The following is a 144,179-nucleotide window of genomic DNA, read 5'->3' as shown; positions in this document are numbered from 1 at the left end:
TTATCCTCTATCCAAAGGATAGGGGATAAGATGTCTAGGGGTGGAGTACCCCTTTAAGTCCCCCCCTTCAACACTCCTGTTCCTTCTCCACAATTCCACTTTTTTGCACCCCCTACCCCCCCCCTCAGTCCCCTTTACACTCCTCTGCCCCCTCCGACCACCGCTCCTCTGGTCCGGGGCCATGATCTACTGCAATGGCCTAGGGGCCATAGCAGTAGGTCCCGGGACCGGAGGAGCGGTGGTCGGAGCACTGAAGATGATGTGTAGATAACTTACCATGCGTGCATCCTCGTGGCTCCGCTCCTATGGGGCGCACGCACGGGACGACAGTGATGTCCCTGCGTGCGCTACCTCCCTGCGTTTTTAAAGTTATTGCGGGGCCACAGAAAGGTAACCGGGACATCCTTGTGTCCCGAAAAGATCTTTCAGGACACAGGGATGTCCTGCTGAATGTGGGGAGGGGGGGGGAGGGGGAATTACAGTATTTATCTGTGTATAGCACACACTGGCATATAACACGTACCCTCATTTTCACAGGAAAATTTGAGGGGGAAAAAATAAATGTAAAATAAATGACCATAGCTCTGAACTATAAGCCTCATCATCCCCCCAACTTTGATTCCCCTTGATCCTCAGTTTGCCCCCCTCCTTCCTCCCACTTTTATCAGCCTCTGTGCCATAAATAACCCCCCCCGTCTCCTTTCCCATGTTTTCCCCTGCTCATCAGTCTCCCCCCTCCTGCTCATCATCCCCCCTGCTCATCATTCTCCGCCTGCTCATCATTCTCCCCCCCTGCCCATCATTACCCCCCTGCTCATCATTACCCCCCCCTGCTCATCATTACCCTCCCTGCTCATCATTACCCCCCCCCGCTCATCATTACCCCCCCCCCCCGCTCATCATTACCCCCCCTGCTCATCATTACCCCCCTGCTCATTATTACCCCCTCTGCTCATCATTACCCCCCTGCTCATCATTACCCCCCTGCTCATCATTACCCCCCCCTGCTCATCATTACCCCCCCTGCTCATCATTCTCCCCCCTGCTCCCCCCTGCTCATCATTCTGCCCCCCTGCTCCCCCCTGCTCATCATTCTCCCCCCCCTGCTCATCATTCCCCCCCCCCCCAGACACCAGAGGGCTTCAAATTTCAGCAGCAATTTTCAAATTTTTCACAAAATTTTCAAACTCACTAAAGGGGTGCAGTGAGTATTTACACCCCACTGGCATTTGACAGATCTTTGGAACAATGGGCTGAGCAAATGAAAAATTAAATTTTTTATTTTCACGGACCACTGTTCCAAAAATCTGTCAGACACCTGTGGGGTGTAAATGCTCACTGTACCCCTTATTACATTACGTGAGGGGTGTAGTTTCCAAAATGGGGTCACATGGTGGGGGGTCCATTGTTCTGGCACTATGGGGGCATTGTAAACACACGTGGCCTTTAATTCCGGACACATTTTCTCTTCAAAATCCCAATGGCGCTCCCTCTCTTCTGAGCATTGTAGTTCGCCCGCCGAGCACTTTACATCCACATATGGGGTATTTTCTTACTCAGAAGAAATGGGGCTACAAATTTTAGGGGACTTTTTTCCTATTTTCCCTTGTGAAAATGAAAAATTTAGGGTAACACCAGCATTTTAGTGAAAAAAATATTTTTTTCATTTTCCCATCCAACTTTAATGAAAATTTGTCAAACACCTGTGGGGTGTTAAGGCTGTGTTAAGGATGTAGTTTCCAAAATGGGGTCACATGTCGGTATTTATTTATTTGCGTTTATGTCAGAACCGCTGTAAAATTAGCCACCCCTGTGCAAATCACCAATTTAGGCTTCAAATGTACATGGCTCTCTCACTCCTGAGCCTTGTTATGCGCCCGCAGATCATTTTGCGCCCACATCTGGGGTATTTCCGTACTCATGAGAAATTGTGTTACAAATTTTGGGGGGTCTTTTTTTCCTTTTATCTCTTGTGAAAATAAAAAGTAAGTTATGCAACAGCTGGAGGGATCGCAACTACAACTCCCAGCATGCTGGGATTTGCAGTTTTGCAACATCTGGAGAGCTACAGTATAGAAACCACTGCAAACTGTGGCCCTCCAGATGCTGCAAAACTACAAATCCCAGCATGCCCAGACAGTTGTGTGGGCATGCTAGGAGTTGTAGTTTTGCAAGATCTGGAGGGCTATAGTTCAGAGACTACCATCTAGTGGTCTCAAACTGTAGCCCTCCAGCTGTTGCAAAACTACAACTCCCAGCATGCCCAAACAGCGGTCTGAGCATGCTGGGAGTTGTAGTTTTGCAACATCTGGAGTGCTACAGTATAGAGACCACTATTGCTAGGCAACTTATCAGCTTCCGTCGGATCCAGGGAGCCTGCTGCACGACATCGCCACCCGCCGATCTCCAAAGCCGATCGCCGCCCGCAGCCTCCGCAGATCGGTAAGTGGACTCAGGGGCCGCTCCCCGTCGTTTCCCCATTCTGCCCCGCCTATTGTGGGTGGGCAGGACGGGGAAAACCAAAGTTAACCCCCCCGCCCCCGATCTGCTATTGGTGGTCGCATCTAGACCACCAATAGCAGGGATAGGAGGGGTGGCACCCCTGCCACCTCACTCCTATCTCTTCAGGGGGATTGTGGGTGTCTTAGACACCCACGATCCCCCTTATATTCCGGGTCCTCGGGTCACCATAGACCCGTAATGACCCGGAATCGCGCAAATCGCAAGTGAGAATTCACTTGCGATTTGCGCCGATCGCCGACATAGGGGGGTCTGATGACCCCCCTGGGCATTTGCGCGGGGTGACTGCTGATCGATATCAGCAGTCACCCCGGTCTGGTCCCCGCCCGGCGCGCGGCGGGGACCGAAATTCCCACGGACGTATGAGTACGTGCCTGGTCCTTAGACCCAGGGTGCAGGGACGTACTGATACGTTCCTGGTCCTTAAGAGGTTAAAGACAATGACACACTGCTGCACTGGAATTTCACAGTGTAATTTTGTAGTGTGAATGGGCCCTAACTATGAAGCCCTTTTTGAGTCATATGTTTTGGCTAGTACTTTATTTTGGGCTGTAATTCCTATTGATCTGTGAATGGCCAAGATATATCCCCAAATAAAGACGATTTTCTTTTTAGTTATAGCTTTTGGTAATGTTAGGGGGCAGCGGTGCTAGATGCTTCAGCTGTATGGGGCTCCAAAATTTGCATCCCCTTACACTATCACCATAGTAATTCAAAACAACAGTTTCTCTGTAACTGATGGTGTTTTTGGAACAAAAGATTGAAGAAAGTGATTTTATGACTTTTAGAAGCATCAATAAATAAATCTGAACAGCCAACCTTCAGCGCAACCTCCTTATGTCTAAATCCAACTTAAAGAAGGCCTGAAGCCAGCCCCCAAAAATTGAGATTTTACTATAATAATATAGCTTAGAGTGTCCTGATCCCACACTTTTTTCTAAAGCCTTAGCATTCCTATGATATGTGGTTCTATTGTTTGTCTGACAATGCAGGGAATAGTAAGATAAGCATGAACTTAAAGGGGTACCCATCTGGAGTCTTCTTCAATGGCAGACCTTGCGTTCCCCTCTGTTCCATTTGAGAATACCCCACAAATGTTTACTAGGGTTTAGGTCTGGAAAAAATGCTTGGCCAGTCCCCTCATGTTCTTTAGCAAGGCAGTGGTTGTCTTCGAGGTGTGTTGGGGTTGTTATGTGGGAATACTGCCTAGAAGTATGAGGGGGTCATACTCTGCTTTAGTTTGTCACAGTACATGTTGGCATTTAGGATTCCCTCAATGAATTGTAGCTTTCCAGTACCAGCAGCACTCACGAGGGCCCAAACCATGATACTCCCACCACAATGTTTGACTGTAGTCAAGACACACATGTCTTTGTATTTTTCACCTGGTCGTACCCACACACACACACACTGGAAACCATCCATTAGAACACAGAAAATACTTCCAGTAATTCATGTCCTTAGTTTGCTTGTCTTCAGCAAACTGTTTGTGGGCTTTCTTGTGCTTCATCTTCAGAAGAGGCTTCCTTCTGGAACAAAAAAACATGCAGACCAATTTGATGCAAAGTGCGGCGTATGGTCTGAGCACTGACAGGCAGACCCCTCACCCCTTCAACTTCTGCAGCAATGCTGGCAGCATTCATTTCTCTATTTCCCAAAGACAACCTCTGGGTATGATGCTGGGCACATGCACTTAACTTCTTTGGTTGACCATGGACAGGGCCAGATTGAGGCGGCCTGGAAGACGGAGCACTTCATTATGATGGCCTGATGAGACTTGTTGCGGGTCTGTCAAGTAAGGAACAGACTGAGACCAAAAATAGGCCTGGGCATATTAGACTATGTTGCCTTTTTTTTTTTGGTGGGTGTCACAGGAGTCATACCCCCGTTAAAATAAAATGGGTTGCATGGTCTAAAATCACTTCAGTTCAAGTCCCTCTCTTTCCAGCTGTTGCAAAGCTACAACACCCATTATGTCTGGAGAGCTTCCGGCATTATAGGAGTTGTAGTTTTGTAACAGCTAGAGCCTCAAATTGGGGTACAGTTTCATCCATTATTACTGCAAAACTTAGAAGTGAGGAGAGGTCTAATGAGACAGTCAGGAGAATACACAAACATAAAATCACTCACAGGAGATGTCTTCTCTGTTGTCTTTCCTTTTCTTTTCTTCTTCATCTGGTCCAGACGCCATGTCTTCTTCCAGCTCCATCTTCCTCTGTAAAGTTCGACGCCTGGACATCATTGGTTCCTCACTCCGCCAGCCGATCCTCATCCTCTGTATAAAGACAACAATCATTATAACCCTACAAGAGACTGTGCTTCCTAAATGTAATACTGCCAAACCCTGTGTACCCTGTATATTATACTGCCAAACATCATGCCCTCTAAAAAATATTACTACCACACACTGTGTCTTCCGTAGTGTGCACAGAGCAGCAGCATCCCATTGAAAACAAGCAAAATTCTGCTGGTGGAAGTTTGCAGTGTGGACAAGCCCTAATTCCCCCAGACCCCTCTGCCCCCCCAGACCCCTAAGTCGTCCTCCAGAGTCCTGCTCCCAGAGACCCTAAGGCTAGGTTTCCCCCTTTTTTTTACCTGCAAAACACACAAAAAACTGCTACTGCTTTTTGCTGTGTTATGGTAATTCTTTGGCATTTTTTTCTTATGCTTTTGCCTTCTCTGGAAACTTAACCTTAGTCCTCCCCTGGTCCTTAAGTCCCCCCCTTCAACACTCCTGGTCCTTCTCCACTATTACACATTTCTGCACTCCATACCCCCCCCCCCCCCTCCTAGTCCCCTTCACACTCCTCTGCCCCCTTTACCAAAGCCACACTTACCTTACCTCAACCCTCACCCCCCAAACAACCTCACTTCAGCCCCCCATGCCCTCCTGGTCCTTCTCCACTACCCTTTTCTTCACCAACCCCACCCCCAGTTCCCCCACATTAGGTTGGCAGTATAGTTACCACACATTAGGTTTTAGTTCCTCCACATTAGGTGCAGTATAGTTCCCCCCACATTAGGTTGACAGTATAGCTCCCCCACATTAGGTTGGCAGTATGGTTCCCCACATTAGGTTGTAGTTCCCCACATTAGGTGTAGTATAAGTCCCCGCATATTAGGTTGGCAGTACAGTTCCCCCCACATTAGGTTGGCAGTACAATTCCCCCACATTAGGTTGGCAGTACAGTTCCCCCACATTAAGTGTACAGTACAGTTCCCCCAATTAGGTGTGCAGTACAGTTTCCCCACATTAGGTGTGCAGTACAGTTCCCCCACATTAGGTGTGCAGTACAGTTTCCCCACATTAGGTGTGCAGTACAGTTCCCCCACATTAGGTGCCGTACAGTTCCCCCACATGAGGTGCAGTACAAGTCCCCCCACATTAGGTTGGCAGTACAGTTCCCCCACATTAGGTTGGCAGTACAGTTCCCCCACATTAGATCGGCAGTACAGTTCCCCCACATTAAGTGTACAGTACAGTTCCCCCAATTAGGTGTGCAGTACAGTTCCCCCACATTAGGTGTGCAGTACAGTTCCCCCACATTAGATGATGTACAGTTCCCCCACATTAGGTGAAGTACAGATCCCCCACATTAGGTGCAGTACAGTTCCCCCACATTCGGTCGGCAGTACAGTTCCCCCACATTAGGTCGACAGTACAGTTCCCCCACATTAGGTCGGCAGTACAGTTCCCCTACATTACGTGTGCAGTACAGTTCCCCCACATTAGGTGTGCAGTACAGTTCCCCCACATTAGGTGCAGTACAGGTTTCCCCACATTAGGTGCAGTACAGTTCCCTCCCCCCCATTAGGTGCAGTACAGTTTCCCCCACATTAGGTGCAGTACAGTTCCCCCACATTAGGTCGGCAGTACAGTTCCCCCACATTAGGTCGGCAGTACAGTTCCACCACATTAGGTCAGCAGTACAGTTCCCACACATTAGGTCGGCAGTACAGTTCCCCCACATTAAGTTTGCAGTACAGTTCCCCACATTAGGTGTGCAGTACAGTTCCCCCACATTCGGTGCAGTACAGTTCCCCCACATTAGTTGCAGTACAGGTTTCCCCACATTAGGTGCAGTACAGTTTCCCCCATTAGGTGCAGTACAGTTTCCTCCACATTAGGTGCCATACAGTTCCCCCACATTAGGTGCAGTACAGTTCTCCCAAATTAGGTGCAGAACAGTTCCCCCACATTAGGTGCAGTACAGTTCCCCCATATTAGGTGCAGTACAGTTCCCCCACATTAGGTGCAGTATAGTTCCCCCACATTAGGTGCAGTACAGTTTCCCCACATTAAGTGCAGTACAGTTTCCCCACATTAAGTGCAGTACAGTTCCCCCACAGACATACAGCCTTCAGCCATATACAGTGAATGGCTGGAGGCTGTATGTTTGTGTACTGCCGCACTTCAGTGTTCCGACCACCGCTCCTCTGGAGGAGCGGTTGTTGGAACACTGAAGATGACGTTCAACTTAACATGCGCACGTCCTCCTCACTGCTCTTCTTTTATGGGCGCACACACGGGACGTCAGTGACGTCCCTGTGTGCGCTATCTCCCTGCGACCCCTGTGTTTTTAAAGTTATAGCGGGGCCACAGAGAGGTAACAGGGACACAGGGATATCCCGAATGTGATGGGGGCCCCCTGCGGTCACGGAGTCTGGAGCAGGCGCTCCAGGAGGGGTAATGATGATCCAGCCCTGACCATGGAGAGGCCTTTTCTGAGTGGAACCTCTCCCATGAAACGGCTGTATGGTCTTGCTGAAGCTCAGTTTCAGGGTCTTGGCTATCTTCTCATAGCCTAGGCCATCTTTTTGTAGAGCAACAATTTTTTTTTTCAGATTCTCAGGGAGCTCTATGCCATGCAGTGCCATGTCGAACTTCCAGTGACCAGTATTAGAGAGTGAGAGAGCGATAAGACCACATTTAAAACTCCTGCTCCCCATTCACACCTAAGACCTTGTAACACTAACAATCACGTGATACTGGGGAGGGAAATTGGCTGATTGGTCCCAATTTCTGCATTTCCACTTAGGGGTGTACTCACTTTTGTTGCCAAGATTTAGACATTAATGGTTGTGTGTTGAGGCTATTTTGAAGGGACAGCAAAATTAAACACTGTTATACAGGCTGTGCACTCACTGCCTTACATTGTCACATGACAAGATAAAATAAAATTGTGAGGGGGGAACTCACTTATGTAATATAAAAAAAATATATATATATATATATATATATATATATATATATATATATATTCTTATTATTAATTATAATGGTGTGGCTTTCTACCCAGGTTCCTATAATGTTAATGAATGGCTTAATTTGGTAGGAAAAGTGAGATATGAGTTCTTAGATGCTAAATGTTGGAAAAGAAGTGAAGTGAAATGGAGGGTATACTTCCTTATATGAGGTAATATATTTATCTCATAATAATCACTCATACTTATTAAAGATAGCTAGATAGACACATTCCCTATGTGGTGGAGATGCCATTAAAATACCCCCCCCCCCCCCCTTTGAAAATATTGCTTCAGATGATCATGGCCCAGCTGCAGAGTGGCAGTGACCGGAGGGCATGCCATGGCTGCAAGAAAAGAGAAGTCCAAGGACATGCAGCACATGGACTATGTATGCAGTGGTCAGATCATTATATTTTTCATTCAATTTAAGAGTAAGTTTGTTTTTTTTGCTGGGTGAGTTTTGGTTTTCATTAGCACCCTTTTGAGGTACAGTTTAGATTGTTGGCTGACTTTTAGTACATATTTTGGGGGAAGAAGGAATTGGGAAAAGAAAATAAAACCAAGCTTTTTTAAAATATATTTTTGTTCTATTGGTTATTGATTGGTAATTAATTGGTAATTGATTGGGATAATTTTACTTCTAGTGTAGGTATAGTTTTTATAGTTTACCATTTTTACTAAATCATTTATAGACTGGAGGAAACTTGATTTGGCCTGAGACTTCATTACAACTGTATGCCATGCTGCTGTATTGTTGGTCAGCAGTGCTATATACTTCATACCAAAAATAGACTGGAAAGGCATCAGAGGGTATCCAGGAGAACCTTTCCCAAAACCTTCAATTACACAATATCTTAAATAAAGCCTACCTAAGGTCTAAAATATAGACCTACCTAAGGTCTAAAATATAATTGTCATCATAGGATCCATATTATGGTGCAACACTTGGATCTATCAGTTCTACGTTTATCTATGTTTAGTTTAATGTAAGTGTACAGTAGTCTGGCGCTCAGATAAAATCAAAGGTTATATTTTAGTTCCAGCATAGTTAAAAATCCATTAGGAGCTAGAGATAAAAGACAGGAGCTTATATGTTTTAAACAATTACAGCATTCTTTAGCATTATAAATGATTCACTAAACCCACCAACACCTGTGTAAATAGGCACTGTCATTTGATCAAACTCTGCATTAATCAATAGTACAAGTTAATATAAGAAACATATTTTATTAAACAAAAATGCTTTTTTTTTACTCCGCTTATGAAACTGTTCCCAACAAACCCACCGGCGCCCACAAATCCCTTTTCTGCTGCTAAAATCTTCCACTCTGAAAATCAGCTCAGCTTTGTTTCTGCAAGACAAGCAATACAAGTCTATGGAGGATGAAGAAGTGCTGCAGAGAGGCAGCTTTGTAAGGCTGGGTTCACACTACGGTTTGTATTTACGGTTCCCGTATACGGCTGGGAGAAGGGGGTGGGGCTTAATCGCAGTGCCCGCACTCAGCCGTATTCGGTAACTGTATTTAATGCATGTCTATGAGCCGACCGGAGTGAACCGCAGCCTCCGGTCGGCTGCGTTTTCGGCCGTGTGCGGTTTCGCGACCGCAGGCAAAAACTTTGTCGACCGCGTTTTTGCCTACGGTCGGGAAACCGCATATGGCCGAAACGCAGCCGACCAGAGACTGCTGTTCACTCCGGTCGGCTCATAGACATGCATTAAATACGGTTCCCGATTAAGCAGCGCCCCCCCTCCTCCCAGCCATATACGGGAACCGTAAATACAAACCGTAGTGTGAACCCAGCCTAAGTAAGGTATTTTACCCCAAGACTTTATAAACAGTTTAGACTGGTCACGCTGTGGATGCTGCTGTGTAGGTTGTGTATAGAGACATAGAGGAACATTAAATGCAAGGTAAAATACAGTAGGATAAGGTAAACTTCCCAGTATATGTCTAATCCAGGAAGAAGTGAAGTTCCGCCTAAACTCTTTTGCTTTTTCATCTGGAGACCCATATGAGGGTTTATTTTTTGTGTGACCAATTGTACTTTGTAATGATCATTTTTATTTTACCACATTTTACCATTTTACCAAATGTACGACGAAAAGAAAAATTATTATTTGTGGGGAGAAATTGAAAAGAGATCCCAATTTCTGCAACTTTGGAGGGGGGGGGTTGCTTTGTAATTGATGGTAAAATGACATGTTCTCTTTATTCTGTAGGTCCATGCAATACAAATACACAATTTTTTTATTTTATTTTTTTACAATCTTTACATGCAATCATTAGATAGCATTCACTGCTCAATTATATGCTATTGCATAGCATTGAACTGTGAGAGTGGCCCTCCATTGATACAGACTGGCTCTTCCAGGCTGCATCACTGCAGGGTCGATCTTGCAGGAAGAGGCAGATAAGGGGACCCTTCACTGCCATTTTACTTCATTGGACCCCTGTGATCACGTTGAGGGGTCCAATGAGCTGCAATAAGCTAGCCAACATCTTTCACTTTAGATGCCCTGCACAACATTGATCACAGCGTTTAACTAGTTAATGACGTCCACGGTGGGTCATTAACAGTGAGTTCCTGTTAGTAGCCATCCCTAACCTTGCTGCTCCTGTGCTCATTTCATAGTCACTTAACACTCCAGGGCAGTGGTTCTCAACCTTTTTTGCCTGAGAATCCCTTGACAGCCCATTCCCAAAAAATTGTGCCCCCATATTAGAGACATTTGGTAATGATGATAGTATAATTCATATGCTTTACTTTCCTCTAGAACAGACCCCCTGTTCTTCTTCCTATCTCCCCAGTCCCCGGATTTACAGGAATGTCTTCTCTAACCGGAGTTGTTTTCTTTTCTTCACTATTTGGCCTAGACCGCCATTAAGATTTCTCCCATACAAGACTTCTCCACAGAACCAGCCAAACAAACATTTTAGGCTCCTTTCTTCAGTACAATAGCCACCTATTTACAAACTCCCCAGTGTTTATAGTCACACACAGTAATAGTACCCACTTTGTGTCCCCATAAAGTTGTTAGGCCCCCTCTGTGCTCCCAAATATAGATGTAGGCCCCCAAACTGCCCCCACATATAGTTGTAGGCCACCATACTGACCCGCTTTGGTGCTCCTCTGGTCTGGGGACCTATTGCTATGGCTCATAGCAGTAGGTCCCTGGTCTGCAGGGGCAGTGGAGCAACAAAGCTGATGGTAGTTACTGCCCACAGCAGCCCAGTGCCTGCGCTTCCCCTTTGCTGTCCTCCTGCTTCACTCCTCGGTGCAGTGATATCAGCCTACCATTTCTTTCAAAGTGGTCCAGACCAGTAACCAGTTGCTGTGGCTGCCATTACTGATCTTTTTTTCAAGTCCCCCCTTGAGAACTGCAAAGTACCCCTGGGGGTACATGTACAACAGGTTGAGAACCACTGCTCCAGGGTGTACATTTACACCCTGATGCATTAAGTCCCAGGCGGCAAGGGACATTGATGCCTTTGTCTTCACCGTCTAGGGTTTAGACAAATCACCAGGTCCAGATGGCATTCACCCCTGCATTCTAAAGAAGTTTAGTAATGACATACCCTTATTACTCCTTATATAAGGACTCTATAGTGACAGGGTCTGTTCCCCAGGACTGACACATAGAAAATGTGGTGCCAATATTCAAAAAGGGGCCAAAAAGTTACCCCAGGAATTGTAGGCCTGTTAGTTTAACCTCCATTTTATGTTAATAGTTTGAAGTTTTTCTAAGACATATTGAAGAACCTCAATAAAATAAATATATGACTCAACATCAGCATGGGTTTATGAGGGAGAGGTCCAGTCAAACTAACCTGATTTTTATGAGGAGGTTAGTTCAAGACTGGACTGGTGAGAATTGCTGGATGTCTTACATCTTGATTTTTCCAAAGCATTTGATAGTGTGCCATATAAAAGATTGGTACATAAAATAAGAATGCTTGGCTGAGGTAAAATGTGTGTAAGTGGGCAAGTAACTTGGTAAGTTCTACACCAGCAGAGACAGGCGTTCTTTACTGTAAGAGCAATGAGATTGTGGAACTCTCTGCCAGAGGAATTGGTCATTGTAAATTCAATAAGAGAGTTCCAAATGGGCTTGGATGCATTTCTAGAGAGTTATAATATTACAAATTGTTACGCTGAGCGCTCCGGGCCCCCTGCTGGCCTCGGAGCGCTCACAGCATGTGTCCCCAGGCCGCGCCCCTGAGTCTCGGCGTGTGAGTCCCCACTCTCTAGGGCGCGCGTGCACCGGGACTCTTAGATTTAAATGGCCAGTGCACCAGTGATTGGTGCCTGGCCCAAAGTGGTTATTAAGGGTTAAGGTTTGTGAGAGGCAGTGCTGTTTGGACTTAATTAGGCCTGCACCTGTGCACTGCCTATAAGTACCTTCCCCTCCCACAGCCTCCTGCCGGATCTTTTGTTGCCTTTTGTGCCATTGTGAAAGCGTTCCTGTGTATTCCTTGCCTGTTGCCGACCCGTTACTACCGACTACCGCCTGTGAACCATTGCTGCCTGCCCTGACCATTTGCTCCGTCTGACTTTGCCTTTGCCTGATCCTCTTGTACCTTGCCTTATCTCAGCAGCCAGAGAGGTTGAGTCGCTACTGGGTGGAACGACCTGGGGGTTACCTGCTGCAGCAAGTCCATCCCGCTTTGAGGCGGGCTCTGGTGAAAACCAGTAATCCCTTAGATTCCATTCCCCTGGTATGGCCCACATCATCACCTCTCTGGCACAGCGGATTCACCACCAGCCTCCGCTACCATCTACCAGCCCGGATCCTGACAGTAAGATCCAGCCGAGCGTCGCTGACCTTTTTGTTATGGTGGCCCAGCAGTTGCAGCAAATTGCACAGCAGGGACAACAAATGAATCAGTTGTCCGCCATGTTGCAGCAACTACTGTCTGCCCAGCAACAGCCATCACCTCCGCCTGCACCTGCTTCACCACCACAGCCAGAAGCCGTCTCCACTTCCAGAATCCGCTTGTCCTTGCCAGACAAGTATGGCGGTGATCCGAAGCAGTGCCACAGGTTCTTGTCGCAGTGCTCACTTCATCTGGAGTTATTGGCCGACCAGTTCCCGTCCGAGCGTGCCAAGGTGGCCTTCATACTCTGTCTGCTTACTGGGAAGGCCCTGGCCTGGGCTACACCTTAGTGGGACCACTTTGATCCAGCCACTACCTCCGTCCAGAATTTCTGTCAAGAGTTCCGGAGTGTATTCGAGGAACCTGCCCGGGTTACCTCTGCAGAGACAGCTTTGCTGAGTCTGACCCAAGGAGGCTCTACCGTGGGTGAATACGCCGTCCAATTCCGTACCCTCGCCTCAGAGTTGAATTGGAATAATGATGCTCTCTGTGCCACTTTCAAGAAAGGCCTAAGCAGTGAGATTAAAGACATCCTAGCTGCACGTGAGATACCATCTACCCTTAGTGACCTTATATTACTCGCCACTAGGATTGACAAGCGTTTCTCTGAGAGACAAGAGAAACTTCTGCAAGAAAAGGAGAGAGCTCATCCAAGACGCTATCCTCGTCTGGCTCCGGTTCTTCTGCGTCCACCGAAACCCTTCTCTGGGCCTCCCGCCGTGGAAGCCATGCAAGTGGACCGGTCTCGCCTGACCTCTCATGAACGGAGTAATCGCAGAAACGAGAATTTGTGTCTGTCCTGTGCCTTCCTCAGAGACTGTCCTCTCCGTCCTCCACGTTCGGGAAACGCCCGCACCTAGTAAACGTGGGAGAGGCGTTGCTAGGTGTGCATTCTTCCTCTCCACGTCTTACGCTATCAGTGCAGCTTTCCGTGCCTGCCAAGTCTACCTTCACTGCCACAGCCTTCTTGGACTCTGGATCTGCCGGCAATTTCATCCATGCCTCCTTGATTGACAAGTACCAAATTCCCGTGGTTCGTCTACCCAAGGCTTTCTTCCTTTTCACAGTCAATGGAGAGAGACTCACTACTACAGTGCAGTACCGCACTTCACCACTTCAGATGGACATTGGCATCCTGCATACTGAAAAGTTGGAGTTCTATGTTCTTCCTTTTTGCTCCTCTGAACTCCTCCTGGGTCTGCCTTGGCTTCAGCGCCATTGTCCAGTCCTCGATTGGTCCTCCGGAGAGATCCAGAGTTGGGGTCCCTCCTGCTTCAGCCGCTGTCTCAAGACCGTTCCTGGCAAGCAAAATCCTGTTGCTTCTCCTCCCCCTGGTCTGCCTGAGGCTTATCACAGCTTCGCTGATGTCTTCTGCAAGAAGCAAGCCGAGGTTCTTCCGCCTCACAGACCCTATGATTGTTCCATTGACTTAATGCCAGGGACTACTCCTCCACGGGGTAGAATCTACCCACTCTCTCCACCTGAGACTCTCGCCATGTTTGAATACATCCGTGAGAACCTACAAACAGGTTTCATAAGGAAGTATTCCTCTCCCGCTGGAGCCGGGTTCTTCTTTGTCACCAAAAAGGACGGCTCCCTTCGTCCTTGCATTGACTACAGAGGACTTAACAAGATCACGGTCAAGAACCGTTACCCTCTTCCCCTGATCTCTGAGCTCTTTGACCGTCTACGTGGGGCCAGAATCTTTACCAAGTTGGATCTTCGTGGAGCTTACAACTTGATCCGTATTAGAGAGGGAGAAGAGTGGAAGACCGCCTTCAACACCCGAGATGGACATTTTGAATACCTGGTGATGCCCTTCGGTCTCTGTAATGCTCCTGCCATGTTCCAGGAATTTGTCAATGATATCTTCAGGGACCTACTCTACACCTGCGTGGTGGTTTACCTCAATGACATCCTCATCTTCTCTTCCAACCTTGACCAATGTCCGTCAAGTCCTTTCCCGCCTCAGGAGGAACCTCCTCTACGCTAAGATCGAGAAGTGCCTATTTGAGCGGACCAGTCTGCCTTTCCTGGGGTACATCATTTCGCCCAAGGCTTACAGATGGACCCGGCCAAACTCTCCGCGGTTCTGAACTGGCCGCGCCCCCTCTGGGCTACGTGCCATGCAAAGGTTCTTGGGTTTTACCAATTATTATAGGCAATTCATCCCACATTTCTCCACACTGGTGTCTCCCATTGTAGCCTTGACTAAGAAAGGGGTTAATCCCAAGTCGTGGCCACCTCAGGCAGAAGAAGCCTTCCAGTACTTGAAAGCCGCCTTTGCCTCCCCCCCAATTCTCACCAGACCTGACCCTTCTAAACCATTCTCCTTGGAGGTGGATGCCTCCTCTGTGGGAGCTGGAGCTGTGCTCACTCAGAAGACGACCAGAGGCAAGACAGTAACTTGCGGCTTCTTCTCCAAGACTTTCTCTCCATCCAAAAGGAACTATTCGATCGGAGACAGAGTTGTTGGCCATAAAATTGGCACTTGAAGAATGGAGGCATCTTCTAGAGGGCTCCATCCATCCTGTGTGAATCTTCACGGATCACAAGAATCTTGCTTTTCTCCAGTCTGCACAAAGGCTTAATCCACGCCAAGCCCACTGGTCCCTGTTTATTGCACGTTTTAACTTTGTGATCCACTTCCGCCCTGCTAGCAAGAACATCAGGGCTGATGCCCTCTCCCACTCTTCTGATGTTGTGGGTAACGAGACTACTCTCCAGCATATCATTCCGCCGGGGCGTATGCTTGCCGTTGCTCCGATGGATCTTCGCTCACTTCCTCCTGGCAAAACTTATGTGCCTCCTCGCTTTCGCCTTCAAGTCCTCAAGTGGGGTCACGCTTCCTTGTTTGCAGGTCACCCAGGGGTCCAGAAGACACTCCAGCTTGTTTCCCAAAGATATTGGTGGCCCTCGATGGAGAGGGATGTCTCGGACTGCGTCCAAGCTTGTACTGTCTGCGCTCGGGACAAGTCGCCTCGTCAGAAGCCAGCTGGGTTGCTCCTACCTCTTCCTGTCTCTGAGACTCCATGGTCTCACATAGCCATGGATTTTGTGACCGACCTTCCTCTTTCCCGTGGTATGACGGTCATTTGGGTCATAGTAGACCGATTCTCCAAAATGGCACACTTTGTACTCCTGCCTGGACTACCATCCACACCAGTGTTGGCAAAACAATTTTTCTTACACATTTTTCGCCTCCACAGCCTTCCCAAGCATATTGTTTTAGACCGTGGGGTGCAGTTTGTCTCTAAATTCTGGAGAGCTCTATGTGGACAGCTCAAGGTGAAGCTGGATTTCACATCCTCTCATTTTACCCCAATCCAACAGCTAAGTGGAACGTGTGAATCAAATCCTGGGGGATTATCTTCGCCATTTTGTATCCTCGCGCCACGATGACTGGGCTGATCTGCTTCCTTTGGCAGAGTTCTCCTAAAATTACAGAAATTCTTCTGTCTCGAACAAGTCTCCATTTTTCGTGGTTTACGGTCACCATCCTCTTCCACCTCTGCCGTTGTCTTCCACTTCTCCTGTTCCAGCAGTTGATGAGCTTGTCCGGGACTTCTCTTCTATTTGGTGGGGGACTTGCAGCGCTCTACTTAAAGCATCTGCCCGCATGAAGTCCTAAGCGGACAAAAGTTCCTCTGGTGTTTTCCCCTGGTGACAAGGTGTGGCTCTCGGCCAAGTACATCCGATTTAGGGTCCCAAGTTACAAGCTGGGTCCTCGCTACTTGGGACCCTACAAGATTAAGAAGAGGATTAACTCAGTGGCTTATCAGCACCATCTCCCCTCCACTCTCAGAAATCCCAACTCATTTCATGTCTCTCTCCTCAAACCTGCTGTCTTTAACTGGTTCTCCCCCAAGGTCACCACTCCTAGCCCCGTGGCCGGAACTTCTTACATCTTTACGGTCAAAGAAATCTTGGCATCTAAGTTTATCCGGGGGAGAAGATTTTTCTTGATCGACTGGGAAGGCTGCGGTCCTGAGGAGAGGTCTTGGGAGCCGGAGGAGAACATCCTGGACCGCAGCCTCATCATCAAGTTCTTGGGTACCAAAAAGAGGGGGAGACCAAAGGGGGGGGTACTGTTACGCTGAGCGCTCCGGGCCCCCTGCTGGCCTCTGAGCGCTCACAGCATGTGTCCCCAGGCAGCGCCCCTGAGTCTCGGCGTGTGCGTCCCCGCTCTCTATGGTGTGCGTGCGCCAGGACTCTTAGATTTAAAGGGCCAATGCACCAGTGATTGGTGCCTGGCCCAAAGTGGTTATTAAGGGTTAAGGTTTGTAAGAGGCAGTGCTGCTTGGACTTAATTAGGCCTGCACCTGTGCACTGCCTATAAGTACCTTCCCCTCCCACAGCCTCCTGCCGGATCTTTGTTGCCTTTTGTGCCATTGTGAAAGCGTTCCTGTGTATACCTTGCCTGTTGCCGACCCGTTGCTACCGACTACCGCCTGTGAACCGTTGCTCCGTCTGACTTTGCCTTTGCCTGATCCTCTTGTACCTTGCCTTATCTCAGCAGCCAGAGAGGTTGAGTCGCTACTGGGTGGAACGACCTGGGGGTTACCTGCCGCAGCAAGTCCATCCCGCTTTGCAGTGGGCTCTGGTGAAAACCAGTAATCCCTTAGATTCCTTTCCCCTGGTACTGCCCACGTCATCACCTCTCTGGCACAGCGGATCCACCACCAGCCTCCGCTACCAGCTACCAGCCCGGATCCTGACACAAATGATGGATAATAGATTTATAGGGAGAGAAAATTGATCCAGGGGTTAATACTGATTGCATATTTGGAGTCAGGAAGGAATTTTTCCCCCTCGTATAGGACAATTGGCATTAGCCTCATATGGGTTTTCCGCCTTTCTCTGGATCAACACAGTAGGGACACAGTAGGGTTATAGGTTGAACTTTTTTTTTAGCCTTATGAACTAAGCATCTATAAATGCAGGCTCCCCTGTGTTTAGTGTATGGAAGATGCCATACCCATTAGTTATCACCCCCTAGTTCTGGGAGCCTGCAGGGCAGAAATCTGTTAAAAATACCATATACAAGTTGTATAATGGCCAGAAATAATGTGGCTTCTCATGTACACACAGAGGGCAGCTTTTCCTGAAAAATACAGAAGAGTTACAGCCCCTAAAGTGATTCTAAGGGCAAGTGTTGCTAAAGAATAAGAGTTTATGTTGCAATAAATAAGATGACATTTATTCATAACTGCTTAATGATACCTCTGCCACAGAAGCCTTGTGGATGAGAGGTAAGCTAAAATCCATAAAAAATAGATAATAGTGAAAATACAGATAAAATATGTGACTAAAATGCTTAATTATCATTTATAAATCTGTACCAGTAAATAATCAGTTCCTGTAAAGACCTGTTAATCTCTTTCAAGATAGTAATTATAATATAATATTGTGATTCCTGTGAATATATATATGTATGCAAAGTAAGTTTCTCATCACACCCCCATATAAGGTAGCGTGCCCTCTGATCAGCGCTGGCTCTGGTTACAAAGTCTCAGAAGCTAATTGGGATTAATGCCAAGTCAGAGATTTCCCCAGAAGGGAAGAGAACCCATCTGCAGAGGCCCCCACGATCAGACATCTTATTCCCTACCGTTTGGATAGGGGATAAGATGGTAGGGGCGGAGTATGCCTTTAAGCTTCTCTGTATTTGCAGCGACCACTTCTGCAACAATTACTCTCTCAGTAAAGTAATATTTCCTGATATTGCACAGCAAAAACAAAATAAATCAAAATTGTAGCCAGCATCTAAACCCAATACACGGATGCACGCTGCTGTGGCAAGTACAAAACATGTTAAAAAAGAAAATGGCAGCAGCACACTTGGTCAACAAAATGGAGGCTCTTAGCGCACTAATAAGTTCCTGATATTACTTTTAAACCTTTACCCCTCTAATTTAAAACTATGTCCTCTTGTGGTAGTTTTTCTTCTTTTAAATATGCCCTCCTCCACCGAGAAAGAGCGCATGCGCTCGAAACGCGTCTGTTGTATTGGCTGATTTTATCCGAGTGCTGTGTTTCTGAATAAAGCTGCAGAGAATAGTGCTGGATCTCCTGCTTCTTTGTTCTACTGTCGGGTGTTGGCTGGACACCGGTCCGTGCACATCGGAGCTGGACCAGTGTTTGTGGACTTTGCTCTCCTCCTTTACCTTGATTCCCTTTATGTATTTAACCTGTTCAGGACGTAGGGCGTATGCATATGCCCTGCATCCCGAGTCCTTAAGGACATAGGGCGTATGGATACGCCCGTGGGAATTCCGGTCCCCGCCGCTAGCCGGTTGGGGACCGGACCAGGATGCCTGCTGAGCGATCTTTACTGCTGCCCTTCTAAAGCGATCTTTACTGCTGCCCTTCTAGTGGTTGCCAAACTGCAACTCCCAGCATGCCCAGACAATTTTCATGACATTTTTGTAAATTGCTGCTATACTTTGAAGTCCTCTAATTTTTTCAAAAAGTACAAATGTGTCCATTTTATGATGCCAACATAAAGTAGACATATTGTATATTTGAATCAATATAAAATTTATTTGGAATATCCATTTTCCTTGCAAGCAGAGAGCTTCAAAGTTCTGAACCCCTTAACGACGAAGGACGTAAATGTACGTCCTGGTGATGCGGTACTTAACGCACCAGGACGTACAATCCCGCGGATGTCCGCCATTAACCCCTCAGAAGCCGTGATCAATACAGATCACGGCATCTGCAGCATAGCGGTCACTTAATTGGATGATCGGATCGCCCGCAGTGCTGCCGCGGCGATCCGATCATCCAGCACAGCAGCCGGAGGTCCCCTCACCTGGCTCCGCTGCCTTCTGGGAGTCTTCTGCTCTGATCTGCCTTCCCGCAGACCAGAGCAGAAGATGACAGATAACCCTCATCAGTGCTTTGTCCTATACATAGCACTGAACAGGATTAGCAATCGAATGATTGCTATAAATAGTCCCCTATGGGGACTATTAAAGTGTAAAAATAAAAGTAAAAAAATAAAGTTAAAAAAATGTGAAAACCCCCTCCCCAATAAAAACGTAAATTGTCCAATTTTCCCTATTTCACCCCCAAAAAGTGTTAAAAATATTTTAAATATCTGAACTGTTAAAATAAAATGTTAATGATACCGTACGGTGAACAGCGTGAACGTTAAAAAAAAAAAAAGTCCAAAATAGCTGCTTTTTTATAACATTTTATTCCCAAAAAAATTAATAAAAAATGTATTAAAAGTTTTATATAAGCAAATATGGTATCAATAAAAAGTACAGATCACAGCGCAAAAAATGAGCCCTCATACTGCCGCTTATATGGAAAAATTTAAAAGTTATAGGTCTTCAAAATAGGGGGATGTTAAACGTACTAATTTGGTTAAAAAGTTTCTGATTTTTTTTAAGCGCAACAGTAATAGAAAAGTATGTTATCATAGCTATCATTTTAATCATATTGACCCAAAGAAAAAAGAACACGTCACTTTTACCGTAAATTGTACGGCGTGAAAACGAAACCTTCCAAAATTAGCAAAATTGCGGTTTTCATTTTAATTTCCCCACACAAATAGTATTTTTTTGGTTGCGCCATACATTTTATGGTAAAGTGAGTGATGGCATTTCAACGTACAACTGGTCGTGCAAAAAACATCCACTAGTCTGTGGATGAAAATATAAAAGAGTTATGATTTTTTGAAGGCGAGGAGGAAAAAATGAAAACGTAAAAATAAAAATTTTCTGCATCCTTAAGGCCCAAATGGGCTGCGACCTTAAGGGGTTAAGGTGAAAATGAGCTGCGTCCTTAAGGGGTTAAAAGTTTATATCATATCCCCTCTGTCTCTTCTTTCTTCCAAGCTATACATGTTCAGGTCCTTTAATCTTTCCTGGTAAGGTTTATCATGCAATCCATGTACTAATTTAGTGGCTCTGAATTCTCTGTAGAGTTTCTATATCCTTCTGGAGATACAGTTTCCAGTACTGCGCACAATACTCCAATTGAGGTCTCACCAGTGTTTTGTACAGCGGCATGAGCACTTCTCTCTTTCTACTGCTTATACCTCTCCCTATACATCCAAGCATTCTGCTAGCGTTTCATGCTGCTCTATTACATTGTCTTCCTACCTGTAAATCTTCTGAAATAATTACTCCTGAGGTCAGGACTGTGTCAAATATTCTATATTCTGCCCGAGGGTTTTTACACCCCCAGGTGCATTATCTTGCACTTAACCACATTAAATTTCAGTTGCCAGAGTTCTGACCATTCTTCTAGTTTGCCTAAATCCTTTTCCATTTGGTGTATCCCTCCAGGAACATCAACCCTGTTACATATCTTTGTGTCATCAGCAAAAAGACATAACTTACCATCGAGACCTTCTGTAATATCACTAATGAAGATAGAATTAAATAGTGATATAGAATAGTATGTCCTGCACACATTAGTATATGGCTGCCTCTTGTAAGGCAAATTCCTGCAAAGAAATATCATTCCTGTTGAAAGGAAGTAGGTGCTTTAGCACCAATTACCCCTTCGGTGGTCTTGCTTTCCTGGTTGTAGTGTTATGCCTGTCGCTTGGCTTTAGTGACACTCGTAGCAGAGTGTTGCCCAGTCTTCCTACCCTCACCTTGTCGAAGAGGAAAAGTAACATTGACACTCTAGTCTTCATATCCCGACCTCATATGCCATCCTCATATCCCAAAAAAGGGTTATGGTTAATTTAACTCTATTATATTTTTAGTTGACATATTAAATGTACCAATTTTTATTGAATTATCTCCAGCTATTTGGAAGAGATGCTGGAACATACATATACTGTATACACACACACAAGTAGGTAGAGTTTGATATATTTCATAAAGTAAAGAAATATCAGGGTAGGGGTAGCCTCTCTTAGCCCAATAGCAGGGCCCACTCTGTGCGACTTTTCACTAAAAGTCACACATGATAAATTCATGACCACTGCTGAAAAACAACTTGATTTTGACATACCTACACAATCATGAGAAAATTGTTGCAAAAAAAGTAACACAAATTTATAAAAAAAAAGATAGTATATATACAAACACAATACAATACAATAATACATTTCCCCTATAGTCTCAACTATATTTTGTTTAATTGTTTTATTCTCTGTAAATGCATGACATGCCGCAGCCCAGTGCCCAAACAGTGCCCACATACTTTCTAGCACAGTGGAATATATAGTGTCTAGTCCCTGATTATTTGGATTCTCTGCATAGTCCAGTTTATACTGCCAAACCCACGGAGATCTGAAAGTACATAGCATCTATCAATATACATGTACAGTCATTGCCATGGTCATGTGCAATCCCTTGTCTAAAAAAAATGCAATGACACTTATGTATTTTCATATATTGTATATAACAAATTGTGTTTTGAATAAAGATTATCGCAAGTGGAGCTTACAACCGAAAGTCCATGTCTGTTTTGTAAAGTGAGAATGCAGGAAGTCATCTGTTAAAATGAAGTAATAACAGGCAGAGTATAAAAGGCCAGACTGCTGTCAGATCTGGATGGAAAGTCTCTTTTCTGTCTGTTGTTTTAGTTCCTTTGAAAAGCCAAATCAACTCGTCCGACCCAATTTATCATGAAAACAAAGCTGACATTAATTGGGCTGTGTTATTACAAGAGCAGGTCAGATGTGCTCCACTCTAATAGACTTTACAGATTCTTAGTTTTATAGATATTCCGAGAGGGCTCTAGTGCATTAGAGAAAGTTGAGGTCAACCCCAGAGTCACCCTGAAGAAATAAAAGGAAAAGGATTTATATCACTTGTGCAGAGAATATGGTAGGGAAACAGGAGCCTTGGGCTTTGATTGTGCCAATAGAATCACAAATTGCAATGCAACAGCTAAAGTGCCAAAGGGCTCTTACCATACACTTCAGAATAATATCCATTCACACTTTATTGCTATAGTACAGGTACACGATCATCCATAACATTAAAACCACCTGCCAAGACAGCTCTCATCGTCTAGGCATCGACTCAGCAAGACCTTTGCAGGTGACCTGTAGTATATGGAACGAAGATGTTAATGGCAGATCATTTAAGCAATGAAAGTTGTGAGATTGAGAGAAGCGGAATTTGGAGGCAAAGTTACACCTCAAACTCCTTTTCAAGTTCCTAACATGGACTCTGTCAGCTGTATTTTCTGCTAAGAGTTGCAGACACCATTGGATAGCTGTTAGGGTAATAAAAAAAAGCTATACCTTTCCCAGAGCTAATGGTAATCGCCAGACTATGCTGTAGGCTGCAGTTTTCCTGCTGACCTGCCACTGCCCCTGTGTGGTGCGGACAAAACTCAATCCTATCAGAGGATAACATTGTTAAAGGTGCCGAGCTACCTGTGGAGGGTAAGCTAACCCTTGCCCCTTGCAGATGCTTGTGCTGGGAAATGTGAGGTGGGAGAGGAGGCATACCAGGCTGTGGTACTTGGGCATCTCAGCTCCACCTCCCTGACACTTGTTTAAGAAATAAAAAGGTGATTTTGTAACTTTTACAACCAACACAAACTCCAGGAAAGATACAGTTTGCTTTTATAGCCTAACAGCTTTAAGCAGCAAATACAGTTGACAGATTCCCATTTTTTGTTCCTGGACAAGTATTTGTAGTGTGGCAGGGAACATTCTTTTCAATATATTTATTAATGGCCCTGTAGAGGGATTACAGAGTAGAATTTCAATATCTGCAGATGACGCAAAACTGGGTAAGGTGATCACCACAGAGGAGGATAGGACCTGGGAAAGCTGGAGGCATGGCAAATTAAGTTTAATGTGGATAAATGTAATGTTTTGCACTTGGGCCATAAAAAATTAAAGTACAATTATGTGTATAAAGCATCAGGTTAAACTTCTACAGTAAAGGACAAGGGGGTACTGATGGACAGTAAGACAGTAAGCTGACTAGTGCCAGGCAGTGGCTGCCAAGGCTAATAAAGTCATGGAATGTATTAAGAGATGCATAGCTTGTGTGCATCACAGCCACTTATCCCCAGTTTCATTGTTGCCCCATTGGGGAAGTGCCTGTATAAACACCCCAATATTCTGTAACCTGCTCACATTGCCCATTAAGGGTACGTTCACACTGCGGAACCTCCGCTTGCAGAATTCCGTGAGCGGAGATTCCATCTGGCAGCCACCGCCAAAAATACTACCAATGAACATGTTCATTCTCTGTGCGGAACAATTTCAGTGGCGGAAATTCCTCAGTGTGAACGGGTCTCGCAGAAGATCAATTCACCCTGATGGTAATGTTCACTGCACGGAATTCCACTCAAGGAATTCCGCGGGAATTCTACAGTGTGAACATACCCTTCTAGATGAATAGAGGTTCATAACAAGAACAGTTTTGCCTCTGTATAAATCACTTGTCAGACCACATATGAATCATTGGGGATATTTATCAAAGCTGTCTAAGTACCGCATCAATATAGACCAAACTACAGAGTGTTTGGCTGGTCTATTGTGCGCCTAATTTATCAAAATGCGCACGGCTCTTGATAAATTCTGTGCACAGACTTCGTGATCTATGCTTTAGACTGTATTTAAACCTGCTCCAACAAGGTCTGACATTTCGGCGTACTTTCAGCCGATGCGACTTGTCGCTGAAAAGTCGCTTTTGATAAATTTAGCACCAATGCATTTTCCAATGCATTTCCGTCTAAAATAGACTGAACTGAAGCCGGTGTAAAAGCCTCAGTTGTGTCTGCAGATTAGACCCTAAAACAAATTGGATGCAAACGACTACTAACAGTTCCAAACGGACCCCATTCACTTGCATGGGGTCCGTCGGTGATTTGGTAATTTTACAGGAATTTAGCAGAGAAAAAAATAGTGCTCCGTTAAACTCCGGTCCTTCTGGCTGGATTGCCGACAAAACTCCAAATATCGGAGTTCAATGGCAATGTGTACAAGGTCTGAACCAAATAGTTATTAGCACTACCCAAAATTAAGATGAGGTATATATTTAAACATTAGGTAACAGAAGAAAACAAAATTAAAAAGGATAATTTTCAATGTAGTTACTGCATGAAAAAAACACAGTACAACTGCAATGCAACTTGATCCTGTGGTTCAACCCTTGCATAACTGCTATGTTTAATATTCTTAGAACATACTTTGATCAAGTTGGGAACACCCATCCATCACAATTTGTTTTACCTATTATAGCTATCAATAAAGCATAGGTCATCAGATATTCAGGGTGCCCACACCCGACACCCCCCTTAATCAGCTGACCGGCAAAGCTGTGGCACTGGGGGGAAAAAACAATGTATGTGATCCATAGGCGTGCGCAGCCTATTGCATTAGGGTGTGCACCCTAAAGCACAAACTCACGCTGCGCGCGTGCATATATATATATGTATATATATATATATATATATATATATACGCACACAGTTAGTATAGTTCCCCCACATTAGGTGCAGTATAGTTCCCCCACATTAGGTGCAGTATAAGTCCCGCCACATTAGGTGCAGTATAGTTCCCCCACATTAGGTGCAGTATAGTTCCCCCACATTAGGTGCAGTACAGTCCCCCCCACATTAGGTGCAGTACAGTTCCCGCACATTAGGTGCAGTATAAGTCCCACAACATTAGGTTGGCAGTATAAGTCCCCGCACATTAGGTTGGCAGTGCAGTTCCCCCACATTAGGTTTGCAATACAGTTCCCCCACATTAGGTTGGCAGTACAGTTCCCCCACATTAGGTGCAGTTCAGTTCCCCCACATTAGGTGCCACCTAATGTGGGGGAACTGTACTGCACCTAATGTGGGGGAACTGTACTGCACCCCCACATTAGGTGCAGTATAGTTCCCCCACATTAGGTTGGCAGTATAGTTCCCCACATTAGGTTGGCAGTATAGTTCCCCACATTAGGTGCAGTATAGTTCCCCCACATTAGGTGCAGTATAAGTCCCCGCACATTAGGTTGGCAGTACAGTTCCCCCACATTAGGTGCAGTACAGTTCCCCCACATTAGGTGCAGTACAGTTCCCCCACATTAGGTGCAGTACAGTTCCCCCACATTAGGTGCAGTACAGTTCCCCCACATTAGGTGCAGTACAGTTCCCCCACATTAGGTGCAGTACAGTTCCCCCACATTAGGCTGGCAGTATAGTTCCCCCACATTAGGTGCAGTATAGTTCCCCCACATTAGGTGCAGTATAGTTCCCTACATTAGGTGCAGTATAGTTCCCCCACATTAGGTGCAGTATAGTTCCCCCACATTAGGTGCAGTATAGTTCCCCCACATTAGGTGCAGTATAGTTCCCCCACATTAGGTGGAGTATAGTTCCCCCACATTAGGTGGAGTATAGTTCCCCCACATTAGGTGCAGTATAGTTCCCCACATTAGGTGCAGTATAGTTCCCCACATTAGGTGCAGTATAGTTCCCCCACATTAGGTTGGCAGTATACTTCCCCACATTAGGTGCAGTATAGTTCCCCACATTAGGTGCAGTATAGTTCCCCCACATTAGGTTGGCAGTATAGTTCCCCACATTAGGTGCAGTATAGTTCTCCCACATTAGGTGCAGTATGTTCCCCCACATTAGGTGCGGTAGAATTCGCCACATTAGGTGCAGTACAGTTCCCTACAAAAGCAAAATAGACATGGAGGCCACCAGCATCTGGGGGTGCTACCTTCCTACTGGCAGGAAGAGGGGGTTAATTTGAGGGTACTACCTTCTTACTGGGGGGGTTAATCTGGGGGTACTACCATCCTACTGGGGGGAGGGGGTTAATCTGGGGGTACTACCTGCCTACTCGGGGCCCCAGATTAACCCCCTCCCCCCTGTAGGAATGCAGTACCCCCCAGATTAACCCTATCCCCCCACCCTGTTAGAAGGTAGTACCCCCCTGATGACCCCCTCTCCCCCCCCAGTAGGATGGTAGTACCCCCCAGTTTAAGCCCCTCTCCCCCCCCCCTGTAGGAATGCAGTACCCCCCAGATTAACCCTATCCCCCCACCCTGTTAGAAGGTAGTACCTCCTGATGACCCCCTCCCCCCCAGTAGGATGGTAGTACCCCCCAGTTTAACCCCCTCTCCCCCCTGAAGGAATGCAGTACCCCCCAGATTAACCCTATCCCCCCCACCCTGTTAGAAGGTAGTACCCCCCTGATGACCCCCTTCCCCCCCCAGTAGGATGGTAGTACCCCCCAGTTTAACCCCCTCTCCCCCCCTGTAGGAATGCAGTACCCCCCAGACCCAGTAGGCAGGTTGAAATAACATTCACTCACTCAGCGCGGTAAGCCTGCGAACCGCGTACCGTCACGCTCTGGGGCCGGCGTCCTTGAATACAGTGTGACGTCCTGATGGTCATGTGATGGCAGTAACGCGCCGTCACATGACCGGACCAACTGAAGGTGAGCCAGAGCGGAGCGGGGCGGGGCACAAACAGGAGTAGGAGGCAGCGCTGTGGGGTGCGCCTGACGGACAGGCGCACCGCACAGCAGGGGAGCGGGGGTCTGGGCTGGTGAAGGACGGTCGGGCACAGATGGGGGGTGCTGCGGAGCGTCTTGGTGTCACCCGGTGCGGGCCGCACACGGGTCGCAACGCCACTGGATTAGGGTGTGTCTGGGCACACCCGGCACACCCCGTGCGCACGCCTATGATGTGATCCAGAAGCCTCGACTCCTGAACTCTGTAAATTGTTTCTAGTGGTGCCAGAGAAGTTGCCATAAAAGTTAATGGGAGGTGCTCTGCAGTACAGAGTGTATGTACAGAGCTACGACTTCCAGTGGTTCCTGTATATTGTTTATTTCGGATGCCGTGGCTCTGCTTTTCAGCTGATTGGTGGTGATGCCGGATGTAGGCACCCTGCAAATCAACTATTGATGACCCATGCTCTCAGCTGTAAGTTCACTGATTCACCCTAGACAGCCCCCACCTAGGGTCAGAAAGGGGCGGCACGTGCAGGTGTGGATTATAAAGAGGGCAGTCTTGTGAGCTACAGTCCCCATTATAATCCACTTTGGCGCTCAATCGATAATGGGGTATCCAGGACACTTGCCCTGGATCCCCAGGTGAGTATGTGCTTACAGTTAAAAGTTGTAATTGTAAACAGCTGGCAGCATCAGACCTGTGGCCTACACAGAGCAAATTATGACCTCTGCCCGGACGCAATACAGCCACCAGTGACGTCACTTATTAGTGCCCAAACTGTGGAAGAGGACGTGGCTGGGCTGTACTGCATGAGAGATCACTGTGTATCATTGTTTTTTTTCATCTAGCACATATTACGGACTGCATACCTACTGGGGGAAGAGGATTTTATTCTTGTATGGTGGAATAATTTGGTAAATTTGACAACTATGTATATTACATATGTATGTGTTTTTTTTTTTTAGATGAACCCAATTCTTTTTTAGTTGGCCCCATTTCTTTCTCTTTTGGTAAGAAACTGTGCAGAACTCCTCCCCCCAGAAAGAACTGCATTGCCAGTAAATAAAAAGGATGTGGAGAGGCTCACCAGTTATTCTCTGGCTTTGAAACAGTGTTCACAGTGTGTTACACTGCACACTCTGATCTTTTACATTGATCAATGGTTTCTCATAGGAAACCATTAATTAATGATTCTGCTGCTTGACTGCTCATGCCTGGATCTCAGGCACTGAGCAGTCATTCGGCGATCGGACACCAGGAGGCAAGGTAAGGGACCCTCCTACTGTGTCACAGCTGTTCGGGATGCCGCGATTTCGGCGCAGACATCCCGAACAGCCTCCTTAGCTAACCGTAAATTATTTACTTTCCGGTTAGCTGAGGTGGCTGTTTGGGATGTCTGCGGCGCTATTAACCCTGTCCGCGCTCTATTAACCCTTTAGACACATCGTTCAAAGTTGAACGGCGCGTCTAAAAGGTTAATAGCGCGCGGCACCGCGATCAGTGTGCACTATTAGCCACGGCCGGGCCCGACGTGCTATGACGCGGGGCCACGCCATGGCCCTGCGTTATAGAATGGGAGCGGACTCAAGGCATACAGGTACGCCCTTGGTCCTTAACGGGTTAAAAATGCTCCAGAAAAGGTCTCTACAGTTCCCTATAGAACTTTAAAGTGTACCTGTAATTTGCAAAAAGTTTTTATATAGTGTCGATAATAACATTATATGTATATCTGTAATATACATTGGTTAAAAAAATGTGTATATTTTTATATGAAATGTGTATATTTTGAGGTGACAAAATCCCTGCAGCTGTGTCTCTATGCAGAAACAAAATACAGGAAAAGTGGTCCGACAAGCAGGGCTCTGTGCACTGAGGCTCTGTGACATGCCCACACAGAAAGCTGATTGACAAAACAGAAGCCTGCACAGAGCCCTGTTTGTCTTGCCCACACTTCCTGTATTTTGTCTCCTTATTGAGAGACACAGGCAAGAGCCGTAGGGACAGCATTTTTTCATCCAAAAATATACACATTCTTAATCAATGTACATTACAAATATTACATTTAATGGCATTAGCTACATTATATAAAAAATTTCTGCAAACGACAGGTAGACTTTAACAATTTTATAGATGGAGGGCTGACTTTTGAATTTCTTCTGCACTAAAGAAAACTGATGCAAATAATCCATGCTTCGTCTTGTAATAGTGATGCATCCATGTCTTGGTGACAAATCTTTCCAAAATACTTGGATCTTCTTCATACCGTCACAAGAACTGGGTCACAACCACCACACACTGGTTGATACCAAATCAGTAACTGTTTGAGAACTCCCTCTGCCCGAAGAAATCTAAAAAGAAAGAGACAAGCACTCCATAGTGTAAAACCCACCAGGGAAATGGTTGGGCGGATAAGGTCAAATGCTGCTTACCACAGGTGGTTGTGTAGCCTCATACACAACAATGAAATGAGCGTATCAGGGTATAATATGGTCCTCTCTGCAGCCTACCTGTTAGAGAATAATAGAGAAAACAATACAGACTTCAGAGTGGATGGCAGGATCCACATGGTGCTGAAAGGACCAACTTTGGCATAGACGGTGAAAAAGGTTTACTGGTAAGAATGCAGTGAAACGCATTGCATTCTTACCCATAAACCTTTTTATGCCAAAGTTGGTCCTTTCAGCACAGTGTAAATCCTGCATCCACTCTTAAGTCCATATTGTTTGCTCTGCCCCAAGAAGACTCAGTAGGGTATATTGGTCTTCACATTTGCAATGAAGCACTGTGGGTGGTCAAACCCTATTGAACAGGCAATGCACATAATACACTAGCTTTTGCTACAGTTACTCAAGATGTAAAAAAAAGCCTTTTTGTTTTTGATTTTCCCTCAATATGTATACCAATATGGTTACTTGTTTTACAGCCGCATAAATAAGTCATATGTCACTTATTTATGCGGCTGTAGAAATGTTTGTGCAATAACAACCACTTTCCCAAAGTCTTAAATAGAGCACATTAATGTAAAAAACATAAAAAAAAAAAAACACTGTGTAAACATAGCCTAAACTACAGCTTTGAAGACAAGTCCTGGCTATGAATATGAATAGTGCTAATCAGTCGGCTATAGGACCATGCGGACATTGCCACTCCTATAGAGAGCAATGTATTCTGCCAAAAGGATGAGTAGAATTATTCTTTCAGCAGTAGAATTTCAGAGGCAGATGTTCCGCTGCTGAAATTCCGTAGTCTGCACTGTGCATCAGAATCCCATTAACAATGGGATTCTGCTGCACCAGAATTTTATAAGCTTAAGCGGAATTACACTTTGAAATACCATACTGTGAACCTAACCTAAAACCAACACATATTGTCACACGTTTATACTATGATATGGACACAGCATAGTGATAACATATCATAGATATCCATTAGCTATAGTAGGGGCTTAGTGGCTAATGCATAAGACACATGAAGAACTCTTCAGTTTTGTCAGGCATATGGATCATACATTTCTCTAATTATGCCTTTATTTTATTAAGCTTCATCCCTTTACCCCTGGATATCGCAAAACAGTAAACACAGATCTGTGAATGCTATACGTTTCCCCCCATAATGATGTAACAAAAAATTGGAAATAAAAGGTGAAGTTAAGGGGCAGGAGCTTCATTTAATAGCTGCAAGGGAAATGGTGCCTCTATTTTCATTTTAAAGGCTCACCAGTTATTCTCTGGCTTTGAAACAGTGTCTCACCTGGCACTGACAATATTGGCATCTCTCATAGATGGTAGTGTTGGAATGCCGGAGAAGGCAGCAGATGGACAGCAGAGCTATCACAGTGCTGTTACCATACACGTTATCTTCAGGTGCCCTCTGAAAATACCTTTAAACAGGTAATGAGAACACAAATGGGAATGAATGGAGCCATTTGCTAGTAGTAATCACATACAAGTTATGCACTATCACCTTTTTAATGAACTGGACACGGAGACAGACAATAAATGGCATCTTCATTCACAATAAAAAAATCCTCTGTACTGTACATTAAAATAAATGTGGTTTTACAAACAAACTAGATTTACAGGATTCTGAAAACTTTTTGAAAAAATTAACCAGGAGACCTCTATATTAAAAAATTTTGAATATCATATATTTAGCGCTCTTAGACACACATGAATGCACCACATTGGATTTGCTCCCTCTATTGCATTTCATAAGGCATATGCAGTGGTCGAGCAAGGCTTCTAGAGTAGAATACCTTTGTAATATAGTATGAGTTAAAACCGGTCACTTTTTTCACCGGTTGCAGCATGGTCTCATAGCAGGAGCATGACTAGGTTCCTAAAACATCTCGGGCACTGGTCCTCTGTGTTGCACTTGCAGCCTTATGGCCATGTTTATATAGCGGAAATTTGGAACAGAATCCGTTTGAACCATTCAGCTCGGAAATTCTGTTGCTGCAGAGTCCCATTGTTTTCAATGTAATTCTACTGCACAATGCACATGGTGAAACATCTGCAGCGGAAATCCTAATTCTTGCCTCCTCAGAAAAAATCTATTCTGTCTGCATATTTCTACCTGAAAGTGGGTACAATTTTATCTAAAGGGGGCTACTATTACTACCTAAAGGGGCCTACTATTAATTCCTAAAGGGGCTATTACTACCTTAAGTGGGGCTGCTGCTACTATATTCAGGGGACTACTGTACTGGCTGCTATTACCAACAGGGGCAGCTATCTATAGGGGGGAATATACCTACAGGTGGCACCTACCTACCTACCCTGGGCACCTGCGTAATGGGTCCTTTTTATGTACTGGAGCAACCTAAGTACTTAGAGTGCTATAGGTGCAGGAAAAATGGGGAGTCTAAAATGTTTGTCTTGCAGGTTGTCTGGAGACGAGTTGTGGCTGGAAGATTAGTCTTGATGGTCTGCGACTGATGGAGAAAAAAAAAAAGGAAAGGGAATGACTCCAATCAGAGTAGTCGTCACCGGCGAGTCACCTAATATACAGTATGTAATCACTTAAATGGTCTGCAGAGCCTGTGTAGAACTTATTCTCTCACCATATGTTCACTGTATGGGGAGAAAATCTACTTCTTGTATACTGGTATTATTGTTAATATTGGTCAGTAACAGTATGATGGTAATGTGATTGCCTGGGGGTGTAGGGTATGGGGAGTGTAGCTGTGCAGCAATTAAAGGGTGCTTGTTAACCCTTGCTATTCATGATGCCAGGGTGAGGGTTCCTCAATAACGCTTTCCTACCGCCACCCTTCCCAAGAGCGATAGGGAGGTAGATAAGAAGAATAGATTGTCCTCAACCGGAGAGTTTCTGAAACAGCATTAACTTTTACTGAAGGTTTTCTGCAAGCTTCAATAATACAACAGTCTCTGAGCATAACAACAGCTTTCCTTGGAGATTGACAAAGGTTGGGACTTTAGCATTAAGAGCCTTTTAGTACTATGTGTTGCTCCACTGGATTTAGGGGTTAGTTGCGGTCCAGTAGTCACGCTAGAATTAGCGGGGATTTAGATTTGAACTCACGGTTTTGGTTCCGCTGAGGCCGGAGGTTTTGAGGCCTAGCGTGTTTTTGAAAGTTGTGTAGCACCATCCTGTTAGTCCGGCATCCACGAGAGCAGCAACCCAAGAGAGCGATAATTGGACACAGCTCCCTTATATGGGCAGGGGCTGGAGTAACGCTAATTGGTCCATACTGATGTCAATCACCATTACAGAGATTTGTGGGTAACACGTGACCCAATGGACCTCCTAAGGTCCTACAACATACCATAGAGGTTACTAGCATGGTCACATGACCGAAGGTCCTGCGACGCTGAACAAGGTAAGTACTATACACTACTATAGGATATATATATATGATTATTACATATATATTAACATTAGAGATAGACTTTAGGAGAGGCGACTAGGGGCTGTCCCACCTGAGGAACCCTACCTGAAAGTAGTTACTTTGACTTTGGGGACCTCTACACTAGGTACGGTATGCAATGCGGTACCGGGAGACCACAGTAATATGTATGGTGATAATATTCCTCCTCCATGTAAACTGGTATTATTGGTGTCAATAAACAGGATTTGGTCAGTAACAGTATGATGGTAATATGTACGGTGATATTATTTCTCCTCCTTATGTACTGGTATCATTGGTAATATTGGCCTCAGTATATGTGTGTGTCTATTAATTAATTTTCCCCGTTATGTACCCTATTATACCAAACTAGGATTGACAGTTGCCACCCCTCCTGTGGCTCCGCCTTCACATAGTCCCACCCATTACAGGAATGTGCTGCTTAGTCAAAAATGCTCGGCCTATTTTCAGTCCCATTCCGGCCCTGTGTGATTTTATGCCACACACAAATCCACCATAAAGTCGGCACATTGTAGATGCAGATTTGAATGCATATTTGCTTAACAGTTGTAAATTTCACTTGCAATGAAAGACAACAGAAAATGTGCATCAAACTCTGCATGTACTGTATTATAGACTTTCGTCTGTGACACATGTGAATCTATACCAGGGATACTCAACTGGCGGACTGCGGTTCAGATTGGGACCGCCTGCCGGTCTCCCCTCATTAATTTGTATAGGTGTCTTTAAAGGGGTATTCCAGAATTTTTTTTCATTTGACTATGCTACAGGGGCTGTTAAGTTATTGTAGTTCATAATATAGTGTATGTACGGTTTTCTCACAATTCTTCTGTGATTTTCACCCTATTATTTATTTTTAACAGCATACAAAATTACTGTTGTCTCAGATTTTTCCCAAGGTTGCAATGTGGCCGAGACCTGACTCACTAGTCAGCTGATGATAGGGAGCCTGTCTGCTTCAATGGGTGGAGCGATCGCTTGGTGGGAGAGAGATCAATCTGCAACTAATGCAACAGCACCCTGATTGAAAACCACAGGTCCTTTGAATGGATGCAGCTCATTTATGTTTCAATGGGCGGGGTGGCTGATGTGTGGGTGGGAGGAAAATGGAATTATGGGATTTGTAGGCAAAAAAGAAAAGTCAAACAGGAAATACCAGTTCACAAAGTGCTAGCCACAGTGTTATGGTAATCTCACAACATACCCATTTAGCCCCAAGGCAAGCGCAGATCCTTCCTAAGCATGTCCATTACTGTCTGGCAGATACGTACTAAAATCACCTTATAGTGGATAAAAATGAATAGCCGCGGCCTGGAGCAAGGGAACGTTACTGCCCAGCCACCCGTGGCATCCTTCATTGCTTTATGGTACAATTAGTCAGTACATGGCACAGTGTTTGTTAAAATTATATTTGGGGTCATAGTGTGTGGCAGTAATATACCAGGGACATAGCATGTGGCAGTAATATACCAGGGACATAGATTGTTACACAAAATGAGAAGGATTGGGCTGGGGTAGAATGTGTGTAAGTGGGTAAGTAACTGGCTCAGTGATAGGAAACAGAGGGTGGTTATTAATGGTGCCTATTCTGATTGGGTGACTGTTACTAGTGGGGTACCACAGGGGTCAGTCTGGGGTACTATTCTATTTAATATATTCATTAATGACCTTGTAGAGGGGTTGAATAGTAAAGTAGCAATCTTTGCAGATGATACTAATCTCTGTAAAGCGGTAAACACCATAGAGGACAGTGCACTGTTACAAATGGCCCTGGATAGGTTGGAGGTTTGGGCTGGGAAGTGGCAGATGAGGTTCATCACTGCTAAATGTAAGGTTATGTACATGGGGAGGAAAAATCCGGGCTGGGATTATGTATTAAATGGGAGAACACTTGGGAAGACTGACATGGAAAAGGACTTAGGGGTCTTAGTTAACTTAAATTTAGCTGTAGTGACCAGTGTCGGGCAGCTGCTGTGGAGGCAAATAAAATCATGGGGTGCATCAATAGGGGCATAGATGCCCACGACAAGGAAATAATTCTACCACTGTACAAATCACTAGTCAGACCACACATGGAATACTGTATATACAGTACTGGGCACCAGTGTACAAGAAAGATATAGTGGAGCTGGAGAGGGTTCAAAAGCAGGCAACCAGGGTAATACGGGGAATGGGAGGACTGCAGTACCCAGAAAGATTATCAGAATCAGGGATATTTAGATTAGAAAAAGGAAGGCTTAGGGGCGACCTAATAACTATGTATAAAAATATCAGGGGACCGTACAGAGATTACTCTCCCATGAGCTATTTATACCCAGGATTGTATCTATAACAAGGGGGCATCCTCTACGTCTTGAGGAAAGAAGGTTTCTACACCAGCACAGACGGGGGTTCTTTACTGTAAGAGCAGTGAGACTATGGAACTCTTTGTAAAAGAGTTCAAAAGGGGTCTGGATGCATTTTTGGAGAATAATAACATTGCTGGTTATGTATACTAGATTTATAGGGACAGAACGTTTATCCAGGGATTTATTCTGATTGCCATATTTGGAGTCAGGAAGGAATTTTTACCTCTAGTTTTACCTCTAGTATTGCCTTCCTCTGGATCAACTCAACTCATTAGGGATAGGGATATAGGTTGAACTTGATGGACTCTGGTCTTTTTCCAACCTTATGAACTATGTTACATAGCATTTGGCAGTACTATACCAGGGGCATACCAAGTGGCAGAAATATACCAGGGGCACAGAGTGTGGCAGTAATATACCTGGAGCACAGCGTGTGGCTGTAATATATTAGGGGCATAGCATGTGGCAGCACTATATCAGGGGCATAGCGCGTGGCAGTAATATACCAGGGGCACAACATGCGGCTGTAATATATTCAGGGGGACAGCATGCGGCAGTGATATATTGAGGGCCACAGCGTGAGGCAGTAATATACTCAGGGGCACAGCATGTGGCAGTAATACATTCAGGGGCATAGCGTGTGGCAGTATTATATTAAGTGGCACAGCGTGTGGCAATAATATATTCAGGGGCACAGCGTGCAGCAGTAATATATTCAGGAACATAGTGTGTGGCAGTAATATATTCAGGGGTATAATATGTGGCAGTATTATATTCAGGGGGGACAGTGTGTGGCAGAAATATATACAGGGGCATAGGGTGTGGCAGTAATATCTTCAGGGGCTTATCGTGTGGCAGTAATATAGCAGGGGCATAGCATGCTTCAAAAGTTTATTCAGGGGTATAGTATGTGGCAGTATTATATTAAGGGGGTACAGTGTGTGGCAGTACTATATTCAGCAGTGAAACGCGTTGCATTGTTTTAGATTAAATTGTATACCTTACATGTGGTCGTTCCAGCCAGCGCCCATTAGAAGTCTCCCATTTTCCTGTTTCTATTCAGCAGGAGGGCCCTGGACGGTACCTTTATCCTCACTAACTCAATCCATTGGTGTGTGTGTTCACACAACTACCTGTAGTAAGCACAATTTCCTCTTACCGGGATTATCCGCTGGTGTTTCTTCACTATGGAACGCCTCTGTGTGTTTTACTTTAAGATTTTTAGACATCATGACATAACAGTAAGCTGCAGTGGTGTGAACGAGTTAAATATACCCCAGCTCCATCTGCCACAAGCACATTGAGCCGACTTTACTCGGCTGCACGGATGTAGTTAGATGTGAATCACCTGCAGAGAGTGCCCAGGTGCTCAGATCATAATTTGCAGCTGCTCTTATATTTGGAACCTACCTGGACTTGGCGATGCGAGTAACATCTCTGGACCAGGATGAATTTTGGTCTGATGTCAGCGCAGCAGATGTGAGCTGGACATGGGGTCTGGCTTGGAGACACTGCAAGGTTAACATGAGCAAATGAGTGCTGAGAGTGGCGGAGCAGGCCAGGAATACAGATAATCAGAGATGGGTGTTGTTAATGAGCTTCTAGACACATTCCCTTTCCCTAATTGTCTCTTTTATAATATCTTCCTCTAATGAAATATCATGTCTTTCAGAATGTAGGTCAATGAAGGACAATGTGGGTTCAAATAAGTGGGAATGGTTAGGAGCTGATATTTCTTTAGGACACTGCTAAAAGAAATAGAGTTCTCTGTGAAACTGAAAAAAAAAAAGATGGGACCTAAGTGTAATATAAAACATTTTTTACATAGATAATTGTGCATTTTATACATTACTCAAAGCTGCCAAACTGATTCCCTTCCACAGCATAATGACCTACCCTTTCTCCATTTCCCTTTAATTTCCAACTGGCAACAACCTGGATTAGATTTGTTAACCAAAATAATAAAATATCTATAATAGTATATTATTAACTTAGTTTGGGTGTTTGCTGTTGGAAATTAGTAAGAAAAAGTATTGACATGCAGTGGAAGAGAGGTTAGTTTTCTACACTAGTAGTGGCTAGAATTCATAGGGCTCAAGTCAGCTACAATTATTTGAGCAGCACCCAGAGGATGCATGGTATTGTCATAAGAAATATGGTACACAAAGAACCCACAAGGTGAAGTTGCACAGCAGAGAAACACAATCACGTTTCTCTCCAAAAAATAAATGACACATTGTTAATACACAATTAGTAGGCACCCCCAGTCACATTGATGCTCTGTATACTCAACTACCTTTGCTCCTCGTTTTTTTAAACTTAAAAAAACTGGTCTCTTTCCCTGTTAAGCCATGTTCTAACAGCAATTCTGTACAATTTCCATTCCACAAAGGTTGCTGAACGGAATTGCAGAACACAGAATTCAGAATTCCGCCAAAATTCAGCTGCAGTTCCCGTGGAATTCTGTGTTTTTTAAAACACATTATTCTGCCAAAATTTAATCCCCATTGAATTCAATGGGATTCCACCTGCAATTCCAAAAATTTTAAGACAGGTCCTTAACAGGGCCGGCCCTTCCATGGGACAATTGGTCTTAGGCGTCACTTTTTTTTTTATTGGGCCACCTAGGTCCATGGTCGTGCCAGCCCTGCCGCTGCTTATTGTCCTAAAGCGGCCGCGGCGCCGATGCAGCCTGAACTGCTTAATAGCGCAGCAGCCACTTTTAGACAGTGAGCCTGCCTGTCAGCCGGCCCGGGTCAGTGACGTCACTCGTCAGGCTGCCGCCGGAGAGAAGAAGCGCTGTGCAGGCCAGGTGAGTATGTCTGTGTGTGTCTCTGTGTGTCAGGGGGATGGGGGCTCCTGTGCTCCAGTCAGCCATGGTACAGAACCAAACAGTGTATGCAATCTGAACATTGCATGTAATAGTCCCCTGTTGTGTAAAAAATAAAAAAGGGAAAAAAAAGATAAATGTGATTTAACCCATTCCCTAATAAAAGTTTGAATCACCCCCCTTTTCCCATATAAAAAAAATGTTAACAAAAATAAACATGATATGGCCGCGTGCGTAAATGTCTATACTATAAAAATATAACATTACTTAAACCGCACAGTCAGTGGCTTATAAGTTAAAAAAAATACCAAATTCCAAAATTGCTTATTTTTTATATATGCATATAAAGTGATCAAAAAGTCCCATCACAACAAAAATGGTAATGATAAAAACTACAGATCATGGTGCAAAAAAAATTAGCCCTCAAACATCCCTGTAAATAGAAATTAAAAAAGTTTTAGGGGTCATAATAGGACAAATTTTAAATGTACTAATTTTCGCACAAAAACTTATTTTTTTTATAAGTAGTAAAACAAAATCAAACCTATATAATAAGTTGGATATTATTTTAATTGTATGAATCTACAGAATAAATAAAAGGTGTCATTTTAAATTAAAAAAAGTTCACTGCGTAGAAACGTAAGGCCACAAAATAACAAAATTATCTTTTTTTATTTTGGCCCACAAATATGTATATATTTTTTTGTTTCGCCGTAGATTTTGTGGTAAAATGATTGATGTCATTACAAAGTAAAGTGGGTGGCACAAAAAATAAAGCCCTTATACAGTTCTGTAGGTGGAAAATTTAAAGAGTTATATTATTATTTTAGAAGGTGAGGAGGAAAAACGAAAGGGCTTAAATTTTGCAGAATGCGAAATTTCGTCTGTGTGAGTACGACAGTAGAATCCCATTGAAGTAAATGGGCAGTACATATTCTAGGGGATAACATGTCTAGGGGCGGAGTACCCCCGTGATCTTGGCTGCAGCACCCCAGACATCTAATACGGAGTGAACTGCAACATGAGGTGGAAAAACTATGACCTAACTCTGGAATCATGTTCAAAAGTATACAACTAAAGGGTTACATCTTCAACCAATCCAACCCCACTAAGGTACATCAAATGAGAAGACACAATACGCCATCTCATTAAAGTGCACAATGTTTGAAATTGTTATCAATATAAAACATTGTTATGACAATCTCTAGGTGAAGAACTAGGCACAATACTAGGAAGAAAGTAAGACTATAGGTCAACTCAAAAGGAAATAAACAGTAGTGGAAAGGAAAACCAAGGGATAAAATATCCAACATGCTCTATACTAGACTAGGTGTAATGAATATCAGACGGAGGTAGCACATATTCTATTGAAGCCATCTGCAGCATAGGGCGATGTCTGGCTTACGGCTGATGATTTTTTGACTGGTCCAAATTACATGATCAGCTGATGATCTAGTGTTTGCTTGTTCATCAGCCGGTCACATATTACATAAGGCAATACACTTGTTTAGCCAATAATCACCCCGTGTAATAGGGCTCTTAGTTTACAATGTCTAAGAATTTGAAAATTAAGTACATTTGGGCCAATGCGTTTAAAAATCCGCACTTTAGAATTTCGCTGAAGATCAAGTGGTTCTGCAGCTAAATTTGCAACACTGTGGATTTATTGCAGACTTTGTCAACAGCTTTTCTGAAACAAATGTTGACAAAATTAGGCTATGAAATTAAGGCCCCATGGATTGTTTGCAGATTTTTTTTTTATGTGTCGCATCCAATATGCTTCTACTGTAATGCTGCAGATACCTTTACTGTGATGGAATGAGTCGGCATTTTTAAGAGGCATTACATTTATATGCTTCCTTTACAAGCAGCCACAAGACCTGCCTGAACAAGCCAAGCATTTATATGCACATACCTCGGTTTAGACAGCATGGAAGAAAAGTGAGAAAACTTTACTAAACTAAACTAAGTTTTAAAAAAATATATACATATTCCAATGCAGAAAATTGAAATTAAAAGAAGTGTTATAATGTATGAGAAATCTTAGTCTTGTGTGTGACCCACATGCATCAAAATGTATAGATATAGACAAGAAATTGTGGTAGATTATTTCTCCTATGGTCCTTGAGAAATAGTCTACACAAATCTCTTTTTTATGTCCCAATGTGGGTGTAAATTTGTGAAGCATCTAAAACTCATACATGAAGAGGCGTAAACTGCCCAGAATCCATCTGATTCATTCTCCTTTTTCTTCTTCTTTGCCAATAATATTTGTGTTCCATTCACTCATCATATATAATGTTATTGGAGTCTCTGTTTTAAAATGATTTAATTGCTTTTCCTAAAACATCAGTCTTCTTGCTGTGCTGCATATTTCTTTCTAGATTTTGTAAAACATTGATTTAACAAAGAAAATATTTTGTATGTAATTAACTTCCTAAGGCCATACACAAAGTTTCACGGTTTTAACCACAACCTTGAGCCCCTTTGAACTGTATGGGCACCTTCAGGATGTTCATACAATATTATAGTGGATTATTTGAGTGTCACTTTTAGTTGTAAACATAATCCACTATGCCAGAGGCAGCTTTATGCATTTAATCCCTTTGAGATGCACGAGCATAGGATGAAGTCACACATCAGTGACTGTAAAGAAATTGATGTATGTGTTTTTTTTTTGTTTGTTTCTGGGGTGTCCGCTGACGTGTACCCCCGATCCACTGTCTTTCTGGGACGTGCAGCACACACGACTCCGCCTGCTCACTGCAGACTAAGATCTGGGATTTCTGCATCTGCTCCTACCTTCCAGCAGAGGTTGAACTGGGCCAGTTTCTCTGAAGATCCATGCACGCCCACGATCCAGCCTTCCTCCAATCACACACCTGCTCCTGTCCTAAGGAGCCACCAGACTTCCTGCCTTTGCCTGATCTTCTTGTGTATATTCCTTGAGCTAAGGCACCTGCTACCTGACCTGCTGTATCCTGTTTATTGACCTCGGCCTTGTTATGCCGAGCGCTCCGGGTCCCTGCTCCTCCCCGGAGCGCTCGCGGCGTTCTCCTCTCTGCAGCGCCCCGGTCAGACCCGCTGACCGGGAGCGCTGCACTGACATTCGCGATGGGGATGCGATTCGCATAGCAGGACGCGCCCGCTCGCGAATCGCATCCCAAGCCACTTACCCGTCCCGGTCCCTGGCTGTCATGTTCTGGCGCGTTCTAATCAGACTAATTAGCTTCCACCTGCTCCCTGTGTATATTACCTCACTTCCCCTGCACTTCCTTGCCGGATCTTGTTGCCTTGTGCCAGAGAAAGCGTTTAGTGTTGTCCAAAGCCTGTGTTCTAGATCTCCTGCTATCCTTATTGACTACGAACCTTGCCGCCTGCCCCGACCTTCTGCTACGTCTGACCTTGCCTCTGTCTAGTCCTTCTGTCCCACGCCTTCTCAGCAGTCAGCGAGGTTGAGACGTTGCCGGTGGATACGACCTGGTTGCTACCGCCGCAGCAAGACCATCCAGCTTTGCGGCGGGCTCTGGTGAATACCAGTAGCAACCCTAGAACCGGTCCACCGACACGGTCCACGCCAATCCCTCACTGACACAGTGGATCCACATCCAGCTAGCCGAATCATAACAGTAGATCCGGCCATGGATCCCGCTGAGGTGGTCGCCCACGGTGGTCGCCCAGCAATCGCAGCAAATTGCCCAACAAGGACAGCAGCTGTCGCAGTTGACCGCCATGTTACAGCAACTTCTGCCACTGCTACAGCAGCAACCATCTCCTCCGCCAGCGAGTGGCCGCTCCTAGCCTCCGCTTGTCCCTGCCGGACAAATTTGATGGGGACTCTAGACTCTGCCGTGGCTTCCTGTCTCAATGTTCCCTACATATGGAGATGTTGTCGGTCCAATTTCCCACAGAACGGTCTAAGGTGGCGTTCGTAGTGAGTCTTCTGTCTGGAAAGGCTTTGTCTTGGGCCACACCGCTCTGGGACCGCAATGATCCTGCCACAGCCACAGTCCAGTCCTTCTTCGCTGAAGTCCGTAGTGTCTTCGAGGAACCAGCCCAAGCTTCTTCTGCCGAGACTGCCCTGCTGAACCTGGTCCAGGGTAATTCTTCAGTAGGCGAGTACGCCATCCAATTTCGTACTCTCGCCTCCGAATTATCTTGGAATAACGAGGCCCTCTGCGCGACCTTTAAAAAAGGCCTATCCAGTAACATCAAGGATGTGCTGGCCGCACGAGAGATTCCTGGCAACCTGCAAGAACTTATCCATTTGGCCACCCGCATTGACATGCGTTTTTCTGAGAGACACCAGGAGCTCCGCCAGGAAAAAGACCTTGATCTCTGGGCACCTCTCTCACAGTATCCTTTGCAATCTACCCCTGTGCCTCCCGCCGAGGAGGCTATGCAAGTGGATCGGTCTCGCCTGACCCATGAAGAGAGGACTCGCCGCAGAGATAAAAATCTATGTCTGTACTGCGCTAGTACCGAACATTTTTTGGTGGATTGCCCTATTCGTCCTCCACGTCTGGGAAACGCACGCACGCACCCTGTTCAAATGAATGGGAGTGGCGTCCCTTGGTGTGAATTCTGCTTCTCCACGTCTCACTGTACCCGTCCGGATTTCTCCTTCTGCCAACTCCTCCTTCTCAGCCGTGGCCTTCTTGGACTCTGGTTCTTCTGGAAATTTTATTCTGGCCTCTTTGGTGAATAGGTTCTGCATCCCGGTGACCCGTCTCGTCAAGCCGCTCTACATTTCTTCGGTCAATGGAGTGAAGTTGGACTGCACTGTGCGTTACCGCACAGAGCCCTTGCTTATGAGCATTGGATTGCATCACGAGAAAATAGAATTTTTCGTCCTGCCCAACTGCACCTCTGAAGTCCTCCTCGGTCTTCCATGGCTCAAGCATCATTCTCCCACCCTTGACTGGACCACCGGGGAGATCATGAATTGGGGTCCTGCTTGCCGCAAGAAATGCCTCACGTCTGCTTCCAGTCCCGTCTGTCGGGCCCCAGTGTCTCCTCCTGTGCCTGGTCTCCCCAAAGCCTATCAGGACTGTGCCGTGCCTCCTCATAGCCCCTGTCCTGGTGACACTCTGCCCCGTGACATGCTTCACCCTCTGCCCCCCCTCCCCATTTCCATTCCTTCTGAACTACCTGCCGCTGATGTAGCTACCAAGGACTTTTTGTTTTGGAAGGAAACTCAAGAGGTGCCCCCTATGTTCTCCTTTCATTTGAAGGGACAAGGAGACAAAAAGAGGGGGAGACCCAAGGGGGGGGTACTGTTACGCCGAGCGCTCCGGGTCCCTGCTCCTCCCCGGAGCGCGCGCGGCATTCTCCTCTCTGCAGCGCCCCGGTCAGACCCGCTGACCGGGAGTGCTGCACTGACATTCGCGATGGGGATGCGATTCGCATAGCGGGACGCGCCCGCTCGCGAATCGCATCCCAAGCCACTTACCCGTCCCGGTCCCCGGCTGTCATGTTCTGGCGCGCGCGGCTCCGCTCTCTAGGGCGCGCGCGCGCCAGCTCTCTAAGATTTAAAGGGCCAGTGCACCAGTGATTGGTGCCTGGCCCAATCAGTCTAATTAGCTTCCACCTGCTCCCTGTGTATTTTACCTCACTTCCCCTGCACTTCCTTGCCGGATCTTGTTGCCTTGTGCCTAGAGAAAGCGTTTAGTGTTGTCCAAAGCCTGTGTTCCAGATCTCCTGCTATCCTCATTGACTACGAACCTTGCCGCCTGCCCCGACCTTCTGCTACGTCTGACCTTGCCTCTGTCTAGTCCTTCTGTCCCACGCCTTCTCAGCAGTCAGCGAGGTTGAGCCGTTGCCGGTGGATATGACCTGGTTGCTACCGCCGCAGCAAGACCATCCCGCTTTGCGGCGGGCTCTGGTGAATACCAGTAGCAACCCTAGAACCGGTCCACCGACACGGTTCACACCAATCCCTCGCTGACACAGTGGATCCACATCCAGCTAGCCGAATCATAACAGGCCTGTTCTTGACCTAAGACTCTGTTACTTCCTCTGTTCCTGTTTTGCCCCTGGTGCTCACCAGTGCCATCTGGTGTCTGCCAGCTCCTTCTGCGGTGATCTCTACTTCCAAGATCCTGAGTAGCTAAAGCCAGGTGTCACAACCGAGGCCGTTCCACCATCAAGATCTGGCAAAAAAGAACTCGATAAGTGACACAGAGAGTTCACAACCTGTGGAGCATTATAGTAAGATCAGGCCATGGACCCCGCTGGCAAGCCCCAGTCTGCACTGCAAGGACTATATGAGCAGCTGCAACATCAAAGTGATCGCCAAGAGCAACTGCTCCAGTTTACGAACACAATCTCTACCCATATGGATGCTCTGCATAAATCAGTTCCAGCTGCACCAGAAGTCCCTGCAACTCTTGTGGTTCCCGTAGCAACATGTTCTCAACATGGCGGATCCAGCGTTCAGTTACCATTGCCTCCTCACTACAACGGAGATCCAAAGTCCTGTTGTGGATTTCTGAACCAGTGCATGATCTATTTCGAACTGCAGAGTGACAAGTTCCGGTCTGAACGAGCAAAGGTAGCATTCATTGTCTCGCTACTGGGAAAATCCAATATGGGAGCGTAGCGGTCCAGAAACTACAAGCCTACAGACTTTCCTGTCTATTTTCCGCACTGTGTCTGAAGAACCAGGCCGTGCCTCATCTGCTGGCTCCATGACCGTGGGATGGTATGCAATCCAGTTCCGCACCTTGGCTGTTGAGTTGTCTTGGAATGATGAGGCCCAGCAAGCTGTCTTCTGGGAGGGTCTCAGTGACCGCATTAAGAACGAGCTCACTGTAAGGGACCTTCCTGTCTCTCTGGACTCCCTAGTCACTCTGGCTATTCACATTAATGTGCGTTTCCAGGAGCAGTTTTCTCAAGCCGTCAGAGCGAAGAGAATTCCAAGACTTGCTCCAGTTTTTCAGAAGCCTGTTCAGACTGTTCCTGCGATACCTCCTGAAAAGACAATGCAAGTGGAATGTCTAAAGCTTACAGATTTGGAGCGTCAAAGATGTCGAGCAGAAAACCTATGTCTGTACTGTGGCGGAAAAGGTCACATAGTCCGTACCTGTTCACAGAAGGTTCATTGGGAGAAGTGACCCTAGGCGAAAATGACAATTCTCCCAAACTTCTGGTTCCGGTGGTCCTGTCCTTTGGCAAGTCCAGTGTTCCTGTATCTGCCTTCCTGGATTCCGGCACTGCCGGGAATTTCGTTATTTAAGCTGTAGTGTCTCTGTACCAGATACCTACCACTTGCCTGGCGAAGCCCGTAATTGCCACTATTGTAAATGGACTGCCTCTGCCTAAACCTATACAGTATGTGTCTACTCCAATCAAGTTGCAAGTGGGGACATCAATGCCATACTACCTGCCTGTCTGAGGTTCGCCCAGCATCTCCTCTTCTGGTGCCCACAAGTCTGTATGTCTTTCCCCCGCAATATGCGGCGTATGTAGATGTATTCCGCAAGAAAAAAACCTGAGACTCTGCCACCTCATCAACCTTATGATTGCCTGATTGACTTACTCCCTGGGACTTCTCCCCCATGAGGAAGAGTTTATCCACTGTCTTTACCAGAGACTCAGTCTATGTCTGAATATGTTAAAGAAAACCTTGAGAGGGGGTTTACCCAATGTCCACATCTCCAGTGGGAGCCGGCTTCTTCTTCTTCGTGGCAAAGAAAGATGGCTCTCTGTGACCATGCATAGGCTATCATGGACTACTGTAAATAAGATTATTGTAAAGAACAAGTATCCTCTACCACTAATCTCTGAACTTTTCGACCACATTCGTGGAGCCTGGATCTTTACCAAGGTCCAGGAATGTGTGAATGATATCTTCAAAGATCTGATGTATTCCTGCGTAGTAGTGTATGACACTCTAATCTATTTCCCTAACTTGTCCACTCACAGAAAACTGGTGTGTTAAGTTCTACAGAGATTGAGGGAGAATAGACTGTATGCTAAATTCAGAAATGTATCTTCGAACAGTCTTGTTTGCCCTTCCTGGGATACATCATCTCTGACTCCGGTTTGCAGATGGATCCAGACAAAGTTTCTGCTGTCCTGAATTGGCCTTGTCCTCAGGGTTTCCATGCAATCCAAAGATTCCTCGGTTTCCCCAACTTCTACAGGCAGTTTACCCCCAACTTCTCTTCTCTCACCGCTCCTATTTCCGCCCTGACTAAAAAGGGAGTGGATGCTAAAAAGTGGACCTCTGAGGTGGAATCTGCCTTCTTGCAACTGTTTTGCTGCTTCACCAGTTCTTCATCATCCTGACACTTCCAAACAATTCTTCCTTGAAGTGGACGCTTCTTCTGTTGGTGCTGGAGCAATTCTGTTGCAGAAAAATTCACTTGTGATTCTTTTTTCTTCCACAGAGAGTAACTACACTATTGGCGATAGAGAGCTGTTAGCTGTCAAGATGGCCTTAGAAGAATGGCAATATCTTCTGGAAGGGGCATTGTATCCAGTGATAATCTATACCCACCACATTTATCTTTCTTATTTACAGTCTGCAGCATCTGAATCCTCTACAGTCCCGGCGGGCACTCTTCTTTGCCAGATTTAACTTCCTTCTGCATTTTAAGCCTGTGACAAGAATGTGAAGGTGGATGCCCTTTACAATTCTTTTGATTCCACAGACCAGTGTGAGGAAATTCAACACATTGTGGATCCTGTACAGTTGGTGTTGTTGTCTCCTATCCGAGTAAAAGACATTCCTCCTGCAAAAATCTTTGTCCCATCAGCCAAGAGAAAGAAGATTCTGTCTTGGGGACATTCTTCCAAGTATGCTGGTCATCCTGGGGAGCGTAAGACTCTTGACCTGGTGAGTCGTCTGGTTGCCCACTCTCCCTAAAGATGTTCATGAGTTTGTTGGTGCCTGTTCCTCCTGTGCCCACAACAAGGCTCCCAGAATCAAACCAGCTGGTCTACTTCAGCCTCTGCCCATTGCTGAAGTTCCTTGGCAGCACATTGCTATGGACTTTATTATTGATCTTCCGCTCTCTGCTGTCTGTTCTACTATCTGGGTGGTGGTCGACGAATTTTCTAAAATGGCACATTTCATCCCACTTCCTGGACTACCGCCTAGCTCATCTATTTGTGGAGCACATATTCCATTTGCATAGCCTACCCTTGCATATTGTCTCTGACCGTGGAGTACAATTCCCCTCCCATTTCTGGCGTGTTCTCTGTGGACTACTGGAAGTCAAACTGGATTTCTCTTCTGCAGAGCATCCACAGACCAATGGGAAAGTGGAATGTGTGAATCAGATCCTGTACCATTATCTGCGAAACTACGTCTCTGCACAGAATGATGACTGGATTCGTCTTCTGCCTTAGGCAGAATTCTCCTATAACATCCATACTGAAGAATCTACGGGGTCTTCTCTTTTCTCCATTGTATACTGCCTTCATCCTTGTGCTCCTTTGCCATTGTCTGCAAGTTCTGTGGTTCCTGCTGCCAATTCCTCTTACAGAGACTTCATCAACATCTGGAACCAAACCAAAGATGCCATCTCTCGGGCAGTGTCCCGTATGAAAAAGAATGTTGACACAAGGCGAAGAAGTCCTCAGTTCTCTTCGGGTGACAAAGTTTGGCTTTCCTCTCGGAAAATCCGAATGAAGATACCTTGCTATAAATTTGCTCCTCGGTTCTTGGGTCGGTGTGAAGTTTTGGAGCGAATAAATCCTGTTTCCTACAAGCTCCGTTTACCTCCTTCTCATACCAAACTCCTTTCATGTTTCTCTGCTGAAGCGTTTGATCCTGAACTCCTACTCCAAGTCTTTTTCCTCTATTTCTGTACCTGCAGGCGAAGAGTCTGAATTTGAAATCAAAGACACCTTCGATTCCAAGACTGTTGTGGGAGGAGATTTATTTCTTGTAGACTGGAAGAACTATGGTCCTGAAGAGTGTTCTTAGGAACCTGAGGAAAATATTAATGCCCCAAGTCTTCTTAGGCCCCTTTCACACTATAAAGTTGTTCTGTTAAAACATCCGTTATAAACATCCGTTAGAAAAGCCTTAAAAATGGATGTTAAACGTCCGTTCCAAAATCCCATTCAAGTCTATGGGATTTTTTGATTATCCATTATGACGCGTTATAGCCCGTCATGAATAACAGACGTTATTTGTGACAGAAGAAAAAACAGCACATGCACTCATTTTTCTTCCGTCACAAGAAATGGATAAATTAACAGCCATTATTTTTAACTTTGAAGTCTATGGCAAACGGATGAGCCTTTATGTCATCCGTTTGCACCTGGTTTATAATATCCGTTATTACTTCTGAGCATGCTCAGAATAGGTGACATGAGCAGACTCCTGCAGTGCTGAGGGACTACTACTACTCCCATCATGGAACAGACTTGTTTCCATGATAGGAGTAGTAATTCCCCGGCTGCGGGAGTCTGCCGGTGGCTGGGGAGGCTACATTAGTGTTTGCACTACTACCCCCATCATGGAACAGACAATTAGGTACCGAGATGAGATCCTCAGACCCCTTGTGAGACCATATGCTGGTGCGGTTGGCCCTGGGTTCCTCCTAATGTAAGACAATGCTAAACCTCATGTGGCTGGAGTGTGTCAGCAGTTCCTGCAAGAGGAAGGCATTAATGCTATGGACTGGCCCGCCCGTTCTCCAGACCTGAATCCAATTGAGCACACCTGGGACATCATGTCTCACTCCATCCACCTACGCCACATTGCACCACAGACTGTCCAGGAGTTGGCAGATGCTTTAGTCCAGGTCTGGGAGGACATCCCTCAGGAGACCATCTGCCACCTCATCAGGAGCATGCCCAGTTGTTGTAGGGAGGTCATACGGGCACGTGGAGGCCACACACACTACTGAGCCTCATTTTGACTTAAGGACATTACATCAAATTTGGATCAGCCTGTAGTGTGGTTTTCCACTTAGATTTTGAGTGTGACTCCATATCCAGACCACCATTGGTTGATAAATTTGATTTCCATTGATCATTTTTGTGTGATTTTGTTGTCAGCACATTCAACTATGTAAAGACGAAAGTATTTTATACGATTAGTTCATTCATTCAGATCTAGGATGTGTTATCTTTATGTTCCCTTTTTGAGCAGTGTACTCCCCTAATCCATGTTCCCACAAGTAGGTTTCTCCCTTTCATCTTGCTTGCAGTGTGTGAACCGAGGGGACTGGATCTCCAGGCAGGTGCAATGACTTCACACAGGGGTGGACTGACAACACTAGGCGCCCCCGGACCAAAAAAAGGCAAGGGCCCCAGCTAGGCTCTGTAGCTCATCAATCTTCTGCCATGAACCTATTCCACCCAAATCCCACACTCAATTAAAAAAAATGTATATATGTAAGAATTGCGGAGGTACAAGGAGTGCATTCCCACATGGGTAAGACTGATGTCCTTATTTTACATGGCAATAAAATGTGGTGATACTTATTTAGTGAACCACAAGGTGTAGATAGTGGGCCCATTCTAGGGGAACCCTATGTTATGAGGTTCAGGAGATAGCGAGACTTTATTAGCACCTTTTTTGAGGCACAAGCACTTTCTATTCCACTGGCCATATATATGATTGCATACAATTACTGCACTAGTTACCCCCCCATGTTTTTGGGTACCTTTGCCTTTTTAACAATTATATGTCATTTATGTATTGATCTTCATCATTAATAAAATGTTGTTACATTTGGTAATCTGAGTCTAGTATAGTGTTCTTTCTCAGTGTATTATATGTAATAACTAGAGGATTACAATATTATGGCAGGATGAAGGATAAGCTGGTAGCTATGAGACACTGTTATCCTATGAGACCTTTGTGTCTACATATATGTAAGAAACACTTTAACGCAGGTAAATTTCCGGTTAATACTTAACGGCGTCCTGCAGCGATCGCCGGTATAGGAGGTCCTCCGGACCTCCTCCGGCACACTGCTGCGATGTCTGCTGAATGCAATCAGCAGTCATCCGGCTCCGATCCCCGCCCGGCGAACGGCGGGGAACGGAATCGCAGCACATCGCTAATCTGAATTGATCAGCGATGTGCTGCGATCGTGGACATGGGGGGCCATGATGACCCCCCTGGGCGATATGTCGAGATGCCTGCTGAACAATTTCAGCAGGCATCTGGCTCCGGTCCCCAACCGGCTAGCGGTGGGGACCGTATTTCCCGTATTAAGGACTCAGGATGCAGGGTGTATCCATTCGCCCTGTGTCCTGAAGAGGTTAAATCAGGTTTTTAACGCTTTTTTTTTTTGTAAAGCTGTACTGAGCATGGCCAGTACAAAAAACGGATGTTAAAAAAAACTGACAATAACTGATGAAAACGGATGTTTTTTTTTTTTTGAACATCCGGTTCCCATAGACTTCAATGTTAATTTGTTACGTCTGGTTTTTCACCATTTTTTTGCCGGACCAAAAATTAGTGCATGCACCGTCTTTTGTGCCGGCAAAAATAACTGACATTAATAAAAACGGACATGCCTGATGCAAAAGGATGTTCAAAAAATCCCATTGACATCAATGGGAATTTTTGCTGGCCGTTTTTAGGACTTTTTGCCGGGAGTAATAACAGAGGTTTTTTTATAGGTTGATACCTGTAGTGTGAAAGAGGCCTAAAAAGATAACAGACTGGACGCTGCCTGCAAACTTTACATACACCAACACAGGAAGAGGCACATTCCCCTCTGCTCCGCTCCTCTGTCTGTATGAAGTGACACACTGGGAATGACCTCTATTCTCCCAGGCAGCCTATGCGCTACTCTTAAAGAGCTGCAGTGTTTGCCTGGATGAATTAATGAATTACATGGCAATCGGATATGTGCAGCAGCGGTGCCCTGTAGCAGTGATTGTTTCTGACAGTGACAGCATGTGAGTGTGACTGATCGACTGACTGTATGTAGTCCGTCAGTCAGTCAGTCAGTCAGTCAGTGAGTAGTGGCGGACCCCCAGCGGTCAGTGAGTTACAGTCACTGACTGACAAGCAAAAAAAAAAAAAGGTTCAGGGCCGGCTGGGTCCCCCTGAAGCTCCAGGCCCCTTACAGGATTATGGGTTGTACCCCCCTGATAGCAGCCCTGTCTGCAGGGGACATCTCTGTTCCCAGCAGCGTCTGGTCTTTCCAGCCCTACGCCAAATTTTTAAAGACCCTGGCCCGGCTGGTGAAGTTTCGATACCGGCAGCAATGGCCTGACCTGTCAGCCGGACCTGCTGCGACCTCTATAGCTACCCCACTGTATGAGGGGATACTGCTCTGTGTATAATTTTTTTTTTTTTTTTTTGTAACATTATGGTTATATGTAGTCATGGTGTGCTAGAATTAAAATCTATTAATTTATTTTAAGCCCCTTATTTATTTATTTATTTATTTATTTATTTACCATAAGGTAAGTTTGGTATGTACCTGGCAGCAGGGCCAGTCTTGGGGGGGGGGGGCAACCTGGGCAGGCTCCCCATGTCCAAAAGGGCCCCTGAACTCTAGAGGAACATTACTGAATTTTGCCATGATTTGCAAATTGCGTCAGACTACAGTAATGTGAGAGGGGCCCTGTGGGAGCCCGGGCTTCAGAGAGCCCACTGTATGGTAAAGGAACTTTCTAATGATGTCATCGCAGGTCCTTTACCATACAGTGTACAAAGAGGAGGAGGTAATAGGGAAAAGCATGGGGGGGGGGGGGGGGCTGTGAGGAAGGTGTGGAGACCAGTAAATGTGATGAGGGGCATATAAACTGTATATAGTATAGTAAAGTTAGCAATATCTGGGGGTATAGGTAGCACTATATGGTGAGCATAGGATTCAGTGTATAATTGGAGAAGGGTGCCATAGGGATCAATATATATGTCATTGGGGGTCACAGACAGGGCTGCCATCAGACATTTTGGGGCCCCTCACACAGCTCAAGGCCTGGGCCCCCGTGGCCGTCTCCTGGGCATGCATGTTATCTTCCCCATCATGTATGAAAAAAATGTTTTAAACACAGGACAAGAAAAACAAGATCCCGTGAGTTCAATGAGTAAGGAAGGAAAAAGGAAATATCACCATACATATTACCATTACTGACCTAATTCTGTATACTACAGAGCTTAAAGGGGTTTTCCGGTGCTTACACATCTTTTCCCCTATCCAAAGGATAGGAGATAAGATGCCTGATCATGGGAGTCCCGCCGCTGGGGACCCCCGTGATCTTGCACGCGGCACCCCGTTTGTAATCTTTCCCCGTATTTGCTCCGGGACTGATTACAGGCGACCGCCGGGACGGCGGCATGTGACGTCACGCCTCCGTCCCTCAATGCAAGACTACAGGAGGGGGCGTGATAGCTGACAAGCCCCCTCCCGTAGGCTTGCATTGAGGGGCGGAGCGTGATGTCACACGCCGCCGGCCTTGCGGTTGTCGGTAATCAGACCCGGAGCGAACATGCTCCGGGGACTGATTACAAATGGGGTGCCACGTGCAAGATCACGGGGGTCCCCAGCGGCGGGACTCCCGCGATCACGCATCTTATCCCCTATCTTTTGGATAGGGGAAAAGATGTGTAAGCACCGGAGAACCCCTTTAAGGGGTTACTTTGCTACTTTACTTCTTATCCCCTATACACAAGATAGATCGTTTATGATTGCAAGGGGTCCAACCACAGAACCCCTCACGATTTCCTGCATGTCACTCTCCTAGCGCATTCATCTCTATGGAAGAGCCAGAGATAACCCCACTTCATGTGCAAAGGGAGCCAGGGCACTGTGCCAGGTCCCCTCGGGATCAGACACTAATCCCCTATCCTGTGGATAGGGGATAAGGAGTAAAGTAGCAGAGCACTCCTTTAACAGATTTGTGTTGAATCTAGGATCTAGTTTTTGAGAGGTGGTTGTTAAAACATGTTTTTACACTATTTTCCCAGTTATATTTTGCACAGGGACCTGGGTAACTAGTCCTGAGACCCACCCCAAGGAATAGTTCCCAGGTAGCGGCAGCATTAATACATTATGATTACTCTGAAACACCAGGGTGACCTGAGTGTAATTCATATTGTCCCCCAATTAAAAGACAATAAACAGTAGTAACAGCAGGTCTTCCCTATCCAGACACCCCCCCCCCCCACACACACACACACAGCAGGACTCTCAGCCCCCCTGCCCTCCTTCTCTCCACATAACAGCCCTCCCCCTATCCAGTCCCCCCCCCCCCCCACACACACACACACATAGCAGGACTCTGAGCTCCCTGCCCCCCTTCTCTCCACATAACAGCCCCCCCCTATCCAGACCCCACCTCATACATAGCAGGACTCTCAGCCCTCCCTTCTCTCCACATAAGAGGCCCCCCTATCCAGACCCCACCTCAAACATAGCAGGACTCTCAGCCCTCCCTTCTCTCCACATAAGAGGCCCACCCTATTCAGACCCCTTCTCACACATAGCAGGACTCTCAGCCCTCCCTTCTCTCCACATAAGAGGCCCCCCCTATCCAGACCCCTTCTCACACATAGAAGGACTCTTAGCCTCCCTCGCACAGTAATATGATCAGGTTCGCCTCTTAGGCTGGGTTCACACTACGTTTTGTACTTACGGTTCCCGTATACGGCTGGGAGGAGGGGGCGGGGCTTAATCGCGGCGCCCGCATTGAGCAGTATAAGGGAACCGAATTTAATGCATGTCTATGAGCCAACCGGAGTGAACCGCAGCCTCCGCTCGACTGCGTTTTTCGGCTGTATGCGGTTTCTCGACCGTAGGCAAAAACGAGGTCGACCACTATTTTTGCCTGTGGTCGGGAAACCGCATACGGCCGAAAATGCAGCCGACCGGAGGCTGCGGTTCACTCTGGTCGGCTCATAGACATGCATTGAATACGGTTCCCCTTTACGGCTGAGTGTGGGCGCCGCGATTAAGCCCCGCCCCCCTCCTCCCAGCCGTGTACAGGAACCGTAAGTACAAAACTTAGTGTGAACCTAGCCTTACCCAGTCTAGCAGATCTTCCCCTGAGCAGCTCCTCTTCTTGTGTGCCATCTGCAGGAGGAGCCAGAACCAGTGAAGAGGAGGCAGACAGTAGAGGCAGCAGTGAGCTCCTGTCTGTACAGTATGTAGTAGACTCTGTAGCCTCAGGACCTCCGCTCACTGTAGCTCCCTGTCAGCCGCAGGACCTGTGTGTGCAGCTGTAGCTGAGGTGCGCAGGTCCTGAGTTCTGACAGGCTGACACAGTGGCTGATCTGTATGTGTCCTCCAGCAACTGCAGGGGGGTGCAGCCGGGCCGGGCACCCTTGGGAGCTCGGGCCCCTTACTGGGGTACTGGCTGTACCCCCCTGATGGCAGCCCTGGTCACAGAGAGCAGTATATATGTGATAGGAGGTCATGTAGAGCAATATGTGATAGGAGGTCATTGGGAGCAGTATATATAATAGGGAGTTATAGGGAGCAGTATATATGTGATAGGGGGTCATAGAGAGCAGTGTATATGTGATTGGGGGTTATAGGGAGCAATATATGTGATAGGAGGTCATAGGGAGCAGTATATATGTGAAAGGGGGTCATAGGGAGCACTATATATGTGGTGTCCCGGTACAGGACCTGTTCCTGTCCCTTGTCTAAGGTCCCCGCAGCTAGAGTCCCTCCATGTCCATAGGGCTCTCCTGTAGGGCTTACCCCTAGTCGTCTTAAGTAAAGTGTGTACATATTCATTTAATGTATATGAAATATATGTATAGGATCTTAGTGGTCACGTGATACACAGTTGTAATGTATAAAATGCTTAAGGACCTTTGGAGGTCATGTGATGTACTCAGTTCACTGGGTCGGGACTTACAGGTTTGCCAACCAATGAGCTTTTGTCCAGCCCTCTCAATATATAAGGGGCTACAGCCACTAAATTCTCTCTCTTAGTTCTGGATTATCAAGCAAGCACAACATCTCAGCATCAGCATCAATTCAAGCTAGGCCTGACGCCTAACATCCAGCAGCCACAAAATGTGAGTTACCAAAGCTCAAACTACTGAATCCTGTGTGATTACTATTAACTCAAATATTCTAAAATAGCACAGTGGCTAGCATCAAAAGCTCATTGCTTCCAAGTTTCAGCAAACCGGTGAGGAACCTGTGTCCTGGTTCATTCTTGAAAAGACTTATGTTCAATACCGTTGCATAAAATCTGCGAGTAAAGTTTCTTCAGTTTACTTCATAAAATCTGCTGTGGACATTCCGTTTATTCTCCCTACCGTTTATGGAACAGTTTGCGGTAGATCATTAACCCTAAGGAAACCTCACCCTGGCACCACGACATTCAAGGGTTAATACTACCAGACCCTACAATATTACCACAACACCCTAGACACCATAACTCTCCCAGCACCACATATATGTGAAATACGGGGTCATACAGAACAGTATATGTGAGATAGGGGGTCATAGGGAGCAATATATATGTGATAGGAGGTCATAGGGAGCAGTATATGTGATAGGAGGTCATAGGGAGCAGTATATAAGTGATAGGAGGTCATAGGGAGCAGTATATATGTGAGTGGGTCATAGGGAGCAGTATATCTGTGATAGGGGGTCATAGGGAGTAGTATGTATGTGATAGAAGGTCATAGGGAGCAGTATATATGTGATAGGGGGTCATAGGGAGCAGTATATATGTGATAGGGGGTCATAGAGAGCAGTATATGTGATAGGAGGTCATAGGGAGCAGTATATATGTGATAGGAGGTCATAAGGAGCAGTATATATGTGAGTGGGTCATAGAGAGCAGTATATATGTGATAGAAGGTCATAGGGAGCAGTATATATGTGATATGGGGTCATAGGGAGCAGTATATATGTGATATGGGGTCATAAGGAGCAGTATATATATGATAGGGGGTTATAGGGAGCAGTATATAGGATAGGAGGTCATAGGGAGCAGTATATATGTGATAGGAGGTCATAGGGAGCAGTATATATGTGATAGGGGGTCATAAGGAGCATTATATATGTGATAGGAGGTCATAGGGAGCAGTATATGTGATAGGAGGACATAGGGAGCAGTATATATGTGATAGGGGTCATAAGGAGCAGTATATATGTGAGTGGGTCATAGGTAGCAGTATATATGTGATAGGGGGTCATACAGAACAGTATATGTGAGATAGGAGGTCACCCTGGCACCACGACATTCAAGGGTTAATACTACCAGACCCTACAATATTACCACAACACCCTAGACACCATAACTCTCCCAGCACCACATATATGTGAAATACGGGGTCATACAGAACAGTATATGTGAGATAGGGGGTCATAGGGAGCAATATATATGTGATAGGAGGTCATAGGGAGCAGTATATGTGATAGGAGGTCATAGGGAGCAGTATATAAGTGATAGGAGGTCATAGGGAGCAGTATATATGTGAGTGGGTCATAGGGAGCAGTATATCTGTGATAGGGGGTCATAGGGAGTAGTATGTATGTGATAGAAGGTCATAGGGAGCAGTATATATGTGATAGGGGGTCATAGGGAGCAGTATATATGTGATAGGGGGACATAGAGAGCAGTATATGTGATAGGAGGTCATAGGGAGCAGTATATATGTGATAGGAGGTCATAAGGAGCAGTATATAAGTGAGTGGGTCATAGAGAGCAGTATATATGTGATAGAAGGTCATAGGGAGCAGTATATATGTGATATGGGGTCATAGGGAGCAGTATATATGTGATATGGGGTCATAAGGAGCAGTATATATATGATAGGGGGTTATAGGGAGCAGTATATAGGATAGGAGGTCATAGGGAGCAGTATATATGTGATAGGAGGTCATAGGGAGCAGTATATATGTGATAGGGGGTCATAAGGAGCATTATATATGTGATAGGAGGTCATAGGGAGCAGTATATGTGATAGGAGGACATAGGGAGCAGTATATATGTGATAGGGGTCATAAGGAGCAGTATATATGTGAGTGGGTCATAGGTAGCAGTATATATGTGATAGGGGGTCATACAGAACAGTATATGTGAGATAGGAGGTCATAGGGAGCAGTATATATGTGATAGAAGGTCATAGGGAGCAGTATATATGTGATAGTGGATCATAGGGAGCAGTATATATGTGATAGTAGGTCATAGGGAGCAGTATATATGTGATAGGAGGTCATAAGGAGCAGTTTTTATGTGAGTGGGTCATAGGGAGTAGTATATATTTGATAGCGGGTCATACAGAAGAGTATATGTGAGATAGGTCATAGGGAGCAATATATATGTGATAGGGGGTCATACAGAACAGTATATGTGAGATAGCGGGTCATAGGGAGCAGTATATATGTGATGGGGTCATAGGGAGCAGTATATATGTGATAGGAGGTCATAGGGAGCAGTATATATGTAAAATACGGGGTCATACAGAACAGTCAGTATATATGAGATAGGGGTCATACAGAGTAGTATATGTGAGATAGGGGTCATATAGAGCAGTATATGTTAGATATGGGGTCATACAGAACAGTATATGTGAGATCGGGGTCATACAGAGCAGTATATGTGAGATATGGGGTCATACAAAAGTATATATGAGAGAGGGCCATGGGGAGCAATGTGTGGAGGGGGAAGGGTCTTTTGGTCCAGTCTGGGGTCTGTACACCAAAGGTCATCACCAATACACAGAATATCTGATCAGTGAGACCTGACCCCTGGGACCACCACCGATCATGAGAAGAGAGGTCCCTTGTTCCCCAAATGAATGGAGCAGCAGCACATGATCACCTGCAGCTCCATTTGTTTTCTAAGGGACTTATAAACATTGCTCATGCAATGAATGGAGTGACATGGGATCACGTGCTGTTGCTCCAATCACCCAGGGGTTCCAGTGGTCGAATCCTACCGACTAGATTTTTACACTGTCCCCTAGGTAAGCTGTAGACATGGTAAGGGGGCAGCAGCAAGCACAGTATTGACGAAGCAGGATGGCAGTGTAAAGGAAGGGGGTTGTGTTACTATAGAGTTTTGGGTAGACTGCAGAAGGGGTCACAGATGTCTTGGTCTTCAGTCATCAGGAGACATCATAATGTTTGCCTGGGCTGGATGGAAAAGAGAACATATACAATCAGAGAAGATGCCCCCTGTAGTCACTGGATTTAATAGTCGTGTATGCTGTGACTGCTTCTGATCAGGTGAGAGCTGCTCTAACATGGCCAGTGTTTTAGGGTCTGATTTATTTTAATGGTTAAATGTCGCATAAAAATAAGTCAATAAGGATCAGCACAGCCTACGAGCTGATCACTGGTATACTGCGGCCTACGAGCTGATCACTGGTATACTGCAGCCTACGAGCTGATCACTGGTATACTGCGGCCTACGAGCTGATCACTGGCATACTGCGGCCTACGAGCTGATCACTGGCATACTGCGGCCTACGAGCTGATCACTGGCATACTGCGGCCTACGAGCTGATCACTGGCATACTGCGGCCTACGAGCTGATCACTGGCATACTGCGGCCTACGAGCTGATCACTGGCATACTGCGGCCTACGAGCTGATCACTGGAATACTGTGGCCTACGAGCTGATCACTGGCTGTCAGGCCCAAGGCCTGATTATTAAAATCCTATATGTGTATTATAAATTATATCTGTGTATAAACTAAGACATGGGTGAGGGGTCATTCAGACTGTGTTTTGTGTATTGCATTTTATTGGGGTCTGGCTGTTTGTTTGTATCTCCTTTGAAGTCATGCACTCTGGTCTCATCATATAATCAAAGAGATAAGGGGTCAGGAAGAGAGAAGACCCCCTGGTGGGATCAGAGGGGAGGGGGGAATGGAGTCTCCCTCCCAGGAGGGCAGATATGATATTTAAACAATGCTAGACTAAAAGTTGGGGGTTGAAGGCCGTGCAACAAGCTGACAAGACCATCCTAAGAACAGCTGGAACTCTCTCATGGACTGATACCATCATGCTGTAAGAACTTCATCTTTTGTTTTCTGAACTTGTCTTGCAAAACTCTTTTATATATTTTTATACCTGTATGTCCTTTGTTCCTGTATTTTTATATATTTAGCACTGTGATACCTTTTTTCAGATTAAATGTTTAATTAATCAGCTCTGGTCTTTGATCTCTAAATATATGAGCTCACCTTTTTGAAGGAAGCTCTGGTAAAACACGTTTATCTAAGGGTTAATTTGGTGACTTGCTGGGACTAGTAGTGGATACCCAGAGGTCTGGCGGCTTTAACCCTTGCACCATCACACTCTCTTTAGCGTCTTAGCTGGACCGATAGGGTGTGATCGTGACAACTGTTGGCAGCGTCGGGATATATTTAGAGATTTTTAGTGCTTGCTGGATTTTACCTGTAAGGAAATCTTAGCACTAAAAAAGAAATTGCATACATATTCTTGTGTGTAAATTCTAAAGACAGAGCTCAGTGCAGGTTTAAAAGACATACAAAAAGAGTGCAAGACAGTTCTGTCCTCCCCATCTCCTGTTTTACCTCCTCTGTCTCATCTCGGAAATATGGAGGCATTTTGCAAGCAGTCCAAGCATGCACTGGAGCTGCCAAGAAAAGGACATCCCTACTGTAGGAAAGAACAAGGAACAACTTATTGCTGATCTTGTGGAGTATGATGCCCGTGCAGAAGAGCTGAGTGACATGAGGCAAAGTCCTACAGGTGGAACTGCCATCCAAGGACTGATATCTCCTGGGGAATACAACATTACTCCCCATCAGGACAGTACTCCACATGAGGCCTTGGACTCTTATATGCGGACTACCTTACAACACCTTGGGAATGTGGATGCCAATATGAAACTCCAACTGCTTCTCCAGTACCAAACTGCTGAGAGAGAGGCACGAGCCGCAGAGAGAGAGGCCCAGGCACGAGCCGCAGAAAGAGAGGCCCAGCGAAGGCATGAACTGGAGGTTCTGAGGCTGAGAGGGGATGCTTCATCTGCACGGAGTGATGTGCAGGATCAAGGAGACCACAAACCCCGCTTGGAACATTTCCCCATGTTGGAGAAAGATGGTGATCTAGATCTGTTCCTGAGGGGATTTGAAAAGGTTTGCCGGCAGTTCCATCTACCTAAGGAACAGTGGGGACGATATCTAACCCCACGGCTGCGAGGGAAAGCTCTGGATGTGTTTGCTTCGCTTCCCTCTGAGAGTGACCAGGACTATGAGGCAATAAAATCTGCCCTGCTAAAAAGTTTTTATCTGACTGCAGAGACTTATCGGAAAAAGTTTCGGACTTTGCAACAAAGTGCCACAGAAAGCTGCACTCAACATGCAGGTCAGCTAAGGACTGCATTCAGGCTATGGACTGGGGGCCTACAAGTCACTACCTATGAGGCCCTGGAGGACTTGATGGTCCTTGATCAGTTTCTCCAAACACGGAGCTTTGAAGCCAGAGAGTGGATTTTGGACCGCAAGCCCAAGACAGCCATGGAAGCAGCAGAACTAGGAGATGACTTTGCCAACAACCGGGCGCCATCAGCAAAGCGTGGATCTGCACAAGCTGGAGCAAGTACCTGGAGGGGAGCCACACAACCACAAAGCACCACCAGGTCAGCCGGGAAATTCTTGCCATCATTCCCAAAAGCAACAGGAGCCACATTGGGTCAGGGGGACAACCGCCGATGTTACAGATGCAACAATATTGGGCACCTGAGTGCCACTTGCCCCAACAAAAATAATTCTCCACCAGTAGCTGGAGGACACACAGCCATTCTTCTGGTGTCTGGAGCGGTGGAGAAAAGAGGGGATAACCTACAGAGTGTAACTGACGGTGACCGGGTGACAGTGGGGTTACGAGATTCTGGAGCCTCATTTACCTTGGTGCGGCCTGAAGTGGTGGATACAGAGGACATCATCCCTGGGAGAACCATGGCTTTAAAAGGAATTGGAGGTGTGCGGCCTGCTGTGCCCATGGCCTGTGTGTACCTGGATTGGGGTACAGGCCAAGGTTTGAGGGAGGTGGGGGTCTCTGAGGACATCCCTGTTAATGTTCTGCTGGGGAATGATTTAGGTCGGATGCTCTGTCATTTTGCTCCAGAGGACACTACCTGCACCCCGGAAGGGCTAGGAGAGAGCCCTGTTCATTCTGAGGTACTGTGCAAGACTTTGGGAGACACTGCAAAATGTGGTAACTGGGAGGGGGTGCAGGGGATTGATAATTGTTTACCTGTGACTGAACCAGTAATGTTTTCCAAAAGTGGAATGGGGTGTATTGTAAAATGTGGTGACAATGCATTGCCAATGCCAAAACCTAGTGGAGATGGGCTAGGGGGAGGGGTTGGTGTGCCCCTGGTGACATGTAAGGATGAGGGACCAGCAGTGAGTGATATATCCCAATCCTGTGAGCCTAAGGAGGAGGAGGGAAGGAGTGATAGCCCTGTGTATGATGCCTGTATTGTTATGTCTGGAACTGAGGGGGAGGAAGGTAAACCCCAGGGAGGCATACCAATGGTGGCAGTGGTAACGTGTCAGCAGCATGCCAGGGCTGCAGCTTTAACAGGAAGGGAGGATGGTGATGCAAGGGGCAAGCTGTGTGACTTGCAAGCCCCAGCAGAGGAAGGTGGAGATGCTAGTTCACCTGGGGGAAATGTGCTCCCTGATACCACGAGATGGGGGGAGGGAAATGAGCATTTCCTTGAAGCTCTGCGCAGTCACCCTTCCCTTGAAGGGCTGAGACAATGTGCTGAACATACAGGTGTTGACACAGATGGGCATCGGGTATATTGGGAAAAACAATATCTCGTACTGGGAGTCCCTTTCCAAAGGCATGCTAGGGGCCCAGGAGAGAGAAAGGCAGTTAGTGGTTCTTGGTTGCCCTTGATGAGAAAGGTCAGAGGCAGAGACAGTACCACATTAATATGGCATACTATGACCCTGAGAAGGTGGTACTCAGTGTATGTAGTGCACCAGAGGAAGGGCTAGGTAGTGATCCCCTACTAGACCTAGTGGAGGAAGCTAAGAGCCAGGGATCCCTTCAGGATGTGGAGATCAATCCACAGCTCTCAGATGAAAGGAGGAGGCAGCTTAATCAGGTACTAGGCCCCTTCAGTGCCATCTTTGCCTGGGAATGCAGGGCCTGTGGTATCAAGAAAAGAAATAGATGGTTAAGGGAGACAGATCTATCAGCCTGGAGAGGCCAGATCTCTCTGTTCCCATCTTAAGGGGGAGGTGTCAGGCCCAAGGCCTGATTATTAAAATGCTATATGTGTATTATAAATTATATCTGTGTATAAACTAAGACATGGGTGAGGGGTCATTCAGACTGTGTTTTGTGTATTGCATTTTATTGGGGGTCTGGCTGTTTGTTTGTATTTCCTTTGAAGTCATGCACTCTGGTCTCATCATATAATCAAAGAGATAAGGGGTCAGGAAGAGAGAAGACCCTCTGGTGGGATCAGAGGGGAGGGGGGAATGGAGTCTCCCTCCCTGGAGACCAGATATGATAGTAAAACAATGCTAGACTAAAAGTTGGGTGTTGAAGGCTGTGCAACAAGCTGACAAGACCATCCTAAGAACAGCTGGAACTCTCTCATGGACTGATACCATCATGCTGTAAGAACTTCATCTTTTGTTTTCTGAACTTGTCTTGCAAAACTTTTTAATATATTTTTATACCTGTATGTCATTTGTTCCTGTATTTTTATATATTTGGCACTGTGATACCTTTTATCAGATTAAATGTTTAATTAATCAGCTCTGGTCTTTGATCGCTAAACATATGAGCTCACCTTTCTGAAGGCAGCTCTGGTAAAACACGTTTATCTAAGGGTTAATTTGGTGACTTGCACCATCACACACTCTCTCTAGCGTCTTAGCTGGACCGATAGGGTGTGATCGTGACGCTGGCATACTGGGGCCTATGAGCTGATCACTGGCATACTGCGGCCTACGAGCTAATACTGGTATCCCGCAGCCATCTCTCTGTTTTGGCACTTTGTGTTTTCTATGCTGTAAAAATTACTTTTACCCACAGTTGGCAAAAGTCAGAGAGGAGTGGCCAGGGATCTACAATGCCCCGGGGCTGCCAAGCCTATCTTCTCTGGTGTCACAGCACTGCCCCAGTCTGACTGGCACGCAGCTCAGTTTCTTTGTCAGTCAGTTAGTGGTGCCAGGGCAGTGATGTGATGTCGGAAATGAGATTGAAGACCCCTGACTAGGCCTCTCTGACTTTTGACAACTGTAGATAAGTCATTTTTACAGCATAGAAGACAAGGAGTGCCAAAACAAATGTATGGCTGCAGTATACCAGTGATCGGCTTGTGCTGTGCTGACAAGTTATTGACTTATTTTTATGTGACAGTTGTGCTTTAAACAAAAAATATTCACTATGGGGGAGATTTATGAAAGCCTATATAAAGGATGCTACTCTCATTTTTAAAAAGGCCTCTGATCGTTTGGTATAGATAACTCCACCACTGATCCTCTGCACAGGTTTTCATAAATCTCCCCCTATATAGCTTAGATTTGGACCCTATAATGCCTTGGTGTTATGGCCTTCAGCCGAGATGCAGCACAATTCAACATGGTGATCTTTGCTCATATGACCCATGGGTCCCATTTTTATTTTTGCCCAGGGCCACACTTTGTCTAAAACCAGCCCTGCCTGGCAGACAGTAATGGACATGCTTAGGAAGGATCTGTGCTTGTCTTGGGGCTAAATGGCTATGCTGTGAGATTACCATAATACTGTGGCAAGCTTTTTTTGAACTGGTATTTTCTGTTTGAGTTTTCTTCTTTTGCCTACAAATCCTATAATTCCATTTTCCTCCCTCCCACACATCAGCCACCCCACCCATTGAAACATAAATAAGCTGCATCCATTCAAAAGACCTGTGGTTTTCAATCAGGGTGCCTACAGCTGTTGCATCAGTTGCAGATTGATCTCTCTCCCACCACATGATCCCTCCACCCATTGAAGCAGACAGGCTCCCTGTCATCAGCTGACTAGTGAGTCAGGTCTCGGCTGCATTGCAACCTGGGAAAAATCTGAGAAAACAGTCATTTTGTATGTTGTTAAAAATAAATATTGGGGTTAAAATCACATAAGAATTATGAGAAAACCATCACACACAGGCACAGACACTATATTATGAACTACACTAACTTTACATCCCCTGTAGCATAGTCAAATAAAAAAAAATCCTGGAATACCCCTTTAACCCCTTAACGACGCAGGACGTATATTTACGTCCTGCGCCGGCTCCCGCGATATGAAGCGGGATCGCGCCGCGATCCCGCATCATATCGCGTCGGTCTCGGCGCTAATCAACGGCCGGGACCCGCGGCTAATACCACACATCGCCGATCGCGGCGATGTGCGGTATTAACCCTTTAGAAGCGGCGGTCAAAGCTTCTAAAGTGAAACTGAAAGTGACCCCGCTGCTCAGTCGGGCTGTTCGGGACCGCCGCGGTGAAATCGCGGCGTCCCGAACAGCTGATCGGACACCGGGAGGGCTCTTACCTGCCTCCCCGGTGTCCGATCGACGAATGACTGCTCCGTGCCTGAGATCCAGGCAGGAGCAGTCAAGCGCCGATAATGCTGATCACAGGCGTGTTAATGCACGCCAGTGATCAGCATTAGAGATCAGTGTGTGCAGTGTTAAAAAATGAATAAAAAGTGATCAAAAAGTCCGATCAAAACAAAAATCATACCGATAAAAACTTCAGATCACGGCACAAAAAATGAGTCCTCATACCACCCCATACGTGGAAAAATAAAAAAGTTATAGGGGTCGGAAGATGACATTTTTAAACGTATAAATTTTCCTGCATGTAGTTATGATTTTTTCCAGAAGTGCGACAAAATCAAACCTATATAAGTAGGGTATCATTTTAACCGTATGGACCTACAGAATAAAGATAAGGTGTAATTTTTACCGAAATATGCACTGCGTAGAAACGAAAGCCCCCAAAAGTTACAAAATGGCGTTTTTTTTTTCGATTTTGTCGCACAATGATTTTTTTTTCCGTTTCGCCGTGCATTTTTGGGTAAAATGACTAATGTCACTGCAAAGTAGAATTGGCGACGCAAAAAATAAGCCATAATATGGATTTTTAGGTGGAAAATTGAAAGGGTTATGATTTTTAAAAGGTAAGGAGGAAAAAACGAAAGTGCAAAAACGGAAAAACCCTGAGTCCTTAAGGGGTTAAGCCCTGCGTATCTAAATGTCCTACCTATCTGTTAGTAATAATTCCCTAGAGATTTAGATAAGAATTTGATGTACAAACAAAATTAGACAAAACATAAAACACCAGCTTCTCACATATTCCTTTTTTCACACCAGCATTTTACCACCATATGTATTTAGATTCATCTTCCTTTTATCTCACATAAATCCAGGTTTTATGAATTCATAATTCTGTACATGTACCACTAGATGGCAGTCGCACACCACCTTTTGTCAAGTATTGTAATTGCCAGCTTCCTATTCGATGTAGGGTCACATGACCAGGAACAATATGAGGATGTGTAGTGCCTCCGGTGCATGCTGCTGTCCTTTGTACCTGCTGCTCCACTATGTTCCTCACCAGAGTCACCAGAGAAGCCGTGGTCGGCATAGGTATGCTGGGGGTCACCTTCGCTGCTGGGGTCTACATTGGTGAGTGCAGATTGCAGCTTTTGTTTCTGTATTATACTGCAGTGAACATTACATCAGAAACCATTTGTATAGATGTGTGAATTGACATTACTGTTCTGTAATCATTCCTTCCAGGGTATCATAGCACATTCACTGCAGATTTCATACAAGGATATTTGCAGGTAATAGTCACTTTAAGTTACCATAAATAAAGCATTAAATCTGCAGTGTATATGCTACAGTACCTCACATAAGTGAGTCCACCCCTGACATTTGTATAAATATTTTATTATATATTTTCATGTAACAACCCTCTGCTACAATGTAAAGTAGTGAGTGCACAGCCTATATAACACTGTTTAATGTTCTGTTCCCTCAAAATAACATCAGACAGGCATTAATGTCTAAACCTTGGCAACAAAAGTGAGTACACCTCTTAGGCTCCTTTCACACTATGAAAAGGACCCGTTATAAAATCGCGGGCGATCGCGGGGTAAAATGGCCATTAGAAAAGCCCTAACTTACATTAGTAAATCCCATTATAGTCTATGGGATTGTTCTAATACACGTTTTAACCCGTTCTCCCCCGTCATTCATAGCGCACGTTATTTTGGGACAGGAGATAGTAGCGGGAGAAATAGTGCATGCATATAACGGGTCCTTTTCATAGTGTGAAAGGAGCCTTACTGGAAATGTCCATATTGGGCCCAAAGTGTCAATATTTTATGTGGCCACCATTATTTTCTAGCACTGCCCTTAGCCTCTTGGGCTTTACAGGTTGCCACTGGAGTCCTCTTCCCTCCTCCATAACAACATCATGGAGCTAGTGGGTGTCATAATGGAACATATAACAGATCTTTAAAAACAGATGAATGTATAGTGTGAAAGGGGCATTTAACCCCTTAAGGACCAAGCCCATTTTCACCTTAAGGACGAGGCCAATTTTATTTTTGCGTTTTCGTTTTTTCCTCCTCGCCTTCTAAAATCCATAACTCCTTTACATTTCCATCTACAGACCTATATAAGGGCTTGTTTTTTGCGTGACCAATTGTACTCTGTAGTGAAACTTCTCATTTTACCATAAAATGTACAGCGAACCCCCCCCCAAAAAAATTTTTAGGGAGGAAATTTTAATGAAAACCACTATTTTGCGCATTTTGGAGGGTTTTGTTTTCACACTATACACTTTACGGTAAAAATGACATTTGTTCTTTATTCTGTGGGTCAATGCAATTAAAATTATACCCATGGCTAGATACTTTTATATTTTTGTGCCGCTTATAAAATCAGTAATCTAAAATCACCCTATTTTGACCACCTATAACTTTTTCATTTTTCCATATATAGGGCGGTATGAGGGCTCATCTTTTGCGCCGTCATCTGTACTTTTTATCGATACCACATTTGCATATATAAAACTTTTAGATCATTTTTTATCATTTTTTTTTTTATTATTATTTTTATAAAATGTGACAAAAAAGCAGCATTTTTGGACTTTTTAAATTTTTTACGCTTACACCATTCACCGTACGGGATAATTAACATTATATTTTGAAAGTTCGGACATTTACGCACGCGGCGATACAAAATATATTTATTTAAAAAAATTATGCTTTTTGGGGGTAAAATGGGAAAAACGGACAATTTTCTTTTTGTTGGGGGAGGGGATTTTTCACTTTTTTATATTTTTTTTACATTTTTCAACTTTTATTTCACACTTTTTATGTCCCCATAGGGGACTATCTATAGCAATCCTTTGATTGCTAATACTGTTCAGTGCTATGTATAGGACACAGCACTGACCAGTATTATCAGTCATCTTCTGCTCTGGTCTGCTCGATCTCAGACCAGAGCAGAAGACCCCGGGACCTCCGGCCACCATGCTGGATTATCGGATCGCAGAGGCAGACAGGCATATTCGCTGATGTCCTCTGCCTCATGACATCACAACTCCGTCTTTGCTCCTCCGCCACGGGCTATAGAGGACAATGATGGCACAACTGACAGTTGATGGGGGCTTGTGTGTGAATTCTTACAGCATGTGTAAGTGCACGATTATGTATGTTTGTTACAGCGTGTCACCCCAGAAGTAAGAAGATTAAACAAGGAGAAGGTTGTTACAGTGTGTCCCCCCAGTAGTAAGGTAATTACATGAGGAGGAGGGTTGTTACAGTGTGTCACCCCAGTAGTAAAGAGATTACATAAGGAGTGGGATTGTTACAGTCTGTCACCCCAGTAGTAGGGTGATTTCATGATGAGGAGGTTTGTTACAGTGTGTCACCCCAGTAGTAAAGTATGTCAAAGGGCGGAACAATGGGTGTGGTCAAGGGACAGCAAAGTTAGTCTAGGGTGGCAAAAATCCTTGCACCAGCCCTGATCCCATGACTTTAATAGACTTGGCAGCAGCTGCCTGGCACTGGTCACTAAAGGTCTGCTTATTGTCCATCATTACCCCAAGCCCTTTTAAGTGATAGTTTTACCCCATTTTTTAATATTTAGCACACAGTCATACATCTTGTTTCCTTGGCCTAAGTGCATAAGGCCAAGTTCACACTGCCGCTGGACACTAAAGGGAGCTCTATCACTTATCCTGTTTAAACCACAGGTGTTCAATGAAGAAAGGATTCTGCACGACCTTAACTCCTGTAAAATACCGGACACCGACGGACCTCATTCAAGTTAATTGAATTCCTCGGGACCGAGCAAGACCCATCAGTGCCTGTTGGGAAAGGGTCCATACGGCTTCTTTGTTTAGTGCTGAATAGTCACTAAACAAGATGGAGCCGAGCGGCAGTGTGAATGAGCCCTAACCTTGCATTTATCCACATTAAACTTCATTTGCCTTTTCTCTGCTGAAGCCTCTAGCTTCTTCAGATCCCTCTGTAATATTCTTCTTCTCTGTGATGATTATCTTACAGAGCTTGGCATTATCTCCAAATATTTAAGTACTATGTAATCCCTCTACAAAGTTCTTAATAGACACATTGAAAAAAAAGCAGACCCAGTACCGACCCCTGTAGTACCTCACTTGGATTAAGTACCCTCTGTTTCCTCACACCAAGCCACAATGCACCAGATTCCTATAAATACACTTCATACACAAGTGTTTCTCCATAGCCCAGAAACAATCTTCTAGTCGTTCTTCTTTACCTGTTGTAGCCAGCCTCATACATTTGTTTCATACAGGAACACACAGCCGAACTAAATAATTAATAATGCTTTTACCTCATGACATTTTCCTCTGCTAATTACATCTATTCATCAGAAGCCATTTCACTGGTCTTTAGCTGAGAACTGAGGAGTTTTTTTTGCAGCATTTTCAATGGCCGCAAAATTTCATTTTTACTTTTTATATGTAGAAATTCTGCATTCAGATGTTATTTTGAGGTCTATAGCAAAATGCTGCTAAGTCTACGTACACAATGTATTTTGGGGCATTTGGGGGATTTGTTGCATTTCTTTTTAAATTGTAGGGTGTGTTTCTCCACAGGCTTTTGTAGAAGACTAGAAAAACAGCAGACAAGACATATATACAAAAGAAAAATGTAAAAAAAAAAAAAAAACTGTGTGTGAAAGAGGCCTAAGGTTAGAAACACAAGTTGCAGATACACTGCAGTTTTTCTGCAGCAGAAAATGTGCCAAAGTTTTTCTGCTGCTGCTGAAAATCTGCAGCGTATTTCTGTATCTGAGGCTAAGTGTTTACTTGGTTTTTTTTTGGAGGGGGGGGGGGGGCGCACCAAAAAGGTGAAACAGTTGCAAAGCCAGAGGTTAGCTGAAAGTCGATAGGAATTTATGAAACTAAAACCTACATGGTGTTTTTTTTCCCCTAATTTTGTAAATTTTTCTGCGCAGTGGCAAAACTGCCATAGTTTCAGCATCTAGAGAGGTAAGTAGTGATGCATAGTAGGGCTGCACAATATGGGAAAAATGTTTGCGACATAATAAACAAATGGTGAAATCCCCGTATTTCATGATCAATCCCCTTATTTCGTATAGCCAACCCCCCTAAATTTCATGTTCACTGACTAAACAGTAAATGGAGGGGATTTAATATGAAATGGGTAGAAATTTGCTTAATTCCTCCTCTGCATGTGCCTGGCCTGGCATAGTCTCCACACTCTTTGGCGTTGTTGCGTTGCTCTATTGTGCAGTGCAGCCGCATGGGAGTGAGCACTGGGAGTAAGTAGTATCCAAAATCTAGGGGTTAACATGTCTGATTCCGGATGGGGGGGTCCGGCCACTGGGACCCCCGCAATCTCTGGCACAGCACCCTGTAATCCAATGCACTTTGCTCCGTGCCAGATGACGGGCGACCACAACTGTCACACCTCTTCCATTCATGTCTGTGGGAGGGGGCATGACTATTTTTATTTTTTACATTTTTTTTATTCCCCATAGGGCAGTGTTTTCCAAACAGTGTCTCTCCAGTTGTTGCAAAGCTACAACTCCAGTCTTTGCAAAACTACAACTTCCAGCATGCTGGGAGTTGTAGTTTTGCTACAGCTGGAGGCACACTGTTTGGAAAATATATAACAATGCAGGTCAGAGCGGCACTTGAGCAATTTGCCATGCACGAGGATTATGTAGGATAAAGTAGAGAAAGTATCCCAGCACAGGCTTAGGTGCTTTTCCAATGCTTTATTTAATGCATAAAGTGTACAGGAACGCAAGACGCATTTCGGCTTCCGCCTTTATCAATTGCATGTAATTGATAAAGGCGAAAGCCGAAATGCATCTTGTGTTCCTGTACACTTTATGCGTTTAATAAAGCATTGGAAAAGGACCTAAGCCTGTGCCGGGATACTTTGTCTACTTCACTGTTTGGGAAATACTGCCCTATGGGGACTACTACTTGCAATCATGTGATTGCAGACACTGTTCAATGTTGTGCCATAGCACAGCATTGATCAGTGTTATTGGCGCTCCATTAATACAGGCTGCTGAGACTGCCTGTAGTATTGGAGCGTTGATCGGATGGGAAGGAGGAAGGTAGGGAACCCTCCTCCCATCCTCTCAGCTGATTGAGAACCCACGGGTTTTGCCGTGGGTGTCCCGATCAGCTCCACTGAGCTACCGGCACTAGTTTTAGGCATTTTAGACGCTGCAATAAACTTTGATTGCGGTGTCTAAAAGGTTAATGCCGGACATCACCCAGTATGAAGCGAGCTCAGCTCCCGAGCTTGCTTCATATACCTGCCGCATGGCTGAACTGTATGCATACAGTGGCCAGTCCGGAATCACGTCAGCTGACTTAAGCCGCTGCAGCTACCAATCATCTTAGCCGTTGGAGGAGGAGTGCAGTCAGATGGACAGCTGTGCCAATCCTCCGCTGAAGTCACCACCGCTGCTGCCACGGAAGCCCCTGCCGCAGTTACTGGAGCCACTGCAGAAAGAAGAATAGTAAAACACAAAAAATAGTTTAGTACCCTGGGAGAGCTCCCATAAAGATCAAAAAGCAGAGCCCTCAGCTTTCCCTTGGCAGCCTTTGGGAGCTATAGTTTTGCAACAGCTGGAGGCTCCCTGTTTGTGCATTTTTTAGCATGCCTTTATTTTTAGTGTTTCCCAATGTGAACAGAGCATCACTTACTAACCATATTCCTATATAGATCACTGGTTTACTGTATGCACAGCAGTGCAACCTAGTTCAGCGATCTACACAGATATCAGGTTTCCTGTATATTCTTGCTGGGAAGAAGGTATACAATGTATACGTTCTGCTCAGCCTGAACTGTACCCATGGCTGTCTAGCTGTGGACACAGCTTGCTTGCTAAGAGCAGGTACTCCTGTCAGTATAGTGGGATAGTATACTATACAGCCATCTGAGGTAAGTAGTAATGCGGTGTATCACTATGTACCGCTTAACACTTCGTGGGCCAGACGCTCTGCATGGAATAGTATACCCTGAAGGCAGGAAAAACTGCCACAGAGTGAAAAAAATTGGTGCTTACACACCTATAAAAAAAATGCTGGGAAAAAGCAGTTGCAGTTTTTCTGATGTTTTTGGAGATAAAACACCAGAAAAAGTGTAAGTCTGGTTTCACATATTTTGCATCCTTATTACATTTGTTTTTTGCTAACCACACTGCTCAAAAAAATAAAGGGAACACTTAAACAACACAATGTAACTCCAAGTCAATCACACTTCTGTGAAATCACACTGTCCACTCAGGAAGCAACACTGATTGACAATCAATTTCACATGCTGATGTGTAAATGGAACAGACAACAGGTGGAAATTATAGGCAGCTAGCTGAGTACCTAGCATTGCCCGGTTTTTCCTTCCTAATCCTTGTTGGGGAGGAAAATCAACAAAGGAGGAAGCTTTTGACTTCATATCCCATCCTCATATATTGTTGTCATATCCCATCCTCATATCCCGAGCTCCTATCCTGACCTCCTATCCCGACCTCATATCCCATCCTCATATCCCAACCCGTAATATGTGTACCAGGTATTGAAATATCTCCAGCCGTACGGAAGTTATGTGGGAACATACATTTCCCATTGATTTGCTTGGGACTTTAACCTCATAAGGACGCAGGGCGTATGGATACGCCCTGCATCCCGAGTCCTTAAGGACGCAGGGCGTATCCATACGCCCGTGGGAATTCCGGCCCCCACCGCTAGCCGGTTGGGGACCGGAGCCGGATGCCTGCTGAAATCTTTCAGCAGGCATCCCGGCATATCGCCCAGGGGGGTCATTATGCCCCCCCATGTCGGCGATCGCCGCAGATCGCTGGACAATTCAGTCCAGCGATCTGCGGCGATTCCGGGTCAATCGGGTCTCCAGTGACCCGGTGACCCGGAATTACTGGCTGTTCGGGGCCGTCTCTGACGGCCCCGAACAGCCAGAGCCTGCAGGGGTGAGGTGGCACTGGTGCCACCTCACGATCGCCCTGATTCGTCGGCCGGATTACCGGCCGACCAATCAGGGCGCCTGCTGCGGGTGTCACTCCCGCACCCGCTCCGCCCCTCTTCCGGAGGACGTGAGCGGGTGCGGGAAGACGACCCCGGGTGCTGGGGACCCCGATCCCCGGCGTCAATGTTGGGATCGGGGCCCCAGGAGCGACGGCGACGGCGAGGGACAGCCTGCGATGGAGCAGCAGCAGGAGGTGAGTTACAGCCTCCTGCTGTTGCTTAGCAACAGCTGCCAGCATGCAAAAAGGGCATGCTGGGAGCTGTAGTTATGCAACAGAAGGAGGCAGACCACCACAACTCCCAGCATTCCCTTATGGGCATGCTGGGACTTATGGTTTTGCAACAGCTGCAGGCACATTTTTTCTATGGAAAAGTGTACCTTCAGCTGTTGTATAACTACAACTCCCAGCTTGCACAAACAGCTAAAGTGCATGCTGGGAGTTGTAGTGGTGCATCTGCTGGTTGCATAACTGCAACTCCCAGCATGCCCGTGGGCTGTCGGTGACTGCTGAGAGTTGTAGTTTTGCAACAGCTGAAGGCACACTGGTTGTGAAACTTAGAGTTTTTTTTTTACCTAACTCAGTGTTTCACGACCGGTGTGCCTCCAGCTGTTGCAAACTACAACTCCCAGCAGTCACCTTACACCATGCACCGTACATGCTGGGAGTTGTAGTTTTGCAACAGCTGGAGGCACACTGGTTTTGAAACACTGAGTAAGGTCACAAATTCCGTGATACATAACCAGTGTGCCTACAGCTGTTGCAAAACTAAAACTCTCAGCATGTACAGTCTGTCAGCGCAGGCTGGGAGTTGTAGTTTTGCAACAGCTAGAGGTCCCCCCCAATGTGAATGTACAGGGTACACTCACATGGGCGGAGGATTACAGTAAGTATCGGGCTGCAAGTTTGAGCTGCAGCAAATTTTCTGCAACAGCTCAAACTGCCAGCGAGAAACTACTGTGAACCCCCGCCCGTGCGACTGTACCCTAAAAACATTACACTACACTAACACAAAAAATAAAATAAAAAGTAAAAAAACACTACATATACACATACCCCTACACAGCCCCCCTCCCCTCCCCAATAAAAATTAAAGCATCTGGTACGCCACTGTTTCCAAAACGGAGCCTCCAGCTGTTGCAAAACAACAACTCCCAGTATTGTCAGACAGCCGTTGACTGTCCAGGCATGCTGGGAGTTTTGCAACAGCTGGAGGCACGCTGTTTGGGAATCACTGGCGTAGAATACCTCTATGTCCACCCCTATGCAATCCCTAATTTAGGCCTCAATTGCGCATGGCGCTCTCACTTTGGAGCCCTGTCGTATTTCAAGGCAACAGTTAATGGTCACATATGGGGTATCGCCGTACTCGGGAGAAATTGGGCTTCAAATTTTGGGGGGTATTTTCTGCTTTTACCCTTTTTAAAAATATAAAGTTTTTGGGAAAAGAAGCATTTTAGGTAAATTTTTTTTATTTTTTTTACATATGCAATAGTCGTGAAACGCCTGTGGGGTATTAAGGTTCACTTAACCCCTTGTTACATTCCCCGAGGGCTCTAGTTTCCAAAATGGTATGCCATGTGGGCTTTTTTTGCGGTCCTGGCACCATAGGGGCTTCCTAAATGCGGCATGCCCCCAGAGCAAAATTTGCTTTCAAAAAGCCAAATGTGACTCCTTCTCTTCTGAGACCTGTAGTGCGCCAGCAGAGCACTTTTCACCCCCATATGGGGTGTTTTCTGAATCGGGAGAAATTGTGCTTCAAATTTTGGGGGGTATTTTCTGCTTTAACCCTTTGTATAAATGTAAATTTTTGGGGAAACCAAGCATTTTAGGTACATTTTTTTATTTTTTTTTACATATGCAAAAGTCGTGAAACACCTGTAGGGTATTAAGGTTCACTTTACCCCTTGTTACGTTCCCTGAGGGGTCTAGTTTCCAAAATGGTATGCCATGTGTTTTTTTTTTTGCTGTCCTGGCACCATAGGGGCTTCCTAAATGCGGCATGCCCCCAGAGCAAAATTTCCTTCAAAAAAGCCAAATGTGACTCCTTCTCTTCTGAGACCTGTAATGCGCCAGCAGAGCACTTTTCACCCCCTTATGGGGTGTTTTCTGAATCAGGAGAAATTGGGCTTCAAATTTTGGGGGGTATTTTCTGCTATTACCCTTTTTAAAAATGTAAAACTTTAGGGAAACCAAGCATTTTAGGTAAAAAAATGTTTTTTTTTTTTACATATGCAAAAGTCGTGAATCACCTGTGGGGTATTAAGGTTCACATTACCCCTTGTTACGTTCCCCGAGGGGTCTAGTTTCCAAAATGGTATGCCATGTGGGGTTTTTTGCTGTTCTGGCACCATAGGGGCTTCCTAAAGGTGACATGCCCCCCAAAAACCATTTGACGCTCCTTCCCTTCTGAGCCCTCTACTGCGCCCGCCGAACAATTAACATAGACATATGAGGTATGTGCTTACTCGAGAGAAATTGGGTTTCAAATACAAGTAAAAATTTTCTCCTTTTTACCCCTTGCAAAAATTCAAAAATTGGGTCTACAAGAACATGCGAGTGTAAAAAATGAAGATTGTGAATTTTCTCCTTCACTTTGCTGCTATTCCTGTGAAACCCGTAAAGGGTTAAAACGCTTACTGAATGTCATTTTGAATACTTTCGGGGGTGCAGTTTTTATAATGGGGTCATTTATGGGGTAATTCTAATATGAAGACCCTTCAAATCCACTTCAAACCTGAACTGGTCCCTGAAAAAAAGCGAGTTTCAAAATTTTGTGAAAAATTGGAAAATTGCTGCGGAACTTTGAAGCCCTCTGGTGTCTTCCAAAAGTAAAAACTCATCAATTTTATGATGCAAACATAAAGTAGACATATTGTATATGTGAATAAAAAAAAAAAAATTATTTGAAATATCCATTTTCCTTACAAGCAGAGAGCTTCAAAGTTAGAAAAATGCAAAATTTTCAAATTTTTCATAAAATTTTGGGATTTTTCACCAAGAAAGGATGCAAGTTACCACAAAAATTTACCACTATGTTAAAGTAGAATATGTCACGAAAAAACAATCTCGGAATCAGAATGATAACTAAAAGCATTCCAGAGTTATTAATGTTTAAAGTGACAGTGGTCAGATTTGCAAAAAATGGCTGAGTCCTTAAGGTGAAAAAGGGCTCAGTCCTTAAGGGGTTAAACAAAAACCCCAATCCTCACAAATGGGTGTAGTTAAGGGTTAAATTAACTATCCTATATTTTAAGTGGATATATAAGTAACATGGCTTTAAACAAAAACCCTGCCCCTGGCAAATGGGGGTGAGTAAGGGTTAAGTTACTTTTCCTATGTTTGTTGTTGACATATAAGTAACATGTGTGCCAAGTTTAATGTTAATATCTTTAGCTGTTTGGACGTGATGCTGGAACATACTCACATACACACACGTTGAGTTTTATATATATAGATTAGCAAGACACCCCCAATAAAGGAGTGGTTCTACAGGTGGTGACCGCAGACCACTTCTCAGTTCCTATGCTTCCTGGCTGATGTTTTGGTCACTTTTGAATGCTGGCGGTGCTTTCACTCTAGTGGTAGCATGAGACTGAGTCTACAACCCACACATGTGGCTCAGGTAGTGCAGGTCATCCAAGATGGCACATCAATGCGAGCTTTGGCAAGAAGGTTTGCTGTGTCTGTCAGCATAGTGTCCAGAGCATGGAGGCGCTACCAGGAGACAGGCCAGTACATCAGGAGACGTGGAGGAGGCCATAGGAGGGCAACAACCCAGCAGCAGGACCGCTACCTCCGTCTTTGTGCAAGGAGGAGCACTGCCAGAGCCCTGCAAAATGACCTCCAGCAGGCCACAAATGTGCATGTGTCCACTATGTCAGAAACAGACTCCATGAGGGTGGTATGAGGGCCCGACGTCCACAGGTGGGGGTTGAGCTTACAGCCCAACAACGTGCTGGACGTTTGGCATTTACCAGAGAACATCAAGATTGGCAAATTCGCCACTGACGGTCTGCGCTCTTCACAGATGAAAGCAGTGTTCACACTGAGCACATGTGACAGAGCCTGGCGGTGCCGTGGAGAATGTTCTGCTGCCTGCAACATCCTCCAGCATGACCAGTTTAGTGGTGGGTCAGTAATGGTGTGGGGTGGCATTTCTTTGGGGGGCCGCACAGCTCTACATGTGCTTGCCAGAGGAAGCCTGACTGCCATTAGGTACCGAGATGAGATCCTCAGACCCCTTGTGTGACCATATGCTGGTGCAGTTGGCCCTGGGTTCCTCCTAATGCAAGACAATGCTAGACCTCATGTGGCTGGAGTATGTCAGCAGTTCCTACAAGAGGAAGGTATTGATGCTATGGACTGGCCCACCCGTTCCCCAGACCTGAATTTGATTGAGCACATCTGGGACATAATGTCTCGCTCCATCCACAATGCCACGCTGCACCACAGACTGTCCAGGAGTCATCTCCTCAGAAGCATGCCCAGGCATTGTAGGGAGGTTATACGGGCACATGGAGGCCGCACACACTACTGAGCCTCATTTTGATTCTGACAGCCCCGAACAGCCATAGCCAGCAGGGGTGAGGTGGCACTGGTGCCACCTCACGATCGCCCTGATTCGTCGGACGGTTTACCGGCCGACCAATCAGGGCACCTGCTGCGGGTGTCACTCACGCAACCCGCTCCGCCCCTCTTCCGGAGGACGTGATCGGGTGTGGGAAGAGGACCCCGGCAGCTGGGGACCCCGATCCCCGGCGTCCCTGTTGGGATCGGGGCCCCAGGAGCAGCGGCGGCGGTGAGGGACTGACCTGCAGTGGCGGCGTGGATCAGCAGTTGGAGCTGAGTGACAGCCTCCTGCTGTTGCTTAGCAACAGCTCCCAGCATGCAAAAAGGGCATGCTGGGAGCTGTAGTTATGCAACAGCAGGAGGCAGACCACCACAACTCCCAGCATTCCCTTATGGGCATGCTGGGACTTATAGTTTTGCAACAGCTGGAGGCACATTTTTGTTGTATTACTACAACTCCCAGCTTGCACAAACAGCTAAAGTGCATGCTGGGAGTTGTAGTGGTGCATCTACTGGTTGCATAACTACAACTCCCAGCATGCCCGTTGGCTGTCGGTGACTGCTGAGAGTTGTAGTTTTGCAACAGCTGAAGGCACACTGGTTGTGAAACTCAGAGTTTTTTTTTACCTAACTCAGTGTTTCACGACCGGTGTGACTCCAGCTGTTGCAAACTACAACTCCCAGCATGCACCGTACATGCTGGGAGTTGTAGTTTTGCAACAGCTGGAGGCACACTGGTTAGGTCACAAACTCAGTGATACATAACCAGTGTGCCTACAGCTGTTGCAAAACTAAAACTCTCAGCATGTACAGTCTGTCAGCGCATGCTGGGAGTTGTAGTTTTGCAACAGCTGGATGTTCCCCCCCTCCCCAATGTGAACGTACAGGGTACACTCACATGGGCGGAGGTTTACAGTAAGTATCCGGCTGTAAGTTTGAGCTGCGGCAAATTTTCGGCCGCAGCTCAAACTGCCAGTGAGAAACTACTGTGAACCTCTGCCCGTGCGACTGTACCCTAAAAACACTACACTACACTAACACAAAATAAAATAAAAAGTAAAAAAACACTACATATACACATACCTTTACACAGCCTCCCTCCCCTCCCCAATAAAAATGAAAAACGTCTGGTACGCCACTGTTTCCAAAATGGAGCCTCCAGCTGTTGCAAAACAACTACTCCCAGTATTACCAGACAGCCACTGACTGTCCAGGTATGCTGGGAGTTTATCAACAGCTGGAGGCACCCTGTTTGAGAATCACTGGTGTAGAATACCCCTATGTCCACCCCTATGCAAGTCCCTAATTTAGGCCTCAAATGGGCATGGCGCTCTCACTTTGGAGCCCTGTCGTATTTCAAGGCAACAGTTTAGGGTCACATATGGGGTATCGCCGTACTCGGGAGAAATTGTGTTACAAATTTTGTGGGGTATTTTCTGCTTTTACCCTTTTTAAAAATGTAAAATTTTTGGGAAAACAAGCATTTTTAGGTAAAAAAAAGTCGTGAAACACCTGTGGGGTATAAAGGTTCACTTAACCCCTTGTTACGTTCCACGAGGGGTCTAGTTTCCAAAATAGTATGCCATGTGTTTTTTTTTTTTTTTTTTGCTGTCCTGGCACCATAGGGGCTTCCTAAATGCGGCATGCTCACAGAGCAAAATTTGCTTCCAAAAAGCCAAATGTGACTACTCCTCTTCTGAGACCTGTAGTGCGCCAGCAGAGCACTTTCCCCCCCCCCCCCCCCCCCCCCCATATGGTATGTTCTGCTATTACCTTTTTTAAAAATGTAAACATTTTGGGAAAACAAGCATTTTAAGTAAAAAATGTTTTTGTTTTTTTTTTGTTTTTTTTTTACATTTGCAAAAGTCATGAAACACTTGTGGGGTATTAAGGCTCACTTTATCCCATGTTACATTCCCTGAGGGGTCTAGTTTCCAAAATGGTATGCCATGTGTTTTTTATTTTTATTTTTTGCTGTTTTGACACCCTAGGGGCTTCCTAAAGGTGACATGCCCCCCAAAAACCATTTCAGAAAAATGTTCCCTCCAAAATTCCCTTGTCGCTCCTTCCCTTCTGAGCCCGCCGAACACTTTACATAGACATATGAGATATGTCCTTACTCGAGAGAAATTGGGCTACAAATACAAGTAAAAATGTTCTCCTTTTACCACTTGCAAAAATTCAAAAATTGGGTCTACAAGAACGTGCGAGTGTAAAAAATGAAGATTTTGAATTTTCTCCTTCACTTTGCTGCTATTCATGTGAAACACCTAAAGGGTTAAAACACTGACTGAATGTAATTTTGAATACTTTGGGGGGTGTAGTTTTTATAATGGGGTATTTCCTATATGAAGATCCTTCAAATCCACTTCAAAACTGAACTAGTCCCTGAAAAATATCGAGTTTGAAAATTTTGTGAAAAATTAGAAAATTGCTGCTGAACTTTGAAGCCCTCTGGTGTCTTCCAAAAGTAAAAACTCAAATTTTATGATGCAAACATAAAGTAGACATATTGTATATGTGAACCAAAAATTTTTATTTTGAATATCCATTTTCTTTACAAGCAGAGAGCTTCAAAGTTAGAAAAATGCTAAATTTTCTTTTTTTTCATAAAATTTTGGGATTTTTCACCAAGAAAGGATGCAAGTTACCATAAAATGTTACCACTATGTTAAAGTAGAATATGTCACGAAAAAACTATTTTGGAATCAGAATGATAAGTAAAAGCATTCCAGAGTTATTAATGTTTAAAGTGACAGTGGTCAGAATTGCAAAAAACAGCCGAGTCCTTAAGGTGAAAAAGGGCTAAGTCCTTAAGGGGTTAAGGACATTACATCAAAGTTGGATCAGCCTGTAGTGTGGTTTTTCACATTGATTTTGAGTGTGACTCCATATCCAGACCTCCATGGGTTGATAAATTTGATTTCCATTGATAATGTAAAGACGAAAGTATTTCATACGACTAGTTCATTCATTCAGATCTAGGATGTGTTATCTTAGTGTTCCCTTCCCTTAGTGTTTCTTTTGAGCAGTGTATAATATGAGCTAATGTTAATCTATGGGGCTATTCAAATTAAAAATACAGCGTGTGCTACTTTTATCTGCTTTGCGGATGGAAACTCCTTTGATGTCCATGAAGAGGGATTAGAATATGAATGCATCCTGATGTGATCCATATTGTGTCCGTGTTTCATCAGCATATTTCTTTACTTTAGCATTCGATTTCCTGTCTACAAGCCCATCAGTATTTTCTGTACAAAAATATGGATGAAATACTAATGGTATATTATCACTAATATTTTAGATCTGTATTACAGAAGCCATTCCTGGTTTTGGCTAAAAATACTACTGATAACATACTGACCAAAATTCTGTGTGTGAACTCTAGAGTTGAGATCTGACCGAGAATTAAAGAGTTTAACCAGTTCACTTGGACAGAGCTGTGTAGCAGTATCCTGCAGATAAAGGCTGACCAAGAGGCATTGTGCTGGGAAAACTTGTAAAGGGGGAACAACACTGATATAGCACTGCAGCCTCTCATTCTTAGGATGTATAAAAAGCAAACACTACTTTATTCTTTTACATAAGATGCTACATATGTCTACATTGCTATTTTGCTATATTAAAATTCAGTTTTACTTTTTAGGCAAAAGATATTTTATGTATCGAAGAAGAAAGTCCCAGAAGATTTTTGAGGGTGCAGATGACCCACGGAGAACGTATTTACTGCGCATGTCTCTCAGAGAGCATCCATCTGCAAAGAAGTTGAGACAGGTATAAAATACAAAGCATAGTCCACTGTAAGAACAGGGTCATTGCTGCACAGCTGATGTTCTTTTTCTTACAGCCATAATTATTATGGTGGTAAAAAAGTGCATGTCCATTATTTCAGGTGTAATTTTGATGCATCTTTCAAGTAAAAATACTATAAAATTGCAATCAAAGACTTGGGCTACTTTCACACTACCGTTATTTCACAGTATATCATCTGCTGTTATTTATCAATAACAGATTATCAAATAACAGATCTTAATAAATGTAATAACGTGTGTAAACGGGTACAAAGTTCCATAATTTTTTACAGACATTCTGTTAAAATAACTTAAAGGGGTATTCCAGGCAAAAACTTTTTTTTATATATCAACTGGCTCTGGAAAGTTAAACAGATTTGTAAATTACTTCTATTAAAAAGTCTTAATCCTTCCAAAAGTTATTAGCTTCTGAAGTTGAGTTGCTGTTTTCTGTCTAACTGCTTTCTGATGACTCACGTCCCGGGAGCTGTCCAGCTCCTATGGGGATATTCTCCCATCATGCAAGGTATATTTTCCTATCATGCACAGCTCCCGTGACGTAACATCATCATTGAGCAGTTAGACAGAAAACTTCAGAAGCTAATAACTATTGGAAGGATTAAGATTTTTTAATAGAAGTAATTTACAAATCTGTTTAACTTTCCGGAGCCAGTTGATATATAAAAAAAAAGGTTTTGCCTGGAATGCCCCTTTATGTTTGTCTTCTGTTTAGACCTGTTATTACATCCGTTATGTATTTTTAACATCTGTTTTCTTTTAAGCCTATGTGACTACCTGGCTGCGAGGCTTTACTGAGCATGCTCAGTACAAATAATGAACGTCAAAATAATGGGCGCTAACGGATGTCATTTGTGAACATCCGTCATCCATAGGCTTCATTGTTAAATTTGAACATCTTTTTTATTCCGTTATTTTTGCAGGGCAAAAAATGAGTGCATGAAATGTCATTACTGCCATCAGAACTAGCATCTGTTAGTCATAACAGGCCTTAACGGGTGCAAAAAATCCAATAGACATGAATGTGATTTTTTGACAGACATTTTTTTACATTTTTGATGGGAGTTGGAAACAGGGAAGACAACGGTAGTGTCAAAGGGGTCTTAATTTGCCAGAGACCTTAAAAATCTCAAGCCGGAGATTCCTCAGTCTGAACGTAACCTAAGGCCTCGTTTACACGAGTGGATTTCTTCTCAAACTCGCAACGGATCTCCCACTGTGAGTTTGAAAAGGGGCTGGGTCTATTTGCGCTACTCGCAGAAGATATTCGCTAGTGGAATCTCCGCTGTTGAAAAACCGCAGCAGACCCTATTTACTTTAATGGGGTCTGGGGCGGATTTTCAACAGTGGAGATTCCGCTTTAAAAATGCATTGCCATCAATGACACAGTGCATTTCTGAGTGGTCCTAGTACCTGCCGGATTGTGCAAATGTGCGGAACATCCACCTGTGTTTTCCGGGCAGGCCTTCCGCACATTTTGCCGTGTGAACCTACTCTTAATGGGAGAGATAGCTGGCAGCTGAACGAACATTCGGCATTTAGAATGTAAGTAATGTTTTATGTATACTTTTTTCAATAATCCCCTCAAAAATGGTACAGCAACAGGTAGGACATGCTTTTGGCCTCTGTAAGGTAAATGGAGTCCTGTGGATAAATTTGCCATATGTGCTGGGAGCTCCAAACATGATGTGAACAAAGCATTGTGCATTTAGACAAACGGAATTACAGGACTTGTGACGTCTTCATTTTGTAAAGCATTGGCCCCAAGGCTGTGGCTACATGGTGTACAAATATCTGTAAAATTGTAATCACAAAGTAAGTTCAGATGTCACCCTAAGGGGAGAAAAAGCAAGAAACTTTGTGAATAATGCAAATGTTTATGTTTTTTCATTATACACCAATTGCTTTAGCTAAATTCTTGTATTGATGATATTGTGCTTATTTTCATATTTCTAGAATAACATGACATATAATTCTGATGTTTATTTCCAGAATCTCATAGAAACTACTTCTCAGGATTTTAGCAGTGACACGGCCCAACTATTGGCAAATCTGGCTAAACTTATTAACTCCAAGAAAATTTTAGAAATGGGTAAGGATTTATGTGAAATTTGCATTCACTTAAAGGGGTATTCCAATTTTTGCAAATACATTTTAGTTAGCCATCTCAAAGTCCATAGGTAAGGTGAAAGTGAGTACGGCACTGCCGCGTACCTTTGTTTGCGGGATATAGTAGTGTATATTGGGTTCCACGCCTGGACGCAGGAAATTTTAGCTGGTCACTGTGCTCTATCCTCCAGAATCCACAAGACAAAAATCCAAGCTGGAAAGAAAAGTAGCGGAGGCACTGGTGTTGCTGTTTCATGAGGTTTATTCCATCAAGTCAGGGCCATTGTTGTATAACTGACTTGAGGGAATAAACCTCATGAACAGCAACACCAGTGCCTCCGCTACTTTTCTTTCCAGCTTACATTTTATTCAGCTTGTAATAAAAAGTTATGTTTTCAAGATCTCTGCGTGCTGTCTTTATATAGGTACTGTTATTGTTTACTTCCATAGGATTAAAATCTGTCCATTATCATGTAATGGATAGGCAGGTGTCCATAAAAATAATTTAAGGGAAAATAAAAACACTATGTGAATACACATCAATGGCATCGTATAGATGTGCCAGACATGAATATCTCTATAGCGGATTATTCATACATTATGGTTTCCAGACAGTCCTTTGTTAAAATTTGCAAAATGTAGCTTTACTATACCTGCATGCCCCTCTGTCACTCATGGTAGGTAGGTTTATCTGAACTCAACAACCCCCTCACATACACATTGTGGCAATAACAAGTTTGCAGCAATGCACTGGTTTAGCGTGATGTAGACGCAACCTTACAGCGTGATGTGGAGCCAAAAGCTAGAGTGAATAGTATCACCTACAGGTGTATTGTAATCAGGCGCTTGATGAGATGAAACGTGTATTAGTATGCAATAAGAACAGAGTGAAAATGAATCAAAATAAGATGGAACAATTATGCTTACATATAGTGATTCATAAAAAAAAAAATCATATAAGTATGACCTTAGACTTGATTGGATTGCTACTGCTTCTGTGAATACAAAATATATATGCTATATGTTAGTGGTGTCAGTTTGGTCATAGGGGGAGATTTATCAAAACCTGTGCAGAGGAAAAGTTGTCTGGTTGCCCATAGCAACCAATCAGATCGCTGCTTTCATTTTTCACAGGCCTTGCTAAAAATGAAAGAAGTGAGCTGATTGGTTGCTATGGGCAACTGGACAAGTTTTCCTCTGCACAGGTTTTGATAAATCTCCCCCTATATTATTTTAACAATACTGTCACTGTCATTTTTAGAGCAATACTATAATCCTGAAGGGTGGTTACCTCTTATAGAATTGGTACTAAAAAATCCTGGTTTGTTGAAGGTTCCGGATTATCAGACTCGCCGATCTGACTGTCCGGTACACTGAAAAAAATGATATGTGTATGTTAAACAACTATCCAGCGGTGGTACATATACTTCCTACCGATGGGGTACACTTTGGTTGGTAAGAGGGTACCTGGTTTTCCCATGGTCTATAGGGTGTTTGACAGTTCATGCTTCCGGTGTTTTAAGTACAAATCACAGCAGCTATATTAAAGGGGTATTCCAGGAATTTTTTGTTTTATTTGACTATGCTACAGGGGCAGTAAAGTAAGTGTAGTTCATAATATAGTGTCTGTACCTGTGTGTGATGGTTTTCTCACAATTCTTCTGTGATTTTCACCCCAATATTTATTTTTACTAGCATACAAAATGACTGTTTTCCCAGGTTGCAATGCGGCCGAGACCTGACTCACTAGTCAGCTGATGACAGGGAGCCTGTCTGCTTCAATGGGTGGAGGGATCGCTTGGTGGGAGAGAGATCAATCGGCAACTAATGCAACAGCTGTAGGCACCCTGATTGAAAACCACAGGTCTTTTGAATGGATGCAGCTCATTTATGTTTCAATGTGTGGGGTGGCTGATGTGTAGTAGTCAAAAAAAGAAAATGCAAACAGGATATACCAGTTCACAAAAAGCTAGCCACAGTGTTATGGTAATCTCACAACACAGCCATTTAGCCCCAAGACAAGAGCAGATCCTTCCTAAGCATGTCCATTACTGTCTGCCAGGTACGTACTAAAATCACCTTATGGTGGATAACCCCTTTAAGTGATATCTCTTTCTCTATCCACAGGGTGCAGCTACGGCTATAACCCCTTGATCTTGGCCTTGGTGTTGCCATCTGATGGACAACTAATTGCACATGTTAGAGAGGCAGAGGATGTGAGCCATGCAAGGGAATTGTGGAGAGAGGTATGGTATAATTATCTCATCATTTTATAGAAATTAAGGACTTTGACAAATATCTGTTAGCCAAGGTTTCCACACAGATTATTTTCTGGCATTTTTTGGAAAACTGCCACTGCAGTTTTTGCGCCAAAGCCGGACTTTGGCTTTAAAGCTGCAGTGGCAACTGTGTGGAAACCTAGCCTTAGGGAACGTTCACAATGCGAAATTCCGTCTAGCGGCCACCGGCGGTAGGACCACGCAGCACTGCACCGTCACCATTGACGGCTTTGCAGTGCTCACGGACTTCCTCGCAAAGAATGAACATGTTCCTCCTTTACGCAGAATAATTTCAGCGGTGGAATTGTTAACCGCTAAAATTCCTCAGTTTGAACGGGTCTCCCGGAAGACCCATTCACACTGATGGTAATGTTAACTGGGTGGAATTCAGCTCACGGAATTCTACAGTGTGAACATACCCTAAAGCTGCTATTTCACACAGGGCTAGCAGTTTGATTCTAAATTGCTGGAGGGACATGGACTTGCCACTTTAAACAGTGGCAAGTTCAAGTATAGCCTGCCATTATCAGTAGATCACAAGCGCTACTGGCCATGGCGATTCAGTGATAGTTACAGGCTGCACCTCTTGCACCGAGCGACGGTGGTCAGCATGCCCCTTCTATGCACTGTCTATGGGAATGCCAGAGATACACGAACACTGTATTCATTGTATAATGAGGCATAATGCATGTACTATTACACACAATTTTGGGGGGAAAGGCCCTAGAACCTGCATCATAAGGTGCGAAATGAAAATGGCACCAACAACTCATCCCCCCGCTGTTCATTAGAGTTAATTCAGTTAAATGAGGCCATGCACTGCAAAAAATGAAAAAGTAAAAATACTTAGCATAAGGCTATATACACACACACATTTTTGTTATGGCTGAAAATATAAACCTATCAACCTAATTTAGACATATAGACCTAAGAAAAAGAGATTTTTTTGTTGAAAAAGGGCTGAAAACTTTAGCCATTTTGGTCCACCCTTCAGCCATGTTTTTGACTGCCTAACCTTGGAATTTTTGCATTACATTTTCCACAGAAATACACAATGAACTCTTACCCATGTATTAAAAAAAACCTTTAAGGGTTATTCTCATTATCAAAATATAATAATGTGATGATACGTTGCCCACACATGTCAATTGTTTGGATCGCACTGGGTTTCACTCCTGACACCTGCTGCGATTACTACTTAAAGGGGTACTCCACTGGCCACCATTCGGAACATTTCGCATTCCGAACGCTGCCCAGTGGGGTACCTCTTTACCCGCAACTGTAGTTTAATAAGAGATCGCAGCAGGCTTAGGAGTGATATGTAATGTGACTTGGATATGTCTCAGCAACATATCAAAAACCACAATGCTGTGTGTAGACATTCTCACAAAAAAAAAACATAGGCATAATGATGTGTGTGAAGTGCCCTAAACCAGACTTGGAAATATAAGAATTGTGCAGTGATATACTTCCAACACCATATATTAGTTACGTACATATTACTGTGCATTGCCACTGTTTACAATCTGTTGTTGGGGTACAGTTTCATATAGTTGTCAGCCTGTTTTCAAATTGATTGTTAAAAGGGGTGGGGTCCCCCTATTCACAGGGTGGGACTGAATTTAGCAATGTTCAGAACAGAAAACTTCCATACAGACATTCCCTGACAGTGGACCTCTGGTACAACATGCCGGTGTAGTGAAGAAAACGCGCCGTCTCATGCGGAATCCCGCACAGAAATTCTATTGCATGAACATACCCTTACTGTCTGTATAATTCTGCAGGTACACAGTAGTTTAACTTGCAAAACAGCACAGTCATTAACCATGCATCAAAAAACAAACAAACATATTAGTATAATCACAGACTATACCCTTGGGAGAGACTTATCAAAATCTGTACAGAGAAAAGGTGGAGCAACTAGTTGTCCATAGCAACCAGATTGCTTCTTTTATTTTTTAGAGGTGTTTTAAAAAATGTAAGGGGTATTCCAGGAAAAAACTTTTTTTTTTTTTTATATATCAACTGGCTCCAGAAAGTTAAACAGATTTGTAAATTACTTCTATTAAAAAAATCTTAATCCTTTCAGAGTAGAAGAGGTTTGCTATGGGGATTTGCTTCTAAACTGGGCGGTTCCCGAGACACGTGTCATCAGAGAGCACTTAGACAGAAAAGAACAACTCAACTTTATCAGCTTATAAGTACTGAAATTATTAAGATTTTTTAATAGAAGTAATTTACAAATCTGTTTAACTTTCTGGAGCCAGTTGATATATAAAAAAGTTTTTTCCTGGATAACCCCTTTAAAGCGGTAAGCTGCTCCACTTTTTCTCTGCACAGATTTTGATAAATCTTCCCCCTTGGTGCTTACTGTTACTCTCGGGAAATAACTGTACCTTTCTTTTTTGTCCTACCTCTGTTTGCAGGCTGGTGTAGATGATAGGATTCAGTTAGAAGTAAAATCTGAAGAAGAAACAATGGGTAAATAAATCACTCACAGGTGACTTGCTCCTTATTTACTGATCAGCTGAGACATATTTTACCCCTCTGGCAGCTGGAACCATACTGTCATGCAAGTCAGCACCTTTTTCTAACTGAATGGAACTTCAAGCAGTTTGCTCATGGCTGCGCTGTATTGCAGCTAAAGTCCAGTTTCACACAAGCTTAAGGGTACGTTCCCACCTGGCGTATACGCAGTGTATCCCTCAAAATATGCAAAATCAGCAGCAGCGGGAAATACGCTGCATATCCCTCCCACCATACACACAAGGCATTCCTGCAGCAGCCCTATGTGTGCAGTGAGTTTTGGAGGCGGAGCCGTGTATCCCCGCATGACTGTGACTCGCAGCTCCACCTCCAAAATGCACTACACACGTAGCCTTGTGTGTATGGTGAGCGAGGGATACGCAGTTTATATGCCAGGTGGGAACGTACCCAAAAAGGGAACCTGTAATTTTATTTATCCTACCCTTGATAAGGGCAGAACAACTAAAAATTACAGGTTCCCTTTAAAACCATTACATTTTGTGTTTGTTGTATGGCTGCAACTCCCAGTTGACCGTACTACGGTCTCAAGAAAGCAACCTTACTACACTGTTGTAAAACCACCCAGCCTCTAGTTGACCATATGGCCATTAACAGTTTAACTGCATATAGGCTGAAAACCGTGCTGACTCGCATGTCAGTATCCTTTCAGATGTACTTTTCTCTGCAACATGTAAACCCACCCTTGCTGTATATTTACATGGCACTTTTATGGCAAAATGGTAATTTTGCACTTAAAGGGTGTAGTCACACATACAGTATTCTGTGCAGATTTGATACGCAGAATTTTCTGCTGCAGATTTCAATGTAAAGTTACTAAATGACTGAACACCGCTTCAAATCCTGCACATCAAATGTTCACAGCCATGTTCACATGGTAGAATGTCCGCAAGGAGAATCTTTGTTGGGACATTCCGCAAAGTGCGGGTGCCGGCATAAACATGCCGGTGCTAGGACTGCACATAAGTGTGGAGTCCGCAGAAAGAATGAACAGGTTCATTCTTTCTGCGGACATGGAAAACTGAATTTTTGTGCCGAAAACAAATGGGGCGGAAATTCTGCCGTGTGCACAGCGCAGCAGAATCCCATTGAATTCAGCAGAATCTCCAATGCGGAATCCGGCACAGGAATTCCAACGTGTGAACATGGCCTTAAGGGTGGAACTTGTGCGGAATGTCCGCATGGAATATTCTATGGGATTCTGCTTTACTGTTCACATGGCCTAATTTCTGCTTCAGATGTTTCTGCCGCGGAAATTCTGATTCCAGCGTTCGCATTTTATCCTAGCACCTGCTGAATTTATCAAATGTGCGGGACGTGCGGCAGTATTTTGCAACAGACATTCCACACAATGAATGCCCGTGTGAACATAGCCTATGTGTGACTGTTACACACTGAGGAGTACTTTCTGAATGTTTTTTTATTGCCCTAAAGCAGACCTTTTTTTCTTTTAACATTTATGTCCCCAAAAAAGGTTCCAATACATGCTAAAAAAATTAATTTTTTTGACATGTAAATAACTGAAAAGAAACAAGTTATACCTGTGATAATTAAAGCGTACCTGTCAGATCACCCATAAAAAGCTAAACTGTTATATGTTGCTCAGTATCTCATTCTGATAATGTTTGCAATAAGTGATTGCAAAGTGAAAGTACTTGATGACCACTCCCCCTCCCTCACTGCTCTGGGAGTGGTAACCCTTTCCTTTCTGGTTTTATGCTATATACACACACACACTGTGTGCCTACAGCTTTTGAAAAACTGCAGCTCCCAGCATACCCACGCATCCTATGAGTTGTAGTTTTGCAACAGCTGGAGGCATATGATTGGTAAAAGTGATTTTCAGCAGTGTTGCTGCAGGCTGTGTTCCTCCACTTGTTGCAAAACCACAACTCCCAGCATGCCCACACATAATTTGGCTGTGCAGGCATGCTGGGAGTTGTAGTATTGCAACAGCTGGAAGCATGATTGTAGTCCCCCTTTAACACACACACATTCACTTCATATATTCACAGATATATACACATACATATATACAGTACAGACCAAAAGTTTGAACACACCTTCTCATTCAAAGAGTTTTCTTTATTTTCATGACTATGAAAATTGTAGATTCACACTGAAGGCATCAAAACTATGAATTAGCACATGTGGAATTATAGACATAACAAAAAAGTGTGAAACAACTGAAAATATGTCATATTCTAGGTGGAATGTGTCCCCAAGTACAGTCACAAAAACCATCAAGAGCGACAAAGAAACTTGCTCACATGCGGACCGCCCCAGGAAAGGAAGACAAAGAGTCACCTCTGCTGCGGAGGATAAGTTCATCAGAGTCACCAGCCTCAGAAATCGCAGGTTAACAGCAGCTCAGATTAGAGACCAGGTCAATGCCACACAGAGTTCTAGCAGCAGACACATCTCTAGAACTGTTAAGAGGAGACTGTGTGAAGCCTTCATGGTAGAATATCTGCTAGGAAACCACTGCTAAGGACAGGCAACAAGCAGAAGAGACTTGTTTGGGCTAAAGAACACAAGGAATGGACATTAGACCAGTGGAAATCTGTGCTTTGGTCTGATGAGATCTTTGGTTCCAACCACCGTGTCTTTGTGCGATGGAGAAAAGGTGAACGGATGGACTCTACATGCCTGGTTCCCACCATGAAGCATGGAGGAGGAGGTGTGATGATGTGGGGGTGCTTTGCTGGTGACACGGTTGGGGATTTATTTAAAATTGAAGGCATACTGAACCAGCATGGCTACCACAGCATCTTGCAGCGGCATGCTATTCCATCCGGTTTGCGTTTAGTTGGACCATCATTTATTTTTCAACAGGACAATGACCCCAAACACACCTCCAGGTTATTTGACCAAGAAGGAAAGTGAGGGGGTGCTGCACCAGATGACCTGGCCTCCACAGTCACCAGACCTGAACCCAATGAAGGCAAAAGGGCCAACAAGTGCTAAGCATCTCTGGGAACTCCTTCAAGACTGTTGGAAGACCATTTCAGGTGACTACCTCTTGAAGCTCATCAAGAGAATGCCAAGAGTATGCAAAGCAGTAATCAAAGCAAAAGGTGGCTACTTTGAACAACCTAGAATATGACATATTTTCAGTTGTTTCACACTTTTTTGTTATGTCTATAATTCCACATGTGTTAATTCATAGTTTTGATGCCTTCTGTGTGAATCTACAATTTTCATAGTCATGAAAATAAAGAAAACTCTTTGAATGAGAAGGTGTGGCCAAACTTTTGGTCTGTACTGTATATCCACTTACACATATATATATATATATATATATATATATACATGCAGGGACACTTACTTTTTAAACAAATAAATCCTCCATTATATCTTCTCTCTCCTGCGCAGTCATGGCAACAGTGTGCTTCTGCCACTCTACCCCCCTTTTCTTCACTCAGCAGACAGTGAGGGAGCCTGTGCTTTTTTTCTCTTAAAAAAAGCCTGAAAAAACGCCAGTGCAATTTCCTGCGTCTGATGTTTTTTCCTGGCGTTTTTTTCTGCCGTTTTTGCATATGAGTTGAAATAGCATTTTTGGCCCCTTTGGCGTTTTTTTGTAAATGTGTTGGGTACCAAAAAAAAATAAATATGCAGTAGGGATGGGAAAAATGTATTTAAGGAAATTTTTATTTTTTATAATAAACTTTTAATTAATTTTTCATAAAGTGTGTGTGTGTGCTTCACTTTTTTTTCTCTATTTGTTTATTTATTTTTTAGGTAGTACTACTACACCCAGCATGGAACAAACTGTTCCATGATGGGAGTAGTAGTACCTGTACTAATAGACATATCACCCCAGGTGTCAGTCCTGACACCCGATGCGATCGTCCTTAATATAGCAAAGATGCAGAGCGGCTCTATACAGCGCTCACATCTCTGCTCTACACTCCAGCCAGTGATGTGAATAAAACATCATTCATTCATATTTTCCGTCCACAATGAGGATTGGCCGGATGGTTGCAGCCAATCACCGCTCTCAGAGGGAAATATGAATGAGCGATGTTCTATTCATATCACTAGCTGGTGTATAGTGCAGAGATGCGGAGCACAGGAGAAAGCCGCTCCGCATCTCTGCAATAGATAGGACGATCACAGCAGATGTCAGGAGTGATACCCTCTGTGATCTGTCCTTAACTGCAGGTGCTACTACTCCCATCCCTCACTAATCCCATTATTATTTTTTAATAGCACCCTACGAAATTTTATTAAAAAAGGTATCTCCATCACTTTTTTGTATCACTAAAGTCCAAAAGATAATAAAAACCGCCTGAAAAAACGCCAAAGTTAAAACCCACATGGTGTTTTTTTTACTCCCATAGACTTCGATGGGAGAAAAACGCCATGATTTCAGGAAAAATAGGCTTAACATGCTGCGATTTTGCAAAACCGCCAAGAAGCCGAAAAAACACCAAAAGGATTTAAAAAACGCCAAAGTGGAAAAAACGCCAAGTAGAAAAATAGTTTTGCGATTTCTTTTTGATTTACAGCTAACATCTGGCCGCAGCGTTTTTTGGCCGAAAAAAAACAAGTTTCCCCTAAAAAACAAGCCTAAGCCTGTAAATAAATCACTCATATGAGGGAGCCCTTAGCTAGTATTTTAATCTGTTGAAAACAAAACTGCTATTTTCCATGAAAAACATCTGGGAAGAAATAATTAGCTTTTGCATAAAAGGCCAATTTTTAATAGCTGAAAATCCTGACTACAAAAAAAAATTTGGATGTAAAATGATTGTGTGTGCAGTAGAACTCAATAGTTAAAAATGCAGCTTTTTCCCATTCTCTGAGCTCTGTTCTATGGCCATTTTAAAACCAAAAAGGGGAAAAATGTGTGAAGATAGCCTGACTTCCCTCCCCCTTGTAAAGGGCACAATTTTGTATAATTAGGGCATTTCTGTAACGCCAAACTATAAGCAAAGATTAAGAAGTAGGAGTATATTAACAAAGATAGATTGGATAAATATAAACCTAAGCATAACAGTCAAGTTATTTAATTCTAATCTAACGGTACGTTCACACCGGCGGATTACTTGCGGAATTTCCGCAGCGTACTATTTTGCTACCATTGATTTCATTGGGTCAGCAGAACATTCGCAATAGAGGCAGATTTGCAGAATTTCCATTAGGCCCATTGAAATCAATGGTAGCAAAATACGCTGCGGAAATTCCACAGGCAATCAGCTCGTATGAACGTACCCTAATTCCTTCTATTTACCTCTCTTTTGTCTAGATGACTTACTGTCTGCCGGGGAAGCTGAGACATTTGACCTAATCTTTATAAATATGGCTGGTCAAACAAAGTGCAGAAAATGCTATGAGAAATGTCTGCGCCTGTTGAAGAGCAAAGGAGTACTAGCCATAGATGGGGTAAGTAATTGTTCATTCTGTGCATAATACAGCCCCTGGCAAAAATGTTATTGCAATAGGGGAGATTTATCAAATCCTGTGCAGAGGAAAAGTGTAGCAGTTGCCCATAGCAACCAGTTTGCTTCTTTAATTTTCAAAAAAGAAAATCTGATCAGTTGCTTTTGCCAACTTTTCCTTTACGCGGGTTTTGATAAATCACCCCCAATGATCCTATAAGTCAAGTCATTAGGCCCACAGTTAGGCCTGGATCTGCATCTGTAATACATATTACTGTCAAGTGGAACTTGCCTTAGCAAATGTCCACACCGCTTTGCCTAAGGCTCCTTTCACACTAGTGATTTCTCCGTTATTGAAGTTCTGTCACAATTTTCGGCGAAAACCGGCCGTTACAAAACCCCTGACGGCCGAGACTAAATCGCATTGCAGCCTATGGGATTTTGTAACTGCCCGTTTGCACCCGTATATGCCCGTAATTCATTACGGACGTTATACAGTGACGGGACATTGTGGCGGAAAAATTACTGCATGCAGTAATTTTCCCGCCACGATGTCCCGTTACTGTATAACATCCGTAATGAATTACGGGCATATAAGGGTGCAAACGGGCATTTACAAAACCCCATAGGCTGCAATGCAATTTAGTCTCAGCCGTCAGGGGTTTTGTAACGGCCGTTTTTTGCCGAAAATCGTGACAGAACATGCGACGGAACTAGTGTGAAAGGAGCCTTAGAGGATGTCCACACAAGACAATGTTGTAGATTTAATAAATGCTTCAGAAAAAGGGCTTGAGTTGCACAAAAAAGGCATACATGCCTTGCGTAAAATTTGTCATTTGTTGTAGACAGCTTTTGCGCATTACTAGACAGTTTTGAAAAGGGTCTAGAAAGAGGACATTACTTAGATAAAATGGGGCATGACTTAAAATGCTCCAGAATTCTGGTGCAAAATGTATCCCATAGCATCTGCCACTGTGATAGATCTTATGCATCTTTCTGCCCGGTCTACTTTTAAGCCATCTAAGTTAAATAAAAAACAAAGTATAAACGAAATGGGAAAATTATGAAGAGAAAATATACAGGTAGACTAAGGCTGGAACTACACTGAGGTTTTTTTTGCAAAAACGTCATAAACGCCAATTTTCCTGCAGGGCGTTTTTTCAGTGTAAAAACGCCGCATCCAGATGTTAGCTGCAAGTCAATAGTAAACTGCAAAATGCCAGATTCACTTGGCGTTTTTCAGTTTGGCGTTTTTTTTTTATCCTTTTGGCATTTTTCAGCCATATCGGGATTGCTGGATTTTCAAATGGCCCGAAAAAACCTAGTTTGGCGTGTTTTGCCCTGAAATCGTGACTTTTTCCTCCCATAGAATTCTATGGGAGAGCAAGAACGCCAAGAAAAACGCCATGTTAGTTTAAAATTTTGCGTTTTTGCAGGCGGTTTTTATTCTTTTTTGGACTTTAGCGATCCCAAAAAAATTATGGAGATACCTTTTTTATTAAAATTTCGTAGGGTACCATAAAAAAAATAATAAAAAAGATACAGTAGTGATGGAAAAAATTGTATCTAATGAAATGTATCTCTTTTATTACGAAATGTTTATTAATTTTTAAACAGGGATCAATTTATGTGAGCGGGTAAAGCACTAAAAATGTAGCCAACAATAATAAAAATGTAGGGTGTGTGTGTTTCCCTTTTTTTTTTTTTTTAGGTAGTACTACTACTCCCAGCATGGAACACACTGTTCCATGATGGGAGTAGTAGTTACCTGTGATTATTGACAGATCGCCAGGGTTTGTTGCCATCCTCCTGTATAATGTATAGATGCGGCGGCCGCTCTTCAATGGTTCCCTGCACTGCCGTATATACACACCTATTCATATTTCCCGCAGAGCTGTGATTGGCCAGATGGTTCCAGCCAATCACAGCTCTCTGTGAGAAATAGGAAGATGTGTATATATATGGCAGTGCAGGGGACCATAGAAGAGCGGCCACTGCATCTATACATTATACAGAAGGATCACAGCGGGTGTCAGGAGTGATACCTGCAGTGATCTTTCCTTAACTACAAGTACTACTACTCCCAACATGGAGTACACTCTGCTCCTTGCTGGGAGCTGTAGTACCTGCATTAATAGACAGATCGCAGCAGGTGTCAAAGGTTACACTCGCTGCGATATGTCTATTAATGCTCTATGTTGGGAGTAGTAGTACCTGCAGTAAGGGCCAGATCACAGCGTATGTCACTCCTCCTGACACCCGCTGCGATCCTCCTGATGTGACTGTCAGGATCAGCTGTTCTCAAGGCTACAGAGCCGGGAGATCAGCTGATGCTGAGCCATAGGTATACATCGTATACCTACTGCCCAACAAGAACTTACAGTGAGTCTGCAATGTGTATACAGTATACACATTGCTGGCTCACTTAACCCCTTGCTGAGCTGTGCGCTATGCGCAAGCCCAGCAAGTAAAGAGTTAACTTACACTGCTGGACAGTGTAGGTTAACCCTTTGGGCGGTATACACTATATACAGCTATCAATAGATAGCTGTATATAGTGTATACAGAAGACGAAGTCCGCTTACTTCCCTCGAGTCCCGGGCAGGTCCGTGTAGCTCTGCCCCTAGTGATGATGTTGTTAGGGGGCGGAGCTACAGAAGGGAACCAGGCTAGTAAATCTGAAGCTCTGTTCACATTGTCCGTTTTGTATAATGTGAACAGACCCTTCTGGCAGTGTCTACCCAGACAGGGAGACTACAGCTGTTGCTGAACTACAACTCCCAGCATGCCCAGACAGCCAAAGGCTGTCTGGGCATGCTGGGAGTTGTAGTTTTGCACCAATTGATGGCTCCATGTTTGGGTATACATTGCATCATGGGTGCTCTCCCCAGCGGACAGCGCCAAAAATGTCACAACCAATTTTTTTTCTTCTCGTTTCAGATCTGTGTATGCAGAGGATTACGGTGGATTCGATGGATTACGGCAGATTAAGTTTTTTTTTACTTTAATAAAATGGTTAACGAGGGCTGTGGAGGAGTGTTTTTTAAAATAAAATATTTTTTCCAATGTGTTTTGTTTTTTTTAATTGAATTTTCAGGCTTAGTAGTGGAAGCCGGTCTTACTGACGGAATCCATTACTAAACCAGGGCTTAGCGCTACCCCCAATTATTACCCCGGTACCCACCGCCACAGGGGTGCCGGGAAGAGCCGGTACCAACAGGCCCGGAGCGTCAAAAATGGCGCTCCTGGGCCTAGGCGGTAACAGGCTGGCGTTATTTAGGCTGGGGAAGGCCAGTAACAATGGTCCTCGCCCCTCCTGGTAACGTCAGGCTGTTGCTGTTTGGTTGATAGTGTGCTGAGAAGGAAAATACGGGGAACCCTATACGTTTTTTTGTTTTTTTTATTTAAATAAATACATTTTAAAAAAAACGCATAGGGTTCCCCATATTTTCATTCTCATCACAATACCAACCAAACAGCCTGACGTTACCAGGGTGGGCGAAGACCATTGTTACTGGCCCTCCCCAGCCTAAGTTACCGCCTATGCCCAGGCGCGCCATTTTTGACGCTCCGGGCCTCTTGGTACCGGCTCTTCCCAGCACCCCTGTGGCGGTGGGTACCGGGGTAATAATTGGAGGTTAGCGCTAGCTGTTTTTGGGGCTAGCGCTAAGCCCTGGCTTAGTAATGGATTCCGTCAATAAGACCGGCTATCACTACTAAGCCTGAAAATTCAATAATAAAAAATACAACACATTAGAAAAATTATTTTATTTAAAAAAAACACTCCCCCACAGCCCTCGTTAACCATTTTATTAAAAGAAGAAAAAATTAATCCGCCGTAATCCATCAATTCCGCCGTAATCCTCTGCATACACGGATCTGAAACGAGAAGGAAAAAAAACACAAAAAATTGGTTATGACATTTTTGGCGCTGTCTGCTGGGGAGAGCACCCATGATGCAATGTCTACCCAAACAGGGAGCCACCAATTGGAGCAATACTACAACTCCCAGCATGCCCAGACAGCCTTTGGCTGTCTGGGCATGCTGGGAGTTGTAGTTTAGCAACAGCTGTAGTCTCCCTGTCTGGGTAGACACTGCCAGAAGGGTCTGTTCACATTATACAAAACGGACAATGTGAACATAGCTTCAGATTTACTTGCCTGGTTCCCTTCTGTAGCTCCGCCCCCCCAATGACGTCATCACTAGGGGCGGAGCTACACTGACCCGGCGGGGACAGGGAGCGAGGAAGGTAAGTGGAACTCGTCTTCTTTATACACTATATACAGCTATCTATAGATAGCTGTATATACTGTATACTGCCCAAACGGCTATAGGAGCTGGTAGTCCTGTCAGTATAATGACAGGATTCTCGGCTCCTGTATAGTATGCAAGGGTACCCCCTGTATACTATACGGCCGGGGGAGGTGAGTAGTGATGCTATACATCACTCCATCTCCTTACACTCTGTGGACCGGGCGCTCAGCATCCGACCCACAGAGTGGTACCTGAAGACAGTGAGAAAACTGTCATAGGGGACAAAACTGGCTATTTCCACACACCAGAAATAATGTCAAAAAAAAAAAAAAGCCAGAAAAACTGCTAACATGCAAGGAAAATTTGTGGCAGTTTTCCTGGCAATTTTTCCTGGCGTTTTTGCTCGGGGGAAAAAATCTCAGTGGAATTCTAGCCTTAGGAATATGTCAGACTGTAAGAGTAGAACACTCAAAGCAGAAGTTAATATTCTTTTGTTAGAGTTCACCCTCCAACTACAAGTCCCAGGATCCCATTTAAATAATACGTCAGATTTCTCCACTCATTTATCATATGGGGTTGCATATCAGGTGGAGGACCAGAGTGTGTATACAGTTTCTCCTTCTATTGATAGAAAATAGGTTTGGTGAGGATAAGAATAATCTTGCCAAAGAGCGTTAAAGCCTTTTTTCAGGAAAGAAATATTCACTCAATTACATAGTCAGCAAACAGTCCAGATGTAAATCCGAAAGCTTATTGTGGAAATAAAAAATTAGTCTATGATAATACTCCGTCTACAAAGCTGATCTGTCAACAGTTCATCAAGAAAGTTAGAACCAGTGTAAGATTTGCTAAGAAATTAAAAGGCTGTTAAACATCCCCTCTGTCTGTATTTTTATTACAAGAGATGCACTTATGTTTATTATCTGGTATACTGTATTGTATAGTTTACTTTCTAAGATGTGAAATATTAATCAAAATATTATTATTTAACAGGTGCTGTGCAATGGAGCTGTTCTAAAAAGTAACTCATTGACAGATAAGGTGCAAAGCTTACAGCAGATGAATGAAGCCATCTTACGTGATGCTCGTGTTTTCCTAAGTATACTACCTCTTGCTGATGGACTGATGTTATGTTTTAAACTTTAAATTCATATATCTTCCCTTCCCATAGAAAAGTTGTATATTGTTTATTACTCTAAAGTCTTATGCCTCATGCACACAGGCTAAATTATGGAACAGTAAAATACAAAATAGCTGCAAATAGATGTACATGAAGACAGCATAAACTGTATAATTGCATAAGGGCAGGGTGACTTTAGGTGCATCCGCAGCATGAAATGCGGCAACAGTCACAGAGGGACTGCAGACCAAGCTTCCGGCTGTTCCTGGTAGCCGTGTGTGTCCGCTCATAATGGCGTATTTCCTGCTATGCTGCGGATGTGCCCCTGCCCTAAAACAGGATTTCTGGGTTTGGTCAGGAGTCAGAAGCTTTGAATTCCTTAACAGATTATGTTGCAGATTTAAAGGGAACCTATCATTACTTTTATGCTGCTGAACCACAAGTCATTAGGATGGTCCCCAGTGGCTTCTCCACTTCTCACTGGCATTGATAGAGCTCTGTTTGTTTGGATATATAAATAGATCTATCAATCAAGGCCGGGGGGTTGGAAGAAGCCATCAGGTGACAATCCTGTTGACTTGTAGTTTAGGCATCGTGAAAGTGACTTGTTCCCTGTAAACAGCAATCTTCACAGAAAAATCCATACTTACACAGCTGAGAAAAAATCTGCATGGGGACATCCTACAGCATGTCTTATAGATTTGTTTAGATTTCTACTGATTTCACTGTTTTTTGCAGTAGACAAAATCTCTACATGCAGATTTGAGAATACAACAGATGAAATCCATTGCATGTGGATATAGCCTTAATGGATACCCATTGCTAAAACCTTTGAATAATAATCTTTGACCTCCACTGCTAAAACCTTTGAATAATAATTTTACAAAGGAGCGAAAGTGCTCAGCTGTCCTCTATCCCATCATTTTAGAGATCAGTGGAGGTCTCAAACACCAGGATCCCCACCAATCAAAAGGTAATATGTCACTATGAGCTTATTTAGAGAAAGTAAACAGTTTGAAGAAATCTTTGACCTGCAAACTACATTTTCTTAAGGAAAAGTACAGCCATCTAGCAACAGCAAATGGGTACAGGTGACTATCCTCCCAGTGCCGTCTGAAAAGTGATTGAATGCAATTACTGCTTCTAGTGAGGTCCTGATTTGGCTTCTTTTCAGGTGAAACTCTTTCTGCTTAGGGCTTCTCAGAATTTTTTTAGGGTAGATGACATTCATTCACTAAAGATTTAGAAGTGTGTAATAAAAAGGGACCAAACTATCGTACCTATCATCAACTAAACTGTCCATAAAGCCCCTCCCCGCCAATCTGTCCCTGACACTCACTAACGCTATCCCTGCCTTTATTTCAACTTATAAATTATCATAAATATCTTTTTCCCCCTCACTAAGGCTGCACATTTCTTCTGCTGCATGCGAGGGAGGAAGGGGGAGTGGCCTGGCAGGTGCAACGTCATCTGAAGCCTGGCCGGGCTCACTTCCGCCCTTCTTGCTGCAATCCCTCTTGGGATGTGTATGCGTGTGTGTATATACAGGGTGGGCCATTTATATGGATACACCTTAATAAAATGGAATGGTTGGTGATATTAACTTCCTGTTTGGGGCACATTAGTATATGTGAGGGGGGGAAACATTTCAAGATGGGTGGTGCGCGGCCATTTTGAAGTTGGACATTTTGAATCAAACTTTTATTTTTTCAATAGGAAGAGGGTCATGTGACACATCAAACTTATTGGTTTTAACGTAACTTTATTATTTCATGAGTTATTTACAAGTTTCTGACCACTTATAAAATGTGTTCAATGTGCTTCCCATTGTGTTGGATTGCCAATGCAACCCTCTTCTCCCACTCTTCACACACTGATAGCAACACCGCAGGAGAAATGCTAGCACAGGCTTCCAGTATCTGTAGTTTCATGTGCTGCAGAATGGGCAAAACAAAAATTGGAACAGGACCACAGTTTACGCAGAAGATTTTGTTCAGTGATGAGGCAAACTTATGTGAATGGTGATGTTAACAAACAAAACCACCGCTATTGGTCTCACACTAACCCACATTGGATAGATCCCTCCAAGACTGTTGGAACACAAAAATTGATGGTATGGTGTGGTAAAGATAGTGGGGCCATTCTTCATCAATGGAAACCTCAAGGCCACTGGATATGCAAAATTGCTACATGATGATGTGTTTCCCTCTTTATGCACTGAAGATGGCACGTTCCCTGAGTTTTTCCAGTAAGATGGTGCACCACCACATTATGGGTGTCAGCTTCGAGCATTCCTAGATGAACAGTTTCCTGGAAAGTGGATTGGTCGTGGGCCAGTTGAATGGCCCCCAATGTCTCCCGATCTGACCCCCTTAGACTTTTATCTTTGGGGTCATCTGAAGGCAATTGTCTATGCTGTGAAGATACGAGATATGCAGCACCTGAAACTACGGATACTGGAAGCCTGTGCTAGCATTTCTCCTGCGGTGTTGCTATCAGTGTGTGAAGAGTGGGAGAAGAGGGTTGCATTGACAATCCAACACAATGGGCAGCACATTGAACACATTTTATAAGTGGTCAGAAACTTGTAAATAAATCATGAAATAATAAAGTTACGTTAAAACTAAGCACATTGTCACGATGCCGGCTGGCAGGTAGTGGACCCTCTGTGCCAGAGAGGGATTGGCGTGGACCGTGCTAGTGGACCGGTTCTAAGCCACTACTGGTTTTCACCAGAGCCCGCCGCAAAGCGGGATGGTCTTGCTGCGGCGGTAGTGACCAGGTCGTATCCACTAGCAACGGCTCACCTCTCTGGCTGCTGAAGATAGGCGCGGTACAAGGGAGTAGGCAGAAGCAAGGTCGGACGTAGCAGAAGGTCGGGGCAGGCAGCAAGGATCGTAGTCAGGGGCAACGGCAGAAGGTCTGGAAACACAGGCAAGGAACACACAAGGAACGCTTTCACTGGCACTAAGGCAACAAGATCCGGCAAGGGAGTGCAAGGGAAGTGAGGTAATATAGGGAAGTGCACAGGTGAAAACCCTAATTGGAACCACTGCGCCAATCAGCGGCGCAGTGGCCCTTTAAATCGCAGAGACCCGGCGCGCGCGCGCCCTAGGGAGCGGGGCCGCGCACGCCGGGACAGAACAGACGGGGAGCGAGTCAGGTAGGGGAGCCGGGGTGCGCATCGCGAGCGGGCGCTACCCGCATCGCGAATCGCATCCCGGCTGGCAGCAGGATCGCAGCGCCCCGGGTCAGAGGACGTGACCGGAGCGCTGCAGCGGAGGGAGTGAAGCGAGCGCTCCGGGGAGGAGCGGGGACCCGGAGCGCTCGGCGTAACAGTACCCCCCCCCTTGGGTCTCCCCCTCTTCTTGGAGCCTGAGAACCTGAGGAGCAGACTTTTGTCAAGGATGTTGTCCTCAGGTTCCCAGGATCTCTCTTCAGGACCACAACCCTCCCAGTCTACTAAAAAAAAATTTTTCCCTCTGACCTTTTTGGCAGCCAAAATTTCCTTGACCGAGAAGACGTCCGAGGAGCCGGAAACAGGAGTGGGAGGAACAGATTTGGGAGAAAAACGGTTGAGGATGAGTGGTTTGAGAAGAGAGACGTGAAAGGCATTAGGGATACGAAGAGAAGGAGGAAGAAGAAGTTTATAAGAGACAGGATTAATTTGACACAAAATTTTGAAAGGACCAAGATAGCGTGGTCCCAACTTGTAGCTAGGGACACGGAAGCGGACATATTTAGCGGAGAGCCATACCTTGTCTCCAGGGGAAAAAACGGGGGGAGCTCTTCTTTTCTTATCCGCGAACCTCTTCATGCGTGAAGAAGCCTGTAAGAGAGAATTTTGGGTCTCTCTCCATATAATGGAAAGGTCACGAGAAATTTCATCCACAGCGGGCAGACCAGAGGGCAAGGGGGTAGGGAGGGGGGGAAGAGGGTGACGGCCGTACACCACGAAAAATGGGGATTTGGAGGAAGATTCAGAGACCCTGAAGTTATACGAAAATTCGGCCCATGGAAGGAGATCTGCCCAGTCATCCTGGCGGGAGGAAACAAAATGTCGCAAATAATCACCCAGGATCTGGTTAATTCTTTCTACTTGTCCATTGGACTGGGGATGATATGCAGAGGAAAAATTTAATTTAATCTTGAGTTGTTTACAGAGAGCCCTCCAGAATTTAGACACGAATTGGACCCCTCTATCCGAGACAATCTGCGTAGGCAACCCGTGAAGACGAAAAATGTGTACAAAAAATTGTTTAGCCAACTGAGGCGCAGAAGGAAGACCAGGAAGAGGGATGAAATGTGCCATTTTGGAGAATCGATCAACGACCACCCAAATAACGGTGTTGCCACGGGAAGGGGGTAAATCAGTAATAAAATCCATACCAATCAGAGACCAAGGCTGTTCGGGGACAGGCAGAGGATGAAGAAAACCAGCGGGCTTCTGGCGAGGAGTCTTATCCCGGGCACAGATAGTGCAGGCTCGCACAAAGTCCCCAACATCCGTCTCCAGAGTCGGCCACCAATAGAAGCGGGAGATGAGTTGCACAGATTTCTTGATGCCCGCATGACCTGCGAGATGGGAGGAGTGACCCCATTTGAGGATTCCGAGGCGTTGGCGTGGAGAAACAAAGGTCTTTCCTGGAGGAGTCTGCCTGATGGAGGCAGGAGAAGTGGAGATCAGGCAGTCAGGTGGAATGATGTGTTGCGGAGGGAGATCAACTTCTGAGGCATCCGAGGAACGAGAGAGAGCATCGGCCCTAATGTTCTTATCGGCAGGACGAAAGTGAATCTCAAAATTAAATCGGGCAAAGAACAGAGACCACCGGGCCTGGCGAGGATTCAGCCGTTGGGCCGACTGGAGGTAGGAGAGGTTCTTGTGGTCGGTGTAGATAATAACAGGAAATCTTGATCCCTCCAGCAGATGCCTCCATTCCTCAAGTGCTAATTTAATGGCTAGAAGCTCTCGATCCCCGATGGAGTAGTTCCTCTCCGCTGGAGAGAAGGTCCTAGAGAAAAAACCACAAGTGACAGCATGCCCGGAAGGATTTTTTTGTAGAAGAACAGCTCCAGCTCCTACTGAGGAGGCATCAACCTCCAATAGGAAGGGTTTGGAAGGGTCAGGTCTGGAGAGCACGGGAGCCGAAGAAAAGGCAGACTTGAGTCGTTTAAAGGAGTCTTCTGCTTGAGGAGGCCAGGACTTGGGATCAGCATTTTTCTTGGTTAAAGCCACGATAGGAGCCACAATGGTAGAAAAATGTGGAATAAATTGCCTGTAATAATTGGCGAACCCCAAAAAGCGTTGGATAGCACGGAGTCCGGAGGGGCGTGGCCAATTTAAGACGGCAGAGAGTTTGTCTGGATCCATCTGTAGTCCCTGGCCAGAGACCAAATATCCTAGAAAAGGAAGAGATTGGCATTCAAACAGACATTTCTCAATTTTGGCATAGAGTTGGTTGTCACGAAGTCTCTGAAGAACCATACGGACATGCTGGCGGTGTTCTTCTAGATTGGCAGAAAAAATTAGGATATCGTCCAGATATACCACAACACAGGAGTATAACAGATCACGAAAAATTTCATTGACAAAGTCTTGGAAGACGGCAGGGGCATTACACAGTCCAAAGGGCATGACCAGATACTCAAAGTGTCCATCTCTGGTGTTAAATGCCGTTTTCCACTCGTCCCCCTCTCTGATGCGGATGAGGTTATAGGCGCCTCTTAAGTCCAATTTAGTGAAGATGTGGGCACCTTGGAGGCGATCAAAGAGTTCAGAGATGAGGGGTAAGGGGTAGCGGTTCTTAACCGTGATTTTATTAAGACCGCGGTAGTCAATGCAAGGACGTAGGGAGCCATCTTTTTTGGACACAAAGAAAAATCCGGCTCCGGCAGGAGAGGAGGATTTACGGATAAAGCCCTTTTTTAGATTCTCCTGGACGTATTCGGACATGGCAAGAGTCTCTGGGGCAGAGAGAGGATAAATTCTGCCCCGGGGTGGAGTAGTACCCGGGAGGAGGTCGATAGGGCAATCATAAGGCCTGTGAGGAGGTAGAGTCTCAGCTTGTTTTTTGCAGAAAACATCCGCGAAGTCCATATAGGCCTTAGGGAGACCGGTTACTGGAGGAACCACAGAGTTACGGCAAGGGTTACTGGGAACCGGTTTTAGACAGTTCTTGGAACAAGAGGACCCCCAACTCTTGATCTCCCCAGTGGACCAATCCAGGGTTGGGGAATGAAGTTGAAGCCAGGGAAGTCCAAGGAGAATCTCCGAGGTGCAATTGGGGAGGACCAAAAGTTCAATCCTCTCATGATGAGATCCGATGCTCATAAGAAGGGGCTCCGTGCGGAAACGTATGGTACAGTCCAATCTTTCATTATTTACACAATTGATGTAGAGGGGTCTGGCGAGACTGGTCACTGGGATGTTGAACCTGTTGACGAGAGAGGCCAAAATAAAATTTCCTGCAGATCCAGAGTCCAAGAAGGCCACTGTAGAGAAGGAGAAGGCAGAGGCAGACATCCGCACAGGCACAGTAAGACGTGGAGAAGCAGAGTAGACATCAAGGACTGTCTCACCTTTGTGCGGAGTCAGCGTACGTCTTTCCAGGCGGGGAGGACGGATAGGACAATCCCTCAGGAAGTGTTCGGTACTAGCACAGTACAGGCAGAGGTTCTCCATACGGCGTCGTGTCCTCTCTTGAGGTGTCAGGCGAGACCGGTCGACCTGCATAGCCTCCACGGCGGGAGGCACAGGAACAGATTGCAGGGGACCAGAGGAGAGAGGAGCCGAGGAGACGAAACGCCTCGTGCGAACAGAGTCCATATCTTGGCGGAGTTCCTGACGCCTTTCAGAAAAACGCATGTCAATGCGAGTGGCTAGGTGAATAAGTTCATGTAGATTAGCAGGAATTTCTCGTGCGGCCAGAACATCTTTAATGTTGCTGGATAGGCCTTTTTTGAAGGTCGCGCAGAGGGCCTCATTATTCCAGGACAATTCTGAAGCAAGTGTACGGAATTGTACGGCATACTCGCCAACGGAAGAATTACCCTGGACCAGGTTCAACAGGGCAGTCTCAGCAGAAGAGGCTCGGGCAGGTTCCTCAAAGACACTTCGGATTTCCGAGAAGAAGGAGTGTACAGAGGCAGTGACGGGGTCATTGCGGTCCCAGAGCGGTGTGGCCCATGACAGGGCTTTTCCGGACAGAAGACTGACTACGAAAGCCACCTTAGACCTTTCAGTGGGAAACAGGTCCGACATCATCTCCAGATGCAGGGAACATTGGGAAAGAAAGCCACGGCAAAACTTAGAGTCCCCATCAAATTTATCCGGCAAGGATAAGCGTATCCCAGGAGCGGCCACTCGCTGCGGAGGAGGTGCAGGAGCTGGCGGAGGAGATGACTGCTGAAGCTGTGGTAGCAACTGTTGTAGCATAACGGTCAGTTGAGACAGCTGTTGGCCTTGTTGCGCTATCTGTTGTGACTGCTGGGCGACCACCGTGGTGAGGTCAGCGACAACTGGCAGAGGAACTTCAGCGGGATCCATGGCCGGATCTACTGTCACGATGCCGGCTGGCAGGTAGTGGACCCTCTGTGCCAGAGAGGGATTGGCGTGGACCGTGCTAGTGGACCGGTTCTAAGCCACTACTGGTTTTCACCAGAGCCCGCCGCAAAGCGGGATGGTCTTGCTGCGGCGGTAGTGACCAGGTCGTATCCACTAGCAACGGCTCACCTCTCTGGCTGCTGAAGATAGGCGCGGTACAAGGGAGTAGGCAGAAGCAAGGTCGGACGTAGCAGAAGGTCGGGGCAGGCAGCAAGGATCGTAGTCAGGGGCAACGGCAGAAGGTCTGGAAACACAGGCAAGGAACACACAAGGAACGCTTTCACTGGCACTAAGGCAACAAGATCCGGCAAGGGAGTGCAAGGGAAGTGAGGTAATATAGGGAAGTGCACAGGTGAAAACCCTAATTGGAACCACTGCGCCAATCAGCGGCGCAGTGGCCCTTTAAATCGCAGAGACCCGGCGCGCGCGCGCCCTAGGGAGCGGGGCCGCGCGCGCCGGGACAGAACAGACGGGGAGCGAGTCAGGTAGGGGAGCCGGGGTGCGCATCGCGAGCGGGCGCTACCCGCATCGCGAATCGCATCCCGGCTGGCAGCAGGATCGCAGCGCCCCGGGTCAGAGGACGTGACCGGAGCGCTGCAGCGGAGGGAGTGAAGCGAGCGCTCCGGGGAGGAGCGGGGACCCGGAGCGCTCGGCGTAACACACATCATTGTTTTTCTTGTGAAATTCCCAATTAGTTTGATGTGTCACACCCTCTTCCTATTGAAAAAACAAAAGTTGGATACAAAATGTCCGACTTCAAAATGGCCGCCATGGTCACCACCCATCTTGAAAAGTTTCCCCCCTCACATATACTAATGTGCCACAAACAGGAAGTTAATATCACCAATCATTCCTATTTTATTAAGGTGTATCCATATAAATGGCCCACCCTGTAGTGTAGTATCTGGCCAGACGAGTTTTGGTGGTAGTGTTTCTTTAAAGTACTGCAGCCTTAGACAACTAATCCTGTGGAAAGGGGATAAGTGTCTGATCACAGGGGGTCCGACCGCTGGGACTCCTGTATGTGGACCCGGTACTACCGTGGCTGTGCGTGGCTAATGCTTGTGTCGTCTACCTCACTAAGAGGTCAACAGACACGCCGGGGCCCCGTATAGTGCAGGGGGTCCCATCGTTTGGACCCCCCGCGATCAGACACTTATCCCCTATCCTGCGAATAGGGGATAAATTGTCTAAGGCTGCAGTACTCCTTTTAACTGCTGCTGTACAAAGAAAGTGTCTGCTATTTACAGAGGAGATGTGGTTACACTTGAAGAGTATACTCATCATGTACAAATTACCTATATGAATTATATTGTATACAGACGCGATTAGAGTGAAAGGTGGAAAAAACTATATTCAATATTGTCAACCAGCCAAATACAACAAAAGAAGAATATCTCTAGTTTAATACTAACTTAATAAATTATAATAATGTAATAAAACTCTAGCAACTCTGTATTCCAAGAACCCAGTGGGTATAGAATTGTAAAGTACTGTATTCCCATGGAAAAAATGTATATGCAGTAACTCTCACAAGTAAATGGTACAGTTCAATGGGGGGAATTTATCATCGGCTTTACATTGTATTTTTGGTGGTAAAAGGTTGCAGATCTTTGTGCAGTAGGTCAAAAAGTAGCGAAATTAGGGTTCGCTTTTTTGCAATGGTCAGGGATTTATCAACTGCGAATTTTTAAAATTGTTGCAAATTATTTCACAAGCACATCTAAAAAGTTACACATTTTTGCTAAGCCATATAAACGATAGAAAATGGTGTACTGAAGTGAAATGTGTACCATTGCTAAGTTTATCAAATGCCCTGTGAACATTTGATAAATATGGCACAAGTACACATTAGCACCACACAAAATAAAGGTGTACAAAAACTATTATTTTACATCAACAATTATAAATTCCCCCCAAATCTTTGGCTTGGCACTTTATTGTAAAAACATTATAATGTATTACAGTTCTGTGCTGGGATCCACTGGGAAAATTAATATTATATACTAAATAAAATGAATCTCAGTTAGTCTTATGTTAACTTGTTAACGGAGTCTGTTAAAGGAATTATCCAGAAATAGAAAAACAGTCATTTCTTCCAAAAACAGCACTACACCTGTCCTCAGGTTGTGTGTGATATTACAACTTGACTCCATTCACTTCAATAAAACTAAACTGCAATACTACAAACAAACTGAGGACAGGTGTGATACTGTTTCAGGAAGAAATTACTATTTTTCTAATCCTGGATAAACCCTTAAATTACTAATATCATTGCACTTCAAAGTGTGTTAAAAAAGAAAAGCTCCAATACCAGACCTGAAACATTGCAAGGCAGTATAGTAAAGGATCGTTTTTGCATCTGAATTTACTTGTTTAGAGTGTCAGCTACGTTTTATAGAGTGTACCCCGACGTAGAAGCAGGCACATCATCTTAAGTGTACATTTTTTACCCAGTCTTGTGCATACAGCTATTTTAACCCCATAACGAGCATGGACAGGTATACCTGTCCATGTGCTGTTAACTGGGTATGGCGCAGGCTCCTGACTCGAGGTGGCATCTTACCGGCCAGCCCCCAGCTGCTTCCTGTAGCTGGTGGCCGGCGTTAATAGCAGACATGCGGTGATCATCGCGGACGGCTATTTACCCTTTAGATCGCCGCTGTCATAGCTGACAGCAGCGTCTAAAGATGTCTTTATCCCGTCCCTGGTGGTCCAGTGTGGATCACCCCCCCCCCCCCCCCCGCCCCCCAAAGTGCTATCGCAGGGGGGCGATCCACTGCTAAGGTAGCCGGAAGGCTTACCTCTCATCCTGCTGCGGCTCTGACAATGATAAAGCCTGTCAGGACCAGCACACAGATTAATGTGGTTTTATGGAACCACATTGATCTGTATGAGGAATCAAATGATTCCTCCTAATAGTCCCCTAAGTGGACTAAAAGTGTAAAATTAAACACACACATTAACCCCCTTCTTTATTAAAATTTAAAATCACCCCCCTTTTCCTAAATTCCATATAAAAAATAAACATATGTGGTATTGCCACGTGTGTAAATGTCTTAGATATTAAAATATATTGTTAATTAAACCGCACGGTCAATGGCATACGCTCAAAAAAATTCAAAAGTCCAAAATAGTGTATTTGTGGTCACTTTTTATACCATAAATTTTTTTATAAAAAGCAGTCAAAAAGTCTGATCAAAACAATGGTACCAAAATGGTACCAATTAAAACTTCAGATCACGGCACAAAATATGAGCCCTCATATAGCCCCGTACGTGGAAAAATAAAAAAAAAGTTATAGGGGTCAGAAGAGGACAATTTTAAATGTATAAATTTTCGTGCATGTTTTTTTTCCAAAAGTACGACAAAATAAAACCTATATATACAGTATATGTATATGTATATATATATATATATATATATATATATATATATATATATATATATATTTATGGTATCATTTTAATGGTATGGACCTACAGAATAATGATAAGGTGTTAATTTTACCGAAAAATGTACTGCATAGAAACGGAAGCCCCCAAAATTTACAAAATTGAGTTTTTCCTTCAATTTTATCGCAAAATAATTTTTTCCCCGTTTCACCGTAGATTTTGGGTAAAATGACTGATCTCACTGCAAAGTAGTATTGGTGGCGCAGAAAATAAGCCACCATATGGATTTTTAGGTGCAAAATTGAAAGGGTTATAACTAAAGTGCAAAAACAGAAAAACGCTTGGACCTTAAGGGGTTAAAGGAAAACTGTCAGCCTGTTCACACACACTAAACCCAATACACTGGGTTATAGTGTGGGTGAACAGGAGTCCAACGAGGGGTCACTTAACCCCTTAGGGACGAAGGGCGTACAGGTACACCCTTGCTCCCTGGTACCGAGATGCCTGCTGAAATCATTCAGCAGGCATCCCTTGCAAATGCCTGGGGGGGTCCTGAGATTCAGATCGGCGATTTGCGGCGATTCCGGGCTGATCGGGTCTCTGATGCCTGGAAAATAAGGATGATCGGAGCTGTCAGAGACCACTCCGACCATCCTGAAGGATAGGAGTGAGGTAGCAGGGTGCCACCTCCTCCTATCCGCTGCGATTGGCTGATCAGGACTGACCGACGAATAGTAGGGGCAGAGCGGGGGAAGATGACGGCGAAGTGCGGGTGCTGTGGATGCGGCGGCAGTTACCTGGGATCACGCGGGGACCAGCGGCAGGCAACTGGTTCAGCGGCTGCAGGGTCAGATGCAGCAGTGAAGATTGCTGTAAAGTGATCTTCACTGCTTCTTCTAGGAGTTTCAAAACTAGAATTCCCAGCATGCCCAGGCAGCCTTTGGCTGTCTGGGTATGCTGGGAGTTGTAGTTTTGCAACATCTGGAGGGCCACATTTTGGAGACAGCTGTGCAGTGGCCTCCAAACTGTGTCCTTCCAGATGTTGTAAAACTACAACTCTCTGCATGCCCAGACAGTCCAGGCATGCTGGGAGTTGTAGTTCTGTAACATGTGGCCCTTCAGATGTTGAAGAACTACAACTGCCAGCATGCCTGGACAGTTTCGGCATGCTTTGAATTGACATCTGGAGTGCTACAGTTTGGACACCACTGTATAGTGTTCTCATAACTGTGCCCAGTGGCGTACTAAGGGGGGGCAGGGGGGGGGTCCGCCCCGGGTGCCGCTCACAAGGGGGGTGCCAGGCGACAGACCCGCCGCAGCCGCCGCCACCACTACTGAGAATCCGGGACACTAGTCCCAGATCCCCAGCAGACAGCGATGCCTTCTCCTGTATGCGGGAGACGTGACCTCCGCCCCCACGCAGCACGCAGTACAGGCGCCGATGAAGTCACTCATTGGCGCCTGTACTGTGGAGGGGAGAAGACGCAGGCCCTGCAGCTGAGGAGATCGCTGCGTGGGATATCAGGTGAGCATCCTTTTTTATTTTATTTTTAAACCTGCATATACCTATGGGGAAGTGGGGGGGGGGTTACTCTACATATACCTATAGGGGAGGAGGGGGGGGGGGTTACTCTACATATACCTATAGGGGAGGAGGGGGGGGGTTACTCTACATATACCTATGGAAGAGTGGGGGGGGGGTTACTCTACATATACCTATAGGGGAGGAGGGGGGGGTTACTCTACATATACCTATAGGGGAGGAGGGGGGGTTACTCTACATATACCTATAGGGAAGGGGAGGGGGGGTTACTCTGCATACACCTATGGGGAATGGGAGGGGGGGGGTTACTCTACATATACCTATGGGGAAGGGGAGGGGGGGTTACTCTACATATACCTATGGGGAAGGGGAGGGGGGGTTACTCTGCATACACCTATGGGGAATGGGAGGGGGGGGTTACTCTACATATACCTATGGGGAAGGGGAGGGGGGGTTACTCTACATATACCTATGGGGAAGGGGAGGGGGCGTTACTCTACATATACCTATGGGGAAGGTGAGGGGGGTTACTCTACATATACCTATAGGGGAGGGGGGGGGTTACTCTACATATACCTATGGGGAAGGGGAGGGGGGTTACTCTACATATACCTATGGGGAAGGGGAGGGGGGGGGTTACTCTACATATACCTATAGGTGAGGGGGGGGGTTACTCTACATATACCTATGGGGAAGGGGAGGGGGGGTTACTCTACATATACCTATGGGGAAGAGGGGGGGGGTGTAGCTGCATATACATATGGGAAAGAGGGGGGTGTAACTACATATACCTATGGGAAAGGGGGGGTGTATCTGCATATACCTATGGGAAAGGGGGGGGGTGTAACTGCATATACCTATGGGAAAGGGGGATGTATCTGCATATACCTATGGGAAAAGGGGGGCATAACTGCATATACCTATGAGGAAGAGGGGGGGGGTGTAGCTGCATATACATATGGGAAAGGGGGGTGTAACTGCATATACCTATGAGAAAGAGGGGGGGTGTACCTGCTTATACCTATGGGAAAGAGGGGGGAGGTAACTGTGCCTATACCTATGGGGAAAGGGGGGTAACTGCCTATACCAATGGGGAAGAGGGGGGTAACTCTCCCAATACCAATTTGGAAGAGGGGGGGGGGAATCTGCCTATACCTATGGGAAAAAAGGGGTTTAACTCTGCCTATACCTATGGGAAACGGGAGGAGGTTTTTTTTTTTTTATCTCTGCCTATACCTATGGGGAATGGGGGGGGGGGACTCTGCTGCCTGTACCTAAGGAGAAAGAGGGGTTAACTCTTCCTATACCTATTGGGAAGGGGGTTTAACTCTGCTGCCTATACCTACAGGGAAGGGGGCTACCTAACTGTATACCTGGATGCCTAACTACTTACATACATACCCAGCTACCTAACTATGTACATACCTGGCCTTCATACATGGCTGCCTAACTACCTAGCTAGCCCCCTACCTACCTAACTTGTCACCTACCTACATATCTGGCTTCCAGATCTACCTAATTACCTATTTACCTGGCTACCTACCTGCCCGTTTACTGTGCAGGACACCAAGGAGGGCATTATTACAGTTTGTGGGCCTATAGATGGAAAGATTGTGCAGAGGAGGGCACTGGAAAAATACAGAGTCTGACATGTTTTTCCTGCAGATGTTAAGAGATCCACATGGCGGTCTTATCCGGACGGAGAAGAAAAGGAAAGAGGACGCCGCTGATCAGAAAAGACATAATTGTGAGTCCCAAAATGTAACTGTAATCACTTATATGGTATACAGATCCTGTGTACAGCTGATATCTACCGCCATATGGTCCTGTATATAATCACTTATACAGATCCTTTAAAGTATACTGGTCTGTGTATAGTGGTTTTATTCAGTACAGTATGGCGGAATTATCCAGTTATTGTGTGGTGGTATATATTTACTCCTTGTATACCAGTATTATTGGTCATGGAAATTTACCTATGTTAAAGTGTTTCTTATATATATAAATTTTAGTTTATTGTGTGTGGGATTTAGGTGGAATAGGGGCGTGACAGAAGATTGACGAGCTGCAGAGCCTAGTAGGGGCCCTTGCTTTTTTTTGGTCCGTGGGCCCTGATTGTTGTCAGTCCGCTCCTGGGAGGGGGTGTAATTAAGGGGGGGAGAGGAGGGGATAAATAAAGGGAGGGGGGGTGTAATTAAGGGGGGGTGCGGGTGGGGGGGTGCCAAACAAAGGGTCCACCCCGGGTGCCAAATGCTCTAGGTACGCCCCTGACTGTGCCCTTCAGATGTTACAGAACTACAACTCCCAGCATGCCTGGACAGTCTCAGCATGCTGGGAGTTGTAGTTTTGCAACATCTGGAAGTGCACAGTTTGGAGAACACTATACCAGTGGTGTCCAAATTGTAGCGCTCCAGATGTCAATTCAAAGCATGCTGAGACTGTCCAGGCATGCTGGCTGTTGTAGTTCGTCAACATCTGGCCCTTCAGATGTTGCCCAACTACAACTGCCAGCATGCCTGGGCATGCTTGGAGTTGACGTTTTGCAACATCTGGAGGGCTACAGTTTGGAGACCACTACACAGTGGTCTCCAAATTGTTCTCCTCCAGTTGTTGCATAACTACAACTCCTTACATGCCCTTCAGCTGTCTGGGCATGCTGGGAGTTGTAGTATTGCAACAGGTGGAGGCAAACTGGTTGGAAAACCTTCAGTTTGGTTCTGTTACCTAACTCAGTATTTTCCAACCAGTGTGCCTCCAGCTGTTGCAAAACAACAACTCCCAGCATGTACTGATCACCGAAGGGCATGCTGGGAGATGTAGTTATGCAACAGCTGGAGGTACGCAACTACAATTCCCAGCATGCCGAGACAGCTGTTTGCTGTTTGGGCATTCTGGATTTTGCAGTTTTGCAACACCTGGAGGGCTACAGTTTAGAGACCACTGCACAGTGATCTCCAAACTGTGGTCCTCCAGATGTTGCTAAACTACAACTCCCAGCATGCCCAGACAGCTGTTTGGGCATGCTGGGAGTTGTAGTTTTGCAAGATCTAGTGTGTTACAGTATAGAGATCACTGCAAAGTGATCTCCAAACTGTGGCACTCCAGCTGTTTTGCAACATCTGGAGGGCTACAGGTTAGAGACCACCGTATAGTGGTCTCAGACTGCAGCCCTCCAGATGTTGCTAGGCAACTCACTCCATACGATCCAGGGAGCCGCATAGCCATCCTCTTCTGCCGCTTGCTGCCACCAACGATCGCATCCCGCTGCCATCGCCGACGGGTAAGTGGATCTTCGGCCCCGGTCCCCGTCGTTTCCCCGTCCTGCCCCGCCTATTGTGGGTGGGCAGAACGGGGAAAACGAAAGTAAACCCCACCGCCCCCCGATCTGCTATTGGACGTCGCTTTTGATGACCAATAGCAGGGATAGGAGGGGTGGCACCCCTGCCACCTCACTCCTATCCCTTCAGGGGGATCGTGGGTGTCTTAGACGACCGCGATCCCCCTTATATTCCGGGTCACCATGACCCGGAATAGGCGCAAATCGCAAGTGTGAATTCACTTGCGATTTGCCCCGATCACCCCCCTGGGCATTTGCGCGGGGTGCCTGCTGATCGATATCAGCAGTCACCCGGATCCGGTCCCCGTCCGGCGCGCAGACGCGTACGTCCTTGGTCCTTAACCCCTTAAGGACGGGGGTTTTTTCCGTTTTTGCATTTTCGTTTTTTGCTCCTTGCCTTTAAAAAATCATAACTCTTTCAATTTTGCACCTAAAAATCCATATGATTGCTTATTTTTTGCGCCACCAATTCTACTTTGTATTGATCATTTTGCCCAAAAATCTACGGTGAAATGGAAAAAAAAATCATTGTGCGACAAAATTGAAAAAAAAACGCTGTTTTGTAACTTTTGGGGGCTTCCGTTTCTACGTAGTACATTTTTCTGTAAAAATTACACCTTATCTTTATTCTGTAGGTCCATACGATTAAAATGATACCCTACTTATATAGGTTTGATTTTGTCGGACTTCTGGAAAAAATCATAACTACATGCAGGAAAATTAATACGTTTAAAATTGTCATGTTCTGACCCCTATAACTTTTTTTTTATTTTTCCACGTACGGGGCTATATGAGGGCTCATATTTTGTGCCTATAACTTTTTTATTTTTCCGTGTATGGGGCAGTATGAGGCCTCATTTTTTGCGCCGTGATCTGAAGTTTTTAACGGTACCATTTTTGCATTGATAGGACTTATTGATAGGACTTTTTATTCATTTTTAAATGATATAAGAAGTGACCAAAAATGCACTATTTTGGACTTTGGAATTTTTTGCGCGTACGCCATTGACCAAGCGGTTTAATTAACGATATATTTTTATAATTCGGACATTTCCGCACGCGGTGATACCATATATGTTTATTTTTATTTCTTTTTGGTTAAATGATATTCATTCACTTTTTTTTTGCAGTGTTATAGCTCCCATAGGGACCTATAACACTGCACACACTGATCATTGTTATCCCATAGGGACCTATAACACTGCACACACTGATCTTTATCATTGATCACTGGTTTCTCATAGGAAACCAGTGATCGATGATTCTGCCGCTTGACTGCTCATGCCTGGATCTCAGGCACTGAGCAGTCATTCGGCGATCGGACAGCGAGGAGGCAGGTAGGGGCCCTCCCGCTGTCCTGTAAGCTGTTCGGGATGCCGCGATTTCGCCGCGGCTATCCCGAACAGCCCACTGAGTTAACCGGCACTTTTTACTTTCGCTTTTAGCCGCGTGGCTCAGCTCTGAGCACGCGGCTAAAGGGTTAATAGCGCGCGGTGCCGCGATTGGCGAAGCGCGCTATTAGCGGCGGGTCCCGACTTCACTATGATGCCGGGCCCGCCGTGATATGATGCAGGGTTACAGTGTAACCCCGCGTTATATCACGGGAGCAGGACCAAGGACGTACCGGTACGTCCTTGGTCCTTAAGGGGTTAAGTACCAGGGAGCTAGGACGTACACGTACGTCTATGGTCCTTAACAGGTTAAGGACTGAGCCCTTTTTTGCTATTTTGACCACTGTCTCTTTATGCATTAATAACTCTGTGATGCTTTTACCAATAATTCTCATTCCGAGATTGTTTTTTCGTGACATATTCTACTTTAACATAGTGGTAAATTTTCGTCGTTATTTGCATCCTTTCTTGGTGAAAAATCCCAAAATGTCATGAAAATTTAGAAAATATTGCATTTTTTTTCTACCTTTGAAACTCTCTGCTTGTAAGGAAAATGGATATTCCAAATAAATTATATATTGATTCACATATACAATATGCCTACTTAATGTTGGCATCATAAAGTTGACATGTTTTTACTTTTGGAAGACATCAGAGGGCTTCAAAATTCAGCAACAATTTTCTCCGAAAATTTCTTAATCAGAATTTTTCAGGGACCAGTTCAGTTTGAAGTGGATTTGAGGGGTCTTCATGTTAGAAATATCCCATAAATTACCCCATTATAAAAACTGCACCCCTCAAAGTATTCAAAATGACATTCAGAAAGTTTGTTAACCCTTTAGATGTTTCACAGGAATAGCAAAGTGAAGGAGAAAATTCAAAATCTTCATTTTTGTACACTTGCATGTTCTTGCAGAGCCATTTTTATTTTATTTTTACAAGGTGTAAAAGGAGATAAGTCCCCCCAAACTTTGTAACCCCATTTCTCTCGAGTAAGGAAATACCTCATATGTGGATGTAAAGTGCTCCTTGGGTGCACTAGAGGGCTCAGAAGGGAAGGAGCGACAATGGGATTTTGGAGAGTGAATTTTGCTGAAATGGTTTTTGGGGGGCATGTCCCATTTAGGAAGCCCCTATGGTGCCAGAACAGAAAAAATGTGTGGACATCAAGTGCTCTGCTGCCGTACTACAATGCTCAGAAGAGAAGGAGCGCCATTGGGCTTTTGGAGAGAAAATTTGTTTGGAATGGACATATCTTTGAAACAGTGGGCTGTGGAAATAAAAAACTAAATTTTTCATTTTCAGGGACCACTGTTCCAAAAAATCTGTCAGACACATGTGGGGCGTAAATGCTCACTCCACCTCTTATTACATTCCGTGAGGGGTGTAGTTTCCAAAATTGGGTCACATGTTGCGGGGGTCCCTTGTTCTGGCACCATGGGGGCTTTCAATTCCGGACAAATTTTCTCTCTAGGAGCCCAATGGCGCCCCTTCTCTTCTGAGCATTGTCATTCGTTTGCAGAGCACATTACATCCGCATATGGGGTATGTTCTTACTCCGAAGATATGGGGTTACAAATTTTGGGGGGCTTTTTTTCCCTTATGAAAATGAAAAATTTTGGGTAACACCAGCATTTTAGTAAAAAAAAAATAAAAAAATATTTTCTTCATTTTCCCATCCAACTTTAACGAAAATTCATCAAACACCTGTGGGGTGATAAGGCTCACTATACCCCTTATTTTGTTCCGTGAGGAGTGTAGTTTCCAAAATGGGGTCACGCGTGGGTATTTATTTTTTTGCGTTTATGTCAGAACCGCTGTAAAATCAGCCACCCCTGTGCAAATCACCAATTTAGGCCTCAAATGCACATGGTGCGCTCTCACGCCTGAGCCTTGATGTGCGCCTGCAGAGCATGTTACGTCCACATATGGGGTATTTCCGTACTCAGGAAAAATTGCGTTACAAATTTTGGGGGTCTTAATTTTCACAAGAGGTAAAAGGAAAAAATCAAGCATGGGGCAACACCAGCATGTTAGTGTAAAAAATGTTTACACTATCAAGCAGGTGTAGACCCCAACTTTTCCTTTTCATAAGGGGTAAAAGGAGAAAAATCCCCACAAATTTGTAACTCAATTGCTCCCGAGTATGTAAATACAACAGGGCACCGAAGTGAGAGAGCGCAATGCGCATTTGAGGACTAAATTAGGGGTTGCATTGGGGTGGAAATAGGGGTATTCTACGCCAGTGATTCCCAAACAGGGTGCCTCCAGGTGTTGCTAAACTCCCAGAATGCCTGGACAGTCAGTGGCTGTCCAGAAATGCTGGGAGTTGTTGTTTTGCAACAGCTGGAGGCTCCATTTTGGAAACCCTGCCGTACGATAGGTTTTTCATAGTTACATAGTTACATAGTTACATAGTTAGTACGGTCGAAAAAAGACATATGTCCATCAAGTTCAACCAGGGAATTAAGGGGTAGGGGTGTGGCGCGATATTGGGGAAGGGATGAGATTTTATATTTTTTCATAAGCATTAATCTTATTTTGTTCCAGGAATGTATCTAATCCTGTTTTAAAGCTGTTAATTGTTCCTGCTGTGACCAGTTCCTGAGGTAGACTGTTCCATAAGTTCACAGTTCTCATGGTAAAGAAGGCGTGTCGCCCCTTGAGACTAAACTTTTTCTTCTCCAGACGGAGGGAGTGCCCCCTCGTCCTTTGGGGGGGTTTAACCTGGAACAGTTTTTCTCCATATTTTTTGTATGGGCCATTAATATACTTATATACGTTTATCATATCCCCCCTTAAACGTCTCTTCTCAAGACTAAACAATTGTAACTCCTTTAATCGCTCCTCATAGCTAAGATGTTCCATTCCCCATATTAGTTTAGTCGCGCGTCTCTGCACCCTTTCCAACTCCGCAGTGTCCCTTTTCAGTTTTATTGGGGGGGGACCTTGTAAGGGGGTGCATATGCAGTGTTTTACCCTTTATTATGTGTTAGTGTAGTGTTTTTAAGGTTCATTCACACGGGCGGGGGTTTACGGTGAGTTTCCCGCTAGGAGTTTGAGCTTCAGCGGAAAATTTGCAGCAGCTCAAACTTGAAGCAGGAAACTCACTGTAGACCCGCCCGTGTGAATGTACCCTGTACATTCACATGGGGGGTGGCAAACCTTCAGCTGTTGCAAAACTACAACTCCCAGCATGCAAATTTTGGGGGGCTTTTTCTACATTTACTCCTTATGAAAAGGGAAAGTTGGGGTCTACATCAGCAAGTTAGGGTAAAAAAAATTTTTTACACTAACATGCTGGTGTTGCCCCATACTTTTAATTTTCACAAGAAAAAAAGACCCCCAAAATTTGTAACGCAATTTCTCCTGAGTACAGAACTACCCCATATGTGGGCGTAAAGTGCTCTGTGGGGGGCACAACATGGCTCGAGAGGGAGAACGTCCCATGTACATTTGAGGTCTAAATTGGTGATTTGCACAGGGGTGGCTGATTTTACAGCGGTTCTGTCAAACACAAAACAAGAAATACCCAGATGTGACTCCATTTTGGAAACTATACCCCTCACAGAATGTAACAAGGGGTATAGTGAGCCTTAACACCCCACAGGCATTTGAATTTTCGTTAAAGTTGGATGTGAAAATGAAAAAATTTATTTATTTCACTAAAATGCAGGTGTTACCCTACATTTTTCATTTTCACAAGGGAGAATAGAAAAAATGCCCAGCAAAATTTGTAGCGCCATTTCTTCTGAGTAAGAACATACCCCATATGTGAATGTAAAGTGCTCTGCGGGAGAACTACAATGCTCAGAAGAGAAGGAGTGCCATTGGGCTTTTGGAGAGAGAATGTGTCCGAAATTGAAGGCCATGTGTACAAAGCCCCTGTAGTGCCAGAACAGTGGACCCCCCCCACATGTGACCCCATTTTGGAAACTACACCCTTCATGTAATGTAATAAGGGGTACAGTGAGCATTTACACCTCACAGGTGTCCGACAGATTTTTGGAACAGTGGTCCGTGAAAATGAAAAATGTAATTTTTCATTTGCACAGCCCACTGTTCTAAAGATCTGTCAGATGCCAGTGGGGTGTAAATGTTCACTGCACCGCTTATTAAATTCTGTGAGGGGTGTAGTTTCCAAAGTGGGGTCACATGTGGGGGGGGGGTGGCTTTGTAAACGCACATGGCCTCACACTTCTATTCCAACCAAATTCTCTCACCAAAAGCTCAATGGCACTCCTTCTCTTCTGAGCATTGTAGTTCACCCACAGAGCACTTGACATCCACATATGAGGTATTTCCATACTCAGAAGAAATGGGATTACAAATTTTGGGAGGCTCTTACTCCAATTACCCCTTGTGAAAATGAAACATTTGGGGTAACACCAGCATTTTAGTGAGAAAATTCTAATTTTTCATTTTCACGTCAAAACTTTAGCGGAAATTTGTCAAACACCTGTGGGGTGGTAAGGCTCACTGTACCCCTTGTTAGGTTCCTTGAGGGGTGTAGTTTCCAAAATAGTATGCCATGTGGTTTTTTTTTGCTGCTGTTCTGGAACCATTCTGCCACCTTCAGCAAAATTTGCTTTCCAAAAGCCAAATGTGACTTCTCTTCTGAGCATTGTAGTGCAGCCGCAGTGCACTTTATGTCCACAAATGGGGTATTTCCATACTCAGAAGAGATGGGGTTCCAAATTTTGAGGGACATTTTCTCCTATAACCCCTTGTAAAAATGTAAAATTTGGGGGAAAACCAGCATTTTAATGAAAAAAAAATTCTATTTACACATCCGAATTTAACGAAAAGTCGTCAATCACCTGTGGGGTGTTAAGGCTCACTGGACCCCTTGTTAGGTTCCTTGAGGGGTGTAGTTTCCAAAATAGTATGCCATGTGTTGTTTTTTTTTGCTGCTGTTCTGGCACCATAGGGGCTTCCTAAATGTGACATGCCCCCCAAAAAACATTTCAGAAAAACTCACTCTCCAAAATCCCATTGTCACTCCTTCCCTTCTGAGCCTTGTAGTGCATCCACAGAGCACTTGACATCCACATAAGGGGTTTTTCCTTACTCAAGAGAAATTGGGTTACAAATTTTGAGGGACTCTTTCTCCTTTAAGATTTAGAATTTTCTCCATCTTGCTGCTATTCCTGGGAAACACCTAAAGGGTTAACACACTTTCTGAATGTCATTATGAATACTTTGGGGGGGCAGTTTTTATCATTGGGTCATTTATGGGTATTTCTAATATGAAGACACCTCAAATCAGCTTCAAAACTGAACTGGTCCCTGGAAAATTCCGATTTTGAAAACTTTGTGAAAAATTGACTTTGTGAAAAACTTTGAAGCCCTCTGATGTCTTCCAAAAGTAAAAACTTGTCAACTTTATGATGCAGATATAAAGTAGACATATTGTATAGTGAATCAATATATCATTTATTTGGAATGTCCATTTTCCTCACAAGCAGAAAGTTAAAAAAATGCTAAATTTTCATGACATTTTGGAATGTTTCACCAAGAAAGGATGCAAGTAACGACAAAATTTACCACTATGTTAAAGTAGAATATGTCACGAAAAAACTCTCTCGGAATCAGAATAATCGGTAAAAGCATCCCAGAATTATTACCGTATATACTCGAGTATAAGCCGAGTTTTTCAGCACGATTTTTCGTGCTGAAAACACCCCCCTCGGCTTATACTCAAGTGAACTCTCCGCCCTCAGTGGTCTTCAACCTGCGGACCTCCAGAGGTTTCAAAACTACAACTCCCAGCAAGCCCGGGCAGCCATCGGCTGTCCGGGCTTGCTGGGAGTTGTAGTTTTGAAACCTCTGGAGGTCCGCAGGTTGAAGACCACTGCAGCCTTCGACATCAATCAACCTCCCCCCCCCCCCCCTCTCACCCCCTTTAGTTCTGTACTCACCTCCGCTCGGCGGGACGTTAGGGTGCGTTGGTCCGGTGCTGCAGGACTGTCGGGTGGGGAGGTCGTCCGGTGGGATAGTGGTTCCGGGCTGCCATCTTCACCGGGGGGCCTCTTCTCCGTGCTTCGGGCCCGGCCCCGGAATAGTCACGTTGTCTTGACGACGACACAGAGGGACGTTCATTACCAACGTCCCTCTGCGTCGTCGTCAAGGCAACGCCTCTATTCCGGGCCTGAAGCGTGGAGAAGAGGCCCCCCGGTGAAGATGGCAACCCGGAACCACTATCCCACCGGACGACCTCCCCACCGGACAGTCCTGCAGCACCGGACCAGCGCACCCTAACGTCCCGCCGAGCGGAGGTGAGTACAAAACTAAAGGGGGTGAGAGGGGGGGGGCTGGATGACGTTGAAGGCCGCAGTGGTCTTCAACCTGCGGACCTCCAGAGGTTTCAATACTACAACTCCCAGCAAGCCTGGACAGCCGATGGCTGCCCGGGCTTGCTGGGAGTTGTAGTTTTGAAACATCTGGAGGTCCGCAGGTTGAAGACCACTGTATCAGATATTGACAAGCGGTGATGATGAAGGTGGGGGGGGGCTGATGACATGTGGTGATGACGACAAGGGGATGATGAAGGGGGGGTGTGTGGGATGATGACAGGGGGATGATGAAGGTAGGGTGTGGGATGATGACAAGGGGACGATGAAGGGGGGTGGGGATGATGACAAGGGGATGATGACAAGGGGATGATGAAGGGGGTGTGGGATGATGACAAGGGGGTGTGGGATGATGACAAGGGGATGATGACAGGCGGTGATGATGAAGGGGGATGATGACAGGGTGATGATGATGAGGGTGTTAATGACGGGGGTCTGGATGATGACAGGTGGGACGATGTATTTCCCACCCTAGGCATATACTCGAGTCAATAACTTTTCCTGGGATTTTGGGGTGAAATTAGGGGCCTCGGCTTATATTCAGGTCGGCTTATACTCGAGTATATACGGTAATGCATAAAGTGACAGTGGTCAGAATTGCAAAAAAGGGCTCAGTCCTTAAGGGGTTAAGGACTTTAAAACGGGGCCGTATAGCTATGCCCGCCGTCCTTAATTGGTTAAAGACCAGGCTCTTTAAAAAAATAAAAAAATAAAAATTATTTGACATGTGTCTAAATGGTAACAACTTTAGAACGCTTTTTTTGAACGGAGCGTTTCTGATTTTTGTGTGACTATTGTACTTTATATAAGTGGTGCATTTTTGTTGACACATGCAGCATTTTTTGTGAAAAACTCCAAAATATTGTGAAAAACTGGAAAATTTCTGGCATTTTTATTATGGTGTACACTGTGCGGTAAAAATTATGTTATGTGTCAGTACGATTATGGCGATATTCATTTTATATAGCTTTCTATTTTTCCTTTTCTGAGCAAAATTCTTTCTGCCATTCATTTTCCAACAGCCACAACTTTTTTATTTTTCGTCTGACGCCATTGAGTAAGCGCTTATTTTTTGCGTAATGAGCTGTACTTTTCATTTGTATCATTTCTGCAATACGTGCTACCTTTTGATCTTTTTTTATTCTGCTATTTGTACCAAAATTGGCTAATTTTATTATTATTATTTTTTTTTTACGGCGCTCACTGTACAGGATAATTTACATTATAGTTTTATAGTATATGTCATTACAAACGTGGCAATACTTATTATGTATATGATTTGAATTATGTTTTTTGGTGATAGTACAGGGCTTTCATTGGGAAAGAGGCATTTTTTTATTATTTTTTTTACACTTCATACTTTTAATTTAAAGTGTACCCATCAGATCCAACAAAAACATTTTTTTATATATCAATCAGTACCTAATCCTGACCATGTACATCTAAGTTTTATGTGTCTAGCACCTCTATTTTTTTTATTACACTTAATTTATCTCACTAGTCTTAATTCCTCTCAAAGGGAGGGGGTGTGGCATCACTGTGCAGGTCTCCGCCCCCTCCCTCAGTATGCCATCTGATCACATCTCCCCTAGCATTAGCAAAACTACAACTCCCAGCTTGTCCTCACTGACAGTAGCAGGACACATGCTTTACAACATATCAAAAGTTTTTGTATCTGACAGTGCCCATTTAAGAACTGTTTATTACATTTTTTACATGTTATACTATGCTGCAATACATTTGTACTGCAGCACAGTATGACCCGATCATCTGCACACAGTACAGCCTGTGCAATCCAGCCTGTGGCTGGATCTCGCAGGCTTCTGTAGCAGGCAGGCATACAGGTCATGATCTGACCTCCTGCTACCATAGCAACCAAAGACGACCAGTGATCATATTGTGTGCTCCCCCTCCCTGTCAACACCATAGATGAGTGATAAGAATTGATCACGGCATCTATGGGGTTAATGCTGCTGGGCCCGGCAGCTGTGGCAGGACTCCTGCTGTGATTGACATTCAGGTCCCACCACCGATCTTCTGCGCTGCCCGCGGCAGTGCAGGAGTTCGCTAGGACGTATGCTTACAGCCCAGCACGTGAACGTGCTGGGACGTATGCATAAGTCCTATATCGGGGAGGGGTTAAATATGTCCAGTAGGTCCTGAGAAGATCCTCTGCTGAATTCAGTGAATTGCGCACAGGGGGCCAGGCTTTGCTGGTTCAATTTACATATTCATTGTCTGACTCCACATCCTAGTGAAGTGGAGTCACAGACAATGAATATGTAAATTGAGCCAATGAATGTTTTTCTTGGGGACATATCTCAGGAGAGCACTACGCTGTGTGCCACTAACGCTGGGAGGTTGTGTAAGCGGAGTTGGCTAGGGATCCTGTGAGAAACTTGACACCTGAGGGGTGCATGTAATAAAGCTGTAGTAATAACGTAGTAAACACAAAGAATAATAACATGCACTCACCGCGACAATGGTGTCTATGCGTCCGGAGGTCCGGGATACCAGGAGGGCATCGAGCTGAGCCTCTGAGGCCAGAAGAAGCGCGCATAGACTCGTAAAACAACCGGCATAGCCTCTGAGCGCTTCGCTTCCAGCCCGATCGGACCCCCACCACCAGTCATAACCTCTGTCCGGGAGGACAGGAAAAAAAAAAAACAAGGGGGTGGGGCTCTTTCCCCCTATATATAGGGGGGTGGGGTCTAGACATTTATTTAAGGTTGTCAATAAAATGTCCACTATTCCTAACCAGTCCATGGGTGGTGGAATACCCCATCTGTGCCACTGGTTAGGACGTAAGGGAACTGCCTCTGAATTGCCCCTACCCTGCCTTGTTCTTCTCTTGCCACCTTCCACTGCTGCTCTAAAGACATTTTAAGATGGATGTCTACTTGCATAAAACACTGTTTGTCCACAGGCGCCTTGATGGTGTACCCACCATACCTGTACTACTACTGATTTAGCATGGGGTTAGGGCCGGACTGGTAAAAAATATAAGCTCGGGCATTTTAGACTGAGCAGCCCACTTTGGCCATGGGTGTGGATATGTGAGGGCAGAGCCACAAAGGGGAGGGGTCAAATGTTAGTCATAGTTGGGTATATAACCGAAAAAAGTATATAATATATATATATATATATATATATATACACACACACACACACACCAGTAATGTTGCAGCACCACTCCAACAGAAGTATCAGGTGCCAACACCCAAGACTCGATCAGTCCATCCAGACAGTCCAACAAGCAATGGCGCAGCACTCCAAGAAGTTCATTCAAAACATGTGCCTTTATTCACTACATATCTCCAGCAACGTTTCAGTTCATCAAGCATGCTTGAAAAAGGCTCTATCAACGAGCTTAAACGTTGCTGGAGATATGTAGTGAATAACTCATGTCGGATGTCATTCATTTTATTGCCGTAATTGTTACGGCAGTAACGTATCGGGCATTTTTTCAGCCCATTACGTACCAAAGTACAATTGGAATTAGCACATATTTTGCCATGTCATTTGGGAAATATTTTGGAATATCAATGTCCCAAAATGTCTCCTTAGTAAGGAGCCATATTGCTATTGCTCTTGCTATATACATATACACACACACACACACACACACACACACACACACACACTGAAGGCTAAGAAAACCTCTAAAAACTGCTGTTTTTTGAGACTCATAGGGGGATGCTTTTATTTTTCAAAAAATAAGTAAAAAATTAAAGAAGCAATCTGAGGATTAGATATGGGAAACCAGTCAACTTCTCTGCACAGGCTTTGTTCAATTTCCCCAAGTCTTTTCCTCTAAGATACAACTAAGCAAATGTCAGGAAAATCCTACTAGAACAGCTGAATGTTATTTGTTATTATACAGGCCACTTTAACCCCTTGACGACAATGGATGTAAATGTAAGTCATGGTGCCGTGGTACTTAATGCACCATGACGAACATTTACACTCAGTGATTACCACAAGCATCGGACCGGTGCTCACATCATGCACGGCAGGTCCCGGCTGCTGTCAGTAATGGCGGACATCAGCGATCGCGCCGATGTCCGCCATTAACCCTTCAGATGCCGTGATCAATACCACGGGGATCCGATCATCCATAATGGCGGATGGAGGTCCCCTCACCTGCCTCCGTCCATCTCCAGGGGTCTTCTGCTCTGGTGTACTATCGAGCCGACCAGAGCAGAAGATCACCGATAACGCTGATCAGTGCTATGCCCTATGGATAGCACTGTTCAGTATCAGCAATCAAGTTATTGCAATAAATAGTCCCCTATGGGGACATAAAAAGTGTAAAAATATAAGTAAATAGATGTAAAAGATATATTAAAACATATGTCCGAACTATCAAAATATAATGTTAATTATCCCCTATGGTGAACAGCGTAAATGTAATTTATTTAATTATTTATTTTTTTAAGTCCAAAATTGCTGCTTTTTTTCACATTTTATTCCCCCCCCCCCAAAAAAAAAATTTTTTATTAAGTTTTATATAAGCAAGTGTATCAAAAAAAAGTACAGATCACGGCACCAAAAATTAGCCCTCATACCGCCGCTTATAAAGAAAAATGGAAAAGTTATAGGTTGTCAAAATAGAGGGATTTTATATGTAAATTTGGTTAAAAAGTTTGAGATTTTTTTTAAAGCGGTGCAATAGAAATGTAATCATGGGTATCATTTTAATCGTATTGACTCACAGAATAAAGAAAACATTTTTCATGTCAATTGTACAGCGTAAAAACGAAACCTTCCAAAATTTGTAACATTGAAAATATAAGAGTTATGATTTTTAGAAGGCAAGGAGGAAAAAACGAAAATGCAAAAATAAAATTGGCCTGGTCCTAAACCCCTTAAGGATCACGGGTTATTATGTTTTTGCACTTTTGTTTTTTCCTCATCACCTTCTAAAAATCATAACGCTTTCAATTTTGCACCTACAGATTCATATAAGGGCTTATTTTTTGCACCACCAATTGTACTTTGTTATTACATCAATCATTTCACGACAAAATTTACGGCAAACTCAGAAAAAAAAAATTGTGGGGCAAAATTGGAAATAAAATTACTATTTTGTAAATTTTGGGGGCTTACGATTCGACTTTTCAGTAAAAATGACACCATATATTTACCATATATATTTTACTACTTTTATAATTACATACACCAAAATTTGTATATATTTAAAATTGTCCTCTTCTGACCACTATAGCTTTTTTATTTTTCTGTATACAGGGTGGTATGAGGTGCGCTGATCTGAAGTTTTCATCGGTACCATTTTTGTTTTGATGGGACTTTTTGAAAGTGACCAAAAATATGCAATTGTGGACGTTGGTATTTTTTTTTAAGTATACGCCATTGACCGTGCGGTTCAATTAACATTATATTTTATAGTTCGGACATTTAGACATGCGGCGATACCACATGTTTATTTTTCTTATGTTTTTATATTTTTTATATGGAATTTGGGAATAAGGAAGGCGTTACTGTTTTTTTTTTTTTTTTTTTTTTTTTTACAGTTTTAGTCCCCTGGGGACTTTTAGGAGGAATCATTAGATTCCTCATACAGATCAATGAGGTTCCATAGAACCACAACGATCTAAGTGATCTATGCTCCATTCATAGAGCCTAGCCCTGCCAGGCATTATCAATGCGAGAGCCGGGACCTCCGGCTACCTCCACGGTGGATCGCACCCCAAACTACCCCCCCCACCGGCAATCGCGCTGCAGGGGGAAGATCCACCTCACTGGACCACCAGGGAGGGTTTACAGGGTTCTTTAGATGCCGCTGTCAGCTTTGACAGTGGGGATCTAAAGGGTTAATAGTCGTCATGTTGGCTATACTACAGGAATAAGCTGAGGGTCAGCCGGTATGGCCCGCTCCATACTCAGTTAACGGCACAAGGATGTGTATACATGTCCTTGGTCATTAACCAGTTAAGGCCAAAATGGGCTTTAAGGTGTTAAATGATGGCAAGCTTTTAATGACCTCTAGTTAACATGAGTTAGAATGTGATTGGTTAATTCTGAACACCACCACATCCCCAGTTATAAGAGGGTGCACACACTCATGCAACCGGGTCATAGTGTATCATTGTTTTCTATCACCTCAAAGATTTCAGTTTATTCCACAAATAAATTGTTCACATTATAGGTCACATTAAAAAGAAAAAAAGTTCTGACAAAATCATCTTTTTAAAAGTGTGTAGATTTTTTATATCCACTGAAAGCAAGATAAGTATATAATTAATAAATTGCATGAAAAGTAGAATTGTTCAAACTGCATATGTTCACTCTGGCAGAGTATTATATATCATATGCCAACAAACAGATAAGACCAGGCACCGCTGACTGAGGTTCCGTTGGATAAAGCTGACAGATGACAAAAGTGGGGTATGAGTCCTTAGCAGACCCGGAGAATAGGGGGTGCTTCACGTAGATAGATGTACAAATACATTAGCAACAAGGCAGAGAAATTAAACGGAGCATACACCTGGAAGTCCTGCTGCAACGATTTTTTCAAAGTTCAATCAGAACATGAATAGGACATCTCCCCCAAGACGCGAGTAGAGCTGGAAGGCAGGAGCGTGCACCCGGATGACAGCCATTGTTTCACGCCATTTGGTGTTTCATCAGGCCCCCCGATGACCGCTTCCTGTTGCTCATTTACCTATTTAATTAGTGCACGCCCACTTCACGTGAGACATACAAATATACAGTCTGACTTCCTCACTACTGAGTCAGACACCTTGCTATCGGATGACTTGAAAGAGGATACAGCAGGTCCCATTAGCTGTTAGCCCCACTATTAAAATAAAAAAAACTTTGTTCACTTTTGCGGAAATACAGAGAAGGGAACCATTTCTGAGTAAACAGCACAAATTGATGCCTGATAGTCCCAAATACCCTCACTGGTACATCCTCCCAAAAGGTGCACAAGTCACTGAGCCATCCCCACTGGCCGCCCTATTGTAGCAGGGGTGGCTCAGTGACAGAGACACTCAAGCTATCTTGAATGGCTACTGTCCCCCCTTTTGAATAGATCTTGCTTTTAAGAAGAAGGTTAAGAAAATAGAAAGACGTACACTTCTTTCAAGTAAGAGGTATAGTAATGAAAAAAAAAGATACAAAAATTGTATTTACATTCGCAAATTCTCATATGAACCACACTGGGATATTGGGATACTCCAAAAGAATTGGTACATGATCCAACGTGATCATGAATTGTGCGGAGTAGATGTCTCTCGCCCTCTTGTCACATTCAGGCGGAGTAGAACCATTGGTAGTATCCTAAAAACACTAGAACGAAAAGAAACTGAAAATAAAAATTTGAATACATTAAAGCAAGTGGTTCCTATAGGCAACTTACAATGCAGGGACTGCTCAGTATGTAATAAAAACCTAGCTCTGATTACTTTTTCACTTGGCTTATGTAAAGTTAATGTACATCAGCTAATTACATGTAAAACCACTTTCGTGGTGTACTGTATAATTTGCCCCTGCGGGTTCTAATATATTGGGACAACTAAAAGGAAGTTGTACTTACGAATAAAAGAGCATCTAAGATCAATTAAGACAGGAGTAGCAGCATTAAGATTCGTTACACATATGCAAAAAATCCATGCAGGTGAAATAGTTGGGTTGAAGTTCGCCGGCATTGAAAGGGTAAAGTGCCCAGTTAGAGGTGAAAACAGGTTAGATCTGCTCGCACGCGCAGAAGCAAGATGGATTATATGAGCCGATGCGCTCGGCGCATTGGGGCTGAATGATCGCAATGAATTAGGTTAATTTCTGTAACACAGTTTGTTGTTGGTTTTACTGTTTTCTAAGTATTGTTATTAGTATTTTTTAATATGTTTTCACATATTTTGTATGTCTCACGTGAAATGGGTGTGCACTACTTAAATAGGTAAAAGAGCAACAGGAAGCTTTCACCGGGGCCTAATGAAACACCAAATGGCGTGAAACAGTGGCTGCTGTCCAGGTGCACACTCCTGCCTTCCAGCTCTGCTCGCGTCTTAGGGAGATGCCTTATCCATGTTCTGATTGAACTTTGAATAAATCATTGCAGCAGGACTTCCAGGTGTGTGCTCAGTTTTCTTTCTCTGCCTTGTTGCTATTGTATTATAAAGACAAATCCCTAGGGGACTGATCACACCTGACACTAAATCTGTTGCCTATCAGTGCAGTGAATTCCACATAATTTCAGTACATTTCCAATCAATATTCCCAGGACTTTATTTTACTTAAAAACTTGACTTTTTGTTGAAAATCTTCAATGTAAATTTGAGGTTTCAGCCTACAAAAGATGTAGCAGCTGTTGATAGTAGAGATGAGCGAACTTACAGTAAATTTGATTCGTCACGAACTTCTCAGCTCGGCGGTTGCTGACTTTTCCTGCATAAATTAGTTCAGCTTTCCGGTGCTCCGGTGGGCTGGAAAAGGTGGATACAGTCCTAGGAAAGAGTCTCCTAGGACTGTATCCACCTTTTCCAGCCCACGGGAGCACCTGAAAGCTGAACTAATTTATGCAGGAAAAGTCAGCAACCGCCGAGCTGAGAAGTTCGTGACGAATCGAATTTACTGCAAGTTCGCTCATCTCTAGTTGATAGAAGAGGACTTTGATAAAGCCCTAAGGGTATGTTCACACAATGGGATTTCGGTGCGGAATTCCACAAGGAGATGCTGGAGAGTCCTATTGATATCAATGGGATTCTGCTGAACTGTTCACACAGCAGAAACAAATTCAAATTCTGTTGTCTGAAGAAATATAGACATGTCTATTCTTTCTGCGGAGTCCGAATGGAAATGCATTGCCGTCTATGAGCCAACATATATCCAAACGGTCCTAGCGCCAGCAAGTTCTGTCAGTGCTCCTCTGTTGGAATGTCTGCACATGCAGACATTCCACCATGTGAACATAGCCTCAAGCTGCACTGGAAAAACACATCCTGATTTATTAAAGGGGTACTCCGGTGAAATCACGACCACGGTTCTCTCTGCTGACATTATAATAATAATAACACTATTTATTGTTGTCCTTAGTGGGATTTGAACCCAAGTCCCCAGCACTACAAGGCAGCAGTGCTAACCACTGAGCCACCATGCTGCCCTTAGCATACATCTGCTATGCATGGTTGCTAAAATGGACAGAGATGTTAGCAGAGAGCACTGTGTTCGTGATGTCATCAGTGTTCCAAAAAGAAAGGAATTTCCTGTGTAGCATTCAGCAGCTAATAAGTACTGGAAGGATTAAGATTTTTTAATAGAAGTAATTTACAAATATGTTTAACTTTCTGCCACCAGTTGATTTAAAAGAAAAAAGGTTTTCACCGGAGTACCCCCGGTTTTTCCACGGTATTTACTAATGTTTCCCAACATTTTATTTTTTAACAAACATGCTCTGAGCTCTTGGGTTTTTCTCCGCTCCAATCCACTGCATTTTCTGTGGAAACCTTAGCAAATATGATGGGTTTTTGTGAAAATGTCGGGGACACGCCCCTTTCTGGCAGCCATGCCACTTTTCCTGACAACCACAGCCCTTTGTTGGGTTCTTTCAGTAAAATGGAGAGTTAGTCAGGTTTTTTTTTCAATTCTGGCGCAGACAATTTCCGGTGCACATCCCGACAAAACATGTTGAGGGATCCGTACAATGTAAAGTATAGGACAGTGGTCTACAACCTGCGGACCTCCAGATGTTGCACAACTACAACAGCCAGCGTGCCCGGACAGCCAACGGTATTGGAGGTTATACTCACGTGTCCCCGCCGCTCCGGACCTTCACCACTCGTCACCGCTGCCCTGGATGTCGCCTTCCATCGCTGTCGCCGCGTCCCCGGGGTGTCCCCGACGCTCCGGCAAGGCCTCCGCTTCCCCGGCATCCTCGCTTTCACGTCGCCACCATCACGTCGCTATGCACGCCGCTTCTATTGGATTACGGGACGGCGTGCGCAGCGACGTGATGACGACGATTGAGAGCACCAACAATGCAGGGGATCCTGAAGCAGTCTGCGCGGCCAGATAGCCGTTTATGCGATGACCCCGACATACAAAAGCATCGTATGTTGATGCTGCTTTCAACATGCGATGGCCTCTGAGAGGCCATCGTATGTTGAAATGATCGTAGGTCGGGGGGGGGGGGGGGGGCAGGGGGGGGGGTCACTGTACCAGATGAATAAACAAGTGGAAATCTCAAAAGGAAAGGACACTGCAATGGGTGTTTAGAGAGCCTTTGAATCTTGAAGGGCAGGGGAAAGCGAGCAAGGAGATGTACTAGGCTGTGGCACCTGAGCAGCTTCTCTTTGACACTTGGCTAAACTTAGCTTTAAAAAAAAAAAAAAAAAAAAAAAAAAGGTGGGAGTTTCTGGTACCAGATCTGAGTTCCCCAAAGGGTATTTAAACATGACATTGGTGGTGGGTTAATACAAATTATTATATCTGTATTGTCATTGGAAGATGGAAAAGGACAAGGCTAAAACTGGCCAAAAGAAAACAGCCTTGGATAGCAACCAATTACAGTGCAGCTTTGAATTTTACAGCTCGGAATACAAAAGTCGGAATTATAACTTACCGATAAGTCAGTTTTCATGAGTCCATCACGACAGCACCACATGAGATTGCCCCCTATCTGCATAGGAACAGGAAGCACAAGAGAGGTTAAAAAGGCCCCTCCCTCCATACTTCCTCAGTGTTTATACATTTCTAAGAAAGAAGTTATTAAATATACATGTACAGATACATAGAGTAAGGGTGGGAAATAGATAGTTGCTGTCATGATGGACTCATGAAAACTGAATTATCAGTAAGTTATAATTCCGACTTTTCAGATCGTCCACTCATGACAGCACCACATGAGACATAACAGATAAGTATAGATTTAGGGAGGGACCACGGCCTGCAGCACCTTTCGGCCAAACCCAAGGTCCTGAGAAGAGGCCACGTCCAGCACATAATGCTTAAAGAAAGTGTGCGGAGAAGACCATCTTGCCGCTCCGCATACAATTGGGATCAAAAGTTTGGGCACCCCAAGAAAAATTAGTATTAATGTGCATAAAGAAGCCAAAGAAAGATGGAAAAATCTCCAAAAGGCATCAAATTACAGATTAGACATTCTTATAATATGTCAACAAAAGTTAGATTTTATTTCCTTCATTTACATGTTCAAAATAACGGGGGGAAAAAAAATGGCGTCTGTAAAACTTTGGGCACCCTGCAGAGTTAATATCTTGTACTGCCCTCTTTGGCAAGTATCACAGCTTGTAAACGCTTTTTGTAGCCAGCCAAGAGTCTTTCAATTCTTGTTTGAGGTATCTTTGCCCATTCTTCCTTACAAAAGTCTTCTGCCTGGACAGACTTTGGGCATGCTGGGAGTTGTAGTCTTGCAACAGCTGGCGGCACACTGATTGTAATATACTGAATAGGCTAGGCCAGTGTTTTCCAAACAAAGTGCATTGTTTCCCAACCAGGGTGTCTTCAAGCTGTATCAAAACTACAACTCCCAGCATGCCCGGACAGCTTTTGGCTGTCCAGGCATGCTGGTAGTAGTAGTTTTGCAACACCTGGAGGCACCCTGGTTGGGAAACACTGATGTATGCCGAATTACAACCCCCAGGAGACTAGAGGCAGCATACTGGTGTTATACCACAGACGGAAGACTCCTGAATGACACATGCTGGGAGTTGTAGTCCCATTTGTGTGTGTATGCTAGTGTATCCCAACCAGGGTTGATTATATTAGTGTGCTGTGTATAAGGGGGCCGACCCGGGAAAATAGTAGGGTGGGTAAAGGGCGGAACAAAAAAAAAAAAAAAGGAGCTGCCCCAAACCACAAGGCATGGGGCATGCTGGGATTTGTAGTTTTCAGCACAGCAATGAACAGGAAATAGAAGCAAAGATAGGAAAACAAAGTGGGTGATAAAAAGACAACAAAGAATGGAAATAGAGTTGCCTAAACAACAAGAATAGAAATGAAACAAAACAAATAGTAAGTCAAAAACGGAAAAACATGTTGACCAACGGAGTACCCCTTTAAAGCGTACCCGTCTGATCCAATAAAAATACATATTTTTTTAATATATCACTCCTATATCAGTACCTAATCCTGACCATGTACATCTAATTTTTATGTGCCTTTATTTTTTTATTACACTTAATTTAGCTCACTATTCTGCATTCCTCTTAAAAGGAGGGGCGTGGCCTCACTGCAGGTCTCCGCCCCCTCTCAGTATGCTGTCTGCTCACATCTCCCCTAGCATTAGCAAAACTACAACTCCCATATTGTCTTCACTGATAACGGGACACAAGCTGTAACGGGACACAAGCTGACAGTGGGAGGAATTTTCCTCCAGCTGTGAGCCCAGCACTCACAGCTGTCAATCAAGGAAGTGTGTCCATGACATAGGTGATCCCCTCAGGGATAACCCTGACTAAAGGCACCCAAAAATTATTATTAATTTTGTTATAATAAGTTTTATTAAAGAAAATTGTGCTCAGTGGCCACTAGGTGGCAGTGACGCATTAAAAATACAGCACTGTGCATGGACGTTCTTATATATGTTAGTTGTGCTATGTAGCAAGTATAGGTTCATTAGCTGATTTTATTCTGATCTTATTTTAATCAGCTAGCTGGCTTAAAAGCCAATATTTACACGTTCAATGTACCATGCATCCAGCATTGGTGTGTGTTAGCTGGCTGATTATTAACCCCTTAAGGATGCAGGGTTTTTCCATTTTAATTTTTTCCTCATCACCTTCTAAAAATCATAACGCTTTCAATTTTGAACATAAAATTCCATATGATGGCTTATTTTTTGCACCACCAATTCTACTTTGCAGTGACTGTCATTTTATCCCAAAAATCCACGACGAAATGGAAAAAAAATTCCTTGTGCGACAAAATTGAAGAAAAAAATTTCATTTTGTAACTTTTGGGGGCTTCCGTTTCTACGCAGTGCATTTTTCGGTAAAAATAACACTATCTTTATTCTGTAGGTCCATACAGTTAAAATGATACCCTACTTATATAGGTTGGATATGGTCTTACTTCGGAAAAAAAAAAACATAACTACATGCAGGAAAATTTATAGGTAAAAAATTCTCATCTTCTAACACTTACCGTATTTTTCCACGTACGGGCAGGTATGAGGACTAATTTTTTGCACCGTGTTTTTAAGTTTTTATCGGTACCATTTTTGTATTGATCGTACTTTTTATAAATTTTTTCATGATATAAAAAGTGACCAAAAATACGCTATTTTGGACTTTGGAATTTTTTTGCGCATACGCCATTGATCGTGCAATTTAATTAACAATATATATTTATAGTTTGGACATTTCCGCACGCAGCGATACCACATATGTTTATTTATATTTCGTTTTTTTTTTTTAAGGGGAAAAGGGGGGGTGATTCAAACTTTTATTAGGGAAGGGGTTAAATTACCTTTGTTAACTTTTTTATTCTTAATTTTTTATTTTTTTGCAGTGCTATCGCTCCCATAGGGAGCGATCACACTGCACACTGATCTCTTATGCTGATCTCTGCAAAGCCATATCTTTGCATGGTTCAGCGAGATGGGGGCTTGATTGCTCAAGCCTGTAGCTCAGGCTTGGAGCAATCATACGTCGATCGGACGCGACGGAGCAAGGTAAGGGAGTCTCCGCTCGCGTCCTAGCTGATCGTAACATCGCGATGTCCCGATCAGCCTGACTGAGCTGCCGGGAAGCGTTTACTTTCACTTTCAGATGCGGTGGTCAACTTTGATCGCCGCGTCTGAAGGGTTAACAGCACGCGGCACAACGATCAGTGCCGCACGCTATTAGCCCAGGGTCCCAGCTATCGTTAGCAGCCGGGACCGACCCGGTGTGATGCGGGGGTCACGGCATGACCCTGTTTTAAACACTGCGACCGGGCGAGGGGCATACAGGTACGCCCTTCGTCCTTAAGGAGTTAAGTTTTAGCTCAGCATTGTGACATTGGATTCAAGAGTTGTATAGGGGATGCTGTACAGCTAGCAACAGAAATATTTATGTCCCTCCTGCCTGACGTTTCGCCATTAACTGTCAGGACTGTCAGGCAGGAGGGACATAAATTTTAGCTCAGCACTGTGACATTGGATTCAAGAGTTGTCTAAGGGATGCTGTACAGCTAGCGGCAGAAATATTTAATAATCAGCCAGCTAACACATCAATGCTGGATGCATGATACATTGAAAGTGTAAATATTGGCTTTTAACCCCTTAAGGAACGGGGTTTTTTCCGTTTTTGCATTTTCGTTTTTTGCTCCTTGCGCCTTTAAAAAAAAATCATAACTCTTTCAATTTTGCACCTAAAAATCCATATGATGGCTTATTTTTTGCGCCACCAATTCTACTTTGTAATTGATGTCAGTCATTTTGCCCAAAAATATGGTGAAACAGAAAAAAAAAATCAAATATCAAATAAAGCCAATATTTACACGTTCAATGTACCATGCATCCAGCATTGGTGTGTGTTAGCTGGCTGATTATTAACCCCTTAAGGATGCAGGGTTTTTCCATTTTAATTTTTTCCTCATCACCTTCTAAAAATCATAACGCTTTCAATTTTGAACATAAAATTCCATATGATGGCTTATTTTTTGCGCCACCAATTCTACTTTGCAGTGACTGCCATTTTATGCCAAAAATCAACGACGAAATGGAAAAAAAATTCATTGTGCGACAAAATTGAAGAAAAATTTCATTTTGTAACTTTTGGGGGCTTCCGTTTCTACGCAGTGCATTTTTCGGTAAAAATAACACTATCTTTATTCTGTAGGTCCATACAGTTAAAATGATACCCTACTTATATAGGTTGGATATTGTCTTACTTCGGAAAAAAAAAAAACATAACTACATGCAGGAAAATTTATAGGTTAAAAATTCTCATCTTCTAACCCCTATAACACTTACCGTATTTTTCCACGTACGGGCAGGTATGAGGACTAATTTTTTGCGCCGTGTGAGACAAAATTGTGAGACAAAATTGGAAAAAAAACGCCGTTTTGTAACTTTTGGGAGCTTCCGTTTCTACGTAGTACATTTTTCGGTAAAAATGACACCTGATATTTATTCTGCAGGTCCATACGGTTAAAATGATACCCTACTTGTATAGGTTTGATTTTGTCATACTTCTGGAAAAAATCATAACTTCATGCAAGAAAATTAATATGTTTAAAATTGTAATTTCTGACCCCTATAACTTTATTTTTCCGTGTATGGGGCGGTATGAGGGCTCATTTTTTGCGCCATGATCTGAGGTTTTTAACGGTACCATTTTTGCATTGATAGGAATTATTGAACAATGCACTATTTTGGACTTTGGAATTTTTTTGCGCGCACGCCATTGACCGTGCGGTTTAATTAATTATATATTTTTATAATTCGGACATTTCCGCACGCGGCGATATCATATGTTTATTTTTATTTACACTTTTTTTTATGGGTAAAGGGGGGTGATTCAAACTTTTAATAGGGGAGGGGTTAAATGATCTTTATTCACTTATTTTTTTGCAGTGTTATAGCTCCCATAGGGACCTATAACACTGCACACACTGATCTTTTACATTGATCACTGGTTTCTCATAAGAAACCAGTGATCGATGATTCTGCCGCTTGACTGCTCATGCCTGGATCTCAGGCACTGAGCAGTCATTCGGCGATCGGACAGCGAGGAGGCAGGTAGGGACCCTCCTGCTGTCCTGTAAGCTGTTTGGGATGCCGCGATTTCACCGTGGCTATCCCGAACAGCCCACTGAGCTAACCGGCATGGTTTCAGTTTCACTTAAGACGCGGCGTTCATCAATGCCGTGCGCTATGAGCCACGGGTCCCGGCCGTTGTTAGAGGCCGGGCCCGACCCGCTATGACGCGGCCTGACACGAAGTGACCCCGCGTTATAGATCGGGAGCGGACACATGACGTTCCAGTACATCATGTGTCTTTAAAGGAGTAGTCCAGTGGTGAACAACTTATCCCCTATCTTAAGGATAGTGGATAAGTTAAAGATCGCGGGGGGTCCGACCGCTGGGGCCCCCTGCGATCTCCTGTACGGAGCCCCGAGAGCCCGCGAGAAGGGGGCGTGTCGACCTCCGCACGAAGCGGCGGCCGACACGCCCCCTCAATACAGCTCTATGGCAGAGCCGAAGCGCTGCCTTCAGCAATCTCCGGCTCTGCCATTGAGATGTATTGAGGGGGGTCGACACCCGCTAACTGGCCGGAGAGCCGGGGCCCTGTACAGAGAGATCGCAGGGGGCCCCAGCGGTCGGACCCCCCGCGATCTCAAACTTATCCCCTATCCTTAGGATAGGGGATAAGTTTTTCACCACTGGACTACCCCTTTTAGGGGTTAAGCCAGCTAGCTGATTAAAATAACACCAGAATAAAATCAGCTAATGAACCTATACTTGCTACATAGCACAACATATATATATAAGAACGTCCATGCAAAGTGCTGTATTTTTTATGCGTCACTGCCACCTAGTGGCCCTGAGCACAATCTCTTTTATTAATTTTGTTATAATAAACTCATTTTTGGGTGCCTTTAGTCAGGGTTATCCCTGAGGGGATTTATTTCCCCAAGGAATTTTGTTGTATATTATTATTATTATTAGTTGCACGGAGACCCCCACGGGGAATCTTTTTGGTAGTGGTGTCATGACATAGGTGATGACGCATGGACACAGCAGGACTAGTAGGTGTCCAAGCAGGCAGGGGGGCAGTTATTTGTCTTTTTTAGTATAAAATACAGGAATTTTTCTAATGAAAGCAAACCTATTGTTTTTGCATGCTTTACAACATAAAGTTTTTTGTATCTGACAGTGTCCATTTAAATGGTAAGGATGTCTTAACCACTTTTGATACTTTTACATCAATTTTTGGAATTTTGTTCCATAATTTTGTATCTTCCTCAGTAAATGGAAATCTGGAACAGAATTCCTTGGAAAGTAACAGCCTTTTCTCAGGTTCTTTCCATTCCTCAAGAATAAGATCCTTAATATGGTCATGAACGGTGAACACCTGTTTTTTAGTTTTCAATCCCGCAAGCATGAGATCTTTGATAAAGGTGGACTAAGCTGTTTGAGGAATGTTCATAGCATTTATGACAGCATTAACTAGCATTTCCGTGTCCTCAGAGGATATAAAATAATCTCTTATTCCTCTGTGTACAGGGTTCAATTACTTCACCTTCCTCTTGAGAATTAAAACCAAAAGCAGCAATATCAACCGCAGAATCTGAATCAGAGTTTACTTGCACAGTGGTTTTTCGGCATTTTAATGGAGGAGGATCCGAAAAAGGAGGAAGATCCGGCACATGGAACTGATCAACCGGTGGAGATGGATTAGATCAACAAACTGAGTTTTAGGCAGAGCCGAAGCAACAGATGTTTGAAATTCAGATTTAATAATAGAGCAAAGTTCCTCCAAAAAAAGATGGGGATTCCTGCTGAATTAACCTATCCATACAGGCTTTACATAGGGGTTTATTATATCCTTCATTTTTTAGATTTAACTTTGGATTCTTTTTCCTTAGATTTCTTTGGGGCCTCCTTGTGTCCCTGAAAGAGGAGAGAAGGAAACCCATAAGAACAGGGAATTTTAAAAAAAACAATGACCCCCCCAGGTTGCTGGGTCCTGTGCACTCCAGAGATGCAAAGCGGGCAGCGACCGAACTATCCATGGTGATCCAGAGGATGTTGGAAAGACCTGAGCTTCCTTATATGCCCAGGGTTTTGAATTTGGCAGGCCATCTTGGAGGCGGGACTTCCGGTCTCCGGCCAATCACAGGAGACATACGCGCGCAACGTCACCACCGGAAACAGCCAGGGGAACCAGGGCACCAGAGGCCGGCCAATGAACTAGGTTCCCTGCATAAACTCCCAGAGCGCCGCAGGGACCGAAGCGGGTCCAGAGGCACCTCAGGAACAGGCCACGACCCGGTACGAGAAAGAAGAGGGATGCCAATGGCGACCGACTCACCCCGCCTGAACTCAACCAACGCAGCCCGCAGGGAAAAAAAAAGGTACAGGCCTCTGCACCCCTGCTCCATAGGAACAGGAAACTGAGGTAGTATGGAGGGAGGGGCCTTTTTAACCTCTCTTGTGCTTCCTGTTCCTATGCAGATAGGGGGCAATCTCATGTGGTGCTGTCGTGAGTGGACGATCTGAAAAATGGGAATTATGACTTACCGATAATTCTGTTTTCTTGAATCACCTCAGCACCCTTTTAATCCCTCCCTAAGTTGTGTACGTATGAGATATGATATATATCTCATCTCATACGTACACAACTTAGGGAGGGATTAAAAGGGTGCTGAGGTGATTCAAGAAAACAGAATTATCGGTAAGTCATAATTCCCATTTTTCACCTCATCACATCAGCACCACGTGAGGCATACCAGATAAACTATGTCTAGGGAGGGACAACAATAGTTCTAGAAGAATAGAATAGATCTCATATCCAAAGGAATGAAACCCTTCCTCTATTTCATTTTTTGGAGAATTACAAAAAAGGTAGGTAGAACGAGGTCTTGAGACCTGTGAAATTCTGATACTACTTTTGGTAAGAAAGCTGCATTTAATTTCAGAATGATTCAAGTATAGTTAAGTAAGGTCCTTCAATAGATAACGCTCAAATTTCACTTCCCCGTCTTGCTCATATGATGGCTGTCAAGAAGACTGCTTTCTAGGTAAGGAATTCCAATGAAAAATCTAGAAGCCGTTCAAAGGGTTCTTTAGTAAGACTTGTAAGGACTAAGTTTAGATGCCACGATGGTGAGGTTAGTTATTCTGATTTTTAATCTTGCCACAGCATAAAATAATCTTTAAATCCATTTATGGTCTGCAATATCTGTGTCAAAAAAGAAACCCAGGGCAGCTGTTTTACTTTTAAAGTATTGATGGATAAACCTTTGTCAAGTCGGAAGAAAATTGAGGATTTCAAAAGATATTAGGGTTCAATGGATCCAGAGGACAGGAGCCACATCAAGACATTTTTTCCATTGCTTCCAATAGATGGCAGAGGGTGTAGATTTTTTGTTTTTAACAGGGTATCAATAACAATGTGAGAGACCCTTCTGACTTTGGATTGACCACTCAAAAGCCAGGCTGTCAACTGCAGTTTTGTTAGATCCTTGAAGAATAGCAGGCCCTGCAACAGAAGATCTTTTCTTAATCTTTTCTTATGGGAAGAGGATAAGGATGATCCATTGAGATTTGTTGAACCAGGGTGTACCACCCCCTCTTGGGCCACCTTGGAGCTATGAATATGACTTTGGATTTCTCCATATGAATTTTCTGCAGAGTACTGCTGATCAGAAGGAATGGAGGGAATGCATAGGCTGTTTTGAAGTTCCAACTTTGTTGAAGAGCATCTACTCCGTCTGGGAGCTCGCCTGGAAACAGGGAAAATAATTTGTTTGTTTACCTTCCAATTTTTCTGGGTGCCGAAAAGCTCCCCTTCTGGTATTCCCCACTTCAAGACCAGCTCCTGAAATACTTGTGGACTGAGTTCCCATTCTCCTGGGTTGATCTGGTGACTGCTTAGGTAATCTGCCTGAATATTCTCGCTTCCTTTGAGATGTTTAGCAGAAATTGACAATATCTTGTCCTCCGCCCAAAGAAAGATTTTTTTTTTCTGTCAGCACTTGCAGGAATCTGTCTTTTTCCCCCTCGATGGTTTAGAAAAGCTACCATGGTAGGCTCTTCACATGATGTTTCTGAATGAGATGTTCTGATGCCTTCAAAGCCTTGAAAACAGCTTTTAGTTCCCAAAAATTGGAAGAGCGAAGGAGAGTTTCCTCTGACCAGGTGCCCTGGAGAAAAAGATCCTGAACATGTGCTCCCCAACCTTTTAGGCTTACATCCGTTGTGACTGTCTGATGGAAGAGAAATCCAGGATATCACCCTTTTTTTTTTTTTTTTAGATTTTGACTATTCATCCACCATTTGAGAGATTTCTTGACAGTCAGAGGAATCGCCATCTTCCTTTCCAGAGAACACTGAGAAATGATCCCAGACTGAGGACTTGTTTCTGAAGAATTCTGGAATGACTTTGGCTCCATGGAACAGCTGGAATACACGAGGTCATGGAAGCTAACAGACATTACATTTCTGATGGTAGTCATGTCTGATTGATAGAAGATTTTGTATTTCTCAATTAGCGCTGAGACTTTTTCCTCTGGCAGGAAGGTAATTTCCTTGCTCGAGTCCAATACCATTACTATAAACGTTTTTTTGTCTTGCAGGAAGGAGATTTGACTTCTGAAAGTTTATGATCCAGCCTAAATTGTGGTAGAAAGAATTGTTAGATTGACATGCCGGGACAAGAGTTCTTTGGACCGAGCAATGACCAGAAGATCGCCCAGATATGGAATAATTAATATTCCTTTTTGTCTCAAGAGCGCCACTACTTCTATCATTACTTTGGTAGATGTTTTGGGTCACAGCAAATCTCAGGAATTTTTGATGCTTCGGAAAAATGGGTATGTGAATATATGCGAAAATCTATTGTTGCCATCTAGGCATTCTGAGGTATTAAAGGAACTGCTGTTTTGAGTGTTTCCATCTTGAAGCATTTGTAAGTTATATAACGGTTCAGGCGTTTTAGATTTATTATGGTCCTGAAAGAACCATTTGGTTTGGGTACAAAAAAAAAAAAAGCGAGAATAGCGGCCCTGTTCTTGTTCCTCCAAGGGGAGAGGAATGATTGCTCCAAGAGCTAGTAGATCCTAAACCCCCTGAAATAAATGTTTGTTTAGGCAATCTGAACTAAGATTTGTTGTACGAAATGTTTGAGGTGGAGGAGAGACAAACTATCTTGAACCAGTGCTTGATAGAATTTAGAATAAAAACAGTTTTTTTTGTTATATCCTTACACTGATGGTAGAATAGAGTCAGTCAGTCTTCTCCCTCCCCCACCGGAGACAAGTCACTGCTTTTTGTCGGAAGCTGTAGGTTTGACCAAGAATTCTCACCCCTTACCTCCTTTAGGGTAACTCCACCTTTCGGACTTTTCTTTGCCCTTGCAGTCTGTTTATTCTTGAACGGACGAAAATAATTTTTCGGTTTTGTACCCCTCTTCAGGAAATTTTCTCTTGTCTGCTGCTAGCTGCAAATTGTTATCTAAGACAGAGCCAAACACCAATTTACCTTCAAAGGGAATAGAACAGTTTAGTTTTTGAAGCCAAATCACCCTGCCAATTCTTCAACCACAGGGCTCTTCTAGCAGAGTTGGATAATGCCACAGATTTTTCTGCCATCCTTAGTGATTCAGCTGATACATCAACCAAAAAGGCAGTAGCAAGTTTTAACACGGGGATAGAAGAACGTAATTGATCTCTAGGAGTTTTATTTTCAATATGAATTTTCCAGTTGACCCAGTCATAAATACCAAGATCTTGCAACACTTGTGGCTGCTATATTAGAGTTTAACAGTGCAGAAGAAGCATCCCAATTTTTGCAAAGTAAACCATCCATCTTCCTATACATAGCCTCCTTTAATTGAGAAGAATGCTCAAATGGGAGAGATGTCTTTTTGACTACTTTATTCACCTGGATATCTATTTTAGGGGCTTCACTTCCCAAATCCGTATCTTCACTATTAAATGGGAACCTTGCTCTGAATTCTTTAGCGATCGGAAGTCTTCTATCAGGATCTTTCCATTCATCCAAGATCATACTTTTAAAAAGGTTCTCATGAAGAGTGAACACATTTTGTTTTCTAGGTTTTAACCCTGCAAACATCTCATCTTGTACTGAAAGGGTAACCACGGCATCTTCTATATTCATACTACTTTTTACTGCACTCAAAAGGATATCTGTATCATCTGCAGAGAAATAATATTTTATCTTCTAATTTTTTGGAAGTAGAGGGAACATCTTCCG

General features: G+C 44.4%; 1 protein-coding gene across 3 annotated transcripts; it reads left to right on the top strand.

Annotated features, from left to right (window-relative positions):
- The first annotated feature begins 65,537 nt into the window (after positions 1 to 65,537).
- On the top strand, positions 65,538 to 140,466 carry COMTD1 (catechol-O-methyltransferase domain containing 1). Of its 3 annotated transcripts, none has more exons than XM_056531300.1 (8): positions 65,538 to 65,678; positions 80,794 to 80,921; positions 82,949 to 83,048; positions 85,193 to 85,311; positions 87,771 to 87,825; positions 93,140 to 93,276; positions 98,521 to 98,626; positions 139,467 to 140,466. In XM_056531300.1, exons 1-8 carry the CDS (start codon positions 65,597 to 65,599, stop codon positions 139,532 to 139,534), a joined length of 795 nt encoding a protein of 264 aa, XP_056387275.1. In that variant the 5' UTR covers positions 65,538 to 65,596; the 3' UTR covers positions 139,535 to 140,466. The 3 variants fall into 3 exon arrangements, with proteins under 3 accessions (XP_056387275.1, XP_056387276.1, XP_056387277.1); XM_056531301.1 differs by lacking the exon at positions 139,467 to 140,466 and adding an exon at positions 130,194 to 130,358; XM_056531302.1 differs by lacking the exon at positions 65,538 to 65,678 and adding an exon at positions 67,608 to 67,700.
- The last annotated feature ends 3,713 nt before the right edge of the window (positions 140,467 to 144,179 follow it).

This window comes from Hyla sarda, chromosome 7 (assembly GCF_029499605.1).
Source record: "Hyla sarda isolate aHylSar1 chromosome 7, aHylSar1.hap1, whole genome shotgun sequence".
In the NCBI taxonomy this organism is placed as follows: domain Eukaryota; kingdom Metazoa; phylum Chordata; class Amphibia; order Anura; family Hylidae; genus Hyla; species Hyla sarda.
The sequence above is the reverse complement of the archived record's forward strand: the minus strand, read 5'-3'. Positions and strand labels throughout refer to the sequence as shown.

What these genes read in the sequence shown, in the direction of transcription:
- COMTD1 (XM_056531300.1), top strand. Translation starts at nt 65,597, where the DNA reads ATGTTCCTCACCAGAGTCACCAGAGAAGCCGTGGTCGGCATAGGTATG. An exon ending in CGCTGCTGGGGTCTACATTG is followed by an intron (nt 65,679 to 80,793) that starts GTGAGTGCAGAT and finishes TTTACTTTTTAG; the next exon opens with GCAAAAGATATTTTATGTAT. An exon ending in GAGTACTAGCCATAGATGGG is followed by an intron (nt 93,277 to 98,520) that starts GTAAGTAATTGT and finishes ATTATTTAACAG; the next exon opens with GTGCTGTGCAATGGAGCTGT.